At 38.9% G+C, this 137,546-nt stretch overlaps 3 protein-coding genes, 2 non-coding genes and 2 pseudogenes across 15 annotated transcripts; 2 read left to right on the top strand and 5 right to left on the bottom strand.

The window, feature by feature from the left end:
* Positions 1 to 45,653: 45,653 nt before the first annotated feature.
* Positions 45,654 to 91,773, top strand: CMKLR2 (chemerin chemokine-like receptor 2). 11 transcript variants are annotated; one of them, XM_019727072.2, is made up of 9 exons: positions 45,654 to 45,820; positions 46,974 to 47,169; positions 49,340 to 49,492; positions 50,985 to 51,025; positions 58,353 to 58,403; positions 61,840 to 61,995; positions 70,657 to 70,840; positions 76,049 to 76,119; positions 84,849 to 91,773. In XM_019727072.2, exon 9 carries the CDS (start codon positions 84,877 to 84,879, stop codon positions 85,942 to 85,944), a length of 1,068 nt encoding a protein of 355 aa, XP_019582631.2. In that variant the 5' UTR covers positions 45,654 to 45,820; positions 46,974 to 47,169; positions 49,340 to 49,492; positions 50,985 to 51,025; positions 58,353 to 58,403; positions 61,840 to 61,995; positions 70,657 to 70,840; positions 76,049 to 76,119; positions 84,849 to 84,876; the 3' UTR covers positions 85,945 to 91,773. The 11 variants fall into 11 exon arrangements, with proteins under 11 accessions (XP_019582631.2, XP_074196986.1, XP_074196991.1 ...); XM_074340885.1 differs by having other exon boundaries at positions 61,795 to 61,995; XM_074340890.1 differs by lacking the exon at positions 50,985 to 51,025.
* Positions 65,142 to 69,773, bottom strand: LOC109445089 (phosphatidylinositol N-acetylglucosaminyltransferase subunit P; annotated as a pseudogene).
* Positions 91,774 to 94,536: 2,763 nt separating the features above from the next.
* On the bottom strand, positions 94,537 to 97,416 carry EEF1B2 (eukaryotic translation elongation factor 1 beta 2). The gene is made up of 6 exons (XM_019726895.2): positions 96,962 to 97,416; positions 96,385 to 96,507; positions 95,665 to 95,791; positions 95,341 to 95,407; positions 94,849 to 94,974; positions 94,537 to 94,736 (listed from the first exon to the last, which is right to left on the bottom strand). Exons 1-6 carry the CDS (start codon positions 97,039 to 97,041, stop codon positions 94,582 to 94,584), a joined length of 678 nt encoding a protein of 225 aa, XP_019582454.1. The 5' UTR covers positions 97,042 to 97,416; the 3' UTR covers positions 94,537 to 94,581.
* LOC141568095 (small nucleolar RNA SNORA41) lies at positions 95,070 to 95,203 on the bottom strand. Its single transcript, XR_012491104.1, has one exon. It is a non-coding gene; the product is annotated as a small nucleolar RNA SNORA41 (small nucleolar RNA).
* On the bottom strand, positions 95,488 to 95,566 carry LOC141568082 (small nucleolar RNA SNORD51). Its single transcript, XR_012491089.1, has one exon. It is a non-coding gene; the product is annotated as a small nucleolar RNA SNORD51 (small nucleolar RNA).
* Positions 97,417 to 97,534: 118 nt separating the features above from the next.
* On the top strand, positions 97,535 to 123,734 carry NDUFS1 (NADH:ubiquinone oxidoreductase core subunit S1). Its single transcript, XM_019726894.2, has 19 exons — positions 97,535 to 97,706; positions 101,534 to 101,598; positions 102,121 to 102,212; positions 104,231 to 104,338; positions 105,013 to 105,089; positions 105,681 to 105,762; positions 105,845 to 105,975; positions 106,580 to 106,765; positions 109,208 to 109,342; positions 110,232 to 110,346; positions 111,095 to 111,240; positions 111,595 to 111,723; positions 113,260 to 113,389; positions 115,743 to 115,903; positions 119,608 to 119,762; positions 121,244 to 121,419; positions 121,970 to 122,104; positions 122,205 to 122,277; positions 123,419 to 123,734. The coding sequence occupies exons 2-19, from the start codon at positions 101,538 to 101,540 to the stop codon at positions 123,508 to 123,510; spliced, it is 2,184 nt and encodes a 727-aa protein (XP_019582453.1). The 5' UTR covers positions 97,535 to 97,706; positions 101,534 to 101,537; the 3' UTR covers positions 123,511 to 123,734.
* On the bottom strand, positions 99,307 to 99,512 carry LOC141573214 (protein CEBPZOS-like; annotated as a pseudogene).
* Positions 123,735 to 137,546: the final 13,812 nt, after the last annotated feature.

Here is a 137,546-nt window from a genome sequence, read left to right as displayed (position 1 = left end):
CAGCTGCTTGGAAAAAATCCTGATTCAATAGTGAGCACTCCTAAGATTCAAGGCACAGAAGACAATAATGTATGAAAAACCACAGCCCTCAACAACTGACTCAAAAAGTGATTTAGAAAAATGTGAAGTTGTGTTTGGAATACCTTAACTAATTTTATTTATATTTCCCTTTTTATGCATGCACAAGATTGATACATAATAAATAATCTGTTTTCTAAGTCTGGAAAAGTTCTTTCACTGAGATGAAATAAAAATACTAAATTATAAGAAATTACGTTTTAGTTTAGTTGGCAGCATTTTTTATCCCAACATGACACTCTCATATAAAATTAGAGGGAAGCGCCATTCTGCATTAGATAAGCAATCCTTCCAGACCAGATTTCTGTCTAGTGGAAATGGGTACTTTGCGGGAGAGGTTAATTATCTATAAGCTTAAGTTCTAAAAGTTGAACTTTCCCCCAATCCTTTATTAACCCATTATAAACCTAAACCCATTAATTCAGCAATTTTTCATTTGAGGATCCAAAGAATCAAGGTTGGTTTTGTATGCACCCCATTCCCCTCCTAGAGAGAAAAAGGATAATTTGAATGTGTTATTTCACATTTTTTCTTCAACAGAAGAATAAAACTGCTTTTTATGTCCAGAAATCATTCCAATAATGCCTATATTTTGTAAACTGTTTACACTAACATTAAGCTAATGTTGTAAAGGAAAAGATTATAGGGAATACCTAGATCTCATTCCTGAATCATAAAAGAATTTAGATTCCATCAGTTTAGAGTTTGGATTATTTTTCCTCAAAATTCTATTGCTGTGCACATCTGCCTATTCAGTCCGATGAGATCATTTTGAAGCTTTTCCCCATTAGCCTGGAATTTTACCTCTTTAAAGAATATAACGTCATCTTTAAGGGAAAAGGATTCACCTCATATGTGCCATCCAAATCATAATTTAAAAATTAATGAGAATCGTCACAAAATATCTCCATTCATTTTGTCTTGTTCTTGATTCTTCCTGATGAAACAGTCTCGATCCTTGACAAAAATTTCATTCGAAAGGAGAGGGAAGGATGGTAGTGCTGATGTCATCATGTCACTGATTGTTGAAACAAGAAGGAAAAAGGAGGTCCATGAAAAAGGAATGCAAGTTAAAATACATAGCTTAAAGTTGCAGAGGTATATGGTGGACCTACGGAGGATGACAGTATAAATGTGGAGAAGAGAGTGGAGGGGACAGATAGTACAAATAGGTTAAATCTCATCCATCATATAAAAATTTAATATATAATGTCTAAAATCAGCAAATCACTAACTAGCAATATAAGCCTATTTTTAACTAACCATACAGATGATCCAGCACAACTAAAGACAATAAATTTGGTTTTAATGGTTGATTCTGTTTGTCAGGAGTACATGTGTGCAAAGGCATGACAGTGGAGCAGGCAACTACAACTCTAATAAGATTTTCCCCATCAATTTAAAATTATGCACAATGAAAAAATAATAATAAAATGAAATTAAACAAAATAAGATTTAACTTCTCTGTTACACTCTTCCCATCCTATTCTTCCTTCCATCCAGTCAAACCAATTCTTTGCCACTTTTCATCCAAACGCATAGCTGGGACATAGTTTGACATCATTTGTTTCCAATACTACGTAATTCTTTACCAGTTCATATTCTACTCCTTTCTCTTTTTTTTTCTCTCCTTCCCCTCTTTTGCTTCTACCCACCCTTTTTTTTTTTTTTCCTTCTTAACAGAAACACAATTTGTAGCCCTTAAAGATAGTGCCTTTAACGTCTGGTGATAATCAGATCTGAAAATGTTACTAACTGTACATTTGTTCCTTCCTTTAATTCAAAAGTAATTTCAAAGCTTATGTTCTCTGGAGTTTTAACTTTAAAAAAATAATAATTACTGTTGCCTTTTTATGTGATGAAGTCATCCATACGAGAATTATGTTCTTGAGTTTTTCCCTCTATTTAAATTCCCAAATGTCTTCACTGGGTGACTTGCAACGATATAGAATTATTCCATTACTGAGGTATCTCCCATACTTACCACCAAAGCCCCTACAAGATGCCTGAGTACCACAGGATCAATTGTATTAGCCATATTTTCTTATTTTGTGTATTCCTGGTGCTCTGACATTTGGAGTCCAGACCCAGGGAACTCACCCTCCCAGGATTAACTAATTCCAAGAGATAATAAACAACTTGCCTGATAGCAAAGTTCAGACACGAAAGGGAACCAATCCCTGAGTCCATACCCCCCACATGGCTTCTTTTATCAGAACTCTGCTGTCCAGGACTCTATCCCAAGCCCTTCACTACAGGGCCAGGTACCAGACAACTGTAGACCAACCCTGTAGCATAGAGTCCCCAGGAACTATTCAAACTTTCCAATTACACTTTGTATCTCTCACTTACCTTGCTCAGCCCATTCCTTCCCCACCTCCCCAGTAACCCTTCATGGACTGACCTGCCATCTGTTTCTAGGAGACCACGAGTATAATGAAAGTATTTTCTTCATGGCAATCATTTTCATGTTTGTGTGTCTTTTTCTGCTCAAAGCAAGTCTAGAGTACATTTTTAGAACAACTGGCACAGCGAGCAGGATGGTTTCCCACCAGAAGAGATGATACATCCTTAGACTGTTTTGACTCACCAAAGGGACCCAACAGAGGAGCCATTGACTAAAGGGCAGTGCTGGTTGTTGTCACGCTTGCTGCTTGCTAGCTACTGCATTGCGGTTTTTGTCAGGTATTGCCTTGATTTCCAGCCTAACATTGGGGAACTCCAGAAGCTGAGTGCTCCCTGAACTGCCCTGTGGAGAGCCGCTTGCGATGCCTAACACGCTGCTGCTGCTGCACTAGAGTGCCTCTTACAGAGCACGGAAGAGTGCCTGGCAGGCAGACTGCAGTGTCAAGGCTGTTATCAGTGTCTTTTCTGACCACAAGGATGTGAATTTACAAATTAGTAGAGAAAGAAAGAAAATGGAAAATTTACAACACGCAGAAATTAAACCACAACTCTAGAGCAACCAAAGGGTCAAACATGAAATAAGGGAAATCACAAAGTATCTTGACACAAACAAAAATGAAAAAAAAAAAAAAAGCCAAACCGTGTGAGATGCAGCAAAAGCAATTCTAAGAGGGACACTTATAATGAAAAATACTACATTAAGAATAAAGAAAGATTTCCAGTAACCTCAAGGAATATTAGAGAGAATAACACACTGAGAAAAGTCAGCAGATGTAAAGAAATAATACAGATTAGAGCAGAAATCAATGAAATAAAGACTGGAAAGACAACAGAAAAAAACAACGAAATAAGAGTTGCCTTTCTGAAAAAAAAAAAAATTTGAAACCCTTTAGTTAGACTAACCAAGACAAAAAAGAGGGAAGACTCAAATAAATAAAATCAGAAATGAATGAAGAGACATTACAACTCTTGCCAGAGAAATACAAAGAACCCTAAGAGACTACTAAAACATTTATATGCCAACAAATTGGATAACCTAGAAGAAATGAGTAAGTCATAGTTTGTATCTCTTGTCTGCTTTGCTCATTATTCCCCCCAAGAAAACCTCCATAAGGGCTCCCGCCCACAGTTCCCCTCTTCCTAGCAAACAGTTCATCTTGAAGGCCACCTCCCCGGGTGGCCCCACGTGGCCTATCCTGCCTCCTGTTTCTGTGGGACCGTGAGTATAATACAAACTTCTTCCTTCATGGCAATCATTTTTGTGTCTTACTATTTCTTCTTAAACGAGTCCAGGGCATATTTGTAGAACAATTGGCGCTGCTGAGCCCGGCGGATCACACCAAGCAAAGAGTATACGTCCTTAGACTGCTTGCGCTCACCAAGTGGACCAAACAGCAGCAGCCACACATAAAGGGCACCGCTGGTTGTAGTACGATTGCTGCTTGATGGATGCTGCGTTGTGTTGTGTTTTTGTCAGATGTCGCCGTGATTTCCCAGACTAAACGGGGGAAGCTCCTATAGTTGAGTCCTCCTCTCCATGCCTAGAAGAGTGGGGGAAGACCACCAAACCCCGCAGAGCCGCGTAAGGGGACGCAAGGAGCCCAAACTGTCGTGAGCAGTGCAGCCCAGGCGTGCGGCTTGTGACACCGCTCACGTGCTCAGACCTGGAGCCACAGTATAATGAGGCTGCATGGTGTCGCGGCATGCAATGACACTTGTTAAGATGGTAAAACAAGTATTATTCAATACCATAGCAATACCGTGTTTCCCCGAAAATAAGACCAGGTCTTATGTTAATTTATGCTCCAAAAGACGCATTAGGGCTTATGTTCAGGGGATGTCATCCTGAAAAATCATGCTAGGGCTTATTTTCCGGTTAGGTCTTATTTTCGGGGAAACACGGTAGGTACAGGGACCTCTCCAACTGAAACCTCATAGAAGGAGAGAGATTGGCTTAACTCCTAACACAACATGAGTAAGTGGGAATTTATAGCCAAGGATCAGGGTGGGAAACAGTGCATGAAAAATGACTAAGAGGAAACATCAGGGATAAGATGGGTTCTGACTAAACCAACCCAACACAATTCTTGCTGAGGCAAGGGTGATCAGTTATCACCTGGGAATGGTGAAGGGTGAGGATTTTGATCAGATATCAAGGGTGATCAGCACTGGAGGCTGGGGATTCTGGTGACAATGATTTAGCAGCGTTCTTGCTAAAACTGGATTTTACAAGGAATTACACAGATGAGCCTAGGAGAAGGTCCGGAACCCTGACTAAAGTATGATGAAGCAAAGAATCTCTGTTACCGAAGAGTGCCATAGTACAGAGCCACTGGATTGAGACATGGTACCACCGATGGTGCCGAATTTGATGCCCCGTACAATGCAGAGGTAAGGCACTTCTTACAGAGTGGCAGTACACTGCCAATGTGATGAAAAATGATATTCAATGACTTGTTAAAATGGTAAGACAGGCTTTATGCTGGACTACAGCAATAGATATAGGGACCTCTGCAACCGGCATTTTAGCGTGGGGGAGAGACTAGGCTCAGCTCCAAATACAGCTTGAGCATGTCTAACTACAGAACCGTGAACGAATAAATGGGTTTAATTTAAGCCACTAAGTTTCTGGCAATTTGTTACACAGCAATAGAAAATATTACAGTAATCAATGTGAATTCGGTTATATTTATTACACAAGAAATTCACAAATACATTGTCCTTATAAATTTTTGGAAAATTGACAAATAGCACTACATCAAACTTTAAAACTTCTGCAAGTCAAAGGAAATAACAGAGTAAAAGCCTATGGAATGAATTAAAATAATTGCAAATCATATATCTGATAAGAACTTTCCTATCCAGCATATATAAGGGTTTATGCAAAACAACAGAAAAGAAATAAGAAAATTTAAAAGAGCAACCGTGATTGAATAGACATATCTCCAAAGAAGATATACAAATGGCCAGCAAGCATATGAAAAGACGCACATCATCAGAAATCATTAGGGAAGTACATATCAAAACCACAATGATATATCACCTCACATGCATCAGGATGATAACTATCAAAAGAACAGAAAAATAACAATTGTTGCTGGGGAAATAGAAAAGTTGAAACCCAAGAGCACTGATGGTGAGAAAGTAAAATAGTGCAGCCATTATAGAAAACAGTATGGAGATTCCCCCAAAACTATAAAAAGAGAGAATACTATGTGCTCTACCAATCCCTGTAATGGATATATCCAAAACTACGCAAAGTAGGATCTCAAACAGATATTTGGACCCCATATACATCGCAACAATATTCACAATAGCCAAGAGGTAGGACCAATCAAAATGTTCATTCAGGGGTGACTGGAGCAAGAAAATGATCCCAACGCATACCATGGAACGTGATGAAGTCTTAAGAAAAATCCTGTCACATGAATGGACATCAAGGACATTGTATTAAACAAAATATGCTGGTCATAAGAAAGGAAAATACTGTATGATCACATTCATATAAAGTATCTAAAGTAGTCAAAATCACAGAAAGGAAAGTAGAATGGAGATTATCAAATGCTAGGGGAGTAGGGGAGTGAGGTTAGTGTTTATTGATTATATACAGTTTCAGGATTGCAGAATGAAAAAGTTTTAGAGATCTAGTGAATGACAATATTAATATAGTTAACACTAGTAAGCTATACACTTAAAATGGTGAAGATGATAGATTTAATATTGTCTTTTACATAATGAACAATAGTTGGGGGGAAATAAAGGACAGAGACAGGGGGAAGTTGAACTGGGACGGGTTTGTATCATGGCTCCGATGTAAGGCTCACTGCCCAGGATAAATAGTAATTAGACGCCATAGATGAATCCTAAGATCCTGGATTTACTTCGAAATCCTTAGACTCTCCATGACCAGGTTTTACACAGCAGCTGATCAACATTATAACCCGGAGTTCAACGAAACTATTCAAACTCTCCAATCATAAGTTCATACATCATATTTATTTGCTTCACTCATTCTTTTCCAAGAAAACCTCCATAAAGGATCCCGCCCACATTTTCTTCTTTCTCTTTCTCTCTGTCCTGACTTTGCAGGACATTTACCTTCTGGCCTTCCATAACCTGCCGTGCTTCCAGTTCTGAATGATTTCATTCTAATAAAAATAATCTTTCAGGGTGGCTGGTTGGCTCAGTTGGTTAGAGCACAGTCCTCATAACACCAAGGTTGCCGGTTCGATTCCCACATGGGCCAGTGAGCTGCGCCCTCCACAGCTACATTGAAAACAACGGCTTAACTTGATGCTGATGAGTCCTGGAAAAACACACAGTTACCCAATAAAAAAAAATTTTTTTAATCATCTTCTTTCATGGCAATTATTTGTGTGTGTCTCTGTCTATTTCTACTCAAAAGTCCAGAGCACCTTTTAGAACAATTGACGCAGCAAGCAGGGTATTGACACCCAATGGGAATGACGTACCCTTCAACCCTCACCAACTGGACCCAGTAGCAGCAGCCACTAACTAAAGGCACCTCTGGTTATCAGCATACGAGAAGGTGCTGCCTGGTGGCTGCTGCCTTATATTGTTGTTGGTCAAGTAATGTCATCATTTCCCAGACTAAACTTGGGGAGCTCAAAAATAAAGTTCTAGAACTGCCTCAAAGAGTACTGTGAAGAGTGCCAACCCATACCAAAAAAGGGAGAGGGGGAGGTGATGAGACTGACTTAACAGGACTCTTGTTAAAACTGGATTTTACGATGAAGATAACAGAGGAGCCAAGGAGAAGAGTCAGGAGCCTGACTAAAGTATAGTGAAGCAAAGAATCGTCACAAAAAGTGCTACGGTAATCCACCAGGTACAGTGCTGACGTACATGTGTGCTACAATACTAAGGCACCTATTGTGGCACCGCCTACGTTACCGGGAGGAGCAGTCAAAGGACAGTGCCACGTAAGATGCTGTGTAATGAACCGTACACGAGGGTGGGGTTCGTTGCCAATTACGGCGTTGAGGTGTGGGGCTCTGCAGTACCACTGTTAAAGAAAAAGCTGTTCTATGACACTTGTTAAAGACGATAAGACAGGCTATTCAGCACAGGAGCGTAAGTATAGGGACCACTGCAATTAGGACCTCACAGTATGAGGGAGCCTGGACTCAACCACAAATACAGCGCTGAGCAGGTGAGGATATACAGCCAAGGAGCAGCGTGTGGACAGTGGATGGAAAATTATTAACAAAAGCATCAGGGGAAAAATCAAGGGAGGTTCTGGCTACACGAACCTAACATGATGCTTGCTGAAGACTGAACAGGGTGAGCACATATCACCTGGGGGAAGGTGATGGATGAGGATCCTGACCAGATATCCGGGGTGACCGAATATGGAGGGCGGTGGGTGGGGTTCTGACGAACCTGACTTAGCAGAGTTCTTGCTAACACTGGATTTTACAAGAAAGTGCACAGATGAGCCTAGAAGGTTAGGGAGCGACTAAAAGATATAACAAAGCATAGAATCTTCAGGTCACAAAAGAGTGCCACAGCAAGACCTGCTTAGCAGTAAGTGCGGGGGAGCATTTCCCTGAGATGTGGAGCTACCACCACAGTACGTTTCTGAGCGGCGTCCTCCCAACAGCGCTAAGATGCAACCACCGCTGGGTGCTGAGGGTCACCTGCGCGTTGGTATGGAGGTACGTCCACAGCACTCTGCCCAGGTACAGTACCGCCTATGCCACCACGGAGAAGCAGCCAAAGGACCTTAACGGCGTCCGACGCTGCCTACCCAGTCGTGGGTATACGGTGCTGACCTAAGATGCCACCCAGGGTGTTGAGATGCAGGTCCTCGCAGTGCCACTGTTAGGGAACATTCAACGACATTTGTTAAAGATGGTAAGAGAGATTTTTTCAGAACTATAGCATAGGTATAGGACCATTGCAATTGGGACTCCACAGTGGGAGGGGGCCTGAGCTCAACTCTGAATACAGTATGAGCAAGCGGAAATATACAGGCACCCCTCACTTAATTGCACTTTGCTTTATTCCTTTCAACAGAGGTTGCAGGTCTTTTTAATTAATTTTTTAATTATAGTTGACTTACAGTGTTATATTAGTTTCAGGTTTATAACAATGATTATTCATTGTTGTACCTTACAATGTGATCACCATAAGTCTAGTAACCATCTGTCACCATACATAGTTATTATAATGATTCTATTCCCTATTCGGTACATTACATCCCCGTGATATTTATTTTATAAGTGGCAGCGTGAACTTCTTAGTCCCCTTCACCTTTTTTTGTGTATTCCCTCACTCGCCTCCCCGCTGACAATTACCTGTTCTCTGTATCTATGAGTTGTTTTCGTTTTGTTTTGTTTGTTTGATTGTTTTAATTTTCAATTTCACATATAAGTGAAATCATAGGACATTTGTCTTTTTCTCTGTCTGACTTATTTCATTTACCATAATGCCCTGTAGGTAAATCTATGTTGTTGCAAATGGCAAGATTTCACTCTTTTTTTTTTATCGCTGAGTAATATTAATTGTATATGTATATACACAGAGGGTGCCAAAAATGTATACACTTTTTAAGAAAGGAAAAAACTGTGTTAAAATCGTAATACTTAATACATACTGATGACAAAAGATAATACAATTCTCGTTTGACGTCTGCAACTACAAGAGGTGCTCAAAGTGGTTACCATCAGCGTAATTTAAACATAGTTTTCTCCTTTCTTAAAATGTGTATACACATTTTTGGCACCCTTTGTATATACCACATCTTCCTTACCCATTCATCTATGAATGGACACCTAAGTTGTTTCCGTATCTTGGTTATTGTAAATAATGCAGCAATGAACATAGGGGTTCGTATATGTTTTTAAATTAGTATTTTTGAATCCTTCAGATAAACACACGGAAGTGGGATTGGTATATGACACTTTTATTTTTAATTTTTTAAGAAATCTCCATACTGTTTTCCAAAGTGGCTGCACCAGCTTACAATTTAACCAACAGTGCATGAGGGTACCTTTTTCTCCACAGCCTCACCAACACTCACTCTTTGTTGTCTTATTGATGATATCCATTTTGACACATGTGAGGTGATATCGCGTTATGGTTTAGATTTGCATTTCCCTGATGATTAGTGATGTAGAGCATCTTTTCATATATCTCTTGGTAATCTTTAGAGAAATGTCTATTCATGTCCTCTGAACATTTTTAATTGACTGTTTTGCTATATATATATGTGTGTGTATATATATGTGTAATATATATATATATATATATATATATATATATATATATGACATGATTCTTACTGAAGATGAGTGAGGATGATCAAACATCAGCTGGGAGATGGTGAAAAATGAAAATCCTGATCAGATATCCAGGGTGATCAGATATGGAGGGTGGGGGTTCCGGTGAAAGTGACTTTGCAGGATTCTTGCTAAAACTGATTTTTAAAAGAAGTGCACATATGAGTCTAAGAGAAGGTTCAGTAGCCTGACTCAAGTATGTTGAAACAGATTACTTGTCACTGATGAGTGCCTCGGCACAGTGTTTCCGTATGGTGCCAGCAGACAGTACCGCCTGTAGTTCCACCTACGGGGCTGAGGTTCAGTGTTGCATAGATCACCGTACTGTTCTGAGGTGTGGAGCCAGGTAAGGTGCGACGAATAATACTGCATAAGGTGCCCAGGTAGAGAGCATCAGAACAGTGCAGTGGTACCATATGGGGTATGGTACCAACAGAAAGGAAAAAGACATATTTAATGACACTTGTTAAAATGGTAAGAGACTTTATTCAGGACCATACAATAGGTATAGAAACCTCCGCAATTGGGATTTTAAAGTAGAGGAGAGACTAGGCGCAGCTCCAAATACAGCATAGGCAATTCTGATTAATTCTGTGAACTAATAAATGGATTTAGGTTAAGCTACTAAGCTTGTGGCAATTTGATACACAGCAACAGAAAACTATTATAATAGTCAATGTGAATCCAATTATTATACTTATTACACAAGAAATACACAAACATATCGTCCTTATAAATTTTTGAAAAATAGACAAATGGGACTACATCAAACTTTAAAATTTCTGCACATCACAAGAAACTATCGACAGAGTAAAAGGCAACTTACACAATGAAAGAAAATAACTTCAAATTATGTATCTGATAAAGGATTTCCTATTCAGCATACGAGATCTGACAATTAAGTTCATAAACTTGTTGCAACGATGCTGCTAAACTTTTTTGATATGAGAGGGATTATTCATGATGTATTTGTACCAACTGGACTATTTGGAAGTGCTGAAAAGGCTGCATGAAAATGTTAGATGACCTGAGCTTTTCGCCAACAATTCATGGCTCTTGCATCAGGACAATGCACCAGCTCACACGGCACTGTCTGTGAGGGAGTTTGTAGCCAGTAAACAAATAACTGTATTGGAACACCCTCCCTACTCACCTGGTCTGGCCCCAGTGACTTCTTTCTTTACCCGAAGATAAAGGAAATATTGAAAGGAAGACATTTTGATGACATTCAGCACATCAAGGGTAATACGAAAGCAGATCTCATGGCCATTCCCGGAAAGAGTTCCAAAATTGCTTTGAAGTGTGGACTAGGCGCTGGCATCAGTGCATAGCTTCCCAAGGGAAGTACTTTGAAAGTGACCATAGTGATATTCAGCAATGAGATATGTAGCACTTTTTCTAGGATGAGTTCGCAAATTTAATTCTCTTATCGCGCGTGTTTAAGGAACTTTTATTACTCAACAAGAACAAAACAAAAACCAATTAAAATATAGGCAGAGGTTTGACTAGACATTTCTCCATAAAATGTTTATAAGTAGCCAACTAATATATGAAAAGATGTTCAGCACCACTAATCATCAGGAAAATACAAATCAAAACCACAATAATGTAACACCTGACATGTATCAGGGTGGCCAGTATCAAAAAACAGAAAATAATTGTTGCTGGGAAAAGGAAGAAGTTGGAATCTAAGAGCACTTGCAGTGAATGTAAAATATCATACCCATTATAGAAAACAGTATGGAGAGTCCTTAAAAATATAAAAAGAGAGAATAACATATGATCCAGCAATCCCACTTCTGGGTATTTATCCAAAACTTCTCAAATTAGAATCTCAAGGAGATATTTAGACCACTATGTTCATCACATTATTCACCATATTGAAGAGGTACAACCAACCTAAATATCCATGCACGGATGAATGGAGAGAAAACATGGGGTGTATACATAGCACAATTATGCAGTCTCTAAAAAAAAAAAAATCCTGTCACATGCTATTGCATGCACAGACATCAAGGATATTATGCCAAGTGAAATAAGACAGTCACAATAAAGACAAATATGATTCCACTCATAAGAAGTATCTAAAGTAGTCAAATCAAAGAAAGACTAGAATGGAAACTGCCAAGGACCTGGGGAGGTGGGAGAGGAATATTAGTGTTTGTACTAAGAGTTTCAGGACTGCAAGAGAAAAAGTTGTAGAGATCTGTTAAACAACAATGTGAATATACATAACACCAATTGACTATACACTTAAGAATTCTTAAGATGGTACATTTAATGTTATCTATTTTTTTATACAACCAGAGAAGGAAAAACAAAAAACTACAGAGGAGGGGAGATTAACTTCAAAGGGTCTCTATCACAGAAAGCAGCAATTAGCTGTCACAGCATGAGATTCCGAGATTCAGGATTTTCTAAGAGGTCCATAGGCTCTCTGAGACTAGATTTTAGACAGCGAGGGATATCGCTATATATGAGTCAGAGTCCACCAAAACTATTTAAACCATCCAAATATAAGTTTATCCACCAGGCTTACTTTGCTTTGCTCATTCTTTCCCAAGAAAACCTCCGTTAGGGCTCCCGCCCGCAGTTCCCCTCTTCCTGGCAAACTGCTCATCTTGAAGGCCACCTCCCCAGGTGGCCCTGCATGGCCTATCGTGCCTCCTGTTTCTGTGGGACCGTAAGTATAATACAAACTTCTTCCTTCATGGCAATCATTTTTGTGTCTTACTAGTTCTTCTCAAACGAGTCCAGGGCATGTTTGTAGAACAATTGGCGCTGCTGAGCCCAGCGGATCACACCAAGCAGAGAGTATACGTCCTTAGACTGCTTGCGCTCACCAAGTGGACCCAACAGCAGCGGCCACACCTAAAGGGCACCGCTGGTTGTAGCACAGTTACTGCTTGATGGATGCTGCGTTGTGTTTTTTTTGTTGTTGTTGTTGGACGTCGCCGTGATTTCCCAGACTAAATGGGGGAGCCTCTATACTCGAGTCCTCCTCTCGATGCCTGGAAGAGTGGGTGAAGACTACCAAACCCCGCAGAACAGTGCAAGGAGACCTGAGTGATGTCGCTCACGGTGCTGAGGTCCCGAGCCACAGTACAGCGCAGCTTGTACCCTTTCGCAGCGCGAGATGACGCTGGTTAATGGTAAGGTGGGTATTATTTAGCACTCGAAGAGTGCTATGTAGGGTGCGAGGACCTACAAAAATGGACTGTGTGGTGGGTTTGGAGAAAATGCACTCCTGTTACAACTAAATTTTACAAGGAAGATCACAGAGGAGCCTAGGAGAACGGACGGAAGCCTGAAGTACAAGGTCTAACAATTAAGTTGGAGAACTCATCCTAGAAAAAGTCTACATACCTCATTGCTCAATATCACTACGGTCACCTTCAAAGTGCTCCCCTGGGGAAGCCATGCACAGACACCAGTGCCTAGTCCACCCTTCTAAGCAATTTTGGAACTCTTTTTTCTGGAATGGCCATCAGAGCTGTCATCGTATTACCCTTGATGTCCTGAATGTCATCAAAATGTCTTCCTTTCAGTATTTCCTTTATCTTTGGGTAAACAAAGAAGTCATTGGGGGCCAGATCAGGTGAGTAAGGAGGGTGTTCCAATACAGTCATTTGTTTACTGGCTACAAACTCCCTCACAGATAGTGCCGTGTGAGGTGGTGCATTGTGGTGATGCCATGAATTGTTGGCGAAAAGTTCAGGTCATTTTCACCTAACTTTTTCACGCAGCCTTTTCAGCACTTCCAAATAGTAAACTTGGTTAACTGTTTTTCCGTTTGGTACAAATTCATAATGAATAATTCCTCTGATAGCAAAAAAAGTCGTGAATTTAATTGTTAGACCTTGTATGGTGAAGCAAAGGATCCTTGTCATAAAAGGGTGTCATGGTAAGGCCTTGTAGTACGGTGCTGGTACCTCCATGCTACGGTATCGAGGGTGATCCACGAGTACAGTGCGGAGGTACATCTGTCCTCTGGTACTGAGAGGTACATGCTGCAGTACCCCTTATGGTACCACTAGGGGCAGCCAAAGGACCGTGCCACATACAGTGGTGCTTATGGAGTGCACTGGAGGGTGGAGTTGGTAGCCAATTACGGTGTTGAGGTGTGGTGCCTCGCAGTGCCACTGTTAAAGAAAAAGCTATTCTACGACACTTGTTAAAGACGATGAGACAGACTATTCAGGACTATAGCATAGGTATAGGAACCATTGCAACTGGGGCCTCACAGTGAGGGAGAGACTGGATTCTACTCTGAATACAGCCTGAGCAGGTGAGAATATATAACCAAGGAGCAGTGTGTGGGACAGTGGATGGAAAATTATTAACAAAAACATCAGGTAAAAGGGGGGTTGTGGCTAAACGAACCTAACACGATTCTTGCTGAAGACAGGACAGGGTGATCACATATCACCTGGGGGATGGTGACGGATGAGGATCCTGATCAGATATCCAGAGTGACCAGATATGGAGTGACCAGATATGGGTGGGGTTCTGACGAAACTGACTTAGCAGCATTCTTGCTAAACCTGGATTTTATAAGGAAGTGCATTGATGAGCCTAGAAGGTTAGGGAGTGAGCCTGACTAAAGGTGTTATGAAGCAAAGAATCTTCTTCATAAAACAGTGCCAGGGTAGGAACCAGAAGTTAGTGCTGAGGATCGTTCACCCTATGGTGCTGAGGTGCATCTGCGTTGCCGAGCCCAGGTGCGTTCGCTGTATTGTGCTCAGATACAACCTCTGTACACTGCTGAGGAACATCTGCAGTATGGTGCCCAGGGACTGTACCACCTATGGTACAACATAGGAGCAGCCAAAGGACAGTCCCACGTAGGATGTTGTATATTGAGTTGCATATAGTGCTGAGGTATGGTATGTTGCCGCCTGTGGTGATGACATGTAGTTCATCATAGTACCACTGTTTAAGAAAGAAGACATTCAATACTATTGTTAACATGGTAAGACAGACTTTATTCAGGATATAGCAATAGGTACAGGGACCTCCCCAATTGGTACTTTACAGTGGAGGTGTGTCTGAGCTCGACTCCGAAGGCAGCATGTGCAAGGAGCATGGTGCGTAAGAGTAGATGGAAAATTATGATGAGAAAACAGCAGGATAAGATGGAGTTCTGGCCAAACCAATCTAACAGGATTCTTGCTGAAGATAAGTCAGGATGATCAGACATCACCTGGATGAACCTAATCAGATATTCAGGGTGATCTGAAATGGAGGGTGGGGGGGGTTCTCCTGAAACTTCCTTATCAAAGTTCTTACTGAAACTAGATTTTACAAGGAAGTGCACATTTGAGCCTTGAGATGGTAAAGCAAAGAATCTTTGTCACAACAGAGTGCACGGTAAGATAAGAAGTAAGTGCTGTGGTGCCTCTGTGGACCATGATCAAGTATATCCAAGATATGGCACTGGGGTGCCCCCATGGTCCGGGGCCAGAGTACAGCTGATATGGTGCTGAGGTCCATTCACAGTTTGTATAGAGGTGAAACTGACTTAGCAGAGTTGTTATTAAAACTGGATTTTACAAGGAGGTGCACAGATGAGCCAAGGAAAAGATTAGGGAGCGAGCCTGATTAAAAAAATATAATGAAGCAAAGAATCTTCATCACAAGAGAGTTAAGTGCCGAGGTACGCCCGCGGTAAGGAGCCCAGGTGCATTTGCTCTAAGTTGTGGAGCTACAACTGCAGTAAAGTGCCGGGGTGCGCCTGCCATACAGTGCAGAGGTGCATGTATGGTAAGGTGACGAGGTCATTCGAGAAACGGCACTGGGGTACAGCGGAAATGCGGCACCAGGGCACACCTGGTACAGTTCTGATGTCCACCCTCATTTCGTTGTGGAGCTTCTGCTGAAACTGACTTAGCAAAGTTCTGACTAAAACTGGATTTTACGAGGAGGTGCACAGATGAACCTTGGAGAAGGTTAGGAAGTGAGCCTGACTGAAAAGTATAATGAAGCAAAGACTCTTCATTACAAAAAAGTGCCATGCTAAGACCTGGACATCAGTGCCCAGGTATATATACAGTATGATGCCGAGACGCATCCACCCTAAGATGCAGAGATACAACCGCGGGATAGAACTGAGGTGCCTCTGCCGGGCAGTGCTGAGGTCCAACAGCATTACGGTGCTGAGGTGCGTCTGCGGTACCGTGCCGAGGTCATCCGAGATATGGCACTGGGTACAGCGGCGATGCGGCATCAGGGTACACCCAGTACAGTGCCGAGGTCCACCCTCCATGTTGTATTGAGGTTCTGAGGAAATGGACTTAGCAGAGTTCTTGCAAAAACTGGATTCTACAGGGAAGTGCACCGATAGCCTAGGAGAAGGTTAGGGAGCGAGCCTGACTGAAAAGTATAACGAAGCAAAAAATCTTCATCACAAAAGAGTTAAGTGCCGAGGTACGCACACGGTAAGGCGCCGAGGTGCATCTGCCCTAAGTTGTGGAACTACAACCACAGTAAGGTGCCAAGGCGTGTCCGCTGAGGTGCGTCTTCCGTACAGTGCAGAGGTGCATCTGAATGACCATGCCGAGGTCATTCGAGAAACAGCACTGGGGTACAGCAGCAATGCGGGACTAGGGAACACCTGGTACAGTGCTGATGTCCACCCTCAGTTCGGTGTGGAGCTTCTGGTGAAACTGGCTTAGCAGAGTTCTTGCTAAAACTGGATTTTACAAGGAGGTGCACAGATGAGCCTTGAGACGGTAAAGCGAAGAATGTTTGTCAGAAAAGAGTGCCACGGTAAGATAAGAAGTAAGTGCTGAGGTGAGTCTGCGGACCGTTACCAGGTACACCTGAGATACGGCACTGGGGTACACCCACGGTCCAGGGCCAGAGTACAGCTGGTACGGTGCCGAGGTCCACTCACAGTTCATATAGAGTTTCTGGTGAAACCGACTTAGCAGAGTTCGTATTAAAACTGGATTTTACAAGGAAGTGCACAGATGAGCCTAGAAAAAGGTTAGGGAGCGAGCCTGACTAAAAAGTATAACGAAGCAAAGAATCTTCATCACAAAAGAGTTAAGTGCCGAGGTTCGCCCACGGTAAGGTGCCGAGGGCATCTGCCCTAAGTGGTGGAGCTACAATCACAGTAAGGTGCCGAGGCGCTTCCGCCGAGGTGAGTCCGCCGAGGTGCGTCTGCCTTACAATGCGGAGGTACATCTGCAGTAAGGTGCCCAAATCATTCGAGAAATGGCGCTGGAGTCCAGTGGCGATGTGGTGCCAGGATACACCTGGTATGGTGCCAACTTACACTCTCAGTTCAGTATGGAAGTTCTGGTGAAACTGACTTAGCAGGGGTCTTGCTAGCACTGGATTTTACAAGGAAGTGCACAGATGAGCCTAGGAGAAGGTTAGGGAGCGAGCCTGACTGAAAAGTATAACGAAGCACAGAATCTTCATCACAAAAGAGTTAAGTGCCGAGGTACGCCCACAATACGATGCCGAGGTACATCTGCCCTAAGTGGTGGAGCTACAACCCCGGGAAGGTTGCAAGGTGCGTCCGCTGAGGGGCGTCCGCCGTACAATGCGGAGGTGCATCTGTGGTACCGTGGCGAGGTCATTCGAGAAACAGCACTGCGGTACAGCGGTGATGTGGCACCAGGGCACACCTGGTACAGTGCTGACGTCCTCCCTCAGTTCGGTATGGAGGTTCTGGTGAAACTGGCTTAGCAGAGTTCTTGCTAAAACTGGATTTTACAAGGAAGTGCACAGGTGAACCTCGGAGAAGTTTAGGAAGTGAGCCTGACTGAAAAGTATAATGAAGCAAAGACTCTTCATTACAAAAAAGTGCCATGCTAAGACCTGGACATCAGTGCCCAGGTATATACACAGTATGATGCCGAGACGCATCCACCCTAAGATGCAGAGATACAACCGCGGGATAGAACTGAGGTGCCTCTGCCGGGCAGTGCTGAGGTCCAACAGCATTACGGTGCTGAGGTGCGTCTGCGGTACCGTGCCGAGGTCATCCGAGATATGGCACTGGGTACAGCGGCGATGCGGCATCAGGGTACACCCAGTACAGTGCCGAGGTCCACCCTCCATATTGTATTGAGGTTCTGAGGAAATGGACTTAGCAGAGTTCTTGCAAAAAGTGGATTCTACAAAGAAGTGCACAGAGAGCCTAGGAGAAGGTTAGGGAGCGAACCTGACTGAAAAGTATAACGAAGCAAAGAATCTTCATCACAAAAGAGTTAAGTGCCGAGGTATGCCCACAATACGATGCCGAGGTACATCTGCCCTAAGTGGTAGAGCTACAACCCCGGAAAGGTTGCAAGGTGCATCCACTGAGGGGCGTCCGCCGTACAGTGCAGAGGTGCATCTGAATGACCATGCCGAGGTCATTCGAGAAATGGCACTGGGGTACAGCAGCAATGCGGGACTAGGGCACACCTGGTACAGTGCTGATATCCACCCTCAGTTCGGTGTGGAGCTTCTGGTGAAACTGGCTTAGCAGAGTTCTTGCTAAAACTGGATTTTACAAGGAGGTGCACAGATGAGCTTGAGATGGTAAAGCGAAGAATGTTTGTCAGAAAAGAGTGCCACGGTAAGATAAGAAGTAAGTGCTGAGGTGAGTCTGCGGACCGTTACCAGGTACATTCGAAATACGGCACTGGGGTACACACACGGTCCGGGGCCAGAGTACAGCTGGTACGGTGCCGAGGTCCACTCACAGTTCATATAGAGTTTCTGGTGAAACCGACTTAGCAGAGTTCGTATTAAAACTGGATTTTACAAGGAAGTGCACAGATGAGCCTAGAAAAAGGTTAGGGAGCGAGCCTGACTAAAAAGTATAACGAAGCAAAGAATCTTCATCACAAAAGAGTTAAGTGCCGAGGTTCGCCCACGGTAAGGTGCCGAGGGCATCTGCCCTAAGTGGTGGAGCTACAATCACAGTAAGGTGCCGAGACGCGTCCGCCGAGGTGAGTCCGCCGAGGTGCGTCTGCCTTACAATGCGGAGGTACATCTGCAGTAAGGTGCCCAAATCATTCGAGAAATGGCGCTGGAGTCCAGTGGCGATGTGGTGCCAGGATACACCTGGTATGGTGCCAACATACACTCTCAGTTCAGTATGGAAGTTCTGGTGAAACTGACTTAGCAGGGTTCTTGCTAGCACTGGATGTTACAAGGAGGTGCACAGATGAGCCTAGGAAAAGGTTGGGAAGCGAGCCTGACTGAAAAGTATAACGAAGCACAGAATCTTCATCACAAAAGAGTTAAGTGCGAAGGTACGCCCACAATACGGTGCCGAGGTACATCTGCCCTAAGTTGTGGAGCTACAACCCGGTAAGGTTGTAGCTACAACCTAACAGAGTTCTTGCTAAAACTGGATTTTACAAGGAGGTGCACAGATGAGCCTTGAGACGGTAAAGCGAAGAATCTTTGTCAGAAAAGAGTGCCACGGTAAGATAAGGTGAGTCTGCGGACCGTTACCAGGTACATCCGAGATACGGCACTGGGGTACACCCACGGTCCGGGGCCAGAGTACAGCTGGTACGGTGCCGAGGTCCACTCACAGTTCATAAAGAGTTTCTGGTGAAACCGACTTAGCAAAGTTCGTATTAAAACTGGATTTTACAAGGAAGTGCACAGATGAGCCTAGGGAAAGGTTAGGGAGCGAGCCTGACTAAAAAGTATAACGAAGCAAAGAATCTTCATCACAAAAGAGGTAAGTGCCGAGGTACGCCCACAATACGGTGCCGAGGTACATCTGCCCTAAGTGGTGGAGCTACAACCCCGGTAAGGTTGCAAGGTGCGTCCGCTGAGGGGCGTCCGCCATACAATGCAGAGGTGCATCTGTGGTACCGTGGCGAGGTCATTCGAGAAACAGCACTGGGGTACAGCGGTGATGTGGCACCAGGGCACACCTGGTACAGTGCTGACGTCCTCCCTCAGTTCGGTATGGAGGTTCTGGTGAAATGGCTTAGCAGAGTTCTTGCTAAAACTGGATTTTACAAGGAAGTGCACAGGTGAACCTCGGAGAAGGTTAGGAAGTGAGCCTGACTGAAAAGTATAATGAAGCAAAGACTCTTCATTACAAAAAAGTGCTATGCTAAGACCTTCATTACAAAAAAGCACCATGCTATATACACAGTGCTGGACATCAGTGCCCAGGTATATACACAGTATGATGCCGAGACGCATCCGCCCTAAGATGCAGAGATACAACCGCGGGATAGAACTGAGGTGCCTCTGCCGTGCAGTGCTGAGGTCCAACAGCATTACGGTGCTGAGGTACGTCTGTGGTACCGTGCCGAGGTCATCCGAGATATGGCACTGGGTACAGCGGCGATGCGGCATCAGGGTACACCCAGTACAGTGCCGAGGTCCACCCTCCATGTTGTATTGAGGTTCTGAGGAAATGGACTTAGCAGAGTTCTTGCAAAAACTGGATTCTACAAGGAAGTGCACAGAGAGCCTAGGAGAAGGTTAGGGAGCGAGCCTGACTGAAAAGTATAACGAAGCAAAGAATCTTCATCACAAAAGAGTTAAGTGCCGAGGTACGCCCACAATATGATGCCGAGGTACATCTGCCCTAAGTGGTGGAGCTACAACCCCGGGAAGGTTGCGAGGTACGTCCGCTGAGGGGTGTCTGCCATACAATGCGGAGGCGCATCTGTGGTACCGTGGCGAGGTCATTCGAGAAACGGCACTGGGGTACAGCGGTGATGCGGCTCCAGGGCACACCTGGTAGAGTGCTGACGTCCTCCCTCAGTTCGGTATGGAGGTTCTGGTGAAACTGGCTTTGCAGAGTTCTTGCTAAAACTGGATTTTACAAGGAGGTGCACAGATGAGCCTAGGAGGTTAGGGAGTGAGCCTGACTGAAAAGTATAATGAAGCAAAGAATCTTCACCACAAAGAGTGCCTCTCTAAGACTGGAAGTGAGTGCCGAGATACACTCGCAGTAAGGTTCCGAGGTATATTCGCCACACGGTGCTGAGATACAATGGAGGTACAGTGCCGGGGTGCATCTGCAGTATAGTAGTGAGGTACATCTGAGCTATTGCGCTAGGGTACACCCCGCACAATGCCGAGGTGCACCCATACTTCAGTATGGAGGTTCTGCTAAAACTGACTTAGCAGAGTTCTTGCTAAAACTGGACTTTACAAGGAGGTGCACAGATGAGTCAAGGAGAAGTTTCAGCAGCCTAAGCTATGGTGAAACAACAAATCTCTGTCACCAAAGAGTGCCTCAGCACAGTGCTGAGATGTGGTACCTCCCTCTTGTGGTGCGCTATGGTACCGAGGTAGGGTGCTGCTGTACGGCTACTACAGTGTGTTCGTTTTCAGTCATGTATTGCCATGACTCCCTAGTCTAATATTGGGGAGCTCAGAAAGTTAACTCTTCCTTGAGCCTCCATGTAGAAAGCCGCTTTCGTGCCACACGCAATGCTGCACATGGATCTGTGTAAAGTCCTGCATGAGGTGCCCGGAACATTGCCAGCCTGGTGTATAGGTTAGCGTATCAAGAGTCTGGGATTTCAGGGCCGGCCCGGTGGCTCAGGTGGTTGGAGCTTCGTGCTCCTAACACCGAAGGCTGCCAGTTCGATTCCCACATGGGCCAGTGGGCTCTCAACCACAAGGTTGCCGGTTCCATCGACTCCCGCAAGGGATAGTGGACTAACAATGGCAACTGGACCTGGAGCTGAACTGCGCCCTCCACAACTATGATTGAAAGGACAACAACTTGACTTGGAAAAAATCCTGGAAGTATGCAGTTCCCCAATAAAGTCCTGTTCCCCTTCCCCAATAAAAAAAATCTGGGAAAAAAAAAAAAAAAGTATGGGACTTCAGCGCAAGGCGCTCTCAACCTTTTCTCCAAGTTATATGCTACATAAGCCCTTGATAACTCACTTTCCTTTTTCTCATCAAATATAAGCCTCTGCTGAGTGGTGGGAGAGTGCTCTGTTGTGACACTCCTTCGATTATGTGGGACGATTGCTGTGATAGTTGTCAAGCCCCTTCCTCAGGGGATCAGGCCTTGCTGCTGTTACAATTTGTACCCTTACCCAGTGATATATAGGGGATCCTGTCCACGGAGAAATAAAAACTCTCTACAACAAACAAAAATTGAGAGAATTTGTTGCCACCAGACCTGCCTGTGAGAATTGTTCCAAAATATTCTTTAGAGAGAAAAAATAATAATTTACATCAGAAACTCAGATCAACCTAAAAGAAGAGCATCAAAGGAGTAAGTGAAGGTAAAATTAATACTTTTGTTTTTCTTATTCTTAATTGAACTAATAGTTTGTTCGAAATATTGATACCAAGAATGTATTCAATTATGTATACTTATGTATACATCGTGTATATATATATACATATATAAATGCTTTGTATGCATATATATGTATGTATATGTATATATATGAAATAAATGACAGCAATGATACATGGGATAGGAGGGAGTATTTAGGAATATTTTGTTATTATAAGGTACTCACACTACCAATGAAATTGTATACTGTTATTGAAAAGTGTCCTTGGATTCGTTGTAAATGTATATTGCAAAGCCTAGGACAACCATTAAAATTTTTTTTTAAATATATCAAATTAGATGTTAATATTGACTTGAGTTTGCAAGGAAAGCTATAGAGCGTCTGTCTGTCTTTGGAAGTCTCATTGAAAATAGAAATGTGTGTCAGTACATAGTAGAACCTAAATACTTTCTGAATGAATAAATAAAAACCCAGCCTGAGGTATATCACCTGCATGAATGAAAAATTCATGTGATTGTTTGACATTCTAAAAGGTATGATAATTTTAATTCTCTTTCCTGCCTTCCCACCTTAGTCAACCAGTTTCTATTGTTAATTCAGTACCTGGTAGCTTTTCTTGCTTATATCTGAACAATTATATGTACATATAGTAACCTAGAACCAAAACTTGGTTCTATGAAAGGACCAATACAATCAATAAACTTCTCACCAGAAAAATCTATAATTAATTAATTAATTGTAATTAAAAAAATAAAATAAGTATAGCTGATATGCCAAGAAAGGAAGGAAATGGAAACATGTAAAATCGCAATTAAAACCACAAAAGGAAGAAAAAAAGTAGAAGACAAAAATAGGAACAAATAACAAGAACAACAAATAGAAACAGAAATAAATATGGTAGATATTAATCCACTACATCAATAAACACTTTGAATATCAATGATTTAAATACAGAAACTAAAAGACAGATTGTCAGACTGGATCAAAAAACAAGACCCAACTAAATATTGCCTACAAAAAACTCACTTTATTTTTTTAATATTTTAAAATCAATAAAAAGAGAATTATTTATTTAAAATATCTAATGTTACAAGAGCAGCACTGTGGGGGCAGAGTCCCAGAGTACAGTTTCCAGGCTCTTGGCCTCACGTGGAAGAGTGCTAGCTCAGGTAGTAGATGGCCATCAGCTGCAACTAGTTAGCCATCAGCTGTAACTAGTTAGCCATTGGTCATTGATAACTGCCGTGGCTGAGCTAGCAAGCGCGGATTGCAGTTAGCAAGTGAGGGTTGGTTGGTTGGTTGGTTGGTTGGTTGGTTGGTTGGTTGGTTGGTTGGTTGGTTGATTGACTGGTTGGCTGGCAGAGAAACGGACGGAGGATTGCGGATCATGTGGATCCTACTTCCTGTATCTCACCCGGCCACAAGTGAGACTAGGGTGCAGGAAGACCCCTTCGTTGGGGTACTGGCAAATGTTTGCTTTTGTGTCTCGGCCAGCTGCCAGCGAGAGTATAGTGGTATAACTCCCCCATCCATGGCTCCGTGGGTGTTCCTTTTTGGCTTCACCATGTCCTGCATATTCATGCGCGGAGCGGGAGCTGAGACCCTGCATGACAAGCACACAGAACTATTATCTGACTGTGCCTTCCATATGGTATACTCCATTATGTATAACATATATCCAGACTGTATATACTTTATTTACCCAGTTTGACATGGGATCCACAGTAGCTTCATTTGGGTAGGCAAAACATTCACTTTCTCGAAATTTTTAATTATGAGGAGTGTTTTTTCTTCATAGTTCAATTGACATTATACAAAAACACAGTATCTTTAGTGATTTAAGACTGTAGAGTTACTATCTCATCCAAGATAAATCTCAGTACTGCAGCTGAAAAATATTGTACTCTGATAAGGAATACAGTTCTGCTTTCTACAAAGTAACAAGTCTATAATACATAAGTACATAAGCATTTAACCAGCTTTATTTAAATAGGTTTATGATACAAAATACATATTCTGTGCATGTTGACTAAAAACATACCATATCTCTGATTCCTATTAAGAATATAACATCAGACAGTCTACATGTAAATATTCTGTCAGATATGTACCATCCATCAGCTAGTTGGAAATGTTGGTTAATTTGAATTTGCTGTATATTGAGAATATATTTTATTAGGCCTTGTTTTATGAGTGTCTGTAATAGCTTGATTCTTAAAGTCCTTTGTGGGGACAGAGCCCCAAAGAGCAGTTTCCAGGCTCTCAGTCTCATATGGAGGGGTGCTGGCTCAAGTGGTAGATGGCCGTCAGCTGTGGCTGGTTGGCTGTCAGCTGTAACCATTGAGCCATTGGCCACTAATATAACTGCTGCGGCTACAGAAGAGAGTCGAGGAGAGTAGAGGAGCAGAGTAGAGGAGAGTGGAGGAGAGTCATCGGTCGGTTGGTAGAAAAGCGGACAGCAGGTCGCACATCCTGTGAACCCAGCCTCCAGTGAGACCATAGTGGTATGACTTCCCTACCTATGGCTCCATGGGTGTCACTTTTGGGCCTGGCCACATCCTGCGTTCTTATGTGGGGAGCGGGAGCAGAGACCCCGCATGACTCCCCGCACGATATCCTTTACTAAGTCTAATATAAAACACCATGGAAAATTAAGGAAATGGTTTGATTCATCAATTGTGAAATAAAAATTATTGGCCATTCTTTAATATTTTTGCTACATATTTTCCAGATGCACAATTTGCTCCTTCAAGCCACATCATACTCAGGAGAGCTCGTATTTTGCCCACTGAACAGTTAGCATCCCGTTATCTGCAAAGTCCAGCTTCTCCCATTCCAAAGGACGTGCTGAAGGAAGGCCATTTGGTTGTTATTATTCACAGGCTTCAATAGTCACCACTGTAATAATTTACTATAATAATCTGTTAACTATTAATAAAATAATCTTTTAAATCACATCTTGTTTAGGGATGTCTAGGACATAATTCCCTCCAAAGAGAATTAAAAAACCAACATAAATAGTTTTACATAGTGGCTCTGAAACCAATTGTGGGGACAGAGCCAGGAGCGCAGTTTCCAGGCTCTCGCCCTCATGTGGGAAGGTGCTCACTCGGGTAGTAAATGGCCATCAACTGTGATTGGATGGCCATCAGCTGTGGCTAGTTGGCCGTCAGCTGTAACCACTGAACCATTGGCCACTAATATAACTGCTGTGGCTACGCTAGCAATAAATGGGTGTTAGCAAGAGGATGGTGGCTGAGTTAGCAAGCGCGGATTGCAGTTAACACGGCAGATTGCAGCTAGAAAGGGAGGTTGGTTGGCAGAGAAGCGAAGGGCAAGATATGGATCGTGTGGCTCCTGTTTCCTGTTTCTCCAACCCAGCCGCCAGTTAGACTATAGTGGTAAAGCTCCCCTATCTATGGCTCCGTGGGTGTTCCTTTTTGGCCTCACTGTGGGGACAAAGCCCCAGAAAGCAGTTTCCAGGCTCTCAGCCTCACATAGAAAGGTGTTGGCTCAGGTAGTAAATGACCATGAACTGTGATTGGATGGCCATCAGCTGTGGCTAGTTGGCCGTCAGCTGTAACCAGTGAGCCATTGGCCATTAATATAACTGCTGTGGCTACGCTAGCAGGAAATGGGGGCTAGCAAGAAGTTGGTGGCTGGCAAGCACGGATTGCAGTTAGCATGGCGGATTGCAGCTAGCGAGTGGAGTCGGTCAGTTGGCAGAAAAGCGGACAGCAGGTCGCAGGTACTGTGAACCCAGCATCCAGTGAGACCACAGTGGTATGACTTCCCTACCTATGGCTCCGTGGGTGTTCCTTTTGGGCCTAACCACATCCTGCGTTCTTGTGTGGGGAGCGGGAGCTGAGACCCTGCCTGACACCCTGCACGACACTCACCATATCTTGCGTTCTTATGTAGGGAACGGGACCAGAGACCCCGCATGACACCAATCTTTTAGGATGTTCAGAACAGAAACCCCAATCTCCTCCAATTCTATAAGGATATAGAGCCAACAGTTTGAGCTCAATATTGCTTCATTTTGCTTGCTGTTAAACATGTGAGCAGAATTAACAGGTTTAGATTTTAGAAAAGGAAAGAAAAGGAGCTACTTTTTGTTCTCATATTAGCATTACCTGTAAAACTATAGTTTCTCCAGGCTCTATTTGGCACATGACTTTTCAGTAACTATTCCTTCAGGCATCTTCTTGGGTGTAATGCAAAACTCTGGCACTGCTTATATCCGTTAGCATTTCTGTAAGATATCACCAAGTGGAAAACTTTCACCTCATTTTCCAACAACTATCTAGGATCATCTACGTTTAACTTGACCCCTCAAAATAACAAATGTGAATCACATTTCAAGCAGTGCATGGCTGGTTAGACTAGCTCAACCCCTTTATGAAGGCTATGCTTCCACAGCCTAATTTTACTTTTTTTTTTAAGGAGGGCTCACAGTGGCCCATGCTGGGATCGAACTGGCAACCTTGATGTTATTACCACCATGCTCTAACCAACTGAGCCAGCTGAGCTAACTGGGGGGCCACCCCCCCAGCCTAATTTTTTAAAAATCAAATTATCCAAGAGGTCCTCTTTATTTTAATAGCTGGTAAGATCTTATAAGTGGTATGTGATACATGGCACTGTTGAAAAAAATTAAAATTTATTTCTTATTCTTGACCCATTTAAATCCAGACTGTATGTTATGCATAATTATTTGCACAACAAATTTTCATTTTCCTTAAAATTATTTGCAATTAGAGGAAAACCTTGGACCTAATTCAATATCTGTTTTGGCAATAGGTGGGGAAATGGGAAAGCTGTTCCCATATTTATTTCATTTTCAAGTTAGCATCCTTGGCAGAATGTCAGTGTCTGCAATTTTTAGTGATCATATTTTTGTGTGACTTTAAACTATCTTTTGTTATTAAAAATACACATTTACTGTATTTGCACCTAAATAACATTGTATTTGATGAAAAACAATAGCACTTACATTTATTTGGATTCACTTTCTATTTACCTTGCACTAATGTAAATGGCCTATTCCCTACCCCAATAACTTACTCTAGGGACACACGTAGAATAGCATATTGACAAATTTTGCTATTTCACTATGCACTCATGCAATATTTTTTGAGAAAATTTTTGTGTACACATCCTATAATGAAACACACAACTTAAGTATTTTTTCATATCTCCTTCTGGTTTGTCAATTTGAATAGTCAGCCCAAGAGAAAATGAAAAACACTAGACTTGAGTCTTAAGCAAACTTTTCATTTTGTTTTTGTATTTACATGTGAAACAGATCTGCTAGAGACCACTTCCAACATATTAAAAAAATAAAGAATACATTTGATGGAAATAACCTTTGCTTGCAAAATTCATTACATATAACCTACATAGTTTTATTGGACCAAGAGCTGCCCTCTCCATTTACAGACACCAAAGAAAAACCTGATGGATAGGTAACATAAGTATATATATTTATAAGTGCACCAGGTATAGTTCCAAGTTTTTAAAGCTCATCTCAGGTATCCTGGATCTCCACTTACACTACAGTCTATTCACCACTGTTATCAAGCTAAAGCAAAGCAAATTTAAGTCTGTAATTTTCACCAAGAGGTTGAAGGAACCACGCATGCCAAAGGCAACCTTCCTGATAATGAAGACGTGGAGAGAGTGAGCAACTGTACAGTCTTGTCAGGATGACAGATGACTTCTTCTCCCTCGTTTTGACTGTTTCTGCTGCATCTTCTGTTCCACGTTTTTCTGACAGCCAACTAGATTACCAGTTTATTATGAAAGGATATAACATGACATTATATATGGAAAACCCTAAAGACTCCACAAAAAACTATTAGAATTAATAAGTGACTTCAGTCAAGTTTCAGGATAAAAAATCAGGGGCCGGCCCAGTGACTAAGGCAGTTGGAGCTCCGTGCTCCTAACGCTGAAAGCTGCCGGTTCAATTCCCACATGGGCCAGTGGGCTCTCAACCACAAGGTTGCTGGTTCAACTCCTCGAATCCCGCAAGGGATGGTGGGCTGCGCCCCTTGCAACTAACAACGGCAACTGGACCTGGAGCTGAGCTGCGCCCTCCACAACTAAGACTGAAAGGACAACAACTTGAAACTGAACGGCACCCTTCATAACTAAGATTGAAAGAACAACTTAACTTGGAAAAAAAAAAAGTCCTGGAAGTACACACTGTTCCCCAATAAAGTCCTGTTCCCCTTCCCAATAAAATCTTTTTTTAAAAAAATCTATATACAGAAATCTGTTGCATTTCTATACACTAATAACAAATTTTCAGGAAGAGAAATTAAGAAAACAATTCCATTTACAATTGCACCAAAAAAGAATAAAATACCTAGGAATAAATTTGACCAAGGAGATGAAAAACATGTACACTGAAAACTATAGGACAATGATTAAATAAATTGAAGAAGACACAAATAAGTGGAAGTATATATCATGCTCATGACTGAAAAAATTAACATTGTTAAATACTGTTAACAAAGAAATCTACAGATTCAGTGCAATCCCTATCAAAATTCCAATGGCATTTTTCATAGAAATAGAATAAATAATCCTAAAATTTGGATGGAACCAGAAAAGAACTCAAATATCCAAAGCAATTTTGCAAAAGAAAAACAAAGCTGTCAGCGTCACACTCCCTGATTTCAAACTATATTACACAGCTATAGTAATCAAAATAGTATGGTTTCAGCATGAAAACAGATTCATAGATTAATGGAACAGAATAGAGAACGCATAAATGAACCCACATTTATACAATTTATGAAAAAGGAGCCAAGAATATACAACAGGGAAAAGAGAGTCTCTTCAACAAATGGTGTTGGAAAAACTGGGCAGCCACATGCAAAAGAATGAAACTAAACCATTGTCTTGTACTATTCACAAAATTAGCTCAAAATGGATTAAAGACTTAAATGTAAAACCTGGAACTATAAAATTCCTAGAAGAGGGGTGGCCAGATGGCTCAGTTGGTTAAAGTGTGAGCTCTCAACAACAAGGTTGCCAGTTCAATTCCCACATGGGATGGTGAGCTGCGCCCCCTGCAACTAGGATTGAAAAACAGGCAACTGGATTTGGAGCTGGGTTGTGCCCTCCACAATTAGATTGAAGTACAACAACTGCGAGCTGATGGAGAAACACACTGTTCCCCAATATTCCCCAATAAAATTTATATTTAAAAAAAAATCCTAGAAGAAAATATAAGCAGTAAGTTCCTTGACATTGGTCTTGGCAGTGATTTTTTTACATTTGACACCAGAAAAGCAAAAGCAACAAAAGCAAAAATAAACAAGTGGGACTAAAACCTACAATCTAGGTTTCCACCCTAGGAAACTAGAAAAAAGGAGCAAACTAAATCCAAAGTAAGCAGAAAAAAAGAAATCATAAGAATTAGAGCAAAACCAATGAAACTGTAAGCAAGTAATCGATAGAGCTGGAGTCCAAATACAGGTGTCAATGACTTCAAAACTGCCCTTCTCTGTGTGCCTCAATTAAAGATGATTTGAGTCAAGCTCAGGACTAGTGGTAGTCACCAATTTTGATGCTTTAGTTACACAGCAGAACCCACCTTCTGTGCATTTCCGCCCTAATTCATACATGCCTGTGCACATCTGGGAAACCATGGGGCAGTTCTTGCCAGAAAATGTATGCATGAGTCAATGAAGAGCCACCTGGGAGAAAATTGATCATACTGGAGAAAGGAGCAGTGCTGATGAGCTTTGTCCTATTCAACACATTACTGGAAGTCCTAGCCAGAGCAATTAGACAAAAAAAAAAAAAAGAAAGAAAGAAAAGGCATTCAAATCGGAAGCGAAGATAAAATTGACTCTTTGCAGCCATGATCTTATATAGAAAACCCTAAAGACACTACCAAAAAAAACAGAACTAATTAACGAATTGAGTAAAATTGCAGGATAAAAATGATGTACAAAAATTAGTTGCATTTCTATACACCGACAATGAAACATATGAATGAGAATTTTTTTAATTCCATTTGAAATAGAATCAAAAAAGAATAAAACACTGACAAATTTAACCAAGGAAGTGAAAGATCTGTACATTGAAAATAGTGAGATATTGATGAAAGAAATTGAAGAAGATGCAACTAAATGGAAAGATATCCCGTGTTCATGTATGGGAAGAAGCATTGTTAAGATGTCCATACCACTGAAAATCATTTATAGATTCAATGAAATTCCTATGTCATTTTTCACAGAATAGAAAAGCAATCCTAAAAGGTATATGGAACCACAAAAGAACCTGAAGAGCTACAACAATCTTGACAAAGATAAACAAAGCTAGAGCATCATATTTCCTGATTTCAAACTATACCATGAAGCTATAGTGATCAAAACAGTATGGTACTGGTATAAAAATAGATACATAGACCAATGGAATAGATTCATGAGCCCTGAAATAAACCCAGACATATACTGTCAACTAATATTTGATAATGCAGCCAAGAATACCGAATGAGGAAAAGATAGTCTTTTCAATAAATGATGTTGGAAAACTGGATATTCACATGCAAAAAAATAAAATTGCACCCCTATCTTACACCATTTGCAAAAATTAACTCAAAATGGATTAGAGACTTAAACATACGACTGGAAACCATAAACTCCTAGAAGAAAACAGGGGAAAAATTCTTTGATGCTACTCTTGGCAACAATTTTTTGGATATGATACCAAAAGCACGAGCAACAAAAGGAAAAATAAACAAGTGGGACTACATCAAACTAAAAGCTTCTGCACAGCAAAAGAAACAGTCAACAGAAGTAAAAGGCAACCCATGGAATGGGAGAAAATATTTGCAAAGTGTGTATCAGATGAGGAGTTGCTATCCAAAATAGATAAGGAACTCGTACAACTTAAGTGCAAAAACACCCAGGTAAATCCAATTAAAAAATGGACACAGATTTCAAATAGACATTTTTCCAAAGCAGGCATACAAACGGCCAACAGATACATGAAAAAGAAGCTTGACATCACTAATCATCAGGGAAATGAAAATCAAAACCACAGTGAGATATTACCTCATACCTATTAGAATGGATATTAAAAAAAAGACAAGAGGTAAGTGTTGGCGAGGATGTAGAGAAAAGGAAAGCGTCCTAGGAATGCACTCTTGGTAAGAAGATAAGTTGATACAACCACTACAGAAAACAGTATGGAGGTTCCCCAAAAAATTTAAAAATAGAGCTACTGTATAATCTAGCAATCCCACTTCTGGATATATAAACGAAGAACATGAAATCAGTATCTTGAAGAGATGTCTGTACCCTCATGTTCATTGCAGCTTTACTCACAGTAGCGGTAACATGAAACAGTCTAAGTATCCATGAATGGATAAATGGATAAAGAAAATGTGGGATATAATACAACCAGAATGAATAAATAAATAAATAAATAAATAAATAAATAAATAAATAAATAAATAAATAAATAAATAAATAAAACAACCAGAAATCGTGCCATGTGTAACAATATGCATGGATATTGAGGGCATTGCACTAAGTGAAATAAGTCAGACTGCGAGATCAGACTGTCTGATCTCACTTAAATGTGTACTCCACTCCCCCACAAAAGGCAAACCCTTAGAAATAGAAGATGGAATGATGGTTACCAGAACCAAGGACTGAGAGAGTCTTCACTGCCTCTTTCTACATACAGATGCTGGTGGAGGCGACAAGAAAAGGAAGATGGAAATGTCAAAGACATAGCTCTTCTACGTTGCTAAGCTGTGTATTGAAAAGTAGATGGCCCATTGTTTTAGCAGAGGTAGTAATGAGATGTCAGCTGTAAGAAGAAAGACCTGAAGAATGAAGAGAGGGTAGAGAATTTAAATTGGTGGCAAGGCAGGAAATACAGAAACTAGGTGTCTTGATTTATATTTTCCCCAAAAACAGCCCCTGAGTAGGGGCATGGGTGCAGGCAGTGTGTTTGGGAGATGTTACCAGGAAACTGAAGTACAGGGGTGAGTATGGTGAGACACAGGGAAGAGAGAGAAGCCTGTGAGATATGTTAATGAGGGGATTACTGGTGTGGGCAAGTTTGTCTCCGTCCTGCTGGGGACTCTCTGAGGACCTGTGCAGAACATGCCACAGAACTGTCCCACTGCAGGATTGGAAAACTGGGGTATTTATCTACCTGCTTATGTCCCTCAGTACACACACACACACCCACACACACCCCCTACCATCCTGGGCCTGAGGAGGCTCCCTGGTGCCCAAGAAAGCCCTCAGGCAATGAAGCACTTAGGGCCTTGAGGAGTGTCGGCATGCTCCATTACTAGCCACCAAAGTGATGGGAGCCCCAGAGAGGGCAGATTATTTTGCATATTCTGCAGTGAGGTAGGAAGACTCTCTTCAGGGGTAATTAAGCAATATATTGATGTAATTTCTGAACATAAATCATTCAATCAAATCTGTCACATATATAAACACCTTACGTGAGGGCATCTTTGGAAACATCCTGGGAAAGTGCCTGAGTTCCAAATCTGAGTCCATTTAGAAGAGAAAGGTGGAGACTGCAATGGGAGCAGGAGCCAGAGGTGACCATAGGAATAGCCCACAGGACATTGAAAGAGCACGGTGCTGTCAGATGAGGCTACAGAGTAAGGTCTCCTGGTCCTTTTCATGTCTTAGAGAAGTTGTAAGTGGAACAGCTCTTTCCATTTTCACTTGCTGTTTATTACAGCTCCTCTCCTCCCAGGACTCGGGAGTACAGCCCAGGGAGCAGGCACACAGAGAGCAATCTGAGTGACAGACACCCACCAGGCTGTCTTCAGAATCCCCTGCCCCCCCTCCACTTCCTCTCTCACTGTCTTTGAACCAAATCAGACAGAGCGCATTTCAACTCTTTCTTCCCTTAGGATGATTTCTTTTCCATGAGGCTCTGTCTGCAAAAGGATCAACCACCTGGCCCACATCAGACTTCCAGATCGTGCTACAGCCAGTCTGAATCTTGGATGAACCCAATTGAGGCTGTCGAGGAAGGATCTCTGCTACATTAGCAAACCTGCCTGAAGGGTGAATGGGTTCAGCCCTCACAGCCGCGGGCTGATGCTGCCTCGCTGAAATAAACCGCTATGTCAGCAGTTCCATCAGCACTCTTAGAGACAGACCATGCTGTGAGCCAGAAAGAGCTGTTTTTCTATCCACTGGAAAATATTTCTAAGACAAAGCCTGGTCCTCTGAAGCATTAGCTAGGATTTGATGCCATAAGCAAATTAATCACATTCCTGCTCAGTGGGGCTCCACAGAAGGAAAACGGGGCGAGTTGCTAAGTTACCACTGCAGTGCGTGAATGATGGCATCAAGATTAAGGCAGGTAACACATTCCAGAAATTGCCTGAAGATGGGGAAGGAGTTCCTAATGTTCCATCATGCGTTGTTCTCAAAGTTTCCAGGCCTGGACTGGGTCAAATTTTCGAACCATTTTACTTTCCTTAATCATGTTCTTTGAACATTTACCAAGTCCTCTACAAGACTTCCTAAAAGTTGCAGTGTGTCTCCTCCTGCAATTGCATCTATCCCTGTGAAAAGACACGCAAAGATTTTCCCTGCAAACACAGAACAGTGGTGCAGGTGCTCAAGGAACAAATACAGCTAGCTGTTCACTGAGTCAACCATTACCTGCAATCTTTCCCTCCAGAGGAGACACAGAGAACTATGTATGGGGCACTAAGATGGAGATCACACACAGGATGACATCAATTTCTCCCTTAATCACATTGGGAAGGTGTTATCACCGATGTCTCACTAAGTGGAAGCTACTATCAGAATCCATTCAACATCTTTTATATTTTATTATGTTAAAAAGTATCCCTTGGCTGTCATAAAAAAATCAAATAACAAGTGCTAATGAGGATGTGGAGAAAAGGGAACCCTCATGCACTGTTGATGGGATTGCAAATTGGTGCAGCCACTATGGAAAACAGTATGGAGATTCCTTGAAAAATTAAAAATAGAGCTGCCGTACAACCCAGCAATTCCACTTCTGGGTATTTAGTCAAAGAAAACAAAAACACTAATTCAAAAGGATATATGCACCCCTATGTTCGTTGCAGCTTTATTTACAATAGCCAAGATATGGAAGCAACTTAGCGGTCCATTGATATGGATAAAGAAGATGTGACATATATATACACAATGGAATATTACTCAACAATAAAAAAGAATGATATCTTGCCATCAGTGGCAATGTGAATGGACCTAGGTGGCTTTATGTTATGTGAAATAAGTCAGACAGAGAAAGACAAATACCATATTTCACTTATATGTGGAAACTGAAAAAACAAAAGAAATAAAACAAAACAGAAACAGACCATTAGATACAGAGAACAAACTGATGGTTGCCAAAAGGGAGGGGGGTAAGGTGATGGGGGAAAAAGAAAACTAAATAAATGAATAAGAGTTCTGACAACTAAGTTCACAAACTTGTTGCACCGGTATTACTAACCTTTTTTTGATATCAGAGGGATTATTCATTATGAGTCTGTAAAAACTGGACAAACAGTTAACCAAGTTTACTATATGGAAGTGCTGAAAAGGCTGCATGAAAATGTTAGACGACCTGAAATTTTTGCCAACAATTCACGGCTCTTGCATCAGGACAATGCACCAGCTCACAGGGCACTGTCTGTGAGGGAGTTTTTAGCCAGTAAACAACTGTATTGGAACACCCTCCCTACTCACCTGATCTGGCCCCTCAGTGACTTCTTTCTTTACCCGATGATAAAGTAAATACTGAAAGGAAGACATTTTGATGATATTCAGCACATCAAGGGTAATATGACGACAGTTCCGATGGCCATTCCAGAAAAAGAGTTCCAAAATTGCTTTGAAGTGTGGACTAGGCACTGACATCAGTGCATAGGTTCCCAAGGGGAGCACTTTGAAGGTGACCATAGTGATATTCAGCAATGAGGCATGTAGCACTTTTTCTAGGATGAGTTCGCAAACTTAATTGTCCAGCCTCGTAAATAAATAAATAATTTTTTTTAAAAGTATCCCTAAGTCTGATGGGCTAAGTTATACTATAATAACAAACAACCCCAAAATGTCAGTGGCTTAAAATAACAAAGATTTATGTCTTGCTCTCACTATACACATCCATTATACCTTGGCTGGAAGTTATGCTCCAAGTTTACTCCAGGACCCAGGGGGAAGGGACATACACTGAAAAATTGCCTGTCTCACTGGCAGAGGGAAAGAGAGCATTGTTAGTGACTGAACTGGGAATAAAAGAAAGAAAGATCTCCTTTTCCTCCTTATAGAATCTCTTCACAAAAAAAGGGGGAGAGGGAAGTCAGCAAACCAATCTTTCTTAAACCCCAGTAGTTACTATTACAATTACTATTATTATTTTCTGTTAGTATCTTTCTAGCCTTTTAAAAGTAAAATCTTACTGTCTCCATTGGCAAACCCCTTCCTCACTAATTAAACACCAAATCGTTTGGCCTGGCTCTTCTTAAGGTTGCCAGTGACATCCTTGCTGCTTAAACCAAAGAATACTTTTCCCATTCTGCCCTACTAGTAATCGCTGAAACAGTTCCATCTAACGACCATACTCTTCCTTAAATCCTTTTGCTCAGCATCAGGATCCTGGAGTATTTTAAAAACTCAGATATCATTTCATTGAACTAATAAATACTTCACCATGCATTGCTAACTAATAAGGATTTCTTTTTAACGTGACCGCCTTTCCATTGTCATACCTGATAAAATTAATGATTCCTTGATTTGTCTGTTCTACTACTCAGTGCATATTAAAATTTATCTGATTGTCACAAAGGCAATCAGGATTCAAATAAGATCCAATAAGATTTTAGTTGGTTATGATGTCCTTTAAATCTCTTGTACTTTATAATACCCCTTTCTTCCTATACCACAGGTTTGTCGGACAATCATTTATCCTTTAGAATGTTCTATATTTTGGATGTGGCTGATTGCTTTTTCTTAATGCCATTTAACTTTTCCTCCATCCCCTGCATTTCCAGCAAAATGGTTGTTAGATCTAGAGATGCTAATAGGTTTGGTTCAACTTATTTCAAGCAAGGATATTCCATAGTTGATGCTATGCCAATGTCTCTACTAATAGTCCCAACTGCAATATAAAACTTCTTTGCAGTTCTTTTTATTATTGTTATTAAAATGTATTGGGGTGACAATGATTAGTAAAATTACATAGGTTTCAGGTGTACAATTCTGTAATACATCATCTATATATCACATTGTGTGTTTACCACCCAGAGTCAGTTCTCCTTCCATCACCATGTATTTGCTTTGCAGTTCTTTTGTCCTTAAATTATATCCCACAAGGATGTGTGTGGGGGAAATATCGTGTTTTAAAGTCTCTTGAAGCAATTCTTTTCTTTGTATGGATCTGCCACCAACTTGATGTATAGCTGGTTCATTAGCTCCAGTTCACTTTCAATTTTTAAGGGTTGTTCTTGAAGGAAACCAGAATGTGCCACCCCCAAATATGCCACTTCGACATGTTGATTACTTTGAATTAAAGACACTTAAGAAACAGCTGGTGCAGGAAGGACAGTCTGACCCTCCTTTGTCCTGAAAGCAAGAGGTAAGTCGCCCATGTAAAAAGTTCCCTCCCTGTGCCAGGAGAAGGGAAGACACGCTTATCACCAGAGACAAGGAATCTGAAGCCAAGAAATCTGTCCAAACAAATTTTGTTAAACTATCCCTTATCTTCCTAGTCACTTCATCCTTTACTACCCCCAGCCCAAACCACTTTGTCTTGCCAGTGTTTCACAAATTTCTTGTTACTTTGTGTAAAGGATATAAAGGCTTCCAGCTCTTTGAATCTTCATTTTCTTGCGAAAGCTCCCATGTGCATGTAAATGTACATAAAGTGTAATAAAATTTTATGTTTTTTTCTTGTTAATCTGTCAGGATTACATCAGTTTCATTCTTAGGTCCCGCTGGAGACCCAAAAAGAGTAGAGGAGAATTTTTCTTCCCCTGTATTCTCTTTGTTTGATTCAGTTTTGCTCTTTTAGTTATTTAAAACAAATGTTCCTGACAAAGAGTCTTTGACTACTTTAGTCTGGCTCCTGAACCTTATCCTAGGCCCATCTGTGCATTTCCTTAAAAATCTGGTATTAGCAAGAATGTTGCTAAGACCATTTAGCAAGAATCCCCCATTCTCCATGGGAAGGGTCCCAAGCTCTGTTTGTCTAATATCCTGCAATTCCTCCTTTCCATGGTAAGTCATGATGTGTGAACCACACACAGAGACTTGAGAAATAGACCTGGGTGCCACCAAGCAGACTTCTTGGTGTTTCCAGAGTTCATCTAAGTGGATTAAACTTCCCTTCCAGCTTTTACTATCCAATTCTTTCTGAGTCTGATGCTGTTATTTGGACAACGCAGATCTCTTTTATGATTTTCTGAGGCAGTATCCTAAAGAAATTCTCTTCCTCAAGGGAGGGTGAATAATCCCAACAAGGGTCCAAGGCCTTGAAATGGAACCTAGGGGCATAGTCCCAAGGAAGCTGCTTGGTTTTCTTGAGTGTTTGGGAAAGAGCCTGATACTTTAGCATATTTATAACCTAGTTATCACTGTGGGGAGTGCTCCAAAACTGACTTAGCAGGATTCTTGCTAAAACTGAATTCTACATGGAAGAATTCTTGTTGAGGAGAGGGTTCAGGGGAGCTTGAGTAAAATTTGGTCCAGCAAAGAATCTTTGTCAACACACACACACACACACACACACACACACCACTCAAAAGGTAGTATACTATAACATAGTTCTGGACCCATCTTTTTATACTAAAATATATCTTGCTGAACACTCCACATCAGTATATAGATATATTCTTTATTCCTTATTCACCTGCAGAAGCCTCCATTGTATGGAGGCAGCATAATCTCTTTGATTTAGGTGTGTCTCATATAGAGCATAGAATTGTTAGCTTGTTTTTTAATGTCATAAAATGATTTATAATTTTAGAGTGTGGTTACCAATTCTATACTATGTATGTATGACATATCTATGAATGGCTGCCATGGAAAAATGTTTCCTTCCAATCAAATTAGGTCATAGTTTGGATAAGCAGGGATGAATGTTGGGAAAGCAGTAATCTTATCTTTTATGTGTTTTGCACATCATCTTGGACACTGTGGCTGCACAATAAGATGTCTCAGGATACTGCCAACAATTTTGAGATTAGCTTCTCTGCTAAATCCAGTGAAAATAAATCTAAGACGAGATAACTATGCGTTGCTTGAGAGCTGTCTTTGATATTTTATTGCTCTTTTACAGCTTAATTAAAAACACTGTGGTGCTTGGATGGCATGCTTGGGGGATAGATTTTGGAGAGCTTTTATATAAAGGTGTGAAGAGTTGGGTTGGCTGCAGGCCTGGATCAAGGAGTTTTAAGCAAAGACCTTCTGTTACCCTGAAGATTTCAAGGACATTTATGACAGTAGCAGTCATGCAGCTTAGCACTTGAAAGGCAGCTGGATGGAGGCTTATGGGATAGAAGATCAAACAACTTTTTAATGTTAATAAATTGTTATAAAACATCAAAAACAAAACACAACAGTGTGATGCTAAAACAGACTGAGCCAATAAAACAATTCTCCTCTGCCTGTGAATTATGACTTCACTCAGGACTTTGGCAATGACGTCCATGTGAAAGTTTCCGAGTCACCCATTAATTACATTGACCATCATAGGTTGGGATGCAGGTTCATGTAGATGTTTCCACCATTGAAAAACTTCACACAGAGCCACTGAGTTCATTCCTATTTCATGTTGTTGTACGCTGCCTGTATCACCAGCAATTAGGAGTAGAGAGTCAGGAAATGATGAGCCAAGTTCTCAGGACCAGGCACAGCTGCATTTTTCTGGCTGTACATCTTACCTGTACATCGAACAATGATATAATTAGTTCAGAACTTAGATACCAGATACAATTGTCTGATTTCTCTCATATCCCAGAAACGTAACATCCGATTACAAATTGTGGCCTGGCACTCTCTCTTTGAGTAGAAGGCCACTCCTTTTGTGTTTCCAGTTTCATGAGGTTTATTGACTTTCCTTCATGCCTTGTCTTCTCAATCACTTTTGAGCTGAAATCCTCCCGAATAATGAATTCATCAGACAATGAATTTAGGAAAATAATAATAATACAGAATGTCCATTGATGAGCTATAAACATGGTTGTCCCTGGTTTCTACCCCAAGGATTAGACACGGTTTTCTCTAACTTGTTTCCCTTTGTGATAACCTTGTAATGGCAGCCACTATAAACCAAATAATCCCTATATCCTAAGGACTGTTTTAGGCAAGTCAATTTATGTGCTTGCTTGCTTTTCATTTGTCCTTAATAATAACACTGTGAGGTAGATTCTTAGTCAGTTAAGCTATTTGTTTGTTTCAAAAACAAACGTACCCAGGTTACCTCACACAGGGAGACAGTTTTATAAGGATATCTTGAACAATGAAGTTGTCATTATTCTTTAAGGATTTTAACATGGTGTGGTGCGTGTGAGTTACAATTTGGTTTGGCGACATATAATAAAAACAAACTCAAAGTAATAGTGACCTAAACATAGAAAAGCTTCTCTCTCTGAAGAAACAGTAGGTTTGGAGGTAGAAGGTTGCTGGCATTCCTTCAATGCCTCAAGAATTTCAAGGCTGAGATCGCTAGGATTCTACATTTTATAACTTCTCTCCTGCACTTCTGCTCCCTATAGTTCCACAAGAGCTGCTGAAGCTTCACTATCTTATCAACTCTCTCAGGCATACCTCCAAGGCAGGGCCAACTTCCTTTGAAGCCCTAGCCAATGTTTTCTATGTAAATCTTAGTGGCCATTCTCAGCATCAGGGGCAGATGGGACATGTAGTGTTTTATCTGGATACATTGACGTCCTAAATAAAATGGTGGTTCTGATGACAAGAAAGAAGGAAGGAATGGATTTTGAGGAGGCAATTTTGTCCCTGCCATAAAGTGAACAGAAATAGTAGCTCTTCATTAATAGTGCAACTGGAAAGCACCATGGATGATTCATGGCAAGTGATAATAACATAAACATTTATTGAGACCTTATTCTTTTATGTGCTTCATGTATACTGTCTTATTGAAACCTCACAACACTATGGTGTAGGTAATAGCATTATCTCCACTCTCCAGCTAAGAAAACAAGGGCTTGGAGAATTTCAGAAACTTGTTGAAAGTCACACGTCATTCAGCCGGTCAGTGAGGGAGCAGTTGGAATTAAAATCGAGGTTCTCCTAAAGCCCAAGGTTTTGCAGTCAGTGAGTGGTGGTTTCCCCTCTCTCTCTGAAACAACTGCCTAATCACAAAATGGAGGGTCTCTGTTCTAGAGAGGAAAGACCTCTCCTGGAAAATGGGTGGTCAGAGCCTCTCTCAGAATTGAGCCCTTTATGTCAAAGTACAATGTTACTTAATCAATCTGACTGCCTTTTCTTCCAATAAGTAATTCCTTCGGTGCCATTTCCATTTGCTGTTTCGGCCATAATCATCCTTATGTGCATTGGTACCATAATGGTTTGGGGATTTTTTCTAGGTTAATTTCCAAGTGTGACATTTATTGTAATGTTTTGATAGCTGAAATGATGGGGGGGGGGGATAAAATATTAAGTATGCTCTTTTTATTATGCTTTAAAATGCCTTAAATTTGTGTTCATTGGAAAGGTCTGGTGGACTATAACTGGAGCTACAAATTTGCAACTCTGTTGCTAACTGACCTGGAGGATGCAAGAGAAGCTTTCATTTTTCCATTTCAATATGTTTATCATTCAACAAAAATTTCTCCTCACTTTGCTTCCTGGGCCTCATAAAATTGAAATGGAAAATATAAAATGGCTTAATAGCTGAGCAACACCAAATAGCATGCTTGGCATGACTTAACATTTTTAAAATATAGAGTCTCATTATATTAAATATGTCTCATTATTGTAATTACACTGCTACAAATGTACCGGATAACACATCACATCATTATTTAATTTTATGGAAAAGCTTTCTAAGTTGTTTGTTGACAGATAATACCACGTTTTGGTTCTATTTGCCTAAATTGCAGCCTGTGCTAGGGTTTTATATTTCTCTTTAACATTTCTTAAAATGTGCTTATCTTTGGGATCCAACTTGATAATGCTTTATTTCAGCATAAGATTTATCAGGAATTGCTTTGAAGACAGGTGTGACAGCACTGTCCTTTTGTGTTCTAGGATAGTTATAAAGTTGCCACATTTTAAAATGCCTTAAAAAATAATGCCTTAAAGAACATCTGTAGAATGTGATATTATAGTCATTAAAAACATGTTTTTGAATAATATATAATGACATGGAAAATTGTTCGTGGTGTAAGCAGAATGGGTAGGTTATAAAATTGCGAGTACAACCTAATCTTGCATAAATATTTTTAAAATATAGAAATATGCCCAAATGCCAAGGGTTTGGTTTCGCAAAATGGTGGAGCTAAGGGTGATTTGAGTTGTCATTTTATGCTCTTTTGTATTTTCTGGATATTCTATGGTAAACATACTCATTTTTTTAATTGAAAAAAGTTATTATTTTAAAAGTTACTTTGAAGGGGTGGGTGGAAGGTGTTATGGCATGACCTTGACTGCAGAGCAAGAAAACCTAAGCAAGCAGGTGACATCTCATTCCATGGTCAGTTTCAGTGCAAGGACACCAAGCCCCTTCAAGTCCTAGTAAAAATAATGGCCCCTTTCAGCCTCTCCCGGGACCACCTGGACCTCTCTGCCACTTCTGGCAAATAAGGCTGTCCCTGTCGGGACCGGCTCATACTTTCCTTTCTTCCCACAGTGCCACTGCGAGGTGGGCTCCCTCACTTCTCACACTGCCTTTCTTCATGTTGGATACGTAGCTCAAGTGTCCTTCCTTGCCTAAAGAAATTGTCAGTTGCAGTTTCTTTTTAAAATTTAGTACAAAAACAGGAGATCTTGTTTCATGGGTATACAGTTGCACATTTGGACGATTAAACAGTTCTGAAGATCTGTTCCACAAGGTGAATACTGAATGACTGAAACATACTCAAAAATGGTTAGTACGATAAATTTTATGTCAAGTGGGGTTTTTTTAACCACAATTTAAAAAAAGAAAAAAAAATTGAAATATTCAATACAGAGCACTCCAACCCAACAGAATAAATCCGGTGGGCATAAACATATCTTGCTGAATTCAAGAGGATACTCAAAGCAATCACCACGTCACCCCAAACATGCCATTTTGGCATGAGGATTATTTTGAGCTGAAGGTAATTTAAGAAAAGGCAGACATAGGGGGCAGCCGGATGGCTCAGTTGGTTAGAGCGTGAGCTCTGAATAATAGGGATGGTGGTTTGATTCCCACATAGGCCAGTGAGCTGTGCCCTCCACAACTAGATTGAAGACAACAAGCTGCTGGAGGGGCAGCCGGATAGCTCAGTTTGTTAGAGTGCGAGCTCTCAACAACAAGGTTGCAGGTTCAATTCCCGCATGGGATGGTGGGCTGTGCCCCCAACGGCGACTGGACTTGGAGCTGAGCTGCACCCTCCACAACTAGACATATTGGAGCTGTTGGGCCCTGGAGAAACACACTGTTCCCCAATATCCCCCCCCCCAAAAAAAAAAAAAAAAAAAAGGCAGACATAGGAAGAACTCTTTGTCTTCCCTCTTTGGGGATTAGGATTTAACACAGGAATTTGGGGGGAACACAAACATTCAGATCATAGCACTTACTAAAAACTTTTATTTACCATACATTTCCTGGTAGTTATCTTCCCATAATACTCATATACCATCCCTAGAAGCACAACCATCCCCTTTATTTTATCTAGTCATTTCTCCACAATTTATTACCTTTTGTTAAAATGGTTTATGAGCTCTCAGACTTAACTGTTTCTTTGAGTTTTAACTTCTTTTTTGTGAAGTCCCTGTGTACATGAGAAATAAACTTTTTTTCCTGTTCCTCTCTCTTTTGGCAGTTTAATTCACAGGCCTCAGATACAGAACCTAAGAGGGTAGAGGAAAAGTTTTTCCTCTCTTACGTTACCTTGACGGTCCCTGTGTGCCATGGCAGTGGTGTACTTAAACACTGACACCTGGAACATATCAATTTTTAGTAGCTCCCCCTCCTTAATATGACCAAATTATTTTCAGTTTTATCATGAACTGAAACAAAAGAAACACAGATGGTGAGAATTTTCATTTACTGAAACTTTGTCTATATAATTATGCCTGGGAAAAAATGAAAAATAAATAAATAGCGCAGTACAAGAAGAGGGAAAATGAACAACTATTTCTTCAACATTTTTTATATCTAACTGCCAATTTGACTGTAGATCCCTTGGTTACATTCTGCTATAATAATATTTTGTGCAAATAACTGTCCAGTGACAAGGTTCAGAACATGCTACCCCAAAATACACACTTTGGCATATTGAGTATTTTTAAGCTGAAGGAATTTGAGAAGAGCATATGTAGGAAGAACTTTCTGACCTTCTCCTGAAGCAAGTCATAAAACCCTCGTGTGAGAGATGCCCTCCCTACACCTGAGGAGAAGACCACGCCTATCTTCCAGATACCAAGAGGAATTTGAACAAACAGGCCTTGCTGTTTCCCCCAATTCACTATACTTAGCTCATACCCTTTTTTGTTCTATCACATTTTTTTCATGACTTTCCACTCTTTAACAAACCTAGCATAAAAACACTCAGTTTTAACTATTTCGTCTGGTCTTCATTTCCTTAAGAAGACTCTCATGTGCCATGTAACCTGTACATTAAATAAATTTGTATGCTTTGCTCTTGTTAACCTGTTTTTTGTCACAGGGTCCCCCTTAGGTGGATGGGGGAAAGATCCTTTTCCTCCCCTACATCAGCAATTAATAACTTAATTTTAATAAAACTGATATGCCTGCAGAAGATACACTTTAGGCAACTATTAAATCACGTCATTGCTGTAATGCTTTTACTTCTTAAATCAATCTTTCATTTTAAGACAATTTTTTATAGTGAATTTTAATTTAAAAAACATTATCCAAATTTAGGTTTAAAAAGTTCATCTGTAGACTAAAATTTACATTTGCCAAACAAAAAAGATAGTACACCTTGCAGCTCCCTCTTGGTTTCACAGTTTTACGTTTTAAATATAACTAAAAACCCCAAGTGGTGAAATGGAATAAAGTTGAAAGGCCTTAAATTCTGTTTCTTCATCTTTACCATGATTGTGCTGTTACTATGTGTTTCAAATCTATTGTTTAAATGTAGGGAAACACAAACTGCACTAAAAATTTAGAACCATTACCAACCTAATCTCAAAAGAAAGATTAACTGAGTCCACGCGTGATACGGGGGTGATTATAAATGGGAGTTTTTTCAATGAATTTCCATGTGAAATACATTGAGTATTAAAGAATAAGTAACAAAAGTAAAATATGGAATTACCTTTTATGTAACACACATTGTCTACTAAAAATAAATTTTGTACATATATAAGTATATATACTTGAAACTCATCGTAATTGAAGCAATTTTTTTAGAACTTAAGCCAGTAAAAGGTTTTTTGAGGAGAGGAGTATTTCATCACTGACCTTATTTACAATTGCTGACACATGGTGATCACAAAAAGCAGAAGGGCTTACTTGGTTTTATTATTGTTTTTAAATTCCTTGCAGACAGGGAATTTACTCCCTTATTGCCTGCACTGGGCAGATTGCTCCCCATTCTATAGTTAAGCTGGTTAAGTTGGTTTTGTTAATTGAATTATATTTGATAATGCATTCAAGTTGTATTAGAGAAACGTAGGGGAGTCATACTTTTTCAATGAACGAACTTAAAATTCCTTATGCAATAAAAATGATTGCTTGATGACCTAGCTTTCTGTGTATTCCACTTTCCTAAACTGAAGAAACTCAACAGAAAAAAGAATTCAAAAGGAACGTGAGGGTTGAAAGTGCAGAATTCTGGAGGGCCCAGATGGATGTCGTGGTGAGTGAAGGGGGTCAGGGCGTAAGGTAATGCCTGCCCAAAGTGGTCAGGTACTGGGAGTAGGCAGTACTCAGCTTCCTCCAACTGTATACCCTTGTGGGATACAGGCCCACTGTTACCCATCTGGCAATTTTTTCATGAGGAGCTGATAACCTAGATGGCTATGTGAGATCTCCTGATTTTTAAATGATTCAAACTCTAGAAAACACCGTGCAGCGCAAACAAAACACTTGAGCAGCTGCACTATGCCCCAGGCTACCAATTTCCTAATGAAAAATGCAAGTAGTGATTGAACCACTTAAAGAAGTCAGGAAAATATGCTTTATTCTCTGTTCCTTGTCCTTTCCCAAAATGTGACATTTTAGAAAAATCCAGATACACTTACATCATATCCATAATCTGCAGTTTAACAAGAAAAGTAGCATAATTAAAGGGCTGGAACCAGCCTGAACTCCCAGAGCAGTCCTTTTCTCTTGAATCAGGGCCAAGGATGGTGTCACCCAGATGTCTGTTGACTAAGTGATATACACCAGATTTAACCAGTGGCAAACCACATTTCTTTTTCTAGGGCAGTAAGTTAAAAGATTATTTGCTTCCCTTGGTTACAAAAAGAGGAAGCACTTCTTCCAAGACTTGGGGTAGCTGCGACCAGTTCTCCCAGAGAAATTACTCACCATAAAGATTCAGAACCCAGAACCTGAAGCCTCTGCCCACGTCTTTCCCTGCAGCTGCCTGGCAGAGGCACCTTCTGAGAGGTGAGTGTTTGCTTTGCCTTCCAAAAGCTTCCGGCCCTGAGATTTGTTAAGAAAACCAATCTAAATCCTCATATGTGGCTCTCATTTGATTTAGCATTTGACATATTAAAAGAGAAGGTTTATTCAAATTAGAGATAACAATAGAAGCTGTTCCCCACATTTCCGCAGGTAATTAGAGCGTGTGTATCTTAATTAAAAAGATGTAGTGCTAAATCCTCTAACAGATTTACTGAGCATCCTGAAGGCTCAGTTCCTGCAGGGGCCATAGAGAATTCAAAGCAAGAATGTGGAGAAGGCTTTGTCCTCAGTGGCTTTTAAGAATCTGTCCTTTATGGAAGCTGTCTTATATGGCCAGGTTGGCATGGCTCCTTGATGTGACCTCCCAGAGCCACTGAGTCTGCGGCTGTGAGTCCATTTTAATGTCTAGAAAAAGCTTTGCATGGCTCCAGCCTCACTGTTCAAGCCAATCAAAGCCCCAAAGTCTAAGCTCCAACCCTGCCTACCCAAGGAGACAGTCACCTTCTTGTATGACAAGAGGGAAAAACCAAAAAGCAGTGAAGTTTCCCATTTTTCACAAATTGGTCTGAACGTACAAATTCCTAACTAAAAGTGAGTCTTGGCAGGTAGTCCTGTCCTAGGCCTGTAGCTTCCCTGACAAAGGTCAGTCTTTACCTTAAGTGAGCCTGTCTGTTGTCTTTTTGCATCTAAGATAACATACCTTTGAAATGTCCGAGTAATCTCCTTCTCCAGACCCCTCAGGGCACAGCCCACTGCACCAGAGCAGGAGACCACAGAACCCCTCATGTTATCTAGTTCCCCCACATACCATCTCTGTGTGCTGTCAATGTGAATTATTATCTGTCCTGTACCCACCAGTGTAAAAGAAATCTGTGTCTCCCCATCTTACTTTTATCCAATCCCAGACATTCCCCCCTCCCACTTTGCATTCTCTTGCTGCCTTAATCTACCACCAACGGATATCAGGTAAATTGCCTTGAAAGGAGGAAACTTTGTCTCCTCCTTTGATTCTAATGTATATAATAAGCTAAAAAACTGCCATCCTCCAGAGCATTTTCTCAATCCGTTGAGATTTTGCTTCCTGGCAATTGTCCGTTTGGCTCGAATAAACTCATAAAAAATTCTCTCTCTACAGGTTTGGACATTTCTTACGTCGACATGTATTTTAGGAGATGGCATTTGGAGTCAGATGCCTGGGACTGAACTCCCACCCTACCCTGCAACTTGCAGTAGAGACTCTCTTAATACACCTCCAATGAACTGATTGACCAGCTTTACCAATGCACCCAGCATCCATTGCTCCCATTACATACCCCTCCCCTCCCCCGCAGGTAAGTTATCTCTAGCACATCCGAGCATTTCAGCTTCAACTACTTTTGAATAACAGAGCAATTGTCTAACTAACTATATGTATGTGGCATGGCTTGTAACCATATATATATATATATATATATATATATATATATATATATATATATATATATATATGTATATATATGTATATATATGGTTACATGTCTTAGGGGAGCTTCTCAAAATAACAGCCGAGAGATTTATTACTGTTCCTGATTTTTGGGGACCAATTTCAAAGCTAAGTAATCATACCTTTCAACTCTATTGTTTTAGGTGGTAACTAAAACATGAAAATGTGTCCACTTTCCTGAGTTTCAGTGGGTACTGTGCTTAAACAATGCTTGTCGCGTAGTAAATTTCGGCTGCATGTCATTTCTCGACTCTGTTGCTACTCGGGGCCTCCCCGTGTACCACCAAAAACTAAATTCAGAAACCATGCCTAGTAACCAAAACTTCTTGAAATCCTCCAGATGTCTTTTGTGGGTGAAATTATGCTTGTGTGATGACGGAAGGTAGCCTTTCACTACTGGTAAAGCTGAAAATCCCTGACCCAAAGGAATGGGACCTGGTGACTGGCTAGAGGTCTCCAGCCGAGAGCTCTGCCGCCACCTCCTTCAACGAGCACTTCTAGGCTAGGATCATACTGAAAGGAAATGTGCCAAGCTTATTAGTAGTGGTTACTTCTGTGGAATCAATGGATTGGGAGCAAATGTGGGAGAGTGTACATCCTTAGGGGCCCGGGGATATTTGTAGTTTGTAAACGCGTACCCCCACCCCCCATCGCCCAGGTTGGTCCCAGCCCACCCGTACCCCCCACCGTACGGATTACTGCTTCACATTTTCTAGACTTGGTCTTGGAAAAGAGGAAAAAGCATTTTCCCTCTACCTTTCATTGTTCTTGGCTAAGACCCCGTGTAAAAAAGACTAACAGGAGGGGGTAAAAAAAACACACAACAATTTTAATTACATACATTCAGGAGGCCCACCTGGTGAGGCTGGAATGGCCACCAGAAGACTGAGGACTATAAAGGCTCCTCAGCTAAGAAAAGGGAGGGATGGGGTCTTGGTTGAAAGGGGGGAAGGCAATTCACAGGAAGGTGAGAAGAGGAAATGTTTGGTAAACAAAGGTTGGCCTGACTGGTAAATGAGTGGCTCAGAGGAAAAACTTATCTCTAGCAGTAGCTCTCTTCCCGGTACAGGCCCCCTTTCTAATGCAAATTTCCTTTATAAATGTAGATTTCCCTTTTACAAAAAGGTAACTTTTACTGTTTTCAAAGCTTCTTCTGTGTCTGCAGTTTCTTAAAAATAATCAGCTCAAGCTAATCCTTGTGTCAAAGAGGCATATTTTGAGGTGGCACATTCTGTTCCCCTTTCAGTGTTTCATGGCAGTCAGATACAAAATCGTGTGCTCCTCAAACAATGTTCAATTAGCTGGCCTAACACTGTTTTAGGAGCTAATAATGTTCGATTTCCAATATCACGTGGTGAAGCTGATGTTAGATCTCACAAAAATAATCAAGTTAGCCCTGCAGAGGGAAGCTAACCACATCAAGGCTTGTTTACCCTTAGCCTCCAGAATTCTCACCCCGTGAATTTCTGAATTCTGAGTCCTGCTTCAGATACACAGATGGAGCCCACAGATATGAGATGAGGGATAAAAATCAAATCTTTAATTTCCTCAGTCTGGAAAGTTCTCTCTCAACCTATCTAAATAAAGAAATAAAAATAAAAATACATACTTCACTAATAATGTGATTCCAATTCTTTACTATCAGAAATACGCTGAAACCCAGTGCATTTGAAAAGCTCTCTTTTGACATTTCTAAGGCTCTTTTCATATCGTCCTTGGAATGCAATTTAACTTGATTTTTCATAAGCAAAAGCCCACCCAAACAAAGGAGTAATCGCTGCCTCCCCCATCACTGTTTTTCAGCCTGCGGCACTGCAGCCAATAGTAATGATTTCCATTAAAAAAAACAACAACAACAAATCTCCATTACACACACATACATGCTGAGCAAAAGAATTAATTTGTGCAGTATGTGCATTGCTTACTTTTCTCCTGGAATACGTGATGAATTTTTTATGGAGGGTGGTGGAAGGGAAGAACCACATTCAAGTGAAACCCAACATCATTTTCCTCTACAGTGTCATTTCAAAAGCCAGATAAAAGCCAAATGAGGAGGCAGGGAAAAGAGTGTACAACGTAGCCGTTCTGAAAACCACCCTCCATTTCATACTGCAGCCGGGAGGTTACACCCAGGCATCACAATAGCTTCTCTCCTCACAGAAAATTAACTGGTAAGTGCTTCTTTGTTTTTCTCAAACTGACACATTTGCAAGTGACCTGATGAGGATTCCTGCACATGATTTATTTCCAAAACAGTATTTTGACTAATTACCAGCTGGCAAAAAAGAAAAAGGACTCCTGATAGTTTATGAAAAGCTGTATGTGCAGGTTCATATTTTTGGTCCTGTCAAAAGTGTTGAGGGAAGAATCATAACAGGGTTTGCTACAGCTGCTGATTAAATCTAAAACACTGACAGAGAGAACATGAGGGCACAAAAAACTTTCTGCAATTTCCTCAGCTTTTACCTAGAAAATGACTGCTCATAAATGTGGGTTTTAAGTAGTTGTGACTCAGAAATGATCAAGCATCATTTGTGGAAAGCTCACTGTAGAGAAATCTAATAGGAGAAAATGGTACTCGGAGATGAAAATTGATTTTGCCCTTCTTAGATTACAAGGTGGGAAAAAAGTTCTAAATTGTGTTGTAATGTGGTTTGGTTGTTTTTTCCCCTTCTCTTTTTAAGATGAATAGGCTTGTGGTTCTTCAAATCAAACATTTCTTTGTTGTTGCTATTTGAAATCTCCTAATCAATTGCCTGTTAGAATAGTTGGTCTTGGGCCCTCTAATGAAGGACAAATGGCTAAATGCAGCGAAGTAGCTGGGAGGAAAGGTTCAAGTAACTCGATTGTTCCTTTAGTAGTCAGATAACTGTAAGCACGAATTGCTTGTTTCTAATAGTTTATCATTTCCTCCAAGTGAAAGCTAATGAAAATCAAATCAAGGTTTGATATCAGAGCTTTCATATGCAATTACTCTCTTAAATTGGCTCTTTTCACTTAAAACAAACGCATTCACCCAAGCTTCCACAAACTTGTTGCTAAAGTAATTCACTATTTTTTTTTGTTTGTTTTATGGGGGGGAAAAAGCCAAGGGATCTTTCTCTGGGTTTCAAATTACCTAGTTCAAGTAATTCTTCTTACTGGATAATTCTCATCATGTTTACTTGTCTTCCAGATACTAAATTACTAAATGGCTTTTAAGTTTTTTCATGGCCTTTATGATTTTACCTGGACCTTAAGTTATTTACTTAATAAAAGACTGTCAACATTTTCTTGTTACTTTACCACTAATTATCATCTCCCTGAGATAGGTATTTAACACAACATTTCCTTTTCAAAGCCACAGCACTTTGGAGCCAACTTACGGAAGTAATTTTAAAAGGAGAAAAACTTTATGTTCAAATTTTTCCAAATTATTTATAACTTTAAAAAATCAGAAGCAATCTACATATCCAACAGGAGGCTTTTAAAGAAACTTATTTATCATCTCAATGAAATATTTTGCAGTCATTACTTATAATGTTAATGATTATAATTATGTAAAGAATAAATGCAGCTGAAAAAAATTGAAGAAAATACGCAAAATTGAAAATAGTTGTGTTGAGCTGATGATATGCTAATGGTGTGTGTGTCGGAGGACAATATTTTCTTCTACCCTCTTAGGTGCAGTTCCTGAGGTCCTGTGAATTAAACTGACAAGACAGGTTAGTAAGAGAAAAAACAAAACTGTAATCACACATTTTTATTAGTGTGCATAGAGGAGTTCATAGAAAAATGTGACTCAAAGGGATGGTTAGAATCTGGGGCATATAAACCCTTTTAATAGCAGAGAAGGGCACTTAACAGTCCGAAAACAAGGGATTTTTTAAGAAGGAAGGGAGGAGGAAAAAGGGCATTTATGGGAAAATAAATGACTTTTTAGTAAGATAAATGAGCCCTTAGGAGAATAGGTGGGCAATATTATTGTTTTTATGATGTGTCTGTTTAGGTGTGGTGTGTCTTTACTCTGGTTGCTCGTAGGGAGGGGATTTGTGACAACTGAATTCCTTTGATACCTTAATTACCTTTTCAAAATAATTTTTATGCCACAGTGGCATATTCTGGACCCTTTCAGGTGATACTTCCTTTCTTTTCCCCCAAACTTTCTCTAATACCCCATTACTTTTATAATTTAAAAACTTTATAATTTTGAAAATTCCTATCTATTTTTTTCTTCTGATCTCAATTTTTGTATTTACCACAGAAAGTTAAACCCTTCAACCTGGTAGGGACTCCAGTGCTAATTCACCTGGTTTCTTTGGTGACATTAACTTTAGACAAGAAAAACTGATAGTATAACATTTTAAAAGATAAAAAGTAACATACCTACTTAAATGAAGATTACTAACATAGAATTCTTTTAAATTGGACAATTTCTAAATATGCTTCAAATCAATGGTTGCACAGTATCTTTACACTTGTTATTTTGATTTTGCCTATCTCCCCAGAACTCTAATCCCAACTCTGCCTCTAATTTATTTCATGGCTTGAGGCAGAACAAAGTCTCTGGACCTCAATTTCCTTTCCTCTAAAAGAAATCTGAGGCTAAATTCCCTGCAGTTCTCCAATCCTCCCACCACCTTTTTAACCATTTAAGTCAATGCTCAATGCGATATATGTAGTGGGTACTTAGCACAGTGGATACCTAATAAATACTTGGTGAGACACATCTTTTTTTTTTTTTTTGAGACACATCTTTTATTCAGACTATTTTTTTCATATTCTTCAGTTATCATAGTACGTTCTGATTATTCCATTGATACTCAAACGAGATGAAAAATGCTCTTCGTTGTTACTGTTCCTATTAATAGGAAATGGTAATAAATAAAGAAAAATGGTAAGAAAACTATACATGATTCAGGCACAACATTTTGCTAGAAATTATGCAGCCTTCCCTTCAATCAAGTGAATATATTTGTCAATGATTAATTAAAGGGTGGCAGGGGAGTAGTTAAATGGGGTCTGGCTTTGCCTGTAGAAAAGTTTCTGGCTGTGTGAAGCAAACTGACCCATGGTAGAGGCAACCATTTGACCTTGGTCTCATTGGCCTTATTCAGCACACACAATGAACTAGCCCATGTACATTTGAGTGTGTGAAACACTGCATCCAGCAATTTTCTACAGGATAAATGCAAATAAAAGACTTGGTTGTGATAAAGGAATTCCTGAAAACAAGTAAATAAGGCATGTGAGAGCTTTTGAATGGTTGACATTTTGTTTTACAAATCTCAGTTTTTATCTCCATGTTCAAGCAAAGGGAGAGGAAAGTTGGAAAATATGGCTCCTTATTTGGAAGTCTGCTGTTTTCCATTTTTGGAGGGAAGGGAGGTTGTTTCTTTCTCATGAATAAACAGAAGCCTTCATTATGTGTCAAGCAAATATTGACCGAACCCTCCGCTAGTGTGGTGGAAGAAGACACAGGAATTTGAATGGAAGGTTCTTGCCTTACGTAAGCTTCAAGTTGTGTTGTCTGGGAGACAGCATTAAGTTATTAAATAAAAACGTTTTCAAAGTGTGTAGTACCTACAGGAAATGGAGTTCAGAAAAGGGACAGATGGACGTGGACAGGAACATGGACATTAACAGGTCATGGAGGAGGTGAGGCTGGTATGGGCGTCCCATCAGGAGTCAAAGTGAGATGAAAAGATCTGGACTTGCCTGAGCACCCGATGAGGGCACGCACCAGAAGTCCTTGGTCTGGGGAGTCCCACGTGGAAGACCTTGCCGGGAGGGAGGAGCCCAGAACAGACTTTGACTTCTGAGAGGAGAGGGGGTGTGAGAACAGCATACGAGTGAAAATAGGAGGCGTTGTTGCCACTAAAACATCAGGGCACAAAAGGCCTATTTTGGGTCTCCTGTAACAACAAAAAATGTCAGAGCATAAGAGAATTCCCTAGCTCACAACCCTCACTTCCTCCCCAAGCTCTACCCAGCTCTGACGAGGCCAGTAGCCCGGTGCTGTGTCAGTACACCTGACAGAGTCTTGGCACCCAAGAGGAGCACACTTGTATACAAACATGGAATTCACCTTATGGAGACCCTGGAAATACTTTTTAGTGAACTCTTGTCAAGTGTAGTATATTTATTGGGCAAACACAGTGGGTACCACTGGGGACACCCCATTGAATCCTGAGTTAAAACTACAAATGCTCTCCCATTTGTCCTCATGGTCAACTGGGGAAATTTTCAGGTTACAATAGAAATATATGTATATAGCACTTTACGTTTCTTGTGGTGCTATTTTTGACAACCCCGCCGACTACTCTCTGCTAGGGAATCCATATCTAACTCAGTTCTGTAATGAAGGCTCTCATTTAAGTCCTGAAAACCTGTAATACCAGTGTTGCTGATTACATATTTCAGAATTTCACCAACCCCAATAATAAAGCTGCGCTCAAAGCCAGGCTGACCCAACTAGGACGGGGAAATTCCCAAGTGGACTTAGAGTGTGGTTTTTAAACCAAAGACCAAAGCAAAGTAGAAAAAGAATTCAGGCCCAGCAGCGGGTTAGGTGGACATTATTAAAACACCAAAAACAGAAGGCCTTGTTGGTACCACTGGCAAAGAGGCAATCCCTAGATGACTAAGTTCCAAGTAAGGTGAAGCCAAGAAAGTAATTCATAACATTTAACATACAAAGAATTCAATAGGGAGAGGTCATACTTTTGTCGCAGCAATTATATAGAAGCAAAGCAGATTTCATGTGTGCTTAAAATGGCGTCCAGGGCTACTCTCTGAAGTTCTAATGTTGCGTTTCTTTTGTGCAAGGAAAAAAAAGTTATTAAAGAACTGTCCATGGTCAACCAGTCAGTCATCTAGCATAATAACTGAATCAGTTGGGTTTAGTCAGTCCATTGCCAATGCTTTACATAATTAAATACAATAGACGTCACATTCAACAAAAAGTGATTATTATAGACACAGGTAGTATAGTCATTACAAAACTGTTTGAGGAACACTAGAGGGTGCATCAGGGCTTGGGATAAAGGCAGAGTTAATATAAAAAAGGGAGGATTTCATGCAGCAGAACTTTGAAAGGAGGTATGCAACCTGGTAGCTTGGAAAAGGCAGAGACTCCAAGCCAAGTCTAATAAATATGTGCGGGACCAAATTATCTTTACCTGGCATGTAAATTTGTATATTAAGTTAGATATTGGAACCAGAAGAAAGTGCTTACAGGTATCCTTAATTTTTCATAAAACTTTCTCTTTGGTGGTTTATAATGATAAGCCTCTATCTGAGTAGGAGAAATCTGGTAGTGAAGCATTCTGCTTAATTATATAACTAAAAGTTGACATAGATGTTTTTTCACTAGGTTGTACCATATAAAAGTGATTATTTGACCTTGACCATTTTTGACCTAACAAAATGACAATTCCTTATGCTTCAACATAAAAAAATATGGATTACTAATTTAATAAAAATAGTTAGATACATTTATATATACTTATTTTATTATATAAAAATTTGTTGACTTGTGTATTTTGTTTATGCATATTATATAGTTATATATTTAACACTAAAACCATATTAACCATACTATGGCTTTGATGATTAAGAAGGCACTTCCTCCTTCATTCACTAAACTTTCATTGAGTACCTATTATGTTTCCTGCACTCTGCTCTGTACTTGAGATATAGGATGAGTAAAACATAGTCCCTGCCCTTGAGGCTCTCACAGTTTAGTAAGGAAGATAAACACATTAACAGATCATTATTACAGAGAGGAGACAAGGGTTACGAAGAAAGTCCCTGAAGCCAGACAATCCCAGAAGTCTCCTCTGGGCTTCACCACTTTTGCTAATTGCCCAACCTCTCCTTAGCCTCATAGAAATAATAGAATAATAATAGTACTTCACAGGATTGTTGTGAGAATTCAATGTGAAAATGCATGGAAAGTTGCTTAGCCACTTAACAAATCCTCAGGGAACGTTAGCTATTACCATAATGTGTGAAATGCTTTATATAATTAGATGTGCTTAGTATTTTCTTCCTTTTGAATGTAGCTAGGTGAACTGGTTTTAATTATAAGCAATAAATGATTAGACAACCATATGGTCTATAGGAAACTAGTTTGCTCTTAATACTTTGGAGAACATTCTCCATCATCTTTCCATGGAAGTGGGACCTGTTGTCCATCAAACGACCTGCTCTAATTAAGTGGCTGGACAGATTTAACACCTCTCAGAAAGGAGGCTAGCTTTCCTAGGTAATCAACATTCCTTTAGCACCTTTAATAGATTGAGGTTCTGAACACAGGAATGAGTGGATTTGATGATAATGAATAACTTAAATTCCCTTCTCAAACTCACCTTTGCCTTCTTAGACAAAAATAAAATGATTGTTGAGCTGCCTATGAGCATGAATTCCTGTTATCAAAACCCACTGAGCTGTCTTTCTACCAGTCAATAAATAGTGAGGTCTACTATTTGCCAGGCTCTGTAGTAGGCTCTGTGAGTATAAAGGTAAGCAAAACTACAGTCTGGTGGGAGAGAGACATTTATCAAATAAGCATTCAAGTATATAAGTAAAATTGTAAGTCAAGTGTGTAGAGCAGAGATCCTAATTTAAAATGTGGGATAGGCTTGTGGAGGTCAGGAATGAGTTCATTCGGGAAATCTAAAAATACTGCTTGCCCTTTAAAACTGTTGGCGATTTTCTCCTTAATTCCAAAACCACCAGCAAATTCAGGAAATAAAAGCTTAGTCAAATCAGTTGTTTGGTTACCTTATGGAAAAATACTAAGTTGATATAAATTATTTATTCTATTGCCCAGGTGCTTTAGATAATATTAAACATGACTTTTCTGTTTGATTGTCATTCTGCTCCAGATGGGCTTTCATTTCATTAACTCTATTCCAAATGAACCCATTCACCTCTGGATTCATTTTAGCATAATCAACATACACACAAAATGTATACTTAATTACTGTTCTCTACGTGCACTGACCAAGAAGATGGGGGGAAATGTAGAAGATAGTAAAATGACTAAGCTTGTCCTCCTTTGTCTGGGAGGGATGCCTGGCTCGGGAATGATAGTTCACGTATAACATGGCATTTCTCCATCGTTTGCCTTTTTTCTGAGAGATTAAATGGGGAAAGGGAATTTCACCACACACTTGAAACTGCTTATCTAGGCGGAAGGATCATATTGCACCAAACCTCCATAAAAGTGGTATTTTCAGATCTCAGAAATGTATACCATCTCCTAGAACACAGGGAGGGGAAAAAAAACGATTGTAGAGAGTGTCTCTCCATTTAAACTTTTTATTAAAATATTTACAAGAACATTCACTTATTTATTCAACCTAAAATAAGTAAAAGCTTGATTTAAAAAAAAAAAAAATTAGATCTCTTTTCTAGCCATGGCAAATGGAACCTGCTTGAATGCACTGCCTGCCCTTCAGGAATTTCCTAAAGAATGACCATTTTCCCCCTTTTTACATTTTTCTCAAGCGATCAGTAAATAACTCATTCATCACATTTAAAAGAATGCCCCAACAGAAATTCTTTGGAAGAGCTGGTGTTTTTCTTGCTGAGGCAGACAGCTGATGTGTTCTCTGGCCAGCTGGATTATAGCAACTCAGTGAGATGATAGCAAGAAGCCCAGCTATGTTGTAGCAATCTTCCTCACAAAAAATGAACTCATCAACACACATCATTTGATGTAAAATAAATAAACTCTTTTAGTAGAACATTATCACAGGATTGGAATGTCCTCGTTTTGGAAAGGAAAGAATGAGCCCAGTGCAGCTTTACTCTAACAGGGGGAAACCACTATTTTGTTGCTCACAGTGGTATCTTTCAGCTGATGGTTTCTCTTAGGATGAAACATAAATCCAAAATGTTGTCTAATTACAAATAATATAATCAAGCAAGCTCTCTGATTAGAACCATTGATCATTAAATAAGCTGGATACCCAAGAATTTGCTACTTTTCAACCAAGTCATGTTAGTTCTGTGAATTATTTCATAATGCATCCTAATAAAACGACTAATAAATATAAGAACAAGGATATCTCACACTTCTTCAGGTCTTACTATGAGCCAGACACTGTCCATTGTTGACTGATGGGTTTTTCTCCCCAGAACATAGGTGAATAAAGTGGAATTGATTGTAATAAAAAGAAAATGATATAGTACGTGAGAACACTGTCTTTGATTTAGCATTAGAGGGAGGAAAAGAATATCTTTGCCTCCTACCTTTCTAAATTCTCAGCTAGAGCCCTTATAACAAAAGGCAGATGAACAAATTAATTTTAATTGATTTATATTAATTATAAATAATTAAATATAAATTTAATATAAGTGCAATTATATATAAAACTTATATTAATTTAAGAGACAGAAAAGCATACAAATTTATTTAATACAAGTGTTATATGATGTGGGAGCCTTCATAAAGAAGGCTTCCTAATGAAGACCTGAAGAAACAGTTAAACCTGAGTGTTTGATGCAAAGTGGAGTCATATGTGATGGGACAAAGAGATATGAGCTAAGGGTAGTAAAGGGGGTGGGGGAGAATCTAGCAAGTCCTGTTTTGTCAGATTCCTCTCCACGTCCATCCCTCCACCTTCGGAGATAAAGATACTCCTTTCCCCTGGGTATAGGGAGGCACCTCTCACATGTGGGTCTCATGAACTGCTTCAGAGGAAGGTCAGAAAAGCCTTCCTGTTCCTGCTGTTTCTCAAATTCCTTCAGCTTAAAATAGTCAATATGCCAAGTTGGCATATTTTGGGGTAGCATGTCCTGAACCCTGTCAGTATCTATGTTGGATTGAGGGGGAAGATGTGAAGTAGTATCTCTACAAATAAGAAAATCGGAAATAGGAGCGCACTACAGAGAGAGGGAAAATAGGAAATAGGAGACTGGAGATAGAGAAGGAAATTGTAATAATGATAGATGACTGTCAGACACTAAGCTGCACTTAATTGCCTTATTTCATCCTCACAGCTGCCCAATAAACTAGGTATTATTATCCTTCTTTTATAGATGGGGAAACTGAAGCTTCGAGCTTTTGACTAATTTCCCAAGTCCACACAGGTAGGTAAAAAAAGGGCACTGCAATTAGATACCAAGGTCTGTCTGACTCCAGGGCTCTAGATCTTAACAGCCATAAAATACTGCTCAGAAATGTTTGTGATTGTTTCTAGATTACATGGAAGTACTTGGTGAGGAGGAACTGGGAGGAAAGAAGGAAGTTTAACAACTGGAGAGACCAGGGTGACAGAAGAGAAAGAAAACAGACTGGAGAGGGGAATGTAGAAATAACACTCAACTCCATGTAAACACCCTAGAAATATTTAGATATCCCAAGGGAGAGTTGAGGCAAGGACAGTTACCGATTAAATATAACTGGAACTTCTTTGGGGCTGCTGTGACCTCTCTTCATCCCAGTTTGGTGAGGCAGACAGTATCCTCAGGACAAAGAAGGCATTTTGTGTTCGCAAACTATTGTGCTGATCAGGCAAAGAGCCACATTTAACCAATTACGTTGTAGTTTTGGGAGGGCTGGAACATTGGCTTAGATTGCTTCCTCTGTCCCTTTCAGGGATTAACGTGGTTTCAGTCTAACTGCAAAAAAAAAAGAGAAAAAGGAAAAAAAAAAAAAAGAGCAAGCAAGAGAGAAAAGGAAAGCTGCACGTATTTGAATACTGTGTTAAACATCCTAGCTGTGCAAAACAATTACATTAATCTTGCTTATTGGTCCTCCCCTTCACTCCCCCTTCCCCCCAAATTCCGTTTCCAACAGTCTCATCAAGGACCTGGCTTCAAACACACAGTCTTAAAAGAGAACAGGTAGGGGTGAGAGAAAGAGAGTCTGGGATCCCTAAAGAAAGAATTTCACTTGGGAATATCAGATTTGAGGTAGAATCAGAATTCTCTTCCTTTAAAGCCTTCCCTACTTGCCTGGTATTATTCTTAAACACCCACCCCCAAGCGCCACATTTGTCTAAGTGAGTGCTTCCCCATCCTGATGTTCAGTTCCATCATTATCCTAGGAGTGGAAGGTAAATTTGGTTTTGGAAATTGAATGGACCAGAAAGAAACTTCATACACATTTTTAAAAAAACTTTACCACATCCCCACCCTTCTCTCCCTGCTGTCAATTCTCCTCCCAAAGTCAGACCAACACTTTTGACTAAAGACTTACTAAAAGATAATTTTTTAAAAAACCAAGGTCAAAGATATAGAGAACAGATTGGTGGTTACCAGAGGGTGGGCAATGGATGAAATGGGTGAAGGGGTCAAAAGGTACAAATTTCCAGTTATAAAATAAATATGTCATGAGGATGTAATGTACAGCATGGCGACTGTAGTTAATAATACTGTATTGCATATTTGAAGTTGCTAAGAGAGTAAATCTTAAAAGTTCTCATCACAAGAAAAAAATTTGTGACTATGTTATGGGGACAGATATTAACTGGACTCGTTGTGATCATTTTGTAATTCATACCAATATCAAATCATGATGTTGTATACCTGAAACTAACATATTATATGTCAATTAATCTCAATAAGGTAGAAAACAAACTTCAAAAAGATAATTTTTAAACAGGTAAATCATAACTCACAAATACAAGGTCGGACAATTAAGTTTGCGAACTTCCCACTGTGTAAGTTAATGTAAGCATACATAAAATTAACATGTTTCAAAGGTTTTATTTAACTCATTAGTTAATGAGAGAATCAGTAAAATGTTACATGGGTTAAAAGCAGAAGTCCAAGAATCACAAATATGTGAGCCATCAAGAATGTTGAAATGAATTTATCAACAGTTGCAAAACCGGCCAATCCTCACAGGGCAATAATCAGTTACACTCCACTAGACACAATTCATTTGCATTTCTCTGGACAAGGATCATTTGCAACAATATAAGTTGTCTACAACTTACACAACTGTAAAATACCTCCAAGGCATTTAGAACCTGAAGAGACACTCGGGGTAGGATTTCTAGGAATCTTTTTGCCCATTTCAGAATCTTTCACAGTTTTTCCTGGCCAGCCCTAAATATACTGAAAGAATTATGTTACCCTTCTTCATATGGAATTCAATAGAGAAAATATTAAACCCACACTCCCAAATTTCATAATGAAAGTAAAATAGCTTCTTTCTAGAATTTATTGCAAAATTATAGCTAAATCCATGGAAGTTAATTAAACCTCGTTAATGTTTTACTGCCTCTACTTTGCTGTACTAACTTACTCTGCTTTTGAAGTAATACTCCCCTCCCGTTAACTCAGCTCTTGGCCACACTGGTGATATCCGTAGTAAAGTCCTCTTCCAGGCCAAACCTTGGGATAGGCCAATGGCTGAGTATTTCTCAATGAAATAATTCCAAGACAAAGATGGAGACACATTATATAACGCTCTCACTGTAGATGGGTAAACTATCAAAAATTAAACCCAACCATTAATCATGTTTCTCAGGACACGTACATATCATAAATCATGTCTTACAATGTACCTCTGTATTAAGACTACTCTACTGATTTTAATTCTAACATTACAATACAATATGTCAAGAGGTTGGGAAGTGGGGTCCTTTTTAAGCAGTATAAGATGCCACCTTGAAAACACTTCGGATATTTGCTGGGTGTGTTAGTGAAAAAGATAATTATTATTATTCAATGCAAAATAACTAATTACAAATTTAAACAATTATTTTAAATAAAGCAAGCAGCTCCCTAGATTTGAAAATGAGAAGGTGAGGGCTGGACAGGAGGATAAAGATGAAAAATTGAAGGCTCGTGGTTAGACTTCGATCAACTTTCTCTGATTCTGAGCTGGAAGTAGAAATAGTGAGTGTAGTAAAGTAGACTTATGGGGGCAGAGTCCCAGAGAGCCATTTCCAGGCTCTTGACCTCACATGGAAAGGTGCTGGCTCGGGTAGTAGATGGCCATCAGCTGTGATTAATTGGCCTTCAGCTGTAACCAGTTAGCTGTTAGCCACTGATATAACTGCCGTAGCTGCACTAACAAGCGCAGATTGCAGTTAACAAGGGGTAGATGTGTTGGTTGGCAGAGAAGCGGGCGGCAGATTGCAGATCGTGTGGTTCCTGCTTCCTGTGTCCCCAACTCAGCCACCAGCAAGAACATAGTGGTATGACTCCCGTATCTATGGCTCTGTGGGTGTTCCTTTTTGGCCTCACCATGTCTTGTGTTCTTATGCGGGGACCGGGAGCTGAGACCCTGCATGACAAGACTATAAAGGGATCCCTGAAACAACAGTCGCCTGTGTCTCAGGGTGACACTTGCCATGGAAGACTGAGTCCGGTTCACCACCAGCACCATCAGCAAGACCCCAGTGGTTTGCCAGGAAGTCATGATCATGGGAAGGCTGTTGTTTTGTGGTTAACACAAGCCCCTTATTGGTAAACTGATGCACCCTATTTCCGCAACTATGTAGATTCCTCTTGGTTCTTGTTCCAGCTCTGATTTTTGCATTCTGACTCCTGGCTGATCTATCTCCTGCAGCTTTACTCATTTCCGGCCTCTTTGAGTGAACACTGACACTTGGCTCATAAAGAAACTATATTTTCTGATGTGTCGCTTCATAGAGGCTTTAGATCTCTCCTTCAAGTGTGGTGGAGCGTTGGTTCCCCTGATCTCAAGGCAGCTCGATGCTATGTGGTGAGTCCTCTCTTCCTAGGCCTTCAGCGGTGGCTACACCCCTTTGCTCAAGGTCACAGGTCACTTTATACCTAACTGCCCGGAAGGAAGGGCCTGCATTCAAACAGCTCTCTGCCTCTCCCTCAAGGAACCCAGCAGCACTACCTTCACTACTTTCTCTCCCAGGTTCATCCAGATGAGCGACTTGATTGCTAAAATCTAGAATTTAGATTCTCCCAACTTGCATTAAGAAAGAGGAAACAAACAAAAAGTAAAACCAAACTTAATGTTTCACCATAATGGTAGGAGTTGATGTTTAGTAGGTCAACTTATTAACCTATACCAAGATTACATTTATTTTCGGTCTTTCTCACTTGTTCTTTTAACAGATATTTATTGAGCATATTCTGTGTTCTAGGAATTGTTCTAGCAAGTACAGATACAGCAGAGAATGAAAAGAGACAAAGATTTGGAACTTAGAATTTATATCTTATGGGGTTTCTTACAGTAAGGAGGTAAATAATTAATGATTAAAGAGTTCTACCTTATAGAGGGGAAAACTTTAAGAATCTAATTGGTATGCTAATCGATGTTCTCAGTTAATCGCAGACAGAGTAACCTTTAAATTTGGGCAGCAACCTGAAAATAAAGGCACAGTGCTTCAGAAGGTACAGTCTTCCAACCTTAAAGAGTTAAGCAATAGCAAACATCCTGGCTCCTATTTTTTTTCCAACTTTTTAATGAAAAATTTCACACATTCAGAGCAGTTGAAAGAATAGTACAGAAAAAAAACATATCTATAATCTAGGTCAATTGTTAACATTTTGCTATATCTGGTTGATTTGTAGTCATTTATATGTTATATACATATGTATCTATATATGTAAATAGCATAGTAACATAAACACACATATATATTTCTTATTTGAAAATAATTTCAAGCTTACGGAAAAGTTGCAAGAAAAATACAAAGAATCCTCTCATATCCCCTTTACCTAGATTCACCAATTGTTAAATATTTGCCCCATTTGCTTTTATATTCTCTCTGTGTATGTATGTATGTAGTTTTTTTAAACCATTTAAGAGGAAGTTGATTATATTGTGTCCCCTTTCCCCATATATTTCAGTGTCTGTTTTCTAAGAACTAGGACATTCTCTTACATAACCACTGTATACTTATCAATCACAGGAAATTTAAAATTGATTCAATATAGCTAATCTACAATCCGTATTTTGTCAACTAATCCAATAATGCACTTTTGGGCATTTGTTTCCAGTACAAGATGCAGTCGTCCAGCATCATATGTGACATTTAGTTGTCATGTCTTTTTAGTTTCTTTTAATATGAAACATTTCCACAGCCTTTCTTTGTCTTTGATGACATTGGCGTTTTTTCAAGAAAACAGAACTTAAAATAAAAATGTTCCTCATTTGGAGGTTATCTGATGTCCATCTTGTGTTACAGGTGGAGTTATCCAAGAAGACTTTGGAATAGAGTTTAATGATCACATGTTTATTAGGTTGTGCCCTGTGTGTGGAAGGTGGGTGCGTAGGAGATAACTGGGCAGGGGGAGAAATTGAGCTACAAGGTAGGACTGACAGCAGTAGTGACTCTACGAGGACCTCTGAAGCTAAAATGGACCTCTCTGAATTGTCTCCCATTGGTCCAAAATGGACATGCCTTTGATCCATTTCAATGATCACTGAAGGGCATGACCTTGGGCAAGGGGTCTCTGTGTAGTAACAGCAGTCCCTTAATGGCTGCTAGCTGGAGGCTGTCTCTTGACTGCTCTCCCAGGAACAAGGGCAACAAGTTTTTCCTTGAAGGAGAAAATGCATTTCTGTTCACCACATTTCATGATTAGAATCAGGTTATACATTCCCAGCCTGACAACTATGATGTATATATTTTCTTCTGAATCTTTTGAAAGTAAGTTGTAGACTTCAGCTCTAAAAACTTGAGCATACATCCCTCCAAAAAGAACATTCTCCTATAAAACAATATCATTAACACACCTAAGAAAATGAAAAGTAATTTATTGATAATAGCCAATCCACTTCAGATTTCCCCAGTTATTCTCAAAATATCTTTTATAACTTTCTAAAATTAGTATCAAATCAATGGCCACATATTACATTCAGTTTTTGGATTTTTTTCTCTTTTAATCTGGAATAATCCCCCTATTTGTTTTTGAAGAGTCCATGCCTGATGTCTTTAAGAACCTTCCTACTTCTCAGAGTACTTTTCACATGTGAAAGTTCTAAGACTTAATGTCATAAGAACTGAGAAAAATACTATTTGCTTTTCCTTAGATGATTTTAAGTATTTATTGAAGATAAAACAGTTTTGAAAGATATAGGCTGTGTTTGTTAGAATAGCAATTGAAGACCTGCTTTTATAGTCATTATTAATTAAATGGAATCATTAGAGAAGTAAGGACATAAAATGATTTATTATAGCATTTTCATTACACATTTATAAAATTGAGTTAACTCAATATTTGTGTGTGTATGTGTGTTTATACATAGCCAGGTTCTATTTAACCTTCACATTTTCTCTAACAAAGAATGAAACAAAATTAAAAGCTACTTCCTTATTGTTTTTTTTTTTTTCTTTTGTAATTTGCTAGTAAGAACAGGAAATGAAAGAATCATGTTATCTTATCCCATCATATTATATTTTATTACAATCCTATTATATTGTTACTAAAGCTTTTGTAAGTCCTTTAAATGTCACACTTTCATTATAAGCTGCTTTAATCCTCTTAAAATATTATGACTCATTTATTATAACAAATTAAGAAAGAAAGATATGAGACACAGGAATCCCTTTGGGTTGTTTCCAAATAGGCTTTTTTAACTAATGTCCTTCAACGGAGCTAATTATAAATTTTCTGATGGAAAATAATTATATCTGTGTTAAGTGTTAGTTTTTATTCAATATTTGTTAAAAAGTCTGTTATATGGTAATGAAGTATTTTATGTATTCTGTCTATTAATAACCAATATTTGAGAACATTTACAATATTAATAGAACTTAATTTAAGAGTAATTTAACTTACATTTTAAAAAATATTTCAATACGAGGTATTAATAAGAGATAATTATGATCAAAATTATTATGTCAAAAATTTATGATAAATGTTTGATGTTACTCTACGTATAATTTAGTGTTTGGTATAAAGTTATTTGGCTGCAAAAAAGAACATTTGGTTTACTTCACAAATAAGAATATCTCTTAAAGCTGGGATGGCCTCTTGGTATTGCTTATGCTGTTGACTTTGAGCATAGTTATCTGTGATTGTATGAACAGAGTTGAGTGGAGAGATACCATGTTTATTCCAAATAAGAGTACATAGCCGATTACTATAGTAATGAGGAGGTAGACAGGCAATGCAACTGCCCAATACTTTTGAGGTCAGTCGGTTAAGCCTAAGGAGTTTAGCCAAGACTCAGGAATACAAGCACACACGAGATATAGTATGAAGCCAAACTGGGAACTTAAAAAAGAACAAAACCATAAATTGCTCTTTCTGGCAATGGTGATGATGGATTTCCCACATTTTCCCTATGGCTTTAGACAATCTTGAGTCCTTCAAGAGTTCACTTGGGCCCCTCCCAACAGCTTGGCCACTTCAGCCCGGAGTCCCCCAGCTCGCTGACCCAGGCACCGCAGCGCCGGGGAGAGGAAAAACTGAGTCAATGGCTGAGAGGCCAGGGTGCACTGTGACCCTCCCAAAATACTTTTAAAAATTGGCGGCGGCCACCACCTTGACAACTGGCAAAAGTATCTTCCTCTCTCCTTCCTCCTTTCTTCTGCTCCTCCTTTCTCCTTTGTTCCTTTCTTTTATGGAAAGAATTTATTTTAACTATATTATAGGACTTGTTTTCTAACCAAATTAAGATATATTCCATAAAAATGAAGTGGGAAATCTTCATTATAAAAGATTACACAATTTTATATGGGATAAATATAAAACTCAAGATTTGATGTTATGAGTAGTGTAAGATATAACAGAGAACAGGAAATTTTGCCTGTTTTGAGCCAATCTATTTTGATTCAACACCAATCTTTGAGTGCCTTTTGTGTTTAAGTCTCTGTACCTACTAACCCTTTGATGAGCCACAAATGTAGTTGATTTATTGATACATTCATTCATTTAGTCATTCATTCACTTTTGTAGTCTCTAGTGCTAAAGCAAGTTTAGGAAGGAAAAGGAGATGGTGGGGAAATGTACATTTTTTTCCATAAGAGTTTAATTATGAGGTGGGCTAGATTTCTCTTCTTAGATGTCGCAAGCTTAATTTTTTAAAAAAGGAACACTGTGCTATTTGGGCCAACGGGTTTCCAGATGCACAAAGTATGTCTATTCAAACTCCCTATCGAGGTGACATCAGTGTAAATAGCAAAGGAAGGACCTCAGAAAATTCTTTCCTCCACAAAAGCAGCAAGAAACTGGCAGAACAGTCAGAATCCACTTTTTCAGAACTCCCAAAGGCTAGCAACAATCTGGGGAGTGTTTGTTTAAAAAAAAAAAGGGAAAAGGAAGAAAGAAAGCTCAATCTCAGTAAAAGAAATGAGCTTTGTGGCATTTTTAACTTGCCCTAGTCCATCCTGGACATTTCTGCTTTGCGATATTCTTAAAAACTAACAACCTGCATTCTAGGTGAAAACCAGCAGCCTGGCAGCCCCTGGAAGGAGTGGAAAGGGGCTGGAGCGCCTTCAAAGCTTCAGTCCCAAAGAATTACATGACCGGTCTGGTGGCTCCCTGGAAAACCTCACTTGCAAGACTGGATATTTGACCTAACTCAGAGCTCACCCAGTGTGAAAAGCTTTTCACCCATAAGCATTTGTGAAAAATAATTACAGGCAATTATTTAATTTCATAGTTGCCTGAGGGGATGGACACCAGTTGGAGGAAGGCATTAGACTAACCAAAAGCTTAAAAATAAAAACTGGAGCATGAGACCTACAGAGGGGCTTTGGAAAGCTCTGATGCATGCCTGGGAATAAAGAAGGCCACATGCATGTATAGGACTGTGCTCATGCCAGGCTCTGCATTGCCGAGACCTGAAAAGTCCCTCAGCTCTCATCTGGATGATTTGAGGCATTGTGCACGTGGAAAGTGACGTCCAAGGCAGAGCTGAAATTGTGCCCCCAACATGCATGTGAGCCCTTCACCCCAAACGGGGAGACTTATGAGTTCCAGGCATTTAAGGAAATTTCCAGGTCCTGCATTTTACCTTCTTTGCAGCTTTGCATGGTGGTAACCACAAAGGAAAGACCACATGGGCCACAAGACAAGCAACAGCTTTAATGTGTCTCTAGATTCTGGCTCCCATTTCAGTCCAGGCTGCTAGGGTTTGCTTTCCTTTCTTATCAGCTCAGCCATATGTTTAAAAAGATGATTTTTAGTCCAGTTTTAGTCCAGTGTTTTTAGAGTTTTCCGAGTGAAAAGTTTTTAAAGAATATCTAGATAACCATATTGCCAGAAACATGAATATCTAGAGAACCATACTGCCAGAAACTACCCAACTATTACTTTGAGCTATTACTTTGCCGTGGTCTTTAGGAAGGCTCTACCTGTACTGTTGTTCCATATCTGAATATAGTAAGGAGCAAGGAGTTATGTAGACTGCAGTTACTCCTTGCTGGGGAATCCCACCTGCCTTTTTCTCCTATTCAGCCTCAGGGCCAGGCTTTGACCAGCTCCCATTTTCTCTTCTTATCTTAGAGGGGCCCCAGGAACTCAGACATTTCCCTATCCCTCCGAAGCTGACTACTACCCACTTCTCTCGTCACAGATCTCTGCAACTTCCGTGTTCTTTGCTCTACAAAATGTATTATTCTCTTAAGATATCTGTTACTATTAATCACTAGAGAAAAGTCGGTCCTAGAAACATGATCAATATGAAACATGTACCACCGTTTCATAATTTTACGACAGGCCTTTTAATTGTGGTCCTAATTTCATTCGAGGATGAGTTCTCATCATCCAGTTTTATTCTTTTATGGAATGAGTTGCTCCATATTCAGGTGAAGAACAGAGGGGCTCTGTTTTCAAAGGTGACCCTTCTTCCCAAGCCAAAGCGGTGACCAAGCCTGTGGATGCTATTGAGATAGAACAATAGGTGTCCCTCAGCACTCCAGAGAACATTTGACACCTCTGAAAATTACCATATTGAATGCTACCCGACTCAGTCAGCCTCTGTCCTGATCAGGAATATTATGGGCATTATTTTATAATCCTATACTATTATATGATCAAAATACCCAAATATAAACTAGCTTCTGATTGTGGACCCACTTTTAACCACCTGGTTAACACAAAGCTTTATCCCCTTCTGAAACTTGGATTTGGTTTGATCTATGGTAGACATTTGCTCTCTACTCATTTTTCAGCTTCTTTCGTATTTTCCATCTCACTACCTCTTTGTGCTACATTTTGGATAACTTCAGGTAGATCTGCTAGTTTACATTCTCTCTTCGACTGGGTCTAAACTGCTACTTTATGCGTTCATTAAATTAAATTTCAATATTAACTTTGTAATTTCTGGATGTTCTACTTGATTCTTCATAAAATTTTCCAGGCCCAAAATAGGTATTCTGCCTAAAATTCTAGTAGTTACTAGTGTTTCTGTCTTTAGTACTCAGGGCTTCTTTTAAAGTATTCTGCTAAATTTGTTTTCTCATATATAAAATGAAGGGGCTTCATTAAATTTTCTATAACATTTCATCCCACCGTAACAGGCTATGATTCTATGATAGTTAGTCAAAGAGATTAACTAGTGGAAATTGATTTGTAAAGGTAGAACGCCCCTTCCCCAACTAATAATGACAAGTTGAAAAAGAATAAAAGTAATAGAAATGGCAATCAGATCTTTGTGGGTAAATATGGAGCATAAGAAAAATTATTTTTCCTCCATGGTAGATTACATATGGAAGAAATTTTATAGTGTCCTCTCTCTTTACCCTCCATGCCACTCAGTCCCTCTAAAAACCCTTAGCAGAGGCAGCAATGCATGCATTGATTGACAGAAGACTTGGCGAAGCCACAGAATCAGAACTGCATCCTGACCAATGGCTAGGAGACCATCAAGCTGCATCTAGTTTAACATTCGAGTAACCACAACATAGAGTTTCAGGGTTGACAGAGCTTTGGACATCAAATCCTTGACTTCCTGCTCCAAAACCCTCAATTTATGGTTACCTCATTAAAATATTGAAGTATGAGAAATGTGCCATCATCTGACACAGCTTGGTCCTAGAATGAAAGCTCCGTGGGTTCCCTGCTATTCACCACTGTTTCTCCAGGGCCTAGAACACAGAGTAGAAGCTCCATATTTATTAAATGAATAAATGCCAATTTTAAACAACTATAATCTTCAGAAAGTTTTGCCTCACATTGATGTCTTTTTCTCTCATAGTCTTAGTTCTACTCTCTGGCCAAATAAAACAGTTCCCTCTTCTGTATGCCAGCCCTTGAAGCATTTGAAAAAAGTTTTCTTTTCCAGTATAAACGGCTTCCACCAGTTCATTCAATGCTCCTCACACGTTGTAGTTTTCAGCTTTCTTTCTATCCTGTTCTCTCTCTTCCAGACATGCTCCAGTTTATCATTGTTCCTCTTAAATGATAGTTCCCAGGAAAGAATACAGTACGCCCAGGTGCAGTCTGACCAGTTCAAGTAGAGCTGGAGAAACACTCCCCCAATTATATTAAGCCCAAGGGCAAATTCACCTTTCTTTTTTTTTTTTTTTTAAGCTGTCACATCTCTTCCTTGGCTCACATTGAGCTCATGGTCAAGGCGAAAGCTTACATTTGGGCAGAAATTTCGCAGGTCTAAACGTCAAGGTCACTAGTCTTAGTACCTTTGGTGAATGGTGCATTTCTCATGGAAATACCAGTGAAGGTGCTGGATTGGGACTCCTCCTGGGTACATGACATTGACTTTCTTCTCATGGATGGTGATAAAGGCACTGAACAAGCCATTGGTCCATAGTACATATCACTTTAATGTAGGATTACTAGATGCATCTTAGCAAAATAGTTCAGCGTCTACAACTGCTGCTTAAGCATGTTAGCAGCTAGGAAAACCTGTTAGAGAAGATGATTTGCTTTGTACTATCACTGGCATAAAGTTCAGTGCAAGTGTTGCTTCATAAGTGAAGTTAAAGAAGACAGGTCATTTCTAAAGAACAAGCTGGATGGTGCTGTTCACTCCCATTTTCCAGGTCATTATAGTAGAATTCAATTTTTAAAGAAGTAATAGAATGGACATTATGAATTTCTCTTTTTCAGAACCTTCAAAACGTTATTTTGAATGCAAGCTAAACTGTTTTCAGCTCAAGGTATCTGTGGTTACTGTTAATATGACTATTCTGAGGTGGTTTTAAAGGTGAGCTTAGAATTGCCGAGCCTTTTGCTTTCAATAACTAGTCACACAAGTTATTAAATATAGTTTCAGGGACTCAGATTTTAGGTTGAAGTGGTTTGTCTGACTGCCTTGTTAGGGAAAGTCTGTGATGAGCAGAAAGGATATAGGAACCTGCTCTCAAATCAGAATTTTTAAAAAGAAATTTTATTGTATTAAGTGGTTTGTTACTGAGTTCTAATTTCCTTATCAGGAAGTAAACTGCTTGCATTATATTTCAATGAAGGTTCTTTTGTATTACTTGTATAGGTGCCAAGATATTTTCTGACTACTGTCTTAGACTTGAGTACTTGGAGAAGCACTTGGCTTAGAGTTATCCAAAACACGGCGAGGACAGGGACATTGCAGATATATGTCCATTCTTTCTCATGAGCCACCATCCTTAATTACCTTTAGAAGACCCCCTGTACCAGACCTTTGCTTCTGAGACAAGGTAAGTATTATCAAATATGAAAGTAAGATATCAAAAACTATTATTGTGTACTTACTGTGTCCAGAGCCAATTTGCAAAATAACACGGTTAAGAGATCTCAGAAGTGGTTCTGCTCTCGATTTTCTACCACTGGTCAGAGAGTAAATAAATGGGAAAGATGGCATAATATAAAATGAGTTAAGAATAAAGAAAGGAGCTCTTAAAGCAGAGTAATTTGTTTTACCACTGAACCAGTATCTTCCTTCCCTTCTCCTTCCCTCTCTCCCTCCCTTTGTTAGTCAGGTAAAGAAGGCAAAGGGGTTTAAGCTATATGCACAAATGTTCTCTCCCCCTACTTTCTAGTTATGCAGATTTAAATATGAAGAACTAGTTAAGAAGTGGAGATTCTGTTTCCTTTGCATTTCTACAGCTGCTTTGGGCATTGCTGCATGTTTATAACCTTTTCTCACAGACGTTACATTTTACCAAATGTGACTCATTAGGGTGGTACTGGTATCTTTAGATGGAAAAAATCCCTGAGGGCTGATGATTACACAAGCCTGGTTCACTCATAACCTGAAATATTTGAATAGAATATTTAAAAAGGCAGGGGAAAAAAGACAGTAAGTCTTTGCCATATGTAAATGAATCAGAAAGGGCAATGATTTCAGATTCATTTTTTTCTCTGGGAAGAATGAGGGAGGGGCAACATTCTTATTTGGGGAGGTTTTGTTTTCATTTGCAGAATGTTTTTAATTTCTGTAAGCTTTTTGTTTTGGACCTTGGTCCATATTTTTGTTCCAATATGCTAAAAAAAACAAAACAACAAAAACCAAAACCAAACATTTGCTAGAAGACATTTTTTGAATGCCCACTCTGTGCAAAGCACTGGATTTGGTGCTATTTGGAGACATGGAGAGTAGTAAAAGGGCTGGGACACATTGTCCTGCCATCTTTGAGCTTCTCATAAATGTTTAAAACTAAATGTTTCAGAGGAGGCGCCTGGGGTCCCAAGTGGGAAGGTGACTCATCCAAAGCCATGCAGCTAGTGACATGCAGAATTAAAACTTAGAACCATCTCTCCTGGGTTTCAATGTTCTTTCAACACACCAGGCTACCTAGTACTCGCGGACTTAAATGGGTCAAGTGTCATGGCAGGGCAGGAACTAGGGTGAGGCAATTGAGGCAAAATTATAACAGGTGCAAAAAAACTTAGTAATCAAAATTAATGCAAAAAAATCCATGCTGAACAGTATATCACAATTTTAAGCAAAGTGAGAACCTGACAGTGCACTTGCGTGACCCAACCTCACTTGCCTCACCCTAATCTTGGCCCTACGTCATGCAATCTGAACTTTTGGGTGGATCAGTGGGAAAACCAACAAGAAAATATTCCCATGGCTGGGATAATTGTAAAGAAATCCCTGAGTATAGAATGAATGTTAGACATAGATCACAAACTACCCATAGTAGTGAACTGAGATAAAATAGCTCTCCTTTGTTTTAACAAGAAACTGAGACTGAAGAGCATGGGGGAAAAGTCGAGATGTGACAGTGAGTCATGCTAACCTTCAAGAGATGCTGCTCCCTCCCATAAAGAACCCGGTTTCCTTCAAGGGCTCTGCTAGGCAGAGGACAAAATGGAGCCCTGATAGTCTCACAGTGGCGTTGAGTCGCTGGAGGGCTTTGCTTGGAAGTAGAAACTGGCTTAAAAGGATTCTTCTCCTTTTTGATTTTTTTTTTTCTTTCTCGCCCATGTCCTGAAATACTCAGCCAGGATCTGGATATTCACTATTTGAAAGGACCCTTGCCCTTAGAAGGCCAAGAAGAATTCACAGTGGGTTCCAGGAGGAAAGGAGAAGTTCTTGGGCAAATGCAGGTGTCTAGGTTCATGTGTGGTCCAGTTCACCAAGAGAGACCAAAAGGGGACTCAACCTGCTATGAAACACTAAAGAATATGCATTTGCCTGAATGTCCTCAGAATCCAGCTGCCATGGGCTAGATGGGAGTTGGTTTAGGTTCCTGGTCTGGTAATTTGATTCTTTACTTTTCCACATTTTGCAGTGACTTTAACAGTAGAGTCAGAACCAGCCCCAGGGGTAGAATAGATTTTGGGTAAGCGTGGGCCTCTCACACAGTACTAACATGTAGCTATGACAGGAAGGAGCGCCAAGGTAAAAACTGTTCTCACAAGCGGGCTCCACTGGGCCTGGAGGGAGGGGTAGGAGGTGGGGAGAGGTGAGGAAGTGTCTGAGAAAGAACCAAAGTAGCTTTCTTTTTCTTCTGTGATTCTGAGCTTCCTCCTATTTAGTCATCCTCATTTGTAGGGAAGAGTAGTTAATTTTTTTGTTTGTTTTGTTTTTTTCATTCAGCCACAGGTACAACTCTAAGGGGAAAAAAAAGTAGAATTATTCTCTGAATTCAGTGTCATTCCTGCTTTAAACACTTTTGAGAAAGGATTCTTGTACTTCGGGTGTCTAAAGGTTAAGAATATGGGCATTTGGGTAAGAATTCTAACCATGCCAACTTGCCAACTGAATGGTTTTTGCAAGGTGTTTAATTTTCCTTATCTTCAGTTTCCTAATCAGTAGAGAATAACGGTTCAAAACATATTATCTATTTTCATAAATTCTTGCCCTTAAAGGATGATGATAAAGGCCCCTTTACGCATGCATCAATACTTTCTAGAATATCCCCACCCAGCAGTCATTCAGGCTGTGCCTGAAACCCCTTAGGGCCCACCCAATGTGATGTATCTGTTTGGTTTGTTATTTGGTCGGTTTTTAAAATTCTCCAGTTTAAACATCTATAACTTTTTGCTTCTAAGCCAAAATTTTCCTGGCAATTACGCCAACATTTTTTGCCCTAGCTCCAACATTAGAAACACACAGAATAAATGACTTGCTTTTTCCTCCTCTTCAAGTATCTGAAAACGGCTATCAGACTCCTTAAGTCTTTCTTTCTCAGCGATTCCTTCAACCCTTCCAGCAAAGACATCATCTGAAGTTCCCACAGTCTCCTGAGCCCTTTCTTTTGCACTGCGTAGTGTTCCAGTGGTCTTCCCAAGATCTGTTTCACAGACTTCAGCAAACTACTCTTAATACAGACCGACCATGACAAAGTTGAATGACGTGGTTGCCAGCTTTGTTTTCATTACCATAAAACAATTAAAAGGGTTCATGATGAATGTCTTTAAACCATCACAATAATAATTCTGGCCCCCCCATTGTTTGGTGAGGATCAACAGGCAACTTGTGCATAATTTTCCACGACTACATTTTATCCTATACTCCCTTCTCTGTCCTCCAAAGGGAAATAGAAGGTAAAAATATTTTCAGGCATAATCTTGTATGAATGGGAGGAAGTTCTAGAAATGTTGTCCCCCCTTTTTTGTGGCTGCGTTGAAAAAAACATTACTATTACCAAAACAAGTTTCCCATCCACCCCCCTCACCAAGTTCCCTTACTACCTCTCTGCATAATGAACAGTATTGTTTAGTGAAGTGGCTACAATTTCAGTATATTCTGCACGTTTCCTGACTACTCATTCCTCTCCTTTAGGAGAAAAGCCTTCTCTTTCTTTAAGAAAGGAAATATCTTAATATAAATTAAAATAAGAAAATAATGGCTGCCAATTTGCTTTCCATCCTAAACTGGGTATTGCCCCTAGACGTCTGTAAATGTCCTTGACAATAAGTGACTGAGACCCAAAATATCTTTAGTGCCAAGTAATGATGAAACAAAAGAAAGCGGTATGTTGTGGTAGCAGTATAAACTTTCCGCTGCGTGTCCATGACTTTTCTGAAGCATATTTCTTCAGGGATTTCAGGTCATGTTCAAGATTCTAGACTCAGACAAACTCAGTCATAGTCAACCTTTAAACAGTTTTTTTAAACCATGGGTGGTATCTTATGAGATGTTTTGTAATCTATACACTGTGGTGACTGCTGCTTCCACAATCAGTTCTTTAGGAGATGTAACACTGCCCAGAAGACTTTAAAAAGGAGTAAAGTTTTGGTTTTGGCTGTTTATATGAATGAAAATACCTAAAACAAATTGGGACCATTCAAATCTCCAGTCGCTATCTAGTCCTAGGCTGCACATGAATAAAGTAATAGAGGTCCTGTGCCATCAAGGGTTTCAAATTCAGTGTCCACATCCTTCCTGCTAAAACATGACTTGTACACATAGACATCCCTTTTCAAGGAAATACTGGTTGGGGGCTTTCTCTCTGCTATAACCAAGGCTTTGAAACATTCTATTGTCCATGATGGTGATTCTTCCTCAGACTCTAGATAATATTTGGAGAGAAGTGAGATAAAGACCTGGACTATATCCTTTAATCAAAGGTGAACAAATAGGTCTCTTAAAAGAGAGAAGTAAGAGAATATAATGCTTTACAGTATTCTATTTTCATACCACCCTTGTCCAGATATGGGGATAATAATGGCATTTGGAGGCTAGACACAGAGACTCCCCCTGCTCAAATGCTTCAGAAGGCATCTAACGATTTGAACTCCATACACATTCAATGTTTTTAAAAATATGGAGCTTGCAAAATGAAATGAGTTTTGTTTCTTTTTTAATTGGGGAACAGTGTGTTTTTCCAGGACCCATCAGCTCCAAGTCAAGTCATTGATTGTTCTTGATCTAGTTGTGGAGGGCGCAGCTCACTGGCCCATGTGGGCATCGAACTGGTGACCTTGGTGTTATGAGGACTGCACTCTAACCAACTGAGCCAACCAGCCACCCAACAAAATGAGCTTTAAAATCTCTACTGAAAACTTCTTACCCTTCTCATGAAGTAACACAAAGAAATCCCACTCTCCTTTTACCTTCCCCTTTGTTGTGGACTGCTTTTAGTCTTAAACAAGTTATAACAACCTGCAATTATTGAGCACGCTTTATACGCCAGGTACTGAGCTGACCACCTTTTGAGGATTTCTGCGTGACCATCACAGCAACCCCATGACTTAGTACTGTCCCTATTCCCATTTTACAAGTGAGGGGGGAACTGAGATTTTGAGGTAGTAGTTGATCTGTCTAAGATTTCACAACCAGAAAGAAGGGGGCCTGGCATTTGAAGGGAGCCATTCTGGTTCCAGAGTCCAGAGACCACTTTATTGCCTGATACTGAAATAATACCTGTGTTAGTTATCTTAAGGTCTTGCAAAGGAATTAAGCCTAAGTTTATCTGTCACAAGGTTAATCTTTCACTCTTCTCTCCCAGCAATTAACAGCCACACAGATTGTACAAGTGGGGACACTGTCTTCTGGGTGGAGCATTAGAACAACTGGTGTGTAAGTAGGCGTTGATTTTTCAAATACATGCTGTGCCTTCTTCTTAAACTGTCCAAGTGAAGCATGGGGTGGGGGGTTAGACGTGCTGGTCAGCCTGCAAGTGCCTTTTATGAAAAGACCTTGATCCCAGCAGAGTGACGATAGGTCTCATTTCATTTCCACTTGATTCAGTTGTTTTTTCTTTCTTTTTTTTTTTCATGAAAGAAAAACTCTCTAGCCCAACCCCACTGCCTTTAAAAGTGAATAAAACATTTGTATAACTGAAATTAGTGAGCTTTTTAATCTGAGGTTCATTTTCAATGCCAACTCAATAAGAAAAGTTATTGTGAAGGTTATACTGTTTAGCTAAGCTTCCTGAAAAATTCTATTAATTTCCTAAATGTCTCAAATATCTCTCCCTCATCTCCATTCTCACTCTCACTGCCTAAGGCCCTTCCATCTTTGGCCTCAATCGTGGCAATATTCTCCCAGACTGCTACCAGATGATATTTACAAAAACAAAGATTCGGTGATGTCACTCCCTCCTACAGACCTTTTTATTTGCTCCCAACTGGCAATGGAGTAAAATCCTAATGCTGAAGCATGACATTCAAAGGCCAGAACACTCCCCTTTTTTGTTGTCTCTTTTCTAGTTAAACCAAAAAACTCCCATTCTTCAAATATGCCAAGGAATATTGTCATTTTTCTTAATGTCTAGCATTAAGCAGTAAACAACATGGGAGCTACAGCTAAGCAACATACTTCTTTATTAAAGGTTAGGCTATGCCCAAGCTTGGGGTGGAAGGGTGCAATCTACAATCACGGTTCTACTACCTCCCAATCAGCAGTAGCCATCAATATCACACCTAACCTTCAGTTTCCTTTAGAGCTCCTTTGCTTCCCTTGGGTGAATAAATGGGGAATCTTTACGAAACACTGCTATGCCTCAACACCTTCCAAGCACAGGTCATTCATCCAAAGGGCAGCAAAATAGTCTATGGGTGCTAACATCTTGAGTACAATCTGGGGTGTAGTAAGTTTATATTTGATAGTGGAAAATAGTGATCAGTGCCCCCCAAATGTTCCTCTACCCATCCACACATGCACACATGTTTTTTTGTGTGTGTTTTTTTAATCTCTCTTCCCTAAGACAGCCCTTGCAAAATAAAGTGTGCTGACTATATAAGTTTCCATCTATGGTTTTCACCAGAAAGTTTCTCTTTCATGTTCATTGATTCATTCAACTCATTCCTATCATCAATCAGAAGCAAAATGCATGTTCCCTCAGGAGCCCTATGGTTTTCACAGGAGACATGCAGCTCTTGAGTTCTTTTTCACCAGGGTGTATGGGGAACACTACACAGGCGATCCCCATTGACAAAGGTCAGCAACATTGACTCTTTCTCTCTGTTCAAAGTAGATTAGAGCCTAAATTTTCTTAAGATCCTGTTAGGTATACATTTTTGCAGTGGTCAATGAAAACCCATCTAACTCAACACTGTGGAATGAAATTAAACCTCTCTGCATTCACCAGATGTTCTGCCAGAAGGAATCTTTGTGTTTTGTCAAGGTAGATAAACAAAATGTTTCCCTCTAAAGACAAGCCTTGTTTAAAGCCACACTGAAAAGTTTAATGACACACATTTTTACCAGATGTCCTTTCCCCAGATCATCTCGATTTTTTTTAGACTATTTATCACTACACTTTCTGCCAGAACACTTGCGGTGAAATCTGTTTACTCAGAAAAGAGTTTCAGCTTTCCCGTCTATTAAATCGGAATAGATCAGAAACCAATTTGTTTAATTCAATAAATAGTTCTGAGCTCCAGCACTAGACACTTGCTACTTGAGTATCTGGTAAATGTAACCCAGGAAAGGGATAGTGCGTCCTCACAGCGGCTGAATCTCTGCAGTAAACATGCCTCTCCACATTCTTTGGAAGCCAAACCACAGACTTCAGGGATGGTTCTCAGAACTTCACTCCACACCAAGCATTTTCACACATTTCCAACCGACTTGGGTGGACCTGCGTGTATTCATGTGTACGACGCAGCCTACCACTTACTTAAGAGGCTACTCAAACGACTTTCTGATCATGTAGGCTTTTACGAGCCTTCATTTCAGTCAGAATTATTTATTTGCCTCTCAGCACCACATATGGTTTAAGACAAATACAGTAGCTATTTGCTCTTTTCAGTCATGTCTAAAAGCCTCATTCTGGCATTGTTACTCTGCTCCTCCAAGCCCTTCCAAACTGAAAAACCTATATGACATCTCAATGGGAAGTCACTGCCAGCTAAGACAGTTTGACTCTGCCTATGGAATAAATGACCATGCTTCCTTTAAACCTGGATTGAAAGACCTAATTTTGCCCACTATCCATCTTCATTTCTGGTTACTGCCCAACAAGGCTCCTTTCTATTGCCCAGAAATCCCTCCAGTTTCACTTCTGAGTTTTCATTCATATGATATATATATAGTCTATATATATAGTCTATATATATATAGTATATATATATATATATATATATATATATATATATATATATATATATATCATATGTACCATATATATAACCACATATATATGGTTAAACTGGGGACAAATTTCCCCATATTTTTTTCCTGTATATCTTTTTGCCCTTTCTCTCTTATCTTACCCAGAATTAATAGATAAGTATAATACAACGTTATTGATGATACAGCAGAATATCAGTTTTTATAATTTTATAAATACATCTCCTTAAATTTAGGCCCTTAACTTTAAATTGCAAAAATGCAGAAGATAGTAAACTTTCTTTGTAGACCACATTTTTCTTTGAAATTGCAGATATTATTTTGAGATTGCATTATCACACACTTCATTTGCACTCTCGTGTACAGTTTTAATTTTTTCAACTATTTTATTTCTTACTATGTACAAGGTACAGTTTTAGCAAAGATTGCAAATTCAAGTGCTGACAGCATCCTGAAGAGTATCGTAAATGAGTGATTTGGAAGTGACGTTCACCATGGCAAATCAGGGAGTACATACTTTGTCTACAGAGGGATGCAGATGCTGCTATAGGAAATGCAGGTCCATTATTAACGTAATATAAACTATCAAGAGAAGCTCAGCATTGAAATCTTTTTGTGAAATCTCCCGATATTTAAATATTAGCATCCACATCAAATATTGTTAAATACTTTTGCAAATTAAACACACAGATCAACAGTTTGTAACAGTTTTAAAGCATGGTTGGGTGGTAGTGGGATGGACCAGACCAGGCTGAGCCAGGGCTCCATGATGAGAGTATTTACAGGAAAAAGGCAGGTTCAGCAGCAGGAGATAAAAGAAAGGAGTTTAGACTTGGCTCAGCGTGTGTAGGTTAAGGTTTAACTTTGGCACCGTTGACCTTTGGGGCAAGATCATTCTTCCCTGTGGGGTGCTGTCCATTTCAGGATGGTGAGGAGCGTCCTCGGCTTCTCCCCACTAGATGCCAGTAGCATTTATCCCTCCTCTCCCATCTCCTGTTGTGACAACCAACAATATCTTTAGACATCGCCAAATATCCACTGAGAAGCAAAATTGTCCTGGGTTGAGAACCACTGGTATAGATTTTGGTGGTAAGAAGGGATGAAACTGGTGTCAGGGCAATGCCTCCTGGGGTAATAGGTGAGTAGTGTCTCCAAGGTGGAAGCACAAGCATGGAGCCTAGAAGAGAGTGAAGGAACAGAGTCACAGAAATGTGGTAGCAGAGTCAGGGTGTTCCAGGGGACTGGAAAGAACTAAAGGTACAGCAATTCAAAACCAGAACCCTGGGGCCAAGGACTAGAGACGACGCAAGAACCGAGCCACCCAAATCAGAGAATGAGGTAGAAGTAGGGCCATGCATCAGGAAGATTGCCAAATTATGCTTTGAACGAGGAACGTGGTTGAATTCAAGTTTATGGCAGAGCACAGCTTACAGGCAGGAGGTGAAAGACCCAAACTGTGGGAATTAGAGCAATGATGAGGCAGGGACATGGGGTCTTCTAACCAGAGATGGCAGGAAAGCAGGATGAGGGTGATTTCTCAGTGAGTTTACTCACCACTCCCTCTTCAGGACCAGGAGCTTTGCCACAGCTGCGAAGAATAGCTCCGGTCCTAGGTGCTGATTTGTTATTTTGCTTTTCTTACCAGGGCCTTTCTTGATAACTCTGATAGAAACCCAATAAAGTTAAGAACTTGTCCGTGGAATCTTTTTTTCCTGGAGAAAACAAGAGTTGTCCCAACTCTTATAGCCAATCTCCTATATCCATTGGGAGAAGGTTAAAGTGAAGGTTTCTGGAGAGGTCTCTGAGTAGCTTTAAATCTTACGGCTGTCTCTCCGGGACCAAGGGGCATAATCATTAACAGAGGCCAATTGGTGTTTCTGTTTCCTGTTAATGGATAGTTTCCTTCTTCACCATTGAAAAGCTCAAAGTTTTCAAGAGCTTGCCTGCCCCAGGGGTCACAAACTTGGAGTGGGGCTGAGGATGACCCGCAGCTATTTTGTTTCAGAACAGTCATGTAGAAGTTGGAAACCTTTCACTTTAGCCATATAAATATCCAGCCATTCTTCAGAAACTCTGGCAGCCCGAGTGCTCATTTCCCACATGGAAACAATTGGCTAGAACTGAGTAGGTGCTGTGCACTGAAGGCAAAGCCACGGCTCTTCAGTTCCCCCCAAATCCCAGTCTCCTGACCTGCACTACTGCACCCATTAAAGCCACCTGCCCCTGGGGACATTTAAATTATGGAATAAAGGGCAGAGGACATCTAACTCTGCTAAAACAGTATAGGTCTGATATCATCTCAACTCAAGATCTGTTCCTATGACACCCATTAAAGCCACCTGCCCTGGGGACATTTAAATGATGAAATAAAGGGCAGAGGATGTCTAAATCTGTGAAAACAGATCCACCCCTCATTTTCTTATAAAGCAGGAGCCTTATCATCGCACCAGAGTCAATTGCAAAAACTCCCCCATATTTAGTCACTGTAGTTAAAAAGGGTATTTCTTCAGTGCACTGGCTGTTCCCTCTGCCTTGAACACTTGCCTAGCATGTCCATGTGTCTAACTCTCTGACCTCCTTCAAGTTTTTGCAGTTGTCATCTGACCACCTTATTAAAAGTCAAAACCACCTCTCGCATGTCCTTTATCCTGTTCTCTTTTCCCCGATTTTCTACAACACTTACCACATTTTAACATGGTACGTAATTTTTCTTTTTAATGTGTATTTTTTACTATGTAGCTCCTCGTAAAATATCTAAGTTCTAAAAATCTAAGAGAGAAGACATAGTTGTTTTGTTTAGTGAAGAATCCCAACCAACTAGAATAGTGCCTGAAAAATGTGGGCACTTAATAATATTTGCTGAATGAATGAATGACCAGGATACAGGAATGGTGGTTGCCAACTCCAGGTTAATGTTATGGATTGAATTGTGGCCCCCAAAAATGTACGTTGAAGTCTTAAACCCCAGTATCTGACAATGTGACCTTATTTGGAAATAAGGTCATTGCAGAGGTCATGAAGTTAAAATGAGGTCCCTAAGGTGGGTCCTAATCCAATATGACTGGTGCCCCTATAAATAGGGGAAATTTGGACGCAAATACGCACACAGGGAAATCACCATGTGAAGATGAAGGGAGATATCGGGGTGATACAAGCCAAGGAGTGCCAAAGTTTGCCAAGAAACCGCCAGAATCTAGGCAAGAGGCATTGAACAGATTCTTCCTCACAGCCTTTAGAAAGAAACAACCATGCCTAGACCTTGATTTCAGATTTCTTCAGACTTTGAGACAATAAATTTCTGTTATGTTAAGCCACCCAGTTTAGGGTGCTTTGTTACAGCAGCCCTAGGAAACTAATACAGTTAGTCTCTAGATATTTGCGTAAGACTAAGTGAGACTTCATTAGATCTGGAGGTGCCTGTAAACGATAAAGCATTATACAAACAAGGTATAATCACTAAATAGTGATGCCCTCAAGGGTTAACTGTCTGCCCCAGGGACTTGGTAGGACAGCCACTGAATTGTGCCTTACTTCTTTCTCTTCTCCATCCCACCCTCACCCCTCACCATCAACACCACACAAAAACATCTGCTCTAAGCCATAGAGGGATTCCTAGCTTCTATTTCCCATGAAGGATTCAGCTGGGCAGCATTCAGCTCCTCTGGAAGATCCTTCTCCAAGCGTGAACTTGTCTTTGCATCTTATCATCTGCTTTCGGGAAGATTAGGAATCTCTCTGGTTCAGCTTTCTGTTTGAAGAGATTCTGTTCAGATAGATCACTCATCCTTAAGGTATCTCTCCTCACCCCAAGAGAATTGGGCAATGGGACGATTGGTGTCCTTTCACAGGCACTGTGGTCATTCTGGCTCAGCAGGGTCAGTAATGACTTGAGAAGTGGGAGGCTCCTGACTTTTGGTGAGGTTAGTGGTTCTGTGCCATTAGGGGTCTTCTGTGGGTTTTTGTGCTCGGCGAATGAGGTTCCTTCTACTAATGCCTAGAGTTTGGTAAGGTGATTTAGACTAACACCTGGGCCTAGACTAACATTTGGCTGCAGAATTGCTAATAGCCTAAAAGAACAGGTCACAGGCACCAGGAAGGTAAGGGTGACCTAGACTACAGACAGAAAACCAAGACAGAGTTGGAGACGAGGCTGGAAAGGATTTGACCCTGTTTAGGGGCAGCCATCAGAAGGAGCAAAGAAAGCAGAGTAAGATCCCAGGCCTGAAAGAATAGAGAAGCAAGAAAGAAGCCAATTCTTGTTCACTTGAGTAGGACACATGAAGGAAAGGACTTGGTGTCAAGGAACAAGCCAAGATCCTGGCGACAGAGCTGAGAGTCAAGGTCAGAGAGCTTCTGGCAGCCACACTGACATAGGGGTGAACTCACCAACTCTCACCTGAGGCTTTCAAATTACATTCAGTCCTAAACAGGATTCGTGGCAGAGCTAATCATTTATTAAACACATGCTAAGCACCTGATAAGTGCTATGATATGTGTGTTAAGACTTGTACTAGGCACTGTGAGGTATGGAAATGGTGGTCCTTGTTCTCGAGGAGTTCACAGTTTGGTAGGGCAGAAATTAAAGATAAAACGATGACAACATAGCGTGTGAAGTACAATAATACAATCACATGACGGAAGAGGGGAATGTTGTACTGGTTAAGAGCTCAGGCTCTGGGTCCAACAGATCTAAGTTTAGATCCCGACTCTCCAGTTATCGATTGTGTGATCCTGGGCAAGTCAGTAAGCTTCTCCAAGCTTCAGTAGCCTTTCTTGTAAATGCAAAGAATAATAGTACTTACCTACTTTGTAAGATTCTTTCCAGCATCAAATTAGATCACACATGCCTGGTACCTAGTGAATTCCCAATAACACTGACCATTATTTATAATGAAAGTTATGATTATCTGGGCTGAGCTAATGTCAGAAAATGTTACCAAGAACTGGTGGCATCTGAGTCGAATTTTGAAACATAAAGAGAAGGTGGCTGGGTCTGGGATTAGGAGGATGCTAATGAATTGCATTTTTTTTTTTTTAACTGTGCTTTGCCAGATTCCTCAAGCAATTTAAGATAGGATGATGAATTCCGTGCTAGTCATTTGAGTGTGAGATGCCTATGAACAACACAAGATATTTTCACCTCTTTATTCTGACCCTAGTATAATCCCAAATCTTACATATTTGCCCCACTGATGATTGTAGCTCCATGAAATGAATGCAACTATTAATCTTTTTTTCTACTTGATTTTGAATACTAACAAAAAGAAATACAAAATAAAATTGCTAAAGCTAACATTGCACCCAGGAAACTTTATTTTGATGGAAATATTGACATTTAAGTCTTAACCCAGGAAAACTGGCCTTGATAAGACAAAAGAAGGGGGAAGAAGACAACAAAAGAAAACTTACTTTGGGTGAAATTGTAGTAGATAAAATTTGGTATGGACAAAAATAAAATAAGACTGATTAGTAAGTCAGTTCTTTGTTGTCAATGTAGAAAAGAATTAATTCAAATCAATTCAAAACAAAGGAATTTCAGTAAAATAAATGTCTAAATAAAGCTTAACTGCACTCAATATGCAATTAATGGAGAGATTAAAAGGCCATAGTCAAGTTTACTTCAAAAGATACCGTTTCGTTGAAAAGCCTTCCATATTGGTATAATACTGGTGAATGTGTTTGCCTTTGTAAACATAGAATAAAAATGCCTGTGGGACCAATATAGTGGGTAAAAATCTCCAGTGCTTGCCTGTGTCATCCAGGTGGATGGGTTGAGAAAGCAGTTGGAAATCTATGTCTGGAGCTTAAGAAGTCAGGATACAAATAAGGATTTTGAAGTCATGTGGTGACATAAGCATTCATGTTTTGTTTTGTTTTGCATCTTCCATAAAATAATGCATAGGAAGAACCTAGTTAATGCCGTTTGAATGTTAGATTCTCTCTGGTCAGCCCTACAAGCATTAGGGACAGAGGAAATGCACCTGTAGAGTCAATCATGTTAATTTAGCACTTACTGAATACGTACTTTACAAAAATGAACTCTCACTGCTTTGAGAATAGTCAGTGCAAAATGAGGTCCACCAAGACCCAGACATCTAGAGAGTAATCACACGTGCTACTAAGAAATATACTTCTTTCAGTTTATAAGATGCAATATTTTCATCTTTATGTTTCTTATTCACTGCACACTTTTTGTTCTTTTAAACGTTTTCTTTTTAAATTTGCTTCTGTAGATTTCCTCATTCTCCACTTTGCAAGGTCATGGAAGATCTAGAGGAAACATTATTTGAAGACTTTGAGAACTACTCCTATTCCCTGGAATATTACTCCCCAGAGCCTGATTTGGAGGAGAAGGTCCCCCTGGAAGCTGTCCACTGGATTTCCCTGGTGTTATACTGTTTGGTATTTGTTCTGGGTATTCCTGGAAATGCCATTGTCATTTGGTTCACGGGTTTCAAGTGGAAGAAGACAGTTACCACTCTCTGGTTCCTAAATCTAGCTGTTGCGGATTTCATTTTTCTCCTCTTCCTGCCCCTGCATATCTCCTATGTGGCCATGAATTTCCACTGGTCCTTTGGCCTCTGGTTGTGCAAGGCCAATTCCTTCATTGCCCAGTTGAACATGTTTGCCAGTGTTTTTTTCCTGATGGTTATCAGCCTGGACCGCTATATCCAATTGATCCATCCTGTCGTATCTCATCGGCACCGAATCCTAAGGAGCTCCCGGATAGTTATTATACTTGTTTGGCTCTTGGCTTCTCTCCTGGGTGGTCCTGCCCTATACTTCCGGGACACTCTGGAGTTCAATAACCACACTGTTTGCTATAACAATTTCCATAAGCATGACCGTGACCTCGCATTGATGAGGCACCATGTTCTGACCTGGGTGAAATTTATTTTTGGGTATCTCTTCCCTTTACTAACAATGAGCATTTGCTATTTGTGTCTCATCTTCAAGGTGAAGAAGCGAAGCATCCTGGTCTCCAGTAAGTATTCTTGGACCATCCTGGCTGTAGTCATGGCCTTTTTGATTTGCTGGACTCCTTATCACCTGTTTAGCATTTGGGAGCTCACGATTCACCACAGTAGCCATTTCAACCAGGTACTGGAGGCCGGAATCCCCCTCTCTACTGCCTTAGCATTCCTCAATAGTTGCTTGAACCCCATCCTTTATGTCCTAATTAGTAAGAAGTTCCAGGCACGCTTTCAGGCCTCGGTTGCTGAGATACTTAAGTACACATTGTGGGAAGTCAGCTGTTCTGGCACGGTGAGTGAACAGCTCAGGAACTCTGAAACCAAGAACCCGTGTCTCCTGGAAACAGCCCAGTGAATTACTACTTGTCCACAAATCAGTATAAGGCTTTTGTGTGGGTCCCCTGACAGATGCTTTCAAATTATTGGTTCCAAGATACAGAGCTGACCATATCTTTTTGTTGTTGTTTTTGGTCAGTTTTATTGGCATCACATTTTTGTGTGGATGTAAAAGTTAGGAAAGATCTTCATTTTTCCCCCCGGCAACTTAAATTGTGTCATTCTTGCTAGTTACACCATAGTGAATTAATCACCGCTATTGAGGCAATATCATTTATATTTTAAAAATTGTAATAACTTTTTAAAGTCCTAAATCTTTATATTAAATATATGATTCACTCCTTTCAAAAAATGGTAAAATGTTTGCGTAAGCTCACTTTAATTTTGCACAAGTCACCTGTTAGACAAAGTCTAAAATGCAACACGTGCACTTCATTTCTTTATTTCATGTAATCTTTGTATATACATTTACGAATTAAACTAATAGTTGCTTGTAGTAGTTTAAAACATTGTTCCGGTGGTTTTTAATACTTAGTAACCTGCCCCAAAATCTAGTTGCTTAAAACCATTTATTACTATTATAGCTCATAATTCAGAGAGTCAGGAATTCAAACAAGGCACAGAAGGGAGATTCCTCTCTCTGCTTCACAATATCTAGAGTCTCAGTGGACTGGGATGACCCAAACGGCTGAGGTTTCCAACAGCTGATGGCTGGCTGACCACTCCCTTCCCTTCCCTCCTTTCTTCTCCCTACCCCGCCCCTCCCCTTCCTTCTTCTCTCCTCTGTTCCCTTCCCCCCACTCCCCTCTTGTCCTTTCTTCTCCTCCCTTCTTTTCTCCTTTCTTCATATATCTGTTGCAACGTGTCGTCTTAGGGTAGTGAGACTTCTTATAGGGCAATTTAGGGCTCTAAGGGACCAAGGTGGACATTTCTAGTCCTCTTAAAAACTATGCACAACACTGACTCAGTATCACTTCTATTGTAGTCTGTTGGTCAAAGCCGTCACAGGCCAGTTCAGATTCAAGAGGAGAGGGCATAGACCCTCCCTCTCAATGGGGATATGCTCTCATCTTTATTCCTTCATGATATCAAGTGAAATATGAAAGTTTTTGGAAAATTCTGGGCATGTGCAAATATGTATAAGATCGCTATAAATATAAACACTGACATTCAGGTAGTAGTAGTAGATAGGCCAGCCCAATTTCAGAATGATTTCAGGAAAAGAAAGCATGTATGACATATTAATGTATTTCCACCTTTTATTCCTATAACTATATATAGACACCAGAATAAGGCCAAATAAAGCCTACCTTTAAGTCAAGGCAAATGTGTTGCATTTTAGACTGTAATGATATTTTGACCTCTATTCATTTATCCCTTTAGCAAATCGATGAGTATCTAAGAGGCATTCCGAATCAAGGTAGATAGATACTGTGAGGGATGCCAAAATGCATCCCTCTACTTACAGTTTAGAAAACGAGGTTAAACTTGCATCAAAACAATCCTAAAACAAGGCAGACAGTAATAAGTGCCGTAAGAGGCAAGAGAAGTGTCGATTGTTCAGAGAGGAACAAGATGGCATCCACTGTCGAAGAGAAGGAACACTGGAAATCTATGTCCTTGTCTTTGGGGTTCCCTAGAGTTCCTGTCCCTATCCCTTGTCTCTGCTGACATCTCCAGCTTTTGTGACTACGAACTGCTACTCGCGGTAATTTTAAAAACATTTAATTTTTCATAATTTCTCAATTTTATTTTGAAAGTTGTGAGGGGTAATGTGTTATTTCTTGAACTAGTACCCTTTTTTAGTTCATCTCTTCGTTCATCTCAATAAATACCAGATCATTTATTGCCTATGTCCTTTCCTGTTAACCCCCTCAAACAATCAAATCTGGTTTTGGCAATTATTCCAAAACAATGGATGGCACGGCTAAGCATATCCCGAGTTCTTCGATTCCCAGGTTTCTGCCATATCCAGTGTGGGTTAAGGGAAGGCAGGGTGAGGAAGGCTCATTGTGAGTGCTTGGCCCTTTGTGCAGCCTTTCACCTTGCCCCCTCCACCACCAGATTTTCAGATATTTTACTCTGAGTTCCCATTGACCCTTGAGGAAAGGCCCTGGGTTTCCAGAATCAGGAGAAAAGCTGAAGGATCCAAGAAAGAAGAGAACTTCATAGGCTTACCTTAGTTTGAGCAAATGGAGACTCTCAAGACTCTGGGAGAAAGAGGAAAGCTGAGGAGCAGGAAGGAGATTAAACAGCCAAGGGCAGAAGGAAATGAAAGGAGCAGGTGGTATTCTGGAAGTTACATTTCTGGGTGGTGCTTCCTAACCTTGTGAGTTGAGAATCCATGCAGAGCCATTTATCCCATTAGGCTCAGTGGGCACAGTATCTAGGGCCTGTGAGCTTTCCAAGGGCCCATAAAAATATTTGAGATCTCAAAAAATATTATTGACTCTAGAATACAAAAAGGAAACTTGAAAAGTCAAAATGAATAAGTACTTAATTACATGTCTATAAAATATATGCTTTTATGTCGATTAGTCAAGTGAAGTACTTAATAATTATATAGAAACGTATTTAATATGGGCTTTCACTATGTTCCTATGTTTGATATGAGGTGTGGATCTTCCAAAAAGAAAAATGCTTTGAGGAATGTCTGCAAAGGTCTTAGAGGAACTTTGAATTCATTTGAGAATCTAAGGAAAGTCATGGGTCCTTTCTACAGAAAAATGCTTTTACATAAAATATCAGGGAGTCCTTAGACCCCCAGGCTAAGAACTCCAGTTTTAGTGGCTTTTAAAATAGCTGATAGTGGGGATGTGACAGGAATCCACTAGTAGATAGTAGTAGCAACCAGTAGAGGCACCTCCCAGCAGAAACGAGTTAATTTTTTATTCTCGGTTTGAGGGAAGATCCAAGCAGTAAAATAGGACACACACTTGAACCCAGGATTGGGGACTCCAAGCCTCCTCCCCTGGCAGTTGGAATCTGGGTAGTGGGGCTCTCCAGGGGTCTAATGACCAAAAGCAGGATGAATGACTGAAAAGAGGGGCTGGAGGCAGGACAGGCAGTATAGCAATTTGGGGAGGAAGCGAGGGGGCTCAGTTCCTAGTTGGCAGGAAAGAATCCTAGGATGCTCAGGGAGGAGGGCATCAACCTTGTGAGACTGACTTGCCTCTTTCTCAATGAAAAGAAGCTCTTAGGACTAGGACCCAGGGCCTCTGGAGGCGGGATACCTGGATTTAAATTATGACTCCAACACATCATAGTTCTGTGACCTTGGCTAAATTAATTCAAATGTCAAGACCTCAGTTTTCCCCATCTGCAAAATGGGGATAATCCACAATAGTAGCACCTGCCACATGGGGCTCTTGTGAAAATTAAACAAGTTGATGCAGGTATTCATAGGGTTTTACCTAAGGCACTTAAAAAAGCAGTGCTTAGCCCTACACATAATACCTGATCAAAATTAGCTGGTGTTATACTTAATGAAACTCCTGGCATGTTCTGACATAGCAACTGCTTAGTGAATGTTAGAGCCCTTCCTCCTCAAATGAACATAAAAATTTCATAGGAAGCATAAGGGAACTACACAGAATTTAAAGCAAGATAGTTTATAAGTGCTATAAGAGTGTTATGTGCTGGGAGGCTGCAAGGGACAGGAAGGAGTAGAATAAAAGACTTCCTGAAAGAGGTGTTTGAAGTGCATCTTGAAGAAAGACTACAACTTTAACAAAGTGCAGGCGAGAAAAGAGGCTGCTTTAGGTAGATGGTGCAACAAGAGCGAATGAACAGAGGTTGGAAAACATGGGCTGTGCACAGAAAAGAGAATAATCCCATTTTTTAAGGACAAAGTGAGGACAGAAGATTCAGTGTGTGCCAGGCTTGAAGAGTTATCCATAGTTCTTCACTATTCTTCCATACGGATGGTAGTTCTTTAGACGATGAGTATTCAGAAGTCTATGGATACTTTCCTTTGATTTTACTTTCCTGAAAGCTCTTCAGGCCAATGACATTCCAAACGACACTCTCATTTGGCACATTTCCTGAACACAACTATTATCATCATACAGAGAGTATGTCATGAATGAATGTCTGCTTCTCAGTCTCAAATTTCCATTTTAAGTTTACCCTTATGTGATATTATCTGCTCACTCTTCCTAACTGAAGCTATGAAGCGAGGGTTACCCTGATGTAATAGGACTGTCTAAATTCAGGGATGAAGAACTTTTCCCATTCTATTACCAACACATCATCTGGCCCACGAACCCCTGGGTTTGAGTTCCTCCTATCTCACTAGGTGAATACTCGGGCATGTCATCTTTCAGGGTTGCCTTATCTATAAATGGTGATAACAGTGTCTGCCTTATCTCCTAGACTTACAGTGGAGTTTAAATTAGACAATGTATGTGAGGTATGTATTTTTTTTATTTACTTTTTTATCCTAAGGGCAATAATTGCCATTACCAAATTATATTTGTTTGGAAAAAGAAAATTATACATATGTTCCAAAACACTAATACAACTTTTTGTATTTTTGTCTTTGTTTATAAGCTTATCTTTTGATAGTAATAGTCAATGAAAACATCAAGCATTGTTCAATGTTGCTCGTTTCCATTATTTTTTTCAGTGATTATATTAAGCTTATAAAATATTCATTGAGTATATATACCATAATTTAGTCATTCCCATTTATGTTAGGATTATAAATCCTTTTATTTACCTGCTTCCAACCACACTGTCTCCAGATCAGAGCTCTGCCTTTATCTCTGGCTTGGAAACCATCAAGGTTCCACACTGCCCTCACAGAACAAGCCAGCCTATTAAATTCACCCTGGCCCCATCCTACCGAATCACAGATACTGCAGAATCCAGCCAAACTGGTTGAATTGCCTCCCAAATATCTATTCTCATTCTTGCCTTTATCATTCTGCCTTTAACACCCTCCTGGAACATTCTCTCTCTGGAACATTTTTTTTTTTTAACAAACTGACCAAGGTCCATCCAGCTTAAGCCCCGATTTCTCTCAAAAATGTTTCTTCAATTCTAGCCTTCCCGACCCGCTGAACATTTGGATCGCTTGCTCAATCACAAAATGACTCATACTTCACAGTTTTGTGTGTTTGAACCACCTCCCTATAGTAATTTTCATAACTATTTTTATAGCATCTAACATAGTGATACAAAATGAATCATTTTGAATTCCCTCACTGTGCTCTGCCCTTTGCTGGGGATGCTGAATATGAAAAATAAAACAAGGTTTCAGTGATTATAATCACTTAGGGGGCTTGCAAAAAGAGGTGGCCTCTGAATTTGTTTTCCACTCCAAAGCCAGAAACGGGGGAAAAAAATGTCTTTCTCTATGTATACCTATGCCTTCCTAGTCTGCTGGCTCAAAAGCAGTTCATTGAGTATACTGGCTCACACGCAGATATGAGTACTGCTCATAATAGCAAAAAATTGAAAGCAACCTAAAAATCCAATAGCCTGGTTAAATAAGATATGAGACAATGGGTTATGTAACTGCTAAAAGAGAAAGCTTTTTTATGTACTGATATGGAACATCTAAAATATAGATCATCTTCAAGATATCCAAGTTTATTTCTATGAACAAAATGCAAGGTGCTCAGTTTGTGTTGCATGCTGCACTTAGTCTGTGCACATGCTTAGACTAGCTCTGAAAAGACCTAAGAATCTGATGATATTGGTTGCTTTTATGGAGGTGAACGGGAGGCCTAGGGGACAGGGGATTTCGCTGTATAACCTCTTGAATTTTGAACTATGTTAATGTAATATCTATTTTTTAAAATATAAAATTAAGATACCATTAAATATATCGTTTATTCAAGGACGTGGAGTCAAGATTTTTAAAGTTATGTTTCATCATTTATCTTTTTAAGATTTACAAGACAGTTGTGGTTTGAACTGACTATTCCAATATTTCAACTCTTTAACTAAATTTTTAATAATTACTTTGTCATTAATATTTAATATTTAACATTTTGGTCAAACGATTTAGTACGCAGTCACTTTAACATGTCAATGATTGTGAATTATTTTGGGCTACTATTCACACTAGTTTTTTCCTTAGCAGCATTTCCAGAATCCACAGGCTCTCTGGTTCTCCAGAAAATGAAGTGCTGCCCTCTGCTGGCTTTTATGATGACAACCTGAAAATTTCTCCAGTGATTTTTCCAATGGGGTCTGTGGGACTGAATTGCTTAGCGAGGATGATTTTATTCATCAATACATACATACCCGATTGAATAATTTTTCTTTAGAATTTAAACAATATCCCACATTCAAGGTAGTCACATATAAAGAAAATCAGATTGAGAGAGAGAAAAAAGAACTGTCTGGTTCTGCTAGGAAAATTTTGACCTTAAATCATTTAACCTCTGGTCTAGAGACTACAAAATGAGAACTTTAGAGGTCAACAATTTCCAAGCTTTTATAAAAACTGTTTAAAAAAATCAAATGTTACATGTATATCTCAAATTAATATGCAACTGTTAACAGGACTTATCATTTAACATACTGCCTTCACCTGAGTACATTTACCTGTAGCACTACCTCAGTATTGAAATCCTACTGTTCTCCTACCGCGATATGTTCAATCAGATTTCCTAAAGCGTACAATGTCTCACCTACGTCCACCCACCTCTACACCCAAGTTAGGCTTGTGAACCACACAGCCTGGGAATCAATTACCTATGTAATCTTCCTTTCAGGACATAATGCTACTCAAAACACATTCCTAATGTTTTCCCTTAACAGCCTACATACAATAGGCATTATTTTAACATTTGCAGACTTTAATTCCTTTTATCTCCAAATATTTGGTTTATCCAGCAAATACTGTAATTGATATTATTCAGTATGTGCTTGGCACTGTATCCTAAGCACTGTATTGACTCGTTTTGTTTTTTTTCATGAAATCTAGAGAAGTGAAAGGGTCCAGAATATGCTATTATGGCATACAAATTATTTTGAGCAGAGGCATTTGAGTTCCAGAATTTTCTTACCTGCCTAAAAGCAGGTAAACTCCTAAAGGAACTCAAAATAACTCAATTGCCATAAATCCCCTCCCCAGAAGCAGAGGTTGACTCTTAATCTTTTATCACTGGAAATTAAGTCTCCACATCACCCACACCTAAATAGACATTATCACAAAAGTATTATCACCTATCATTTCTCCTACAGGACCATTCATTATCTTTCCAAAAAGCCATTTCGTTTTCCTCTAAGTGCCCTGTTGTCCTCCCCTTCCACTAAGGTAGTATGTACTCCCCAAAATCTAACCTCATCTTTGTCACATTTTTCTGTGAACTCTCCTACATAAATGATTAAATGTGACTTTTCTTTTGCTAAGCTCTTGTCAATTTAATTTGCACTCCCCAAGTACAGAATCTAAGAGGGTAGAGGAAAAGTTTTCCTCAGCAACAGTTTTCCTCAGCAACAGACATAAATGGAAAACTATAGACTGGGAAAATAAAATATAGAAAAAGCACAAGAAACAGGTTATCTTTTTACAGAGAGGAATTCAAGTTAAAAGTTAACTCAAAATACTTGATTTATAAGTATATGTAAGTATTCACAGATTATGGGAAACAGGTTATTTCTCCCTTCCCTACACAGAGGCACAATGCTGGCAAGAAAACCTTCAGCCTTTAAGACAATTGCAGTGACAAGCTCACTCCCAGGACAGCTGGACACTGAAATGGAATGGGATGAATCTCTGCAAAGGTAAATACAGAGGGTGCCAAAAAGAATGTACACATTTTAAGGAAATAACTATAAAAGTTGTAATACTCAATATATACCAGTAACAAAAGATGAATACAAGTCACATTTGACTTCTACAATTACAAGAGGTGCTCAAAGTGGTACTTTAAGGTACTCATGACTCTTTACAGTACTCCAACATTCCCATTGAAGAAAATCAGCTCCCTGTTACTTCCTTGCAAAGCCCAAGGTCTGAACCATTATAAACCTGTAGGGCTAATTTCTTCACCCAAAATCTTCCCAACTTTAGCTCCTTGATTTAAATACAGGACAAATATGAAAATTTGACATATTGTGGTAAAAGTGGTATCACCATACATTCCTGAGGAATACATACAAGAATTATACCAAAGTCCATTTCTATTAGTTTATAAAATCTATTTGAGATCTATAGTTTTTAAGTTTTCCCTTTTTTTTTGGCTAAACGTGTAACTAAGAATGCTGACCCAAATTTATATTACGAATTACATATTCACCGAATTTCTCAAAATTGAAGGAATATAGTTGACCCTTGAACATAGGTTTCAACTGTGTGGGTCCACTTATACGCAGGTTTTAAAAAATGTATAGCTGGCCCTCTGTATCCCCAGGTTTTGCATCTGTGGATGTAGAGGGCTCAATGCACGCATTGTTTCATGCCATTTTATGTAAGGAACTTGAGCATCCATGGAGTCCTGGGACCAATCTCCTGTGGATACCTAGGGACTTGTTTCTGGGAAATCAGTAAGTGTGGATTTCTGACTACGTGGGAGGGTTGAGCCCCCTACCCCCCATGTTGTTCAAGGGCCAGCTATACTACCCTCCTATTAAAAGACTGAAGAGCCAAGAGTTGTCATTCAAGTTTTTATTTAAGGGTAATGATCCGTGATGGATTTTAGATCTTGTTGAAAGCAGCCACGTCCATGGACTGCACATAGTCCTCAAAAGCAGTGATCTGCTCCTCCAGCATGTCTGTTCCAACTTTATCGTCTTCTACTACACACTGTATTTGAAGTTTTTTAATTCCATACCCCACAGGAACTAGTTTAGCTGAAAAGAACATTAACAAAAATCTTAGTTAGAAAAGTCCTATTGATTGGCGAAGGTTGAAACTATGCAAATTCCAGATGCCAATTTCAAGAAAAGCAAAGACTGAACTCACAAGAGCCCCAGACCAAGCCGTCTGCTTGAATGCTCCTGACGCACTCCTCTAATTTTGCCATATCTGTCTCGTCATCCCAAGGTTTGACATCTAATAAGATGGAAGACTTGGCAACAAGTGCAGGTTCTAAAAAAGTACAAGTAACAGCATTATTCAAATACTCAAAATTAATTTGTTTCAAAATGGATTATCTCCTTAGCCACACAAAACTATAGGATACATCTTGTTTGTCACACACATGCCCACTTTCTGTTTTGCTAAGAAAGAGGTGTTTAGTGGTGTAACAGTTTCTTTCCCACAGAGGAATGCCACAACTGCCACCATTAAAAACAGCTGCAGACCAGTAGCTGTGGAAGTTTTAAGAACAACTTCTATAGGTTTTGAAATCCTGACCTAGTCAGAGAACGTGAGAAGTCACTTTGGGGATCATTCTTTGAAAAAGATTACTCACATTATGAAATGAAAATAAACACAAATCATAAACTGACTTACTTTTGGCTTTCTTTGACTCATACTGTGCAAGGCGCTCTTCTCTTAGCTTCTTCGCTTCTTCACTTTCCTATAAAGAAACAATTTAATACATTTCACAAAGCTGGTTGCTCCTCAGCTTCAAGATCATGGGGTCATCACAACAAAGACCAGCTTTATCAGAAAAAAGCAAATCCATCACGAGCTCAGCCGAAAGATGGTGATTTGATTTTACTCATCATGTAACCAGTGAGAATTTTTAAAGGTAGGAAATAAAATGAAGCCAGGATTCAAATCCAGGTAATCTGACTCTAGTTGGTGCGTAAGCACAATACACTTATTACATACCTCCTCATCATCAGATCCAAAGAGATCAATGTCATCATCATCTTTATTATCTGTAGCTCCACTTCCTGTGGTGTCTTCCACATTAGCGGGACCATACTTGCCCAAAGCTTTCTTCACTCCAGGCAGGCTTGAAAGAAAGTTTAAATTTAACTATTAGGCGGGTACAGTGTCCTTTTTTAGAAAATGTGAGAACTTATTTTCATTACTATCAATAGACCCCCTTTAACACTCCCAGATAAGCACTTTTACGTTTTCACTCCTCACCCCAGAAATAGTAGTAGTATGTGACATTGTATTCAATACTCACTATGATTTACTCTTTCAGAATGAATATTTGAGATCTCATTAAGTATGCTCAATTCCATTCTTAGTGAATTGGAGTCCACTCCCCAAACTTCCACCCTTGTTGGTAGTTTCAGAAGAATGGCCAAGAACTGAATGAATGAGCCACCCTCTCACCCCAGAGGTGGGCCCCCCAGGTCAGGAACAGGCACATTGGCAGGGCAGTGTGGGGAAAGGTTGAATTGCTGTTGTCCATGTTCTACCTGTTCTGTGAAAAAATGGAGGACTTCAGTCTCTTGGCCTTCTAAAGTCAGACAGAAATTTATCTCACAATATCCCAACAAAGCTAATGCTGCCTGGGTCTACTGTCATGTGAAAGCCCTGACTTAAAGCTTAGAAAGCAGTCTATTCTTCAGATAACTACAAAGGTAGTTTTACCTGGCCTTTTCCTTTTCAAAAGACTTGATGTGATTATACCAACGCAGGGCATGATATAAGTTGGCAGGTGGTGGGCCGGAGACTGCTTCAAATACTGCCACGTCTGCTTGTGATGGCACATACCTGCAATTGATACCAAAAAAAAAAAAGAAGAAGAAGTACACGCGCCTTTAAAAGCCACAAACACCATCAAATAAGTAACAAAAGCTACATCTGTCAAATTACTTAGTGAGATCTCACCCATTTGTTACCGGGCTACCTAGGCTGCTTTAGTTTTGTTTTAAGGTCAGGGACCATCTGTTCTACCTGAGACATGCCTGTTACTTAGTAGACCTCAAAGATTGCAATCTCTAACGTAGATACACAGGATTACATTCATTAACTGAGTAAAGACCAGGAAAAACCTGGTTCAAGGAAGTAATGAGGAAGAAGGCACATTTTTGATCCTTTTTACTTCGCAGCCCCCTCCACTAGGAGGGGCCTGGAGCCCGGCTTCCTCTCCTCCAGCGGCGGCGGAGGCCGCGCCACGTGGTATCGGCGGCACCCCGCCGACCCCAGCCCGAGACTGCGCGCTCACCCCTCGATGTAGCTCTTGTCCGCCAGGTAGTCGTTGAGCACCTGGAGTCCGGCAGGGCTTTTCAGGTCTCCAAAACCCATGACGTCGGCTGACCCTGAAGCTGGGCGGCAGCGGGTGAAAAAGAAGCTCAAGCGGTAGGCGCCGAGCACTGAAGGGAAAAAAAAGGCCGCAAAACGCCGCGAAATTCCTTATATAGAGACGGAGGCGTTTCCCTCCGTCGCACCCGGCCGAAGGTTAAAGGTCAAAGTACGTCGATCTCATACCTCACCATAAAAATCGGGTCTCTGAATTAAACGGCCCACAAATTATCCCTAGGCTTTTCTTTGTGTTTGAAAAAAACAATAATAAAAGGGGCATTTCTTATAGAAGTACCTCCACGGCTTCCGAAAATTACAGGAACCGCCCCTTGAAGGTCCGGAGATGACCGAAGTAGATCGGCCGTAGCCTCCCGGCCACTTCCGGCGGAACTGCTGGTCCGGATCGTCCCTTCTCCGCGAGTCTCCTCCTCCTCCCGGCTGCTACGCCCTCAGCCCCGCCTTCTGTCGAACTGACGGAAATTGCCGAACTCAATCTGGGAGGGAAATTGTCGAATCCGAGGTTGCTAGTCCCTCCTGGCTTTCCGTTTACCAGGCCGGGGTGACGGAGTGAGCCGAGGCCGCCATATTGAGTAAGAGTCCCGGCTTCTAAGGGGGTCGGTGTGGTGCTGGCTGTTCTGCACAGCAGCCTCGGCGGCTCCAGGGAGAAGGTGAGGTTGTGTTTGGGTGAAAAGGCTGAGGTTCTTTGGCCACAGCAGTTTATTTCTTGATAAGAGTGTTTACTTTTGCCCAGGAGACTCATTCTCCTCTTGTCCTTGACTGGGCGCCGCTTCCCACCCGGCTTCCCCAGGAACCCCCGAGAACCGGCCGGTGAGGCCTGTTAGCCATGGTTTCTGGTCTGCTGGAGCAGAAAGGAGGAGGAAGCCCTGCGGAGCGCTGGCCCCAGTGCGGGCTTGTGGGTGACCTTCCCTCTGCAAGGGAAATGCAGGACCTTCCCCTTTCTGGAGAGGAGGCCGTTTGTTCCTTGGGAGAGGACCTATGTCAAGTGACTTAGGCCCAAAGACTATTTCCCCCCAAATTAGCGCGTACCCGGTACAGTGCATCATTGTTTGGCTGCTATTGCCGTAGCAACCGTCCACGCCTCTGATTGTTTTTTTTGTTTCTTTGTTTTGTCCATTGACTGCGTTGCGTAGCACTTTTTATTCCTTTCACTTGGTCGGGAAACTGAAGGAAAAGACATTTAAAAATGTAGCCGAAGGTCGCACTACGAATAACAAAGCTACACCTAAAAGTTCTTGGGCTCTAGTGCATGTACAGTATTGTAACGTGGATCAGACACAACTCTACGCAAAAGTGTATTGAGGGTATATAAAATGTAACGTGAACTGTTCTCATGAATAAACGAGGTGTTTTTTAAATTGCCGAATGTCCTTGTTTTCCACCAAATTGTGTGTGCACCATTAAGCAGGGTATTATTATACGGCTGCCAAAGGACCTGCGCTGTTTTAATTTCAGGAAAGTAGAAGTTAGGTTATTTTCGGACATTGGAGATAGAATTCATTTAACAAATAGTTATTGAACGTCTACTCTGAGCTAGAACAGAGTCCATGAAGAAGAATTAAACGGGTGATGGGACCGGGGAGTAGTTAGGAAATTTTAGGTAGGCTAGTCAAGCAAAGTCTCCCCGAGGAATGGCTTTTAAGCCAAAATTGGAAGGATGGGGAGGAGCCAGAAAGATGTGAGGGAGGAGCATTTCAGCCTGAGGCTGCACCTAGTGGAAAGAAGGGAGACACTGAGAATAGTGTGGAAGCCAGAGACTTGCTAGGAGCCTAGTGGGATAGTTCAGGCAAGGGATGATGGTGGCTTGGAATTGAGCGCCTTGGAGGGATAGAAGTGGATGGGTGCAGGGCACGTGGAGGAGGTGGAGTAATATTGTCCCTGAACCACAAAGTGTGGTTCCCACATGATGGCTTAATATGTGTGAAGTACATATCATCAACGTTTTGCAAATATGTGTTTCTTAATGTGGGGGCTACGCAGTATTCCTTTAATGCTGGATTTTCCTTTTTAGGAGAACCATTTTGAGTAGTGTACACAAACAAAACTTTATTTTAACAATAAACATACCTTCCATGAATTTCTTCACAGTCCAAAGAACAGAACCTCTGGCTTAATTAGAGTTTATATTTTGCCCCGATTTTTACGCTGAGGAATATTGATGGATATCCCAAATCTATTCACGTCAACTTTGGAATTTTGACCTTGCCTGGTACTATCAAATATGGTAAACCTTGATCAGTGGCCAAATTCCTAACTTCTGCTGTTCAACTATTTTTCTTGATCTTTCTCTCTGATTCCATACATTCCAGAATATTCAGTGGATTTGTAATAAACTTCCAAGGTAAAGAAATTTCATGCTCATTGTGTTCATCTTATTGAACAAACCATATGCTCCAAAAAATGCCCACAAATTCAGCTACTAAAACTCCTTTGAAGATCTTTGCCGGTGGTTCCATAGTACCCGCCTTCCTGAGTCCTGTTCGTGCGGGGCTGCGCCTGATGATGGATTTTCAACAGATAGCCTAGTTCTGGTTGATTTCCTAACTAAAGTGGGCACTACTTTAAATTGTATTGAGACGAATAATAGTAGTGAAGTTTTTACATTGTGTGAAATATTGCTTGATTTTGAATCTGTCATTAATTCAGTGAATTCAGGTTGACTTTTATATCAATAGATTTTAATAGGACTGATGTGACTCACCTTGGAAATTGGTGATAAGACTATTTGATGATTATTTTCCCAAAGGCATATGTGGTGCTGGTCTTCAGAAAAGGGAAATGACCAAAGTGCATTAGTCCTTGTTAAGGAGCTTACAGTTTAGTAGGTACTAAGATTGATTACTAACAGTTTACCGGGTGGAGTAATGAAGATATATACACAGTGTGTGCAGATAGTAATGAGAAGGAGCACAAAGGAAGAGCACCTTAAAGCTGATCTTAAGTGGCTAATGCTGCCCAAATTGAGTTCAGCTTCAACTGACATTTATTGAGCTCCTACTAATAACAACACATAGCCTAGGAAGTATTGCTTTCTTCCTGCTTTATAGATAAAGAAGCAGAAACTCTTATTTACTAAAAATCACTCACTAGTAGGTGACAGACCTGATGTCTGTAAATTCAATATCACAAATTCAAAATTAATGAATTTTATGAATTATTGAAATCTGAATTCATAAAATTTTTATACATCATTTATAATAGGTATGTAAAACTTTATGCTTAAAACATGTATATGTATTATTTTCCCTCTTACCTTTGAAATTCTTTATGTTGATACATTCTGATCACATAACTTGCATTTTTAAAAGTTACAAATGAAAATATTATAATTTAGATCTTAGCCCATATGATCAAATGAATGAACAAAAAACTGAAAGTTTAGATAACTTTTCTTTCTGTTTGCTTATATATATCTTTAATCGGTGTTGTTTATGTACTCCACTCCCATGTTTTTCAGTGATTATTCAGCAAACCTTTTATAGCAGGGTTTCTCAACTTCCAGCACCGTTGACACTTTTGATAATTCTTTATTATGGGGGACTGGCCTATGCGTTGTAGGATGTTTAGCAGCACCCTGGCCTCTGCCCACTAGACACCAGTAGCTTTCCTCCAGTTGTAACAAGAAATGTGTCCAGACATTGGCAAATGTTTCCTAGAAAGCAAAATTGTCTCTGGTTGAGAACCACTATTTTAGAGCTTACTGTGTGCCAGCCTTGGGTGTAGGCACTGAAGATTGATTCAAGAAGTTCATAATACAATGGGAGTAAAACAGGCATATGAACAGGTAGTTGCAAATGTGTAAGATAAATGTAACTACTCAGTGCTGAAAATGACACTCCAAGGTTGGGGCTTGTGAGAGAGCTCAGAATATCTCAGGAGCATTTAATAGATAACTGTTCAAAACAGAATGTTAGAAGGCATTGGTAAGAAATGAAGGCAGAAAGATAGGCTTTATTTTACATCTGTTAATGATAAGCTAACTTATTTTTGAAATTTATTGTATTACATAGTAGTGTTTTATGTTTTATGTTTGATCATTTGTTGATAGTTTAAAAAACTGCCATTTATATAGAATTAGAAGGCCCAAATTTACCATATTTTGCTGTGTAATGTGCTCCCGTGTATAATATGCACCCACGTTTTTGGCCCAAACTTTCAGGGAAATAAAATTAGCACTACCCATATATAATGTGCATCCTTATTTTCCCTCACAAATTTGGCAAAAAAGTGCACATTATACACGGCAAAATATGGTATACACTAGCTGCTCCTTAGCTCCTTGACATTGTACAAGTCACTGATCTCACTGAGACTGAGTATTCGCTTCTGTAGGATTTGAGGGAAAATATCAGGACTTGTCAATGCTCACTGAAATGATGTATGTGGAGTACTTTTAAAACCATGAAATATTACCAAAAAGTTTGTAAATATGGTTTTCGTCCTACAATAATATAACTCTTCTTTGTTTTATTCTTAGCAATATGTTAAGGATACCTGTAAGAAGGGCCTTAGTAGGCCTTTCTAAGTCTCCAACAGGATGTGGTGAGTAGTTTTTAAATTTACATTTGTGGGTACTATACTTTATCTTTGTAAATTCATAGGTCTATGGAAGATTTCTTGAAAGACTCTAAACTCTTAATTTGTTTTGAATAAAAATAGAAACAAATGACCCAAGTCAAATGGAATAATTTTCAAAATACAACTTTACCTTAACCAGTTACAGAAATTATCATGGAATAGAAAGTAATGGGAACTGCCCATCTATTGTTGCCAAAATAGAAAAAGACTACTTTTGAAATGTGGTCTTCCCATGAACACATTTTCAGTGGTATTAAGTTTCAACTTAAACTTCTATTAAAAATAGACTGCTATATTCTGTTTGGTATTCAGGATTGAAAAAGCTTTTTTCTAATTCAATATTTTAAAAATTTGAGTCGAAGGAAATAGAGGGAAATGGTATAAAATGAGGAAAATTTTTAGGCTTATAAGTTAATCCATTATCCTCTGCTATAGTAAATTCAACTCTGTTAATTTATTTTTCACCTCAATATTTTTGATGGTCAGTTCGAACAACTGCCACAGCAGCAAGCAACTTGATTGAAGTATTTGTTGATGGTCAGTCTGTCATGGTGGAACCGGGAACTACCGTCCTCCAAGTAGGCATACGTTCTAATTCTTTATTTCTGTATATATTCTGCTATTGAAAGAATACCAGTTTATTTCCTTTATACTGTTTACTTCTAAAATTTTCAAGATTCCTTAATAAATGCTCATAAAAGAACTATAGGAAGTAAAATTATATGAAAATAAGTTTGACTTGAAATCTTCGCATTTCAAAATTAGCTGTCATTTATCTGTTTCTGACTTTCTTTGTGAACTACGGCAATTCTTTTGTTTCACTTTTGCTTTCCAAACATAACTCATTAAGAAATTTGAAGTTACCTAAAATAAATTATTAGTTACTGTATGTAAGTTTGGGAGAAAAGTAACCTTTGTTGTGAGCCTGTTTGATGCTTTTCACTTTTATGTAACCTTTCTATTTTCAGTAATATTTCTAGGAATATATCCTACAAAGCAGGTGAATGAAGGGTAGTGTGTTCTTGAGTTTATGCCCTAAATTTTTAATTTATCCAAATTCCTTCAGAATTAACAAAGTTGGTCATGAAGAAGTGATGCTTCATACCATCTGCAAGTTATCACAGAGCTAAATGCTCTTTATTCGTTTTAGCCTCCATTTCTATACTATCTGCCAGGCATGGAGCTGTAAACAATAAATATATGATAAAAGTGTATTCAAAGTACTATGCAGAGTATTTTGGCAGGTATAGAAGGTGGTAGAAAGAGAAGTTAGGGACGTCTCATGTGATGCCTGAGATTTTAAAGGATCAATAGATGTTTATAAGTAGACAAGGAAGTTTCAAATAGTTTGGTATTGATGGAACATAAGGTATGTAGAAGATGATATAACAGAAAAGTTATTCCGGAAGGTGAAGTCCAATCATGAAAGAAGATATATGCCATACTAAAGAGCTTGTAGTTTGATCCATTAAAAATTTTCGTGGCTGTTAGCAGTATGACAGTGACAGCAGGGTAATGGTTTGGAGAATAACAAGACTGGAATGAGAGATAAGGAAAGAGTATCTTGCATCAGTGGAGCAGGAAATGAAGAGGCCTAAAATAGATGGTGGCTGTGGGAATGAAAATGAGGGTAGATTCAAAGGAGACTGAGATGTAGATAGGCTTTTAGGAATGAAGGGCAGGCGGATTTTTGTAGTTTCTGGCCTTGTTAGCTTATTTGGGGGATGTATACGGTAGTAGGGGGCAGAAATAGGTTGAATTTTAACTATGGAGCATACGCGAGCAAATGCCTGTTTAAGTCTAAATCTTGGAGAAGTGGAGGACTATCTGGGTGCAGATGAAGGTTTGCATGTAATATGAAATATGAGCTAGTATGAAAGCTGGGACAATATCTGTCTACTATATCCACTGCATCTAGCATACAGGAAGACTTGATACATTTTTGCTAGGTAGTTAAAACATTGGACATTGATGAGATTGCTTTAGAGTGAGGGCTAAGGATGAAAGAACTAACTAGAGGAAATTTGAATACATTTATAGGCTCAGAGAAGGAGGAGTAGTAATTGGTAGAGCAAGACCGATAGTCCCCCTTACTAGGCAGATGGGAACTGGGAGGAGCCACAGTGGGAGTATGAATCCTGGGTGGGTGTATGGATCCAAAGATAGAACCAGATCATAGTCCGCTAGACAGTATGAAATGGAGTCTAATCCAAAAGAGGAGAACTAGACAAAGAAGTCCAGATGTGAAAGCACTGGGATGGAGTTTGAAGGGAGAATCTTTGTGAACAGTGGTGCAGAGTGGAAATGGGAGTCAAGCTTTTAGCATACCTGAGGATACTTTATCCAGTTTTTTCCACATGAGGTATAGGCATGCTGAGGATCCTTAAAGAGGCAGCTTCAAAGCAGATGGGTTGGAATCAAGAGCAAAGGAGGAAACTCTCTTCAGGGATGAAGAATGAAGATACAGATATTTATAAATAGGATTAATAAGATAGGTAGGGGGTGGCCTCATTTTGTGTGTGTGTGTGTGTTTTGGACAAGACAAGGATGAGGTCAGTTTATTCTAATGGCAAAAGTTTTTTCCTTTGTCTTCTAGGCTTGCGAGAAGGTTGGCATGCAGATCCCTCGATTCTGTTACCATGAAAGGTTGTCTGTTGCTGGAAACTGCAGGATGTGCCTTGTTGAAATTGAGAAAGCTCCTAAGGTACTTGATACCTAAAATTCCACACTAGGCTGTAGAAGGTAGAAAACTTGAAATCTTGCAGCAAACTTTATTTAGAATCAATATAATTATAGTGGAGAAGCTAGCCCTGTTTATTTCTATCTATAAGTTTATTTTTTGTGCGGTTGATTCTCGTCATTTCAAAGCTGGAAACACGTTGATGAAAGTGCTTTGTAAACACAAAGGCTGTATAATTGTAACATTTAAAAATTAAAGGTGACTTCTTACAGCTGTTCATATTTCCAAATGGCTACATGACACACAGCTAGGATGTGGGGTTGCCCAGCAGCACATTGGAAGTGCTCATGCTGTGCCATTTTCACTAGAGGAGAGGGTTGCAGAGAAGAGGTTTAATTTTATTTTGGCTTATACCATTTTAATTGAGTAGTGCCTACTGATCAAAACATGGTTATTTGATGTTCTGTTGCAGAGCCTCATAAAAAATTAAGAAGTAGGATGTCTTACTTATTTCTAAGAGAAATGTAAAGTATCAGATTATCATATGATGGAATATGAAAACTATAAAAATTCTGCCTTCAAGAATACTCCTTTCTTTGCTTGTTTTCAAATGTATAATTTAATATTTTTATAAATCAGGTTAATTATAATTACAAACAAATACAAATACTTACAGATTTTTTTCATTGAAATTCCAGGTTGTAGCTGCTTGTGCCATGCCAGTAATGAAAGGTTGGAATATCCTGACAAACTCAGAGAAATCTAAGAAAGCCAGGTACTGTATTGTTACTTGGCTTAGCAACTTTTCTTAGTGCAGAAAATTGCACATGTCAGTATTTAGACCTTCCTATAAATGATAAATTCAGTATCAAACTCTGAAGAAGTTAGCCTGTTTGGCTTCTAGAAGCTGTAGAGTAGATGAAGTCAGTCAGGTGTGCATGGTTTTGAGCCTAATGTGGGATCCACATTTAAAACTCTTGTTTAGCAACTTGCTCATTTATGATAAACAGTGAGTTTGGGGCTTATTGAACTGAGATTATTGCCATGATATATTACTGTATTGTCCTAGCACTGAATGTTTGTTTTTGTTTTGCATTAATGAGTATTTCTGAGGACCATTCAGCAACTTTTGGTAATGTTGTATTATTAAAAGTCATAGTTTTCTAGGTTCTCTAATGATATTTTATTCTAGGCTCCTATAAGCATTTTTTTAGATTATGTGTCAGTAGTACTCAGATGATAATTATGTTGGAATTTCTGATAATAAATGTAAAATTAATACTGAATATATGATAACATACATCTGTGAAGGTTATTTAAATACCGTATATATAAACCATTTTATATATTGCATTTCTCCACACAGAGAAGGTGTGATGGAGTTCTTATTAGCAAATCACCCGCTGGACTGTCCTATTTGTGACCAGGGAGGTGAATGTGATCTGCAGGTAAGTAGTCTAATTTCGTAGATCTTTTTGGTTTCAAGTTTTAATTTTGTTAGTAGCATTAGATTATTGTAATCTATTTAAGGACCAGTCCATGATGTTTGGAAGTGACAGGAGCCGATTTTTAGAGGGCAAACGTGCCGTGGAGGACAAGAACATTGGGCCGCTGGTAAAGACCATCATGACTAGATGTATACAGTGCACTCGCTGCATCAGGTAATTCTCTTTCCCCTCTCTCTTCTGTAGTATCACTTGTATACTTATTTAATATTCATGAAATTTGGTGAAATAACAACACTGGAAAGGATGGCAACTTTTATTTGATGGGAGAAGACTGATGTTGTTTTTAATGTTTTTTGCATAGGCCAATAAAATGAATAAGTTGGTCATTTTCAGTTAATATCAAAGTCAATTGGATTTAAAAATCAAAATCTGTAAGCATTAACTCTGTGATAACTTGCTGAGCTATATACATATGATTTGTGCAGTTTTCTGTATATTTGTGATACCTCAATTAAATTAAATATAAGCATTTATTGAATATTTTTTTTATTCAGAGACTATGCTCACCATTGAAAATATACTCATATCTTTTTTGTTTTTAGTTTCAGGTGTACAAAGCAATGTAATAGTTAGACATTTACACTCCTCACAAAGTGATAGCCCCCGCCCCCCAATCTACTACCCCCATGACATTGTATATAGCCGTTACAATTCTGCTCATATCTTGTTTTAATGCTTTGAAAATCATTATCTCTTTATGATCATGAGTAGGAAAGGAGGTAATTCTGCTCTGTTTGACCACATCTTTATCTTGAAGGTTTGCAAGTGAGATTGCAGGAGTAGATGATTTGGGAACAACAGGCAGAGGAAATGATATGCAAGTTGGCACATACATTGAAAAGATGTTCATGTCTGAACTGTCTGGGAATGTCATTGATATCTGCCCTGTCGGTGCCCTGACCTCTAAGCCCTACGCCTTCACTGCCCGGCCTTGGGAAACAAGGTACTCATCACTGTATTTTTGACAATTTTTTTGTCCTTTAATTTGTTAGTATTAAAAATTTTTTTTAAGATTCATTTTTCTTCCTGAGTCCTAATTGTTCTGGTCTGCTAAGTTTTTATTTGTTTACTTTAAGTAAAACCTTTTTAATGGAAGATACGTGTGGGGACAGAGCCAGGAGTGCAGTTTACAGGCTCTCAGCCTCATGTGGAAAGGTGCTGGTTCAGGTAGTAAATGGCCATCAACTGTGATTGGATGGCCATCAGCTGTGGCTAGCTGGCTGTCAGCTGTAACCAGTGAGCCATTGGCCACTAATATAACTGCTGTGGCTACGCTAGCAGAAAATGGGGGCTAGCAAGAAGATGGTGGCTGAGCCTGCAGGCGGCGCAGTGAGGGTTGCGAACAGTGTGGCTCCTGCTTCCTGTGTCTCCAACCCAGCCGCCAGCGAGAGTATAGTGGTATGACTCCCCCATCTATGGCTCCGTGGGTGTTCCTTTTTGGCCTCACCATGTCCTGCGTTCTTATGTGGGGAGCAGGACCAGAGACCCCGCAGGCCGCCCCTCATGACAATAGGTAATTAGATTAAAGGGTAGGATGAACCTTTGCAAATTAATTGCAGTTTTCTTGGAATTAATTCCAGAGTCCTTAACTACAAAATTATTTTATTCACTTGTTCTTCCAAGGAGTAAAATTGTCTTCATTTAAAAAAAAATTTATAGTTTCTTTTCATTGTATATTAAGTTTTTGACTATGTGTATATATCATACTTTAACCAATTCCTATTATTAGACATTTAGTTTGTTTCTACTTCTCTGAAGTTGCAAATATATGGTAAACATTGTTATTCATAAATGTTCTTGTATATCTCTGATTCTTCTGATTAAACCAAGAAATAGAGTAAAATAGAGTAGGTGGGTACAACAAGTTGGAATACTTTTAAGGATCTAGAAACATATCATCAAATTACCCTTCAGTTTCAAACTTCTACCAGAGTATCTTAAAATTCTAGATGTTAAACCATGTACTTATACAAAAGTATTGGGGATGTGGGGGCAACAGTACATCACTGAGACGTTAAAGTAGAATTTGTTCCCTTCAACTTCTGAGATTCCAATAATACATATGTTGCTACGCTTGATGTTGTTTCACAGGTTTCTGAGACTATTTTCTTAAATCTTTTTTTCTCTTTGTTCTTCAGATTAGATAATTTCTATTGACCTATTATCAAGTTCATTCATTCTTTTGCCCGCTCAAATCTGCTGTTGAGCCCCTGTAGTACATTTTTTATTAGTTGCAGGTTTCAACTCCAGAATTTCAATTTGTTTTTTTTTAAATAATTTCTGTATCTTTGCTGAGACTCTACTTGTTGATTCATGGTTGTCTTAGTTCCCTTTAATTCTTTAAACATGATTTTTCTTAGTTCTTTGAACATATTTTAGTATTCTTGTTTTTGTTTTTAAGCAGAGTTTATTAGGAGTTGACCCTGTGTCTGCAGAGCTTAGTAGTCCGACAATGATTGTGTTCAAATAATTGGAGCCAATAAGGCTTCCATACTATACCAGCGGATCTGTGTGTGGATAGAGGAGCGCATTCAAAGTTCAAGCTGTTTGCAAGTTGGCCCGGCTAGTGCATTCCACTGGGCACTTTGAATCTCAGTGTTGTTCAAGAGGGTGTGAATAGCTTGGGCCCTCTCTGGTCTCAGCTGCACATATATGCACGCCTCCACTGGGATGCTTGCCCCCAGCAATGACTACACCTTCAGGCTAGTGCCTTGGGCTCTGTTCTGCTACGGTCTCCAGGACATCTTTGCCCAAAGCTCCAAATTGAGTGAGTCTTCATCTGCAGGAAGTAGGTTCCTATCTTTACAGCCTGCCTTAACTTGCAAAACCTCCAGTTCAGGGTGGTGGAATAGGGGATGAGAACAGCCCCAAGCCAGAACACTGATTTCTATTGTTCCTACTCAAAGTTCAGCTGCTTTTCCAGGCATAAAAGTTTCTCACGATGATGTATGCTTTTGGTAGATTTCCACTGTGCTGAATTGGTTGTTTTTGTTAATTTTGCTCAGGTTTATTTTTGCTTTTGAAGGGAAGGATTTGTCGAGATCCTTAATCAATGATACTCAGAACTCTCTCACTTCTTGTTACTTATTTTGATACTCAGATTGTCCCAGATTTGGTCCTTTGGAGCTCTTCCAGTTGGCTTCTATATTAGATAACAGTTTTAAAGGCATCATTTTTGCATTAGGAGTTTATATGATGTGTTCAAATAATGAGGGTTTTTTGTTTGTTTGTTTGTTTGTTTTGTTTTTTTAGTATTTCCTCTGAGTTCCGTTATTTTTAGAAATTTAGAAAGGAGATGTAAAGTTTTTTGTTTTTGGTAAACCAGGTAGCAGAAACTTTGTCTTTATTTTCAAAATCAACATAGGAAATATATGTTTATTCTCAGAAAGACAGAATCCATTGATGTAATGGATGCAGTTGGAAGTAATATTGTGGTAAGCACAAGAACTGGAGAGGTGATGAGGATTTTGCCAAGGATGCATGAGGACATCAATGAAGAGTGGATCTCTGATAAAACCAGGTATATGCTATACTGTTTTCCTTTTGCGGTAGATTGAAAGAACATTTTATAATTTAATTTTAAAGAACTATCTTTTATAGTTGAAAATTAGTTAATATAGTGTATTATAATCTGGATTTAGTTTATATAGAGAATTGGACAAAACTGACATTAAAAGTCCTAGGTATATCACCGGTTTTCATATTAACTTTGAAAAATATCTCTTTTCCTCCTAAATGGAGATATTGAAGTAAATATGTCAGTGAAGTAAATATGTCAATTGAAGCAAAATAAAAATTACAAATTATTTAGTCTAAAGTGAAAGACTTTATTTTTCTCAGTTGGTTAGAGCGTGGTGCTGGTAGCACCAAGGTTGCCGGTTCGATCCCTGCATGGGACACTGAGCTGCTCCCTCCTGAAAAAATAAAATAAATAAATAAATAAATAAATAAATAAATAAACTAAAGCCTTTATTTATAGGTAGTTTGTAGAGTTTGCATTCTTACACAGAAAAAAATGGAGAAAAGAAGCTAAATGTAAGTTAGAGTTTGCACAACATAATTTTGATAAAATAGAGGTATTCAAGTTTTATAAATAAAAATGATTTGGCTTTTCCAGCTATCAGATGTGTTTGTGTTGTAATTTTAAGATTGTTCAGGTAGCTGAAAATAAATTATAAGAATTCAAGCTTTTTAGATGGTGTTTTAGTTTTTAATTGATATTCATAAAATATTTATTAGTTCATCACCAAAAAACCTGTAATGATTATTTCTATCCAGATAGTTATTATTTTATTTGACACTTTAACCAAGACTGTTATTTAAATAACAGTTCTTTTAGATTTTAAACTTGAAAATTGTTGTTGCCTCTTTAGCAAGATTCCACAAATGGTGTAATTTCTGTTACCTAGATTTGCCTATGATGGGCTAAAACGTCAAAGACTTACCGAACCGATGGTCAGAAACGAAAAGGGGCTTTTAACCTATACCTCCTGGGAGGATGCACTCTCTCGTGTAGCTGGAATGGTAAAACATTGAAATATAGAATAAATAGTATTTGTGATTTTCAAGGGACATCTTTGTAGTGGTGAGGGGATGTGTATCTGTTCACTCTTTACTCTTACCAAGATTATCTTTCATTTAACAAACTTTTATTGAGAACCATATGCCCGATATCAGGCTAGATGTAAGGATATGAGGGCCATCAACACATGGTCCCTACCTCCCACAGTCTTGTGGTAGGAAAAGATGCATAATTAGGCAATTATTATATGCTGCTATGGGTACTTGTGCAGGAAATGACATATGAGAGCAGATAGGAGGGGTGCCTAACCAGGGCTACCATATCTAGGGTGCTTTCCTGAAGCAAACTTTTAAGAATGAATACTAGCTTGCCAGAGCGACAATGGAGGGAATGGCTTTCTGGTCAGAGAAATGCAGCATGTATAATGGGCTTGGGGGAATGGCTAAGCTTCAGAAGAAGTTGTATTTCACTGTAATGCCGCATTCTTCACCCTCCAGACCTAATTTTGAGGCCCCTTTGTTCCTAATTTAAAACAGCTTCTCTCCAAGCTGGTGTTACTAGCTTTGGCTCCACATACTCCTCTGCTTCTCATTTTTAGATTATTTAGTAATTGATGTAAAACTTTATTAGAAGTTCCTTGCCTTTTTTCTGCTTGAAAATGATTGCTTTATTGTTTTGCTTTCTGAACAGTTCATTGTGGTCTTTGCTGAATAAAGGCTTCTTAGTGACATCCTTTGCATCCATTTCTAGTTGCAGAGTTTTCAAGGCAAAGATGTGGCCGCAGTTGCAGGTGGTCTGGTGGACGCTGAAGCCCTGGTAGCACTCAAGGACTTGCTGAATAGAGTGGACTCAGACGTCCTGTGCACTGAGGAGGTCTTCCCGAGCGCAGGAGCTGGGTGAGAAGTGTGAGGCGGGGGCTAGGCTGGCTGGCTGGCTTTCTTTCTTTTTTTGCCTATAAGTTATGTATAAGCCAAAACATCTGTGGCATCAATGACTGAAATGTGACAACTTGGATTCTCCAACATGCCCACCAATTTATTTTCATATGTAGACCAAAGTCAAACCAGGAGCTATTAGAGAATCCAATTATGAGTAAGTATCAAGACACTGTGATGTAATTTAGGAATACTTCATAAAAATTTTTGGTCTAGGAGTGCCATGGGTTTGTTGACTATGAGACTATTCCATGGATTGTCAGTGCATGTTAGTCTTAAAGTAAACTTACATATTTTTAAACTTTGTATTTCTAGCACAGATTTACGTTCTAATTATCTTCTGAATACTACAATCGCTGGTGTGGAAGAGGCAGATGTCGTCCTTCTGGTTGGTACAAATCCACGTTTTGAGGCACCACTTTTTAATGCTAGAATTCGAAAGAGGTTAGTAATAATATTCAGGATTTTAAAAACATTTGTATAATACTTTTATATATGAAAAAATATTATTTTAGCTGATTTCTAATAGTGGGAGTAAGACTTCAAATGATAGTTGGAGGGCAGTTTCTAACAGGTCCATTCCCCCTTCACCTCCTATTGATTTTTATATCTTCTTATTTTGAAATAATTCAAGGTGCTTGAGATGGTCTCTGTATACTCATTTTTGTAACACTGTTCACTCAGATGAACCAGTGTTAACATTGTGTCATATTTGTTTTATTATTCTTGTTCATGTATATACAGAGGGTGCCAAAAAAATGTGTACACATTTTAAGAAAGGAAAAAATTATTTTGAAGTTGTAATACAATGAATGACGTTAGTGTTCAGTCGATCAATTCCATCTTTTGAGCGAATGTCATACTACACATTGCTATTGTAATTCAATTCAACATCGAAAAGTAATACATAGATAACATCTCTTAAACTGTGTACTTTTTTTGGCACCCCAGTATGTGTGAATGTAATTTTCTGAATTATTTGAAAGTAAGTTGTAATTGTGATGCCCTTTTATCTGTAAATACTCCTTCGTGGATTTCCTTCAAACAAGGGACATTATCTTAAATAATAAAGAATTTAGTATTCATACAATATTATCTAATGCACAGTTTATATTCAGATTTACCAATTTTTTCATTTCTTTTAGAATAATTTTTTTCCTGCAGGATCTAGTCTGGAGTCATACATTGTAAATACTGTCATGACTCCTCAGTCCCTTTTATTGGCTTTTTTTTTTGAAGAACGCAGGCCAGTTATTTTGTAGAATGCCTCTCCATCTTTTTATATCTTAGAAACTTATGACTAGGTTGACCATATAATTTATTATCTAAACTGGGACACTATTGAGAGTGAGACGGGGAGTTGCTAATGACTCCAGGATAACAGGTAAAAAGCAGTACTGTCTCAGAACTGTCACCGCATTTTATAATTACCTTTGGAGGAGCTGGATCCATACTTTCCTGTCATAGAGAATAAATATGAATGATAACAGTTTATTTTCATGAAGTATATTTAAATGGTTTTAGTGAGTAATTAGGAAATAAATAACTGCTGTGTGAATACGGCAAAATAAAAACTACGAATTATTTATTCTAAAGTGAAAGACTTTATTTTTCTCAGTTGGTTAGAGCGTGGTGCTGGTAGCACCAAGGTTGCCAGTTTGATCCTTGCATGGGACACTGTGAGCTGCTCCCTCCTGAAAAAATAAATAAATAAGCAGAAGCCTTTATTTATAGCTAGTTTGTAGAGTTAGTATTCTTACACAGAAAATTGAATCATTGATTACCTTTGTGTGTATTTTTGCAACACTTTATTTTGAAAGGTACAGAATAAATTATCTCTGTTAAGGTTAAATTTTCTTAGTGTTTTTGTGCTTTTAACATTTTGTAATGTAAATAGATGTAATTATTTAGCATTGATGAGACCAGTTACTATGTCAACTTAGTAATTTAGCTCTGCAAACTTCGTTGTTTTTATTTCAGCTGGCTTCATAATGACTTAAAAGTGGCCCTTATAGGCAGCGCAGTGGATCTCACTTACAGATACGACCATCTGGGAGAGTCCCCCAAAGTTCTTCAAGACATTGCTTCAGGCAGCCATCCATTCAGCCAGGTGCTCTCAAATTACATTATCTACTCTTGTTGATTTTTTAATATTAACTATTTTTTAAATTTCTTGTTTTTATAATAACAATATGTTCCTACTGTTAAAAATTATAGCAGTATAGACAAGAACATGGACGGAAGTAAAACATCCCAAATCCCACCAACCTGAACAAATACTGATGAGCTATCATAATTATCTCTCTTGTATAGAGTAAAATGGATGAATAGATGGGCAAACAAACAAAAATGAGATCATATTATACATGCTATTTTTATTTACCAAAGTTTAATTTTACTTGAAATTATCAGAAAATAAATTGAAGTGAAACTGAAAGGATTAAACTTTAACCTTCAGTGAAATCTTTCTTTACTACAGTAGTTATTTTTCCTAAAAGAAATTTCACCAGTCCTACGTTATTACATGACTTTTTCATTACTGAGTTCTTTATTTACAGTCATTTCATTGCTGTCTGTAGATTATAGTTTTTTATTTTTTCAAGAATGGCTTATAGGTGCACTATTCCTTGAGTTCTTGCTTGCTTAAGAATATCTAGTATATTATCCTTAAGAGAGCTTTGACAGAATATGAAGTTCTAGGGTCACACTTTTTTTCTTCTCTAAACTTTATAGATACCCTTTTGTTACTGTGGAGAAGCCTGACATCAACTGTATTCTCCTCCAACCCTGTCCTAATTTTATTTTCCTATTTAGATAGTTTTTCCTTGATACTTTATACTTGATTCTTCATCCTTGAAATTTAATAACTTCACCAGAATATATCTTAGTGGTGGTGGTTCTTATCACTTTTTTATTGGATATGGTGTGCCTTTCAGTCTGAAGATTTAAGTTTCTCTTTATTTTAGGGTGTGTATATGTGTGTGTGTGCACACGTGCACGCATGTGTGTGCTGGGGGTGGCAATTGTTAGAAAAGTAAGGGGTTTCTGTTTCTCACATAACAACGGTTCTGGAGATAAACAGTTTGACAGATGATGTGGGTTTACAAGGATGTCATCAAGGAAGGAGCCTGCCTTCTTCCTTTGTTGTCTTCACTACATTTGCTCGCTCCCATGTGTTTGTGTGTGAGCTTCTCCTCCTGGCTCCAAGATGGTTGCTTTGTTTATAACCTCAGGTGTAGAAAAGAAGAAAGTGAAGTGTAAAGGGGCAAAGCTAAGCCCAACTCCTTTGTTTGTTTTGAATAGGAAAAACATCGTGATTACAATGATTAAAAATATTTATTGATCTTCTTTTATCTCTAGTTTTCATCCCCGTGCCCGAGAAAGTGGTTAGTGTTCTTTAGGAAAGTTTGCTTCTGTAATAGTATATTTAAATTACATGATTAATTCTAGTCTCTTCATCAAGACCTCTTAATGCTGAAGATATTAGATCCCCTTTTCTATCTTTTGTCATTTTTCCTTTATTTTTCAGTTTGTTTTATATAATTTCATACAGCCTTTTCTTGTTCTTGTAACAGTCTTATTGTTTCTGGAATGGTGTTCATCTCTAATTTGTTTCTCTTCCAGTTCTTTCCTGAGTTCTGTGATGAAAATCTATTGTGTTATATTCTCTATTATGTCACTTATTTGAGCTTTTTTTAAGTGAGAGAAAAGTGTGTTGTTTTTTATTTTCTTTGAAGCTATTGAAAAACAATTTCTCTGAACTTTTCACATTTCCTTGGGATATTCCTCTTACAATGAATGTCCTCCTCTCTAGGCATAATTCCATGCTGATTCTTTGATTCAGGCCAGCTGTTTATTGAAAAATGATACAGAGGATGGGCAGGAGAGTGAGCTGTACAGTCTACAGCTTCTGATTTTTTTTTTTTTTTTTTTTGGTCCTCCACCAAATCGCTAGTTTTCTTTGCTCTTGGGATGCGCTCTCCCCTTAGCTTTTGGCATTTGGAAAGTTACTATGGTTGAAAGCAAACCACATTGCGATCTAGTGATCATTGCTTTCCTCACCACTTCTGCCCTGTCTGGGACATAATGAGTAGAGGGAAGACAGCAGACGTGGTACTTAAGCGTGGTCCCTCCTCTTACACAGTACTACCAGAATCTCTATAGGGAACATTCCCCCGTTTTTCTGGGACTTACCCATAGTCATTCTAACCAAAGGATATTTGGCTAGGTCTTTGATGACCCGTGCTTGCTTTTAGAAAATCTATTTTATTTGATACTTGTTTGACCGTTTTACAGTAACATTGAAAAGATGTTTTGATTAAATCTGGTTGTATGTTGACTAGCAATTCAGAGACATTTCATGTTACAACTAAAACTTGGGGATAGCATAGTGTAGATGTCTCTGTTTTTGGTTAGGTTTAGATTTTTTTAAATGATTTTTTAATCAACTTTTTTTTTAATAGGTCCTAAAGGAAGCTAAAAAACCAATGGTGGTTTTAGGCAGTTCTGCACTCCAAAGAAATGATGGGGCAGCAATTCTTGCAGCTGTTTCCAACATTGCTCAAAAGATCCGGATGAGTAGTGGTGTTACTGGTGACTGGAAAGTTATGAATATCCTTCATAGGTAATTGGTTTATGTACTATAAAATTCAAGTAATGCTGTGTATATGTGTTCCTATTACGCTGTCACATTTAGATCTACAAACAACTTAATGTATAACAGCATTATATCAGTAGACAGATGTGAAATAGAAACCTTTATTTTCTATGTGAGAAGAACCCAAGATAATAAACAATATTAAAATTACCTCAGCAGTAAGTGCTGAAAAAATCTTGAAAATCTGTATCAGTATACGTTGGTTCAAAAATAGCAACAGGTGGGGCCGGCCGGGTGGTTCAGGAGGTTAGAGCTCCGTGTTCCCAACGCCAAGGTCACCAGTTCGGTTCCCACATGGGCCAATGAGCTGCGCCCTCTACAGCTAAGATTGTGAACAACAGCTCTCCCTGGAGCTGGGCTGCCAGAGTGCTGCTGAGGGCCACCAAAACAACTGCTTGAACAGGAGTGGGGGTCAGGGAAGCGGAAGAAAGGGGGGAAAAATAAAAAATAAAAATAGCAACAAGTCTTTGAGTAAATGATAAAAATGTAAGCTAACATGAGAATTTATCTGAAGTAAAAGTTTTTGCTGGCTATATTGATAATGCAAATTTATTTTAAGAAAGTTGGAAAGAGAAGAAAGAATAGAAATCATCCTTATTTCACAATCTGTAGATAATTACTATTGCTATTTTGGTGCACTTTCTTTTGGTCTTTTATTTCTTTTGTAATTTTTTTTAGTTATATAGTTGAAATACAATTTTGTGTCCTGACTTTGATCGATATTCGTTACCCTAATAAGAATTTCCTCCCGTGATTAGAAATTCTCCATAAATATAAACTTTAATGGCTATTTAATATCATAAATATTATAATTTTTAGCCATTTCATTGTTATTAACATGTTTACACCAGTGAATGAGTTCCCATTTTACTTAATCCTTAAGTATTATTTCTCAGATTCTTCAAATTTGTTTAAAGATTGGGGCTAATAAGTATGATAGGCAAATTTTTTAAATTTAAAAGTGTTCAAATGCATTCTTTTTTTTTTTTTAAAGATTTTATTGGGGAAGGGGAATAGGACTTTATTGGGGAACAGTGTGTATTTCCAGGACTTTTTTCCAAGTCAAGTTGTTGTCCTTTCCATCTTAGTTGTGGAGGGTGCCGTTCAGCTTCAAGTTGTTGTCCTTTCAGTCTTAGTTGTGGAGGGCGCAGCTCAGCTCCAGGTCCAGTTGCCGTTTTCTAGTTGCAGGGGGCACAGCCCACCATCCCTTGTGGGAGTCGAACCGACAACCTTGTGGTTGAGAGGACGTGCTCCAACCAACTGAGCCATCCGGGAGCTCAGTGGCAGCTCAGCTCAAGGTGCCTTGTTCAATCTTAGTTGCAGGGGGCGCTGCCCACCATCCCTTGCAGGACTCGAGGAATTGAACTGGCAAACCTTGTGGTTGAGAGCCCACTGGCCCATGTGGGAATCGAACTGGTAGCACAGAGCTCTAACCGCCTGAGCCACCAGGCCGGCCCCTCAAATGCATTCTTAAACATTCATTTCAATGTTGTATTTCCCTTATTGGTCTAATTTGGTATTGTCAGTCATCATATAAACATTTTCTAAAACTGTATTTTTAAAAAGAGTTTATTTACATTGACCACCTCTAGATCGTTTTTAGCCACAATTTTTACTTTATTTTTTATTTACTTTTGCATCCATGTCTTTATTCATAGTTGGTTTTTTTTTTCTGAATGAATACTAAATTAATAATTTTTTTTTTTAATTCCCTAATTTCTAACTGTGTGTTTCTGGTTCCTTGTCACAAATGACCACTTGACTAGAATTTTTTCACCTGTTCTTCCATTTAATATTTTAGAGAGGATCTCATCTAATCTGAGTTTTGTCTCTGATAATAACCTGATTTTATATATATATGTGTGTGTCTCTTCCTGTCCACCCGTGGGTTTCTTATTTTTGATGTTAAAAAATTCTACCAGAATATAACTGGGTGATACTCATGTGTCATTACCTTTGCCTGGGAATATCATAGACACTCTCTTTTTTCAAATTAGCATTTTTTTATTTGTTTTTTTCTTTTAAGTTCAAAAAAGCTTATTGGTTTACATTGTTATTTGCTCTCACGCAGAAGTTTCTATTTTGTTATGCATTGGTTGGCCCTTCAGACTTTTGACTCTTTTCTCTCATAATTTTTCTCACTTCTTTTTTCTCTGTGTTTAGATATAATTTTAAAAATTCCATTATTTTTTGAATTTTCATTCTGGAGAGCACTGACACTGTTGTAATTTTTAACTTACTAACCTTTTTAAAATTTTGTTTCATTCTTACCACAAGATACCCTTTTTTATGAAAGTTTACTCCAGTTTATTGAGACATATCTTTTAATGTTTGTTGAAAACATGAAACATATTTTAAACCTTTTTATTTCTTATAGTAAGTCTATTTCAGGGTAAAACACAATGTCTAGTTCTTGGAGGACTTTTTAATTGGCCCTGTAGGTTTTATCACTAATCATTATTGCAAAGGCAAATTTAGGCTTATTCAGTTTATTTTCTAAGGTGAGGTGGGCTCTGTCCTAATTTAGTGTGAGTGTCTGCCCGGATGGATCTTTGAGAGAGAGAGACCTCAAGGCTTAGAATGAGGGAAATTACATAAGAAATACTGTGTATATAGCAGGGATGGGGGAAGGAGCTAAATTTTGAAATTGGGAAGTATGTGTCTTTCAGTTTTGTTCATTTTTAAGGTAAGTTTGGCTATTCTGTGTCCTTAGCATTCCATACGAATTTTAGGATCAGCTGGTCAGTTTTTGCAAAGGATTCAGCTATGATTTTTAATAGGAATTGTATTGAATCTAGAGATCAGTTTAGGGAGGATTGCCATCTTAACAATATTTAATCTTCTAATCCATGAACATAAGATGTCGTTTATTAATGTCTTTAATTTTTTTCAAAACTGTTTTGTAGTTTTTGTTATACAAATCTTACATTGCTTTTGTTAAATTTTTTCCTACATATTCTTTTGATGTTGTTCCGTCAGAGAGTTGGACAGAGCAGCAGCATCTAGTGGGAGTCGGTTTGACCTGCACTCCTAACTTAACAAATAGGCAAAAGACCAGCTAGCTTTATACACAGTAAGTCCTCAGAATGGCTACTATTTCTAGAATGAAAGTTAACAATAGCAAACTAGACCAAAGACTCCCAATTGTTCAAAGTGTAGATATTTCTGACCTATTTAAAAGATTATTTTCTGCTTATACGACTAATATATGTTCACAGAAAAACTTCCATAAGGACATACACCAATGTGCTAATTATAGTTTTCTCTGAATTACAGTTTTATGAGTGGTGTTGCAATTTCTCCCCTTTGGTTTTCAGACTTACCTGATTTTTCTGTAATGACTGTATTTGGCCTATGATGTGTATGATGACTTAACCATATTGAATAAGAATCCACGTAAGACATTTGCAGTTGGCAGAATGTTTTCCAGGATTATTCCATTAAATATTATCTAATGAAGAAACACTGTCCTTAGCACCTTGTTTCTTTGTTTACCATTCTTAAAACAGTAAAAGACTGCTGTTTCTGATTTTGACATCTGTTTTAAATGGGTGAAAAAGGTGAGAGAAGGTTTTTGACAGCCTTGAGTAGAAAATAAACTAAATATCACATTTAATTTTTTATAATGAAAACACTGCAAGAATGCTCAAAAATCCCTAATTGTTTTACAGGATTGCAAGCCAAGTAGCTGCCTTAGACCTTGGCTATAAACCTGGGGTAGAAGCAATTCGGAAGAACCCTCCCAAAGTGCTGTTTCTCCTAGGAGCAGATGGAGGTTGTATCACTCGACAGGATTTGCCAAAGGATTGTTTCATTATTTATCAAGGTATACTTAGCATCTGTGACACCAGAAACAAGAGAATAATCCACTGTGTGTATTAGAAACTGTACAGCAATATATTTAGTGGATTGAATATTTTCTATCCAGGAGTTTCCCACACATGTACCCCAATATTTTTTTAAAACATAATCGTATCATTGGTTTTATTAGGTACATAGTTGATATTGCTATTAAGAATTTTTACCTGATGTGATTTAATAACAGAATTAGAAGAGACCTAAATGCTCCCAGTAACAGGAATTGTTAAATTATGGTTTATTTATACAATGAAATATTATATAACATTAAAATTCAGCTTTTCAGAGAATGTTTAGCATTATGTAACCAGGAGAAAGCACTTTTATATAAAAAGTGTATAAAAGTTAAAAAATCGTGAGTCCTGTTACAGGACATTAATGAATTATATTTAACAATACTCCTTGGACTTTTTATGTTTGACTCATTTTCTTGAACTCTTCTTCATTGCAAATGTAATCAAGTTTCCCTGGAATAATTGGAGTCCAGAGTACCCCTGCATATTTTACAGAGAAAAAAATACGTTACATAACTTTTCACTTCATTTTATACATAGACACCATAAATTTGTAATAGGCTTTTCATGGCACATAAAAAGCATTATGTAATATTTTGCATCTTTAGTTTGCTAAAGTTAAACCAAAATGCATAAACTAAAATCCTGTTCCTAGTCCTATCCAGAGATAATCATTGGTGGTGTTTTTGATGTGCATGCTTCATACATTTTCCTGTATGTATACAAACATGTACACAAATGAGATCAAACTTTATGTATTGTTCTGTAACTTTTTCATTTAACTCAAGTTTCTTTTTTCTTCAAACAGTTTTGTTAAACTATTAACCAATGATAGTCTTTCAGTATACTATTTTCTATAATTTTGTTTGTGCCCTTTTTAGTATTATTACTGTCTTATTCCTGTTCTACACTTTCCGTACCTCCACCATTTTAGTCTACTTTACCAAATTTCACTAATGTTCATCTGAGCATTTCTATTTTGTAAACATCAGGAAAAATAACATATTGGGTGACTGGTTAGCTCAGTTGGTTAGAGCGTGATGCTAATAACACCAAGGTTGTGGGTTCGATCCCTGCATGGGCCACTGTGAGCTGCACCATCCTTAGTAAAAAGAAAAAAAAGAAAAAATAATATACCTACCGGTAGTTGCCCATTATATATGTGTGTATGATATACAAATTTGTGTATTTGCAAATAATAATCTGGGAGATACATACCAAATAATAGTAATTTTCTTTGGGAAGGGAGTTACATTGTGGGCAAGGTGGGCTTCAATTTTTATTCCAAATACTTAAGTACTACATTGTTTTAATTCTTAAACTACTTGTAATTTTTAAAATGGGATTTTAAAAAGATAGATACTTATGTTCACATATATAGTACCTAATCAATTTTTTACTAAACTGTGGTTTGCCGTTTGCCGTCTTTTCACAGGACATCATGGTGACGTTGGAGCTCCTATAGCTGATGTTATTCTCCCAGGCGCTGCTTACACAGAAAAGTCTGCTACTTATGTCAATACTGAAGGCCGAGCTCAGCAGACTAAAGTAGCAGTGACACCTCCTGGTTTGGCAAGAGAAGACTGGAAAATTATAAGAGCACTCTCAGAGGTATTTGTTCTTGGTGATACTGCTAATGGGAGGTTTGACATTTAGCTTGTCAAGGTCAAGGAAGGTGAAAGTCTGAAATGCAGAGATGATTGAATAATCACTGCAGGAAAAAATGTGTTCAAAAAATGGGGATTTGAAATTGGCATTTTTGTTTTTGACTTGTCTTTTGGTACTTCTTTTAACTCTTTTTACTGTAAAAAGAAGCATCATGAGATTTAAAATAATAGACAGTTGTCTGTAAACTGTCTACGATCAATAACAGGTTAGCAGAAGCATTCGCATTTAGCATAGCATTGTGTCTTTAATCTTTATTTTATAATCAGTCTGTTTTCTAAATACAAATTTTACCAATGTACTGACAGCTATTTATGAATTAGAAGTTTTGACAATTGTGTTCCCTGCTTAACTACTTGTTTAATATACACACTAATGGACATTAGATTTTTCAGTAGTACTGCATTATTTCACCATAGTCACAGTTATATTATTTGAAATTTTAAAGTTTAAGTATTAAAGATTCATGTCAATTTTTGGGACCTGTTATGTTTAGATAGCAGGTATAACTCTTCCATATGATACTCTGGATCAAGTAAGGAACAGACTGGAGGAAGTCTCTCCTAATCTTGTTCGATATGATGATGTTGAAGTAGCTAATTATTTCCAGCAAGCAAGTGAGCTCTCCAAGGTAAAAACTTGCCTATATGCAGTTTTTGTAATAGTGTATCCTCTGGTGTAACACTACAAGTTTTTAATACTATTTTTCATCTCTTGCTCCTTTTTTGCAGCTAGTGAACCAGCAACTTCTTGCTGATCCCCTTGTTCCACCTCAGCTAACAATAAAAGATTTCTACATGACAGGTATGCCAATCATGAAAGGTGGTAAGGAATAAGATCACCTAATTTCATTATGATTCCAACCTATTGGTGGAAGTATATGATATTTTTAATCTTTGAAGATTTTCAAAACATCAAAGCTAATATAATTCATATTTTCTGATTTTACTGTAATTTTGGTTTCTGAAATGTAAGTAGAGTTTGAAAATCCAAGAAAAGTTAACAGATTTTTAAATGTAGTGTTTTACTATTACATGAAAAGTCACTGTGTAGTATTTTAGGGAAAATACTCTGTGAAGATTTTCTTGAGAATTATAGTAGAAGAATCAAAACACTTCAATGGTAAAGCATGTTAAATGGTGCTTCTGGTGTAAATTGTTAGGAATGTTTTTAAGGAATGCAGACTAACTGAAACTTGTTTACTGCAGATCTTACAACTCTTGATATAACATCTAGGTTATGAGGTAGTTGATAGATGATTTAAAATTTTTCTATCTAAAAGTGGGTAAGAGTATATTTTTATATTTTTGGTGCAGTTTATATCTAAGATTATTTTTAATAGGCTTTTTAGTTATGTTATAAAAGGTATGTTCATTGTATAATACATACCTAAGACAAAATAGTAAAGAAAACTCACTCTGATCACACTACCCAGAAGTAACTATATTTATTTTCAACAGTTTGGTTAATCATCCAGGGATATACACATAATGAAATTATTCATTTACTGTGGGGTTTTTTTTTTGACAGCCTTATTGAAATATAATTCACATACCATAAAATTCATTCATAAAGTATACATGCAAGTCAATCTATTTTAGTACCCATACTGTTTTGCAACCTTTTTTCAATAACAGTATACATTCACATTTTTTCCTGTCTTTAATACTTTTCCATAATATTTTTAGTGGTTGCATACTGGCACATTGTATGGCTGTATTTAATTATTTAATCATACCAACACGTACTTAATTAAAAGCATCTAGCTAATAAGGGGCTTATCTTCTGAATTTGTTGGTTGATCTCACAAAATTTACATATGGTTACATAAAATTTACATATAGTTACATAGAGTTTTATAGCCTTTTTTTGTTCCTGAATATGTGAAGTTTTACTATGTATTTTATAAAATTATCGAAATGCACATTTTCTTAATATCTTTCAGATTCAATTAGCAGAGCTTCACAGACAATGGCCAAATGTGTCAAAGCTGTCACAGAGGGTGCCCAGGCAGTAGAGGAACCATCCATATGCTGAAACATCTACTAGGAACCAAGTTTTGCTCCAGTTAATGGACAATTATGTTGGAGTGATTGTTCAGAGGTTTATCTTTTTAACAAGTAATCTGAAAGATGTAATATTTAAGGTTCTACCACGCTTATTTGAAAATGATACTGGAATCATCAAAGAACTTCGAGGCTGCAAAAACACTTACGTATTCTGTGTAAACATTAAATAGTTTAATAAACATGTATACAGAGTGTTCTGTCATGTAAAAGCATTGATAATTTTGTGACAAATATAAAGAAAATCCTTAAAATATTAGTTTTTATCTTTATAGCTCATTCATGTTTGTAAATGGATGAAATAAGAAGAGCTTCCATTTGGACCCTCTTTATTTCTAGTGCTAAAGTAAAGATTTAAGCATTTTGTCAGGCTGGGTATATAGAAAATATAATCGTATATCAGATAAGTATCTTGAACAACTATAATAATGATAGCTAATGATTATGCAGCTTTTTCCATGTGCTAAGCACTCTGGTTTTACATGCATGATCTTGTTTTGTCCTTGCTCTAACCCTATGAGCTAATATCTCATTTTACAGATGAAACTGAAGACCAGGGATATTAGGTAGCATGCCCAAGGACACAGCAAAAAAGTCAGATTCAAGCCTAAGTTCTCTCTGACTCCAAAATCCATTGTTCTTACCTGCTCCACATACTTCCCTGCCATTAATACGTATTCTATAGGTTGTTACTTCTAAGACTCATTATTGAAAAGCTTAATGGATAACACATTTTTCTCTTCTCTTGAACCTGTTTCTATAAAGTCATGGTGATTAATGTGACATTTTTCTTTTTATAATAGATTACACACACACACACACCCTTGGAATGAGTGAGGTCTCAAGAGATATAATCGAGGTCCTCGTTGAGGTTCCGTATTCATTATATTAGCACCATCTGTAGTATTAAGTCAAGTAAATTATTCCAGTAACGACAAAACTAACAGCTTTCACAATTTTTATTGTTAAAACAAAAAGGAAGTGAAAATTTTACAGTTAATCTAAGAGATAATCTAAAGCTGTATTAAATTTTCTTCAAAATCTATGGTCAGAATCCTTTTGTTGTATAATGCTTTTCCTTTCTGCTTTCGTGATAGAAACTCAATTCCATCGATTGTGAAGGAAAGGCATGCCTAATAAGACCTCCAGCTTTTTTTTTTCCCCCCAAGAAATGAATTCCTTCACTAAGGCTCAAAGTAATTAAATAACTTGTCCAAGGTCAACCCAATCAATAAAATAACTGCTATTACAGACCCTCTACCAGGGTTGTGAAAATTAATTTATGATGCAGAAGTCTGCTTATTTTGAGGGAATTTGTACAGGTTATAGTAAGATTTACTGAGTCTTTTGGATTCTCACCCTTAAAAAAGATTACCTCTAATAGCAAAAACAAAACCGTGCTATCAAAAACTATATGCTAGTGATAGAAAGGATAGTGAAGGGGAGGGTTAGAGCTGTTGATGTGCATAGAAGGGGACAGATGGAGTCTTTTGCAAACATAAATCTTTGGCTAATATAAACTGTCAGCCTTCCTGCTGCCGAAACAAATTACTCCACTACCACTATTCAAGCTCCCAAGAAGAGAGGAACTAAAGTAGCTTAGCAACCAAAGCAGTGGTAAAGGTGGTTTTTTAAAATGTTAACATTGTCATTCATAACCGCTGTTCAAATGTCATTAGCAAAGTCATTACAAACTTCTTTTACCAAAGGCCGGGTGTGGTTAAGAAAATTATGGTTCAAGCAGAAATTAATGATATACACGAGTATGGCAAGCTACTTTTTAGGACATTTTGTAAGGCTAAACCTGTCTTAGCATAGCTAGACCTTATGTTTGTGATTGACTCAACTTTTAGAAACAAGTAGACATGAAAAAAATCTGATAAAGGTCTTTTGGAACAAAAAAATTTGTGTATACACATATATGATCACCTTTTATAAAAAGATAGCTGATAATTCCCTAATAATTTTTAATAACCAATAGTTTTAAATATCTTAATTGCATAGTACTCTAATTAGTTTGCTTATTTAATTTAGCCCAAGAGATAAGAATGTTAATGAGAAAACTATGACTAAACCTCAAGTCTAGATTTTAAGAGAACAAAGATCTCAGGGCCAAATACCCTTTGCTTACAGGGTGTGTTTTTTTTGCAGTTTTGACCACTGAAAATTTTTAGATTAAATTAAAGACTGACTTACCTATGGCTGGTTTTCAAAATCTTTGACATCTTAATATTTTTTTAAATAACTTACACTGAAAAGCAATACATTGATATTGAAAAATACGGCAAATGCATGGTGTAGGACTAGTGATCAGTTTATAATATTTAATTTGAATTGGTATATAAAGAGATCTTGAGATGACTAACTTATTAATTTCCTTTTTAGAAGCATATAATTTTGGATCTGAAAAGGACTGTAGAAAATAGTATTATTACACATGCATTTTATAAGAGTTGAAATGGAAGCCAGAGAGAATAAGGGACAAATAAGGGGCAGGTTTTGTGGTTTGAACCAGCTTTTCTAACTTACGATTCAGTGACATCTCAAAGCCTTAAATTCAACTCTGACATTTATTAAATGTTTGCAGAGTATCTACTGTGTGTTAAGTACGATATTAAGTACTAAGACTACAAAGAGAAATGCAGTTAAATTTGTGTCCTCAAGAAGCTAACTGTGTAATAAAAGGTATGTAAACATCAATTACAGTAATGTTATAACATTCTAATACAGATACATACATAGTACAGTGGTGGCCATGGCTGGACTTGACCTAAATTTTAAAATTTACTAATACTCAGTGTTAGCCATTATCTAGGGAAACTGACATATTCATACACTACAATATCCATTGCAATTTTAAATGCTCATTTTTCAGGCCCGGCAATTCTATGTCTCAGTAATTTATCCTAAAGATATACCAGCATTAATTTGCATTTGTAGGAATTGGTAAGAATGTACATTTGTATCTTTGGTCAGATACATAAAAAATTTAAATGTCTATCTGTAGGGGACTACTTAAAATATTTTTAGTATAATCATAAAATGAAATAGATGCAGATGTTTAAAAGAATGACCTAGATTTCTACATGCTGACGTGGAAAGAGCTCCAAGATACATTATGAACATTAAGTATACGGTAATATCTATATATATGTTTATGTATGTGTGAAAAGTATCTTGTCAGATTAAAAAAAAAGTTTAATTGTGGATACCTTTGGGTACTTCAACCAGTATGAATCACAGCATGAAAAGGATTTTACACCTGTATCATTTGAACATTTGAAAGTTTTTACAAGAATATATTGTGGTTATAATTTTTAAAAACTTTGTTTAAATGAAGAATGTGGCAAAACACTTAAGCTGATGAAAACTAAATAGAAGGATACAAAGCTGTGCATTCTGTGTATGGTAGGCAGCCTCTAAGATGGCCCAGTGATCCCTGCTGGCTGAGATTCACACCCTCTGTAATCCCTTCTCTGAGAGCGGGCTGGTTTGACTGATTCATTTAGGGATGTCTCTGCTGAGATTAGATTTTTAAAAGACTAGCTTCTGTCTTGGCCTCTCTCTGATTCTCTCCCTCTTAGATCGCCACCTGCCATGTAAGAACGCTTAGGCAGCATATGGAGAAGGCTCCATGTGGTAAGGAAGAGCCCTAACAATGACCATGTGAGTGAACTGAGTCCTTTGGCCCCCAGTTGAGTCGAGATGACTGCAGCCTCAGCCAACAGCTTAACTTCAACCCCATACATTTCTGAACTCCTGATACATAGAAACTGTAAGATAATGAATATTTGTTGGTTTTAGCCACTAAGTTTTGGATTATTTTGTTATGCAATAATAGATAACTAATGTGTTATAATTATAACCTAGTGAAAGCATCTGGCAAGGTGACCCACATCTAATGACTGATCCATGTGGGAATATAAAGGCCACCTAGAACCAATGGGGGAACGATTCTGAAGGGCTATTCTAGCACCTGAGCTCTCTGGAGTTAGCTGAGGCTGTCACTGGGATTGGGTCTGCATTGCAGCTCAACTTTTCCCTCTCCTGCTTTCTTCCCCTCTGTTTAGGTGTTGACCTCTAGGGAACTCCTTAACGAGTACTCTGCACACTAAACTCTGCTCAGAGTCTGCTACCTGGGGAATCGAATGTGTGACAGCCAACTGGCACATGTATGGATCCTAGGTGATGCTTTAATTATCACTGAGTCAGCAAGAAGTGGGTGAGGGAGAGGAAGTGGAAAAAAAGCGCTTAATGCTTTATTGACATGACTTGGAAATTGCATCATTTCCACTCACATACCACGGGCAAGACTTATAGCCACATACCCGTGCAGAGAGGAGGTGAGGAAATATAGTCTCTAACTGAACAGCCTTATACCCAACTAAACCACACAGATTCTAAGAGAAGATGTGTTGGTTATCTTTTGCTATGTAACAAACCACCCCAAAACCTGGTGGTATAAAACAGCAGCCATTTTATTACGCTCATGAGAGTCCATGGGTCCAAAATACAGAAAGGGCAGAGATATTTGGGGATGACTCAGGTAGCAGGTACTGAAGCAGCTCTGGCTGGAGGACTCAGTGCCCAGAGAGCATCTTCATTCATGTTTGGCTCCGGGGCTGGAATGGTGAAGAACGGTTCAGATGGGATTGTCTTCCAGAGCATCTCCTTGTGGCCTATTCAGCATGACAGTGTCAGGTTAGTTGTCCTTACAGGGTGGTTTAGGGCTTCAAGAGCAAGAGCATTCTTAGAAAACGAGGAAGCCAAAAGGCTTTTTATGACTTAACCTCAGAAATTAATTAGCATCACCTCCTGTACTTAACTGGTCAAGCCAATCTCAGAGCCCACCCATATTCAAGGGGAGGAAATAGACATCCCACCTCTTGATGGGAGGAGGGTCAAAGAATTAAAACCACCACAATTAGTTCCTGCCATAGGCCCTGTGATATGTACAGAAATAATGAAGGAGATACAGATAAAAAAAAGACCATAATAACTACGAAATGAAGTTTCTATAATATACCAATTAATCTACATTTTCTGATTACTTACCACATAACCCAATTCTACAGGTTTTGTATCTATTATAGAGTTGATAAGTCCCCTATCACATACAGGATAGAAATGAGGTCCTTCCCATTGGTTCAAATTCTTTTAAGCTTTTAAATGTAGCTCAAGAAACTTGGCACATATACCTGAAATGCTCTTTGTGGAATTGAGGCGATATATAGGAGGAATTTTGTGTTTGTTAGGTTGCTTACAGATAGATTGTCTAGCCTGGGTTGCTATAGACTGGATAGTACCAGGTCCAAAAGAAGCAGTCTTCATGTAACATTTAGTATCACAGTATGAGTACAACAGTGGAACCCAAACTAGTTTGCCAGTGTCTTCTATTCCAATTCCACTTTACAGGATTTACCATATTCTTCAGCAGGACAAGTAACTTCCCTGCCAGATAATATACTGTACATTATTAATATAAATTATTTTCTGAATTAAGTGGCAAGTCATGAGGGAAAACTGAACCTATTGAGATCTTTAAACTCTTGAAGACTTTGGGATTTTCCTCACGTACCTAGTGGTAGGGTGACTTTGCCCTTTGTTCTAGAACAGAAGCATCTACTTTGTTACTGGGAAGTCCTAGGGTAATGTTGGAAGCCTAAAGGAGCAGTAAAGCATGACTAAATTTCATTAATCTCAATTTCCCCTGCCAAAAAGAATAAAGGCCAAATTCTTTTTGCCTGTTTCTTTTAAGACTGGAAGCAACCTGGTCTTTATCTGAGGTATAGTGTTACGTGGATAAAGTTAAATAGTAATAGAACATGTGCCTTCCTCTAGCTCCCAAAACCCAAACTGCAATTTTTATAAAGTATAAAGTAGAAATTTATTGTTTGTTTAGTAGCAGGAAATAAACAGCCACACCCTTTCGTGGAATGGGGCTTGTTTTACACCTGCAAACCTGGAGGGAATGAGGTGTATCATACTTGGGCAGTGGTATTCCTTTAAGAAATTGGGGTTATTCTGCAGGAACTCCTGGCTGTATCGTCACTCTGTGACCTATGCTCTCTCCTTATTTATCTTTCACTTTACTGGCCACCTGTGTGTGTCCATCCTTCTTCAAACCTTTTGTTCCCTAAGAGATGGGATGTGTTCCTTACTCCTTTCACTCTGTATCTCTAGTGGTTTGCCTATAACGTTCTTACCTAATATTTTCCTTTCATATCATTCCCACTTATACATGAGGTACATTTTCAACGGGTTCAAATTTGTCATTGTCACCTAATTTATTCTGTAGCTTTTCTGCATTGTGACTCGGCATATAAAATATATTGCCCTTTGGTAAACCTGGAATGATTCTCATCCCAAACTGGAATTTTGGGACAAATTTCTTGTAAGGGAATGGTTTTTAGGAAAGTGTGGTACGCTTTCCTAAATCTATTGATTGCCAGAAAAGAGATACCTAATCATTTTTAATATAATAATATGTTTGAGTCTTGAGAGTCCACATCTTATTCCACTGTGAACATTTTGATGGCAACTGGTTCTTCATTCATATTTTGTAGTTTAATTCATCAAGTCCCTGTACAAGAAAAGCAATTTTCAGAAGGAAAATGAAAAACACCCTAAAGGGTAGCAATAACCTTTCTGCTAAACAAACCACCACAGAGACCATTAGGAATATCTATGCTTCTAATACAGCGACCTGTTATTATCCTTAATGTTATACAATTAAGGCTACCAGGCAAGGACTGTGCCTACTCAATTTTATTACTTGGGCAGTACCCAGCGTTCTCTTGAATTTGAACATTCTGATGTTAACTCAAATTATGCCTGACCCTCAAGGTTGAGTAGAGCAAGTCAACTGATCACCCCTGGGAATAACAGTTAATTTTTCTGAGGCACCAAGATACTGATTAGAGCACTGGGTAAGGAATTTTCCTAAATGGCCCTGCTGCCCAGAAGAGGTCATTCTTTTTCCCTTGTGAGCACCTCCCTCCCAGAGAACGGGGTTGACTCACCCTCTCTGACTCAGTGTGATTACCCACAATAAACGATTGAGAAATTATTGTCCCCAGCTGCTAGAGTTTTTGAAGCAGTAAAGCGTATTTAGAGACCAAAAAGATGTCAGATCTCCCTATAGGATCCATAATTCTTTGCCTGGTCCCTTTTCTCCCCTGAACCCACCCACCAAACTAATACATCAAGTGTTGGTTACTCTTTTCTCTCCTGACACTCCATGTTGCTCCAAAGCCTCTCACCTTTCTTGCCCTCCACAAACCAAATATGCTTTTTCCACCAGAGCTCAAAAAATTTGTTCTTTGTTCTTCAATATATATGTCCCAAATTTAATCCTCTCTAGCTAAGTTTTTCTTGGGCGTTGGAGGAAGGGAGACAAACTGAGTCGGCAAAGACTTGCCTTCTGGTTATATAGAGTACACAGCTCTCTTTTTAAAATAGTTGCCTACTGTTCCATTGTGTGCCACTACCAAAATGTGACCCAGTTCCCTATCAATAATGGTAACTAAAATGTATTGAGTCTATACTCTGGATTAGACACCATTCTAAATATCATCACAGTGCAATGAAGTAGACCCTGTTATTGGCTCCATTTTACAGATGGGTAAACTAAAAGCACAGTGAGATAACTTGTACATGATCACTAGAAAATTGTGGCAATCGGATTTGAATTCAGGCAATTCTTAGCCACTCTGTTAGGCTGCTTCACAATTAATGGGCTATTTAGGGCTCTCTCTGGATTTTTTGTTTGTTTTACTATTACAGATCATACAGTAATAGATATCTCGTAAATAAATATTTGCATACTTTTCTAAGTATATCTGTAAGGACAGGTTCCTTGAAATGACATTATGAGGTCAAAGAGCAGCACATTTTTATTTGACTAGAAAAAGGTTCTACAAGTTCATCTTTTGTTTTGAGGAGGGAGCATTTTACCAGAGGCAACAAATTGTCCTCTTGATATATTTAAAATTTGACTAGCAAGAGTACTAGAAAGTCATTTTAGTCCTTTACCAGATGAAGTAATTATCCAAGTGGTCCTTTTCTCATGTTATTTCTGTTATTTGATTAGGAACAGAGACAGGTAAACTACAGCAAAAGCGCCTGGGTCATGAGTGTTCAGTGATTGATTTAAACGACTGGGACTTAGATTTTTTTAATCTGTAAAATGGGGATATTAACTACTACTTTATCTACCATCTATGGCTTTAGAAGCACAAATATGAATGTGTATACATTGTTCATATGTATCATTAAGAACACTTATAATGGAGGGATACCCATCCAGAGACCAGGGAAAGAACTATGAGCCCAACAGGAAACTGAGATCTGGTACCTTTTTGGTCACTAAAGGCATATATGTTCTTTACTGTATCAGAAACTCTAGCAGAGACTTAATTTCTTAACCACTTATTCTTTGTGACCTTAGTATAACTTTTAGTACACTTTTAGCAGGAAGGCTCAGTATAAATGCTTTATGAATAAATTAACAAATAAAGTTTTCAAGGCCACTCATCAGTTTTCCAAAGCTAAGACGAATGTCCTCTAAAATAAAACCTAATAATTTTTAGCATTGTTTCTTACCTCCTAAATAAGAAATACTTGTATCTTCTTAAGGAGAACCATGTTCATTATATATATGTTTTTTTTTTTTTTTTGATTTTTTTTTTTTTGATTGGGGAATATTGAGGAACAGTGTGTTTCTGCAGGGCCCATCAGCTCCAAGTCGTTGTCCTTCAATCTAGTTGTGGAGGGTGCAGCTCATCCAAGTCTAGTCGTTTTCAATCTTAGTTGCAGGAGGCACAGCCGACCATCCCACGTGGGAATTGAACCGGCAACCTTGTTAAGAGCTTGCACTCTAACCAACTGAGCCATCCAGCCGCCCCCATAATATATTTTAAGGGTCTTAAAATTTGATCTCGGATAAGTTAATAACCAAATCATCCACAGCAAAGCGTCTAAGGTTATCTAGTTTGTTAAATGTTGAGTAACTGTCTTCTATAAATTTGGGAAATACAGAAATGTAGAAAAGTAAGCTCTTTATTGACTAGTAACCCTTTCCTTGTGCTGTATAATTTAAATTTCTTTAAAGTTATTGATAACCTTATTTATGAAAATCATTTCTAAGTGATTAGCAATTTAGTAGAAATTAGTCACTCGTAGTTATATATATGCCAACAAAACTTATTTTCTAACTATAATATAAACTTATTTTGAATTATGTGTATTTTATTGGACTATATAAACCACATTTCACACATTTCATCTTCTATTTTATTCCCAAACTTTCAATTATCTTGAATAATGTTCCTTCTTGTTGAGTGCATCCATATTTCAAATACTTGTACAAATGGTGATATAAATTGAATTCATTTTTCCTCTTTCCAACTTATCTAGATTTATATATATACATATACATATACATATATATATATATATATATATATATATATATTTATTTATTTATTTTTTTTTTTAAAAGATTTTATTGGGGAAGGGGAACAGGACTTTATTGGGAATGGTGTGTACTTCCAGGATTTTTTTCCAAGTCAAGTTGTTGTCCTTTCAGTCTTAGTTGTGGAGGGTGCAGCTCAGCTCCAGGTCCAATTGCCATTTCTAGTTGCAGGGGGCGCAGCCCACCATCCCTTGCGGGAGTTGAACTTAACCTTGTGGTTGAGAGGATGCGCTCCAACCAACTGAGCCATCCGGGAGGCAGCTCAGCTCAAGATGCCATGTTCAATCTTAGTTGCAGGGGGTGGAGCCCACCGTCCCTTGCAGGACTCGAATTGAACTGGCAACCTTGTGGTTGAGAGCCCACTGGCCCATGTGGGAATCGAACCAGCAGCCTTCGGAGTTAGGAGCATGGAGCTCTAACTGCCTGAGCCACTGGGCCGGCCCTATATATATTTTTAAACTAGGTTTGAAAGTATCTATGAACTTCAATGTGAAAATGATTTAGATATGGGTGTCCAGGAATAGAAAAACTTACACATTTCTATGAATGAAATGTGTAAGTACTCAAATGTAGAAATAAAGCAAACATGAAAAACATTTTTTATGATTAGGTATGAATAGAATATATTTTTAAGAATCTATCACTAGGCAGCTAAAATGTATTTTGAATTCTGAATTCTGAAAATTTCTTTCAAAATTTTTCCAAGAAAGAACTGGGAAAATAATACTGTTATAGTCTTGTTTGGGCTGCTACTGTGTTTCCCCGAAAATAAGACCTAGCCGGGCAATCAGCTCTAATGCGTATTTTGGAGCAAAAATTAATATAAAACCCAGTCTTATTTTACAATATAATAAATATAATATAATATAATATAATGTAATATAATATAATATAATGTATAATACCAGGTATAATATAATACCGGATCTTTATAATATAATATTTTTTTGCTCCAAATTAGAGCTGATTGTCCAGCTAGGTCTTATTTTCGGGGAAACACAGTCTAACAGAATATCACAGACTGGGTGCCCTACAAACAATATAAATTTATTTTTCACAATTCTGGAGGCTGGAAGTTCAAGATAGGGTGCCAGCATAGTCCGGTTCTGGTGAAGGCCCTCTTCTGGATCGAAAACTGCCATCTCTTGCTGTCTTCACCTGGTAGGCGGGACTAGGGAGCTCTGTAGGGTCTCTTTCAGAAAAACACTAGTCCCATTCACGACAGCTCCACCCTCATGATTTAAGCATCTCCCAAAGTCCCACCTCCTATAACAATTGCATTGGATATTAGGATTTCAACATAATGAATTTTGATGGGACACAAACATTCAAATCATAGCAAATACTTAAATTGATGGCAGTCCTCAATTAAGGGAAAATAATGGCCAGAGGCAAAACATATACTAGTATACAGTTCTACTTTGTTCTGAATTGCTGTTGGTAGCTGTATTCTCCTTTAGTGATGCCATCAAATTAAAGAGATGATTTCAACAGCAGCAATGAGAAACTTGAGTCTGCAATGTCCTGGGCTCTATTTATTGTATGTGCATTTTACAGGACTTTGATTTACTAGGTCTGTGCGGCATTTAGCCTATTTCTAAAATTTCTTTTCACTGTATGTATGTATCACAATCCATTGAGATTATACTTTTTTAGCTATATTCCAAAATTGGGACAAGTAATCAAATTATGAACAGGATTTGGAGCAATCATTATATCTAACACTATTTACTGAGTGGCAACACCACGTGACTTTGTACACACTGATTTGTGTGTTACGTGAGAAAGCTCTGAAATCAGTTCCCCAGATTTAAATCCTGGCTGTACCCTTAATAATGTCATCGCTATTACTGTTACCTGCTATTAATAATGATAATAATACCTGTATCATAGAGTTGACTAAATAATCTGTGTAAAGCACTGGGCAGGTGTAAGTGCTTACTAAGTGTTAGTTGTTCATATTTCATCTTTCAAAAAGAAAGAATGAAAAGGTATACCCAGGAATCTGTGATTTAGTATGCAACCAATCTATAGTTTAGTACTAGAATAGAAAGCATTAAATTTTTTTACACATAACATTTTACATCAAAAATTTTATTTCTAGTTAGTTGAAAGTAATAAGAATGGGAAAATGTTGGTTTTAGAAATAACCTCCAGACAGAAAATAAGTATATCAGATACTTGAATTACTCCCCGAGGCTAAGCTACTAAAAGCAATATCCCTGTAATTTAAATCATGATTTATTACATCTTACTGGTCATCACCAATATCTATTGCAGTGTCTTACACAATCAGATATTCAATAAACATTTGCTCAATAAATAAATGAATACAAAGTAAATGCACAGTTATAGCCAAGAGTATGAAGAGAACATTTAATTTTTTTCATTTAGCGCTGGCAATATAATTCCCAGCCAACAATGTGCATGTAGGGTATATGAACTGAGCTCTGTGGACAACAGAGTAATGCATCATGGGAAATTATAATCATTGGTTTTACAACTTGGTACGATCCTGTACAAAATCTGTGCTGTTGGTGACAAACAAATGAAGGAGGAGGACAGACGGATCCACAGAAGGTTTTCACTGCTGCTAAAGGACAAATCAAAATGAATGTCCTACCAATGGAGAATTAATGACATTTACTTTTATGAAGGATTTAGACAAATGTGCAAATACACTGCAATTTTTTTAAAAGTGACTTACTGGGTTAAACAGAAAAAGTAAAAAGCGACCTGTTGTTAAAGGAATATTTTTCCCTTTGTCTGATTTATGTGGACTGGTTGTCCCATTAGTCCAAATATATTCATATGGTAGGCAGAATAATGGCCCCCAAATATAGCCATGTCCTAATCCGCCAAACCTATGAATATGTTACCTTACACAGCAAAAGGGATTTTGTAGATATGCTTAAATTAATAATCTTGAGATAGGGAGATTATTCTGGATTATCTGTGTAGCACAGTGTAATCAGAGGATCCTAATAAGAGCAAGGCAGGAGGACAAGTCAGGAGGTTAGATGACACTATGCTGCTGGCTTTAGAGACAGTAGAGTGGGAAGGGGTGTTGGTCAAGAAATGCAGGTAGCTTCTAGAATCTGGAAAAGGCAAGGAAACACATTGTTCCTGGGAGCTTTCAGAAGGAATACAGTCCTGCTGATACCTTAATTTTAGCTCAGCAAAACCCATTTCAGACTTCTGACCTGCAGAACTGTGAAATAATAAATCTGTGTTGTTTTAAGCCACAGAATTTGTGGTACTTTGTTAGCACAGCAAGGGGGAACTAGTAACATTCATTAATCTCCACCTAACCTAGAGAGACACTAATTTGTACCCAATAGAAACGGAAATACAATTATCTTGGATTAAAATGGGATTATCCTTCGGAAAGTGATTTATCCTGGGGTTGAGGCAAAAGAAAATACAAGATGAGTCTAGAGCTTCTTATGGTGTCAGAAAGTGAAGAATTGCTCAGAAAATTGTGGGGTGTGTCGAAGGGTATAGAAGCTAACCTGAAAGAGCTCCCAATGGCCAAAGCTGCAACAATTTGAGCAACAAAATAATGATAGTATTGGATTATAACTCCTTAAATAAAATATATATCCATGAGTCTGTAATGAATTAAACAAAGGAGTAAATAAATGGAGAATGGACAGTTCCATTGATGAATGTTAAAATTAATGAAGGAAGATTTGAGGAGAAACAGAATATTTGCACAGTTCAAAGTGTCTCCCCCAAATATATTTTTAATTGCAAATAGAAAAACAGATAACTTTACAGTGGATAAACCCAGAAGACACCATCTAGAATCGAGTAATAAAGGTTAATATCACTAGTGCGGTATGCAGAATTCTAAGATGCTCCCTCTCCCTGTCCTCCCCACCTTTGAAATATATACAGCGGGTGCCAAAAAAATGTATACACATTTTAAGAAAGGTAAAAACTGTATTAAAATTGTACTAAATATATACAGAAAACAAAGGATGAATATAAGAATACAAGTCACGTTTTGACTTCTGCAATTACAAGAGGTGCTCAAAGTGGTTATCAGCATAATTTTAATACAATTTTTTCCTTTCTTAAAATGTGTACACATTTTTTTGGCACTCTGTGTGTGTGTGTGTGTGCACCTTGCATAATCATCCAGTGAATATGATGGATTTCAATCCTGTTCTTAGGTTATATTATGTGACCCAGTTGACTAAGAAAGGGAGATGATCAGTTTGGGCCTGACCTAATCATATGAGCCTTTTAAATCTGGGTCTCGAAGTGAGATTAAACATGTGAGAGGGATTGTACAGAAGGGAAATTCTCCTGCTGCCCTTATAGATGGAGGGGCCACAAGGCAAGAACTTGAGAGTGGCCTCTAGGAACTGGGAGTGATGCCCAGCTGCCAGCCAGCAAGAAAAATGCTCGGTCCTACAGCCAAGAAACTGAATTCTGCCAACAACCTCCAAGAGGACCACAAGCTCCAAATGGGAATGCAGCCCAGTTGACCTTGATTTTGGCCTTGTGAGACGCTGCGCAGACAG

The sequence above is a fragment of the Rhinolophus sinicus genome, linkage group LG01 (genome assembly GCF_036562045.2).
Source record: "Rhinolophus sinicus isolate RSC01 linkage group LG01, ASM3656204v1, whole genome shotgun sequence".
Taxonomy (NCBI): Eukaryota; Metazoa; Chordata; class Mammalia; order Chiroptera; family Rhinolophidae; genus Rhinolophus; species Rhinolophus sinicus.
Note: the sequence above shows the minus strand (reverse complement) of the source record. Positions and strands in the feature narration are given on the sequence as shown.

Bases quoted from the DNA above. Each gene is read 5' to 3' on its own strand.
- EEF1B2 (XM_019726895.2), bottom strand. From the start codon at position 97,041: ATGGGTTTTGGAGACCTGAAAAGCCCTGCCGGACTCCAGGTGCTCAAC. The intron at 95,792-96,384 runs GTAAAACTACCT...CTTTCTTTCAAG, and splicing joins TTTGAAAAGGAAAAGGCCAG to CCTGCCTGGAGTGAAGAAAG. The intron at 94,737-94,848 runs GTGAGTTCAGTC...TGTTCTTTTCAG, and splicing joins CGGCTTGGTCTGGGGCTCTT to CTAAACTAGTTCCTGTGGGG.
- CMKLR2 (XM_074340925.1), top strand. From the start codon at position 84,877: ATGGAAGATCTAGAGGAAACATTATTTGAAGACTTTGAGAACTACTCC.
- NDUFS1 (XM_019726894.2), top strand. From the start codon at position 101,538: ATGTTAAGGATACCTGTAAGAAGGGCCTTAGTAGGCCTTTCTAAGTCT. The intron at 105,976-106,579 runs GTAATTCTCTTT...TTTATCTTGAAG, and splicing joins CAGTGCACTCGCTGCATCAG to GTTTGCAAGTGAGATTGCAG. The intron at 121,420-121,969 runs GTATTTGTTCTT...TGTTATGTTTAG, and splicing joins TTATAAGAGCACTCTCAGAG to ATAGCAGGTATAACTCTTCC.